The sequence below is a fragment of the Musca domestica genome, unplaced genomic scaffold (assembly GCF_030504385.1).
Source record: "Musca domestica strain aabys unplaced genomic scaffold, Musca_domestica.polishedcontigs.V.1.1 9, whole genome shotgun sequence".
NCBI classification, from domain to species: Eukaryota; Metazoa; Arthropoda; class Insecta; order Diptera; family Muscidae; genus Musca; species Musca domestica.
In genome coordinates this window covers 20,474,746-20,618,924 of record NW_026712435.1, presented here as the reverse complement: position 1 = coordinate 20,618,924, position 144,179 = coordinate 20,474,746, and the positions used below count along the sequence as shown (strand labels likewise).

General features: G+C 35.1%; 2 protein-coding genes across 4 annotated transcripts; both read left to right on the top strand.

Annotated features, from left to right (window-relative positions):
• The first annotated feature begins 38,464 nt into the window (after positions 1–38,464).
• LOC131806851 (uncharacterized) lies at positions 38,465–39,353 on the top strand. Its single transcript, XM_059131647.1, has 3 exons — positions 38,465–38,985; positions 39,059–39,125; positions 39,189–39,353. The coding sequence occupies exons 1-3, from the start codon at positions 38,812–38,814 to the stop codon at positions 39,293–39,295; spliced, it is 348 nt and encodes a 115-aa protein (XP_058987630.1). The 5' UTR covers positions 38,465–38,811; the 3' UTR covers positions 39,296–39,353.
• A 38,433-nt stretch (positions 39,354–77,786) lies between these two features.
• LOC131800477 (nucleolin-like) lies at positions 77,787–138,761 on the top strand. Of its 3 annotated transcripts, XM_059131741.1 has the most exons (10): positions 77,787–77,937; positions 77,971–78,002; positions 108,370–108,599; positions 112,477–112,632; positions 115,073–115,315; positions 115,916–116,017; positions 129,250–129,547; positions 133,640–134,429; positions 137,920–138,122; positions 138,181–138,761. In XM_059131741.1, exons 3-9 carry the CDS (start codon positions 108,380–108,382, stop codon positions 138,067–138,069), a joined length of 1,959 nt encoding a protein of 652 aa, XP_058987724.1. In that variant the 5' UTR covers positions 77,787–77,937; positions 77,971–78,002; positions 108,370–108,379; the 3' UTR covers positions 138,070–138,122; positions 138,181–138,761. The 3 variants fall into 3 exon arrangements, with proteins under 3 accessions (XP_058987724.1, XP_058987726.1, XP_058987725.1); XM_059131742.1 differs by lacking the exons at positions 77,787–77,937; positions 77,971–78,002 and adding an exon at positions 78,248–78,515; XM_059131743.1 differs by lacking the exons at positions 129,250–129,547; positions 133,640–134,429; positions 137,920–138,122; positions 138,181–138,761 and having other exon boundaries at positions 77,791–78,002; positions 115,916–116,915.
• The last annotated feature ends 5,418 nt before the right edge of the window (positions 138,762–144,179 follow it).

The window sequence follows — 144,179 nt, the reverse complement described above, 5'->3', positions numbered from 1 at the left end:
ACTGACTTTGTTGCAAGGAAAATGGAAAAGGTGCATTTCAACATACGGTGCTAGCTGGACTGGATGTCTTGTCCGATAAAATTGAAATTTCCGAATTTCGAAAAAGATAAAGTTGTGCTGAATTGTACTAGGCTTGTGACTTTTGTGCCCTTTTTTATCCGAAAAATTTAGATGTGCAAAATTTGAAGGTAACCTTTGACCCTTTGTGTTGAAGGTACTTCATGGAGTTTACCGATATTGTTTATTTTCATAACCACCCGGCCAGTGCGAACTTGCGCAGTTTATTGTTTCTTAATATTTCTAAACGACTCCACTATTTTTCGAATATCGAAATGCGGCGAGTTCAATTTAAAAGCAAAACTGTAAAATTTGTTGAAAACCGAGCTAAAAACATCAAAACATCGAATATAAGGATTCACTGTTATATAGGTACCATACAAAACGTGGGTCTGTACAAACAATTTTCTATCATAAGAAGTAGAAGCTATTGTGAACTCTAAATTTTCAAAAATTCCTCAAAATCATCATTAAATACCGAATATAGGGAGGTGTCGTTATATGGGGGGCAATGCGAAAATGTTGACCAGTGTAGATAATATTCTGTCATAGGCTGTAGTATCCATTACGAACTATAAATACCAAATTTGAAACAATTCCGGTGAATAATGTCGCAAAATCATTAAAATACCGAATATTGGGAGGTACCGTTATATGGGGACTATATGAAGGCGTGGACCTGCACGGACAAGTTTCTGTCATAGGCTATTGCATCCATTACAATCTTCAAATGCCAAATTTGAAATATTTCCGGTAAATAATGCCGAAATTAGGGAGGTGACCTTATATGGGGTCTATACCAAAACGTAGAAGTACATGGCCCATTGTCAGTACCAAAAGTCCTGCAGACATAATTAAAGTACATTTTTATCAACCTACTTCATTTCGTTCGGAAGCCAGAGTGATTTCTAAATTGACATAGAATTTTATGCTGATGAAGAATATATATACTTCGTGGGGTCTAAAATGTATATTTCGAGGTGTTATTTTTATCAGTTCAATGTGACGTGCGAATGTGGACAATATCTGTCCACTTCATCAAAGTGTCAACATTTTGAATAATCAAAACTGAAGTCAAAATATATTGAAATAAACAGACAATAGCTGAGGGTATACATCTGTCGGCCAAACCGACAGATACTTTTTAACTTGTTTTCTTTTTATACCCTACACCACATAGTGGTAAGGATATTATGTCTTTGCGCATTTGCTTGTAACATGGAGAAGGAAGTGAGATACACCCAAAGTTACTTTTGAGGATCTTCATAGAATCACTTTCTGAGTCGATATATGCATGACAATCCGTCTGTCCATATATTTTTGTGAACAAAATGCATGTCGCATATATTATCGCATTGAGATGAAAATTTCCAAACAATATTTGTTTCGCCCAAGGACGAACCGTATTGAAGTTTGTTCAAATTTCGGTGGAAATCGGTACATTAAATTTGGTTCAGATATAGCTATAACTCCCATATGTTCCATCCGATTCGTAATATGCCCTCTCACATTCGTAATATGCCCTCCACATGAACGATATTTGGTAACAGATAACTTATGGAGCTCAAAAATATCTCTGTCAAATTTTATCGAAATCCGACCAGTTGTTGCAAAAATCGTCAGGCTTAATCCCATTATTGTTGTTTTTATAAAACAACATTTTTTTATTAGTGGAGAACGGTGGTAATGTTTACCAGTTTAGGATATACCCATATATATGTCTTTATCCGATATCAGATTTATTGTGCACCAAATGGCTAATATCAGCCCAACTGAAATGAAATTTAGCAGTTCCGACTGAATGCATACTGGAAACAAGTACATCGAATTTGGTGAAAATCGGTGCAGATGTACCTGTAACTCCCATATATATGCTTCATTCGATTTAGAATTTTAAGTTACTCACATATCCACTCCACATAAATTTTGGTACTATATATCACATACAGATTAGAAATAAGTTTTCTCAATTTTGTCAAGTTCGATTCAGATTTAGATATATTAGTCCAAATAATCTTAACCTTTAACTTCTGAGGTGGTGGTAAATTTTACCCTCCCTTCACATTTTATTGAAATTCTCTATTCTATTACAATGAATACAAATTTTGTTTACATAAAAAAAATGTTTTTTTTTAACTTATTGTAATTTAAAATATACAAGCCCTCTTTTAAAAAACAAATTATTATCAAATAAAATTTTTAACAAAGTTTTTTTCTGTAGTATTTAGAGGGGTAAAATTTACCACCACGTTATAAAATATGTCACCTCAGAAGTTAAAGGTTAATTTTGGCATATTCGACTGAATTTAGTCTAAAAGCAGGTACATCGTATATATGTTTCATCTGATTTAGGGTACTAAGTCCCTCACACGCGTAATACAGGGTGAGATAAAACAAAAGTCAAAAGCCACAATTTGTAATTTTTTTGTTTTTTAAATTTTATTGACTGAAACCAAAAAAGGTCGGAAATAGCAGCAAATTTCATAAAAAGTTTAGATTTGTTCGAATTGGTCACCTTTGGCACTAATTATGACCTTCAAACGGCCAATGCAAACGAATGTTGCTCTGCGGTATTTTGGCTCATTCTCGGCGAAGCGCTTGGTTAAGTTGATCAACACTTTGGTATTTTTAGTGCCAAACTTTCTTTTCAAAATATTCCAGACATAATAGTCCAACGGATTGGTATCTGGAGATTTTGGTGGCCATTGTGCTCTGGAAATCAAGCGAGGAACCTCATCTTGTAACCATTCTTGGGTGGCGCGTACTGTTTGCGATGGTGCTGAGTCCTATTGGAACGCCCAAAGTCTGCGGCCAAAATGTTTGCGTGCTTTAATACACCCTCCAGAATGCCACGGTCGACTAGTACGAGCGGACAGCGACCATCGGCTATTACGGCGGCCCACACCATCACCATGACCGGCGCTTGAGATCTGGTGGTCAACCGAAAGTGTATATTTTCAGCTGACCTCTTTGGCAAGTAAATACGATCATTTTGTTTGTTTACAAACTGCAGGACAACGAATGTTTTCTCATCAGGGAAAACCCAATTCAGCAGTTCCCCACTAACACACGGCCAAGCGAAGCAACTCTTTAACTTTTTTGAGTCTATTATATTTCAGTTGAGGTGTAAGTTCTGGCACTTTTTTGGAATTTTAATGGTTTTACCCCGAGTTTATTTTTCAATATTTGCCGAATGGAATATTGCGATATGTTCAGCTCACGAGCCATGTTTCGGCCACTGCGACGCGGGTTTCGTTCAAGTCGCTTCTTTACCTATCGAACCATTCCTTTTTTCTTCCGTCCACAAAATATTTATTCACATTTAAATGCTGGAGTGCTCCAACGATAGCCACTTGTGGTTTTCCAGCCAAATTTAAAGAAATATCACTATCACGCTTGAATTCCATTACGAATAACTTTCTTTCTGGAAAATTTTCACCGAAATGCTTATGTACGCCTGTAAACAATATAATAAGCTGTCACTGGAATATTTTTTACAGCAATCGGACGAGTGGCTTGGAAATTACAGCAGTCTGAAGTTGGTTGCAGTTTTTTCATCTTCCACATATATACTTCCACAACATTGATATTTGAAACCGGACATCAGATAGTGCTCGAAAATACATCTGCCAAATTTTATCGAGATCGGTTCAGATTTTTATGTAGCTTCGATATACATTTTCATCCAATCTTATGGTTATTGTTCCTTGTTCTAGACGGTACCTACGTAACGTTATTAAGTGATATCCTTAAAGTATACCAACAAAAAATTGTATCCGTGTGCTTGTTATTTAAGAGATGAGTAAACGGAAGTTGTGGGCTCTTCTTGGAAATGTGTAAAGAAGCGTGTCAAAAGTTCCTCTCTTCTAATTGTTAACATTTATGCAAGATAGGTAATTTAAACTCAACAATTAGCCAACTTTGGCCTCTTGTGTGCGGAAAATATCAACATTATGAATGAAAAAAATCTACTAAGTTTTCCTAAACAACAACAAAAAATCAAATAATTCGGGAAATTCAACGGAAATCAAATGCAAACGGCTCACAACTACATCTTTTGAAGTTTCCTTCGCCATCAAAGAATAAAGAGAAACCGCAACCACGGCCTAGAGTCGAAATATTAAATCAGTGTAACCAAATTCAAATCCCAAGTTAGAGATTTCCATTGACATGACGCGCTTGATGGTCTTCTTATCGTTCACTTCCTTTCTCCGTCTCTATGCTGCTATCCGCAGGCATTTGTGACTCGCGCTCTGTTGTGTCTTGGGTGTTGGTTTGCCACAGCGTATCTAACAATGAGATTTAAATGTGTAATCAACGATAAGGAGGTCACACCAATGCAATGAAATTCTCCGAGGAATATAGTAATCATAATATTTGCTATTCTCAGTGGGTACAATTGGAGAACGGTGGGCGTAAGGATGGGCAATGGCTGATGGACGAATGTTTACAACATCAGCAGGACGAATTCAAGCAATGATTGGCAGAAAACCAAAGTAACAATTGCCGGGAATTTTTCATGTTTCTCTTGGTTCCCATTGTGAATCTGTGGAAATTGTCATCCGTTTGAATGTCTTTATGTTGAATAAAGAAGATGAAAATTGTTATTCAATTATGTAGAGTACTGAATGGGAAATTTGCTTATTCTTTTCAATTTTGCTGTTGTATCTAAAAATCATCGAGTTTTTTTTATCAAATCAGTTTGTTTCCATGCAATATCTAAAGTTTGGAATTTATATTAAAAACTTTTGAATTGTGAAAATATCAATGGCATTTGATACCGAAGATTGTATTCATTCAGTTTTCACGTGGCGTCCCAGAAAGAGGAGTGAGTCCAAATATTTCAGAATTTTTTTTTTTTGCATTTTGGAATAAATGAAAACAATAGAAAGTAAATTATCGAAATCCCTCAAGTTCGGTCGTCCTGATATAGGAACTAACTGAACCCGGTACGCTTTTAACTTTATATGTATTCCTAATTTTCTATGCGAATATTTTATGGTTTTAAATTAAAATAAAAAACTTTAGGCATATAACAAGTTGCTGTCGGATGCATATTACGAATGTGAGGGACTTCAACACCAAATCGGATGAAACATATATATGGGAGCTATATCTATATCTGAAGAGATTTTCTCAAAATTTGATCAGTCTTAGAGAAGAGCTAAATTTCGTATTGGGTGAAGGGAAAAAGCTGAAATCCTGAAATTTGATATTGAGGTCACTGTTGCTTTGCCGTATATTCCGTATAGTACATTCCGGTTTTAGACATATTTAAAGTGCTTTAAAGGTTCAACAACTAAATTAGTTGTAATTTGGGAAAAGAAGTTCTTAGAGGGCATAAATCCTCCCTACTGAAAACATTCGATGTAGGGTCAATATTTTAATAAAAATGTTCAATTAAATATATCAATCAGATTTATCATGGAAAAACAGTAATTTGACTTAATCATAACAATAAGCAGAGCGATTTTTGTTTGCCTTCCATCATAAAATTTGTCGTACACTAAATAAACTTTATATAAATATTCTTTGTTACCAAAAAAAATGTGCGTCTGTCTACATGAATCGAGGTAAAGTCCAAATATTTTATTGCTATTGATTTTAGGTATTTTGAAGTTTTCAGCCACAATTCCAACTCGACAATTATTATTATATATAGATATAGATATTTGCTACATCTTATTTATGAAACCGACTCGTTTTCAATATGATTGCTTATAATCTAAATACAAGGTGGCGCAAAAGTAATCCTCCTAACAGAAAATGCTATAAATTTTACGATTGGCCCCTAATAATTTTGTGCCACCTTGTATAGTGCCTGAAACTTTTAATATTAGCAAGTGTCCGCAACTCCTTTTGTGGTTTGTTTTATTCAAAACAATGCTATAGTTTCTTTATTTATATCGTCAAATTGAAATCGAATGTTTTTAGAGCATACTTTTAGGCACCCCCAAAATTTTTTGACTAAAGAGAAGATAAATATTTATAATATGAGTGTACGTTAATATTTGATATTAATACGGGTTAATTTTTTAAATTTATAGTAAAGTTTCTTTAAAAAAAGAAAAAAAAAAATACTCGATTTGATAGTGCGGTCCATACAATTTAAAGTTTGAAGATTATTTCATGCAAATGTTGATAGCGACTGCTTCCTAAATGCTTCAATGTTGTCTTCCATTAAGTCCTTAGTTTCTCAGTCTATTCTAACCGATGTCGGGTTAATTGTGCACCAAATAGCCAATAGTAGTCCAAATGACATAAATTTTACCACATCCGACGAATTCAGTCAAGATGCAAGTACATGAAATTTGGTGAAAATCGGTTCAGATGTAGCCCAGACATACCTTTGCCAAATTTTATCGAGATCGGATCAGATATGAATATAGTTCCCATGTACATCTTTATCCGATATCAGGTTTATTGTGCACGAAATGGCTAATATCGGCTAAAAAAATACCTTTGTCAAATTTTATAGAGATCGGATCAGTTTAGGATATAGCTCCCATATATATCTTAATCCGGTATTAGGTTTATTGTCCACCAAATGGCTAATATTAACCCAACTAAAATTAATTTTGCAGTTCCGACTGAATTCATACTAGAAACAAGTACTTAAAATTTGGTTCAGATCGGTTCAGATATAACTATATCTCCCATATATATGTTTCATCAGATTTTATCTTTAAGTCGCTCACATTCGTGACGTGCACTCGACAGCAATGATAGTTGGTACCAGATATCAGATACACATCAGAAATATCTCTGCCAAATTGTATCAAGATCGGTTCAGATTTGGAAATAGCTCCCATATATTTATCCGATTTCGGGTTAATTGGCAATATCAGTCAAAATTACAAGAATTTTGGCACATCCAACCGAATTCACTCTTGAAGCAAGTACCTGAAATTTGGTGAAAATCGGTTCAGATATAGCTACAGCTCCCATATATATGTTTCGCCCGCTTTGGTCTTCAAGTCCCAGACATTCGTAATATGCATTCAATAACAACGATATTTGGTACCAGATATCAGATACAGCCCAGAAATACGTCTGTCAAATTTTGTGAAGATCGGCTATGATTTGGATATAGCTCTCATATATATTCTTAATCCGATTTCAGGTTTATGTGCAAATAAAGGCTAGTATCAGCTCAAACGTTTCCATTTGGTGAAACTCAGCTCCGATATATATTTTATTAATATAACCCTTCTCGAAGTGGTATCATGTACTGTATATTAATGTTATTTGGCCTCCCATGCCTCCCATATATTAGTGCCCTCTGAAACCAAACTATAACTGCTTTAAAGTCAAATGTTGATAGGTGGTATGATCTAGTTCAAATAAATTATTTTGTTATGGAAGCTCTACTAAATATGTATAGTGATGTAGGGTATCATATAGCCCGACTTTTGACTTTTCCTTACTGGTTCTGAATACCTTCGAAAATATAAAATTTGTCATTCCGTCTGTAACACCTCCGATTATTCCTTGGAAGTATATATATATATATATATATATATATATATATATATATATATATATATATATATATATATATATATATATATATATATATACCAGCATACAATTCTACGCCGACTCTAAAATTTCACACAGATCAGTCTTTTGTCTGCAGGCAGGTCAAGTTCGAAGATGGGCTATGTCGGTCCACGATATCGTATGGACCCCATATAATGGTACCTCCGATATTCGGCATTTGGATGACTTTAGGCAACTTTTTCAATGGTATTTTGATGATGGCAACCGCATGTTTAACGGAATTGGCTTAAATTCCATACAAAGAGTTCCTTCTGAGTACTTCACACCCCTGGAAGAGAATTGTCTGCCACGATATAGTATAGCCCCCATATAACGGTACCCCCGATATTCGGAATTTGGCTAATGTTAGCGACAATTTTGAACGGAATTGCTTAAAATTTCATATTTAAAGTTTGAAGCTCGAAATAAGAACTACAACCCATGCCAGAAAATTATCCCTTTATCTGGTATCTTGATGATATTAGCAACATTATTCAACGGAATTGTTTCAAACTTCGTAATTGGAGTTCGGAATCGATACTACAGCCTATGACGAAAAATGTCATCGTATATCCCCATATAACGGGTTTTATGTAAGTGGTATTTTCGAAGAATTTTTATTTATTTATTTATTATTATTATTTTTTTTTAAATTATTAAAAAATTATTATCTCGATGAGTTACAAACGCAATGACGAACTTAATATACCCTCCGTGCTGTATGGTGGAGGGTATAAAAATGTTGATAAGTGCGTACTTCCCGCTCTATTGAGGTTCTTGCGATGTATACTTTACAAAAGGCTGATACACGTGTTTTCTATTTAAGTTTTACTTTTATAATCCACTGTATTTTTCCTTTTCTACATTTTTCACACAGTGTTAATCACCATTTTTCCTACGAAATTAATCATAAAGTTCGGCAAATTATTATTTTTCTAAGTTTTCATTCCAAGCCTTTTCGATTTGTTTATTTCACGAAAATTGCCAAAGTACATGTAAAAGAAGGCGATGGTTATAGTTTGGGACTATAATCACCAGGCGATGTAGCGATTAAATTTGGGAACAAAATCAAAAATTGACTTAAAGCATAATTACATACATATCACAAAATGCCTGTTCTTCATTTCATACAAAATTCTGGTGATAATCAGTGTTTCGGAAAAAATTAATATCATTGTAAATTAAAATGCAAGTCATAAAAACTTCCTTTTTAGCCTTAACATATTCTAATTTAAGATAATAATTTTGGTCCTATATTCCTGGATGCATGTACTACATTTCATAACTTCGTGTCATCATTTCTAAAAAGGTCAATGTTTTTTATTCGTAAAATACACGCACAACCCAATTATTAACGTACCTAGAATCTAATACAATTAATGATAAAAAGTTCGATGGCCTGTAGTATCATAGAAAAAATTTATATAGGGTTCAACACATTTGACCAACTTAATGCGACAACATTAGAGTGAATTTTTAATAAACTATTCCCTTTGTGAGCTGTTTATGGTATGACAATTGTGTTTTGTTTTTGTTATAGGAAAGGTATGCCGAAAGTGGTCAGGCATGGAATGCATGATACATGGATGTTTTGTATTAATGATAGATGACTATTCAAAAGTTGATAGCCGGAAAAATCCTATCATGGGGTACCCTATTCCACTGTATATTAGTGCAAAAATAAATTTAATTATACCTTCAGCCATAGGATTACAGAGGGTATATATCACTTAGTACGGCCAAAACGAAATACCGATTTTATACCTTAGGTATTTTTGGACAAAATCCGTTTCAGGACATTGGAAGTCGATCTAGAGACGTCCATCCGTCCGTACGTCTGTCTGGCTGTTCATGAAGTTCATAAACTGCGAAATTAGTATCCGATTCTATTGAGACTAAGTACATCTCACTATTTCTATCAACACCAGATCTGTTATAAATATGGTAGAGATCGGAACATTCCTTCTGATACCTACCCCACAAAAGGGTCAAAGTGAAAAGTGAATAACCAAAACATTTATAAAATCCGGAATAAGCATCAGATTCTCTTCATATTTCACACATCCCATTATTTCTACTAACACAAGATCTGCTGTGATATATCGGTCCACTGCTTCTGGTACCTCCCTCACAAGGGATCAAAAATTTAAACATTCATGAAGCTCATAAAACGCGAAATCAACATTCGATTCCATTCAGACTTGGTACATCTCAATATTTCATTCAACACAATATCTGTAATAAAGATAGCAGACATCGGACCATTTCCTCTGGTTCCTCCCCTAAACGCTCAAAGAAAACGAAATATGCATCCAACGATCTTTAATTTTCACACATACAAACATTTGTGTTAACACAACATGTATTGTGAAGATGATACTCTTCTGGTACCTCACCCACAAAGCGTCACAATTTCCAATACTTTTATCTGTCATAACTGGACAGTCAGCGATTCTATACAACTTGCTATTTCTCTCAACCAGAAACCTGAAATAAATATGGAATTTATGATTTCGCAAACAGTTGGATATAAATGTTCGATTTTCTTCTAATTTTGCCGAAACCAATATTTTTATCTGCATTGGATGAAGTATGAAAATGGAATACTTCGGTCGGCAATATCTGGTACCTCACGCACATTTTAACATTTTCTAAAAATTATCACACATCTCATATAAAGTGAAGGAAGTAACCAATAATTTCCAAACCTGTCACGTAGCAATATTTATATCATAATTATTAAGGTCCGATACGAAATGCACAATATTGGTCCATTCCTTCTAAACCTACTCCATAGAGGGTCCAAAATTTTAATATGCATAACAGAAGTCAAAATATATTTCAATAATCGAACATTGGCTGAGGGTATACATTTGTCGGCAAAACCAACAGATAATATTTATACCCTACAACACTATATGTTGAGGGTATTGTAAGCTTGATTTGGCAAAAAATTACGTAACACCTCGAAATATTGGTTTCACACATAGAAAAGTATATATGGATCTTCCTATCACACCGAGATGAGTCGATCTAGCTATGTATGTCCCTCCGTCTGTCCATGTTAATTTGTAATCACTCTACAGGTCGTAATTATGGCCCAATCTTCACGAAATTTAGAATGGAGGTGGGGCTAGGGCCAGAATAGAATCCTAATGCTTTTGGAGATGATCGGCTAGTATTTAGTTATATGGAACATTAGGTTGAACTGAACCAAAAACTGAAAAATTTCCTGATTTTTCATTTGATCTACAGGTCGCGGAAGTTAGCATGGGGCTAGAGCTTAGGGCTGGACAGAAGACTTCCAATTTTTATGCTCATCGGGTAATATTTAGTGGTTGAAATAGACCATAGCATTTGTGATAAATAAAAGTCAAATTTTCCATTAAACCGTGAATATTTTTAATCCAGGCTAAATCACAAACAGACGAACAGGTCAAGTCTGACAAATATATACAATGTGTATATACAAAGAAAGGGGATGTTAGCTAGAATGCTTATATCTCAAGAATGCCTGCACCGATTTTGACAAGTTTTGTCAATTCAGAATATTTAGGGGTTCAAACGAACCCCCCAATGGTTGACATTGGATTATATTTAGCTGTAAAATGGACGACAACAACTAACAGCACGACGGAGTGCGTAAATATTGGGCAAATGTCCCTGGCCGAAATGCTAAGGTTAATATCTGGGAACTGCTCCTTGACATAATTTCAAAAGCGAAATCTTTCAAAATGTATTTGGACATAAGGGGGCTTCTAACATATTATAGTGTTGTAGGGTATCACATGGTCGGCCCCGCACGAATGTAGCCTTTGCTTACTTGTGTTTATTTATTTATTTTTATACCCTCCACCAAAAAAAGTATGGGGGGTATATTAAGTTCGTCATTCCGTTTGTAACTCATCGAAATAATCATTTAAGACCCAACAAAGTATATATATTCTTGATCAGCGTAAAATTCTAAGACGATTTAGCTCGTCCGTCTGTCCGTCCGTCTGTTGTAATCACGCTACAGTCTAAACGAATTAAGATAGGAAGCTAAAATTTTGCACAGATCTCTCTTTTGTCTACAGGCAGGTCAAGTTCGAAGATGGGCTATATCGGTCCACGATATCGTATAGCCCCCATATAACGGTACCCCCGATATTCGGTATTTTGATGATTTTGGCCACATTTTTCATTGGAATTGTCTGAAATACCACAAAAGGAGTCCCTTGTGAACATTTTACCCCCTCAAAAAGAATTGTCTTTATAGGTCCACGATATCATATATCCCCCATATAAGTGTACCCCCCGATATTCCGTATTTTGATGATGGTAGCCACATTTTTCAATGGAATTGTCTTAAAATCCACACAAGTAGTTCCTTGTGAGTACTTTACCCCCCGAGAGAGAATTGTCTATACAGGTCCACGATATCATATATACCCCATATAACGGTACCCCCCGATATTCGGTATTTTTATGATTTTACCCACATTTTTCATCGGAATTGTCTAAAAATCCACACAAGGAGTTTCTTGTGGGTACTTTATACCTCGGCAGAGAATTATCTATATAGGTCCACAATATCGTATAGCCCTCATATAACGGTATCCCCGATATTCGGTATTTTGATGTTTCCAGTCATATTTTTCAACGGAATGGTCACAAGGGGTTCTTTGCACACAAGGGGTTCTTTGTGAGCACTTTACCCCCCGACAGAGAATTCTCTATATAGGTTAACGATAACGTATAGCTCCCATATAACGATACCTCGCGATATTCGGTATTTTGAAAATCCACACAAGGAGTTCCTTGTGAGTACTTTACACGCAGACATAGATTTGTCTTTATAGGTTCACAATATCGTATATACCCCCATATCGGCACCTTCCTATATTAGATATTTTAAATATTTTAAAAGAAATTTTAATGTATTTTACTTTTTTTTTGAAAATTTTCTAATTCGTTCCAAATGGTGGAGGGTATTCAAAGTTAGGCCCGGCCGAACTTACTGATTTTTTACTTGTTCTTATTTATTATTATTATTATTATTTTTTTTTTTTTTTTTGATCGGTACAAAATTCTATTTCTATCACATCATATCCGTCCGCCTGTCTGTCTCTCCGTCACTCTAGCTTTCAAACGATAAGAAGTTGCTTGATAAAACTTTATTCAGATATAATTTAGGTATGTATAATTTTTTATATTGAAGAAATTGGACCATATGGGTCCACGTTTTGCTATACCCCTCATATAACTGCACCGGGAGATTTAAGGTATTTTCGATGTTTTATTCACAATTTTAAACTGTATTTGCTGTAAATTAGCAGTTTAATCTTCCAGTATGTCCAATCTATCCTTAGAAAGAACTGTCCATCAAATTTCAAGTCTTGGTATGGTCCCCATACAACTGTATTTTTTACCGGAAATGTTTCGAATTTGACATTTTAAGCTCGCAATGCGTTCTGCCTCCTATGACGGAAATTGAAGTTCGTAATGGATACTACAATTTACGACAGAAAATTGTCTGTACAGGTGAACGTCTTCGTAACGGTACCTCCCAATATTCGGTATTTTGATGATTTTAGCGACATTATTCACCGGAGTAGTTTCAAATTACGTATTTAGAGTTCGTAATGGTTATTACAGTCTGTGAAACTACAATTTTTTATGCAGGTCCAGGTCTTCGTATAGGTCCCATATATCAGTACCTCCCTATATTCGGTATTTTGACAATTTTGGGTACAATACTCACCGAAATTGTTTGAGATGTCGTATTTGAAGTTCGTAATGGATGTTACAGCCTGTGGCAGAAAATTGTCTATGCAGGTCCAGGTCTTCGTATAGCTCCGATATAACGGTACCTCCCCATATACGGTATTTTGAAAATGCTACATTATACCCGTTTATAATATGGTAATGGCTTATAACAAACAATGCCTATGTAGGTACACGTCGTATAGATCCCAATAAAACGGCTATATTCGATATATTCCTTTAATAGGTAAAGGAATAGAGCAGGAAACCTGAAATTTGATATTGAGGTCTCTGTTGGTATCTGGTGGTGGTTTTCATACTATAATTGAACGAATTGGTGTCTGGGATGGAAACATGTTGTTGTTTTTATATGCGTGGTAAATATTACTAAATTTGGTTTGGAGTGAGGGGATAGAGCTGAAATTCGATATTGAGATCATTGTTGGTTTCTATTGTTTGCTTGTGGAGACTTTGAATGATCGGATACGCATGTCCACGTTCTCATAAAGCCTCCATATTTTTTTCAACTGAATTTTTTAAACTTTTGCAAGTTCCTTCCACGATTTCTACTTGTTAAAGTTAATATTGCGCAATTGTGCATGGAGGTTTCAATTTTTTTGGTTTTTCAACTGCAATCTTTAACAGTGGTTCTTCCTTTTCTCCCAAAGGAGTATAGGGTACCAAAAATAGTCGGTTTCCGCCAGGCTTTTAATTAATTAATTTTTAATGTTGGTTTCTAACATTCCACTTCTTACTTCACCAATATCCACTCATTGTCTTCGAGGCATTACCATTTGGGTCAGTCACAACTATACGTACGTGCTGATAATGTTTTGCTGAAATAAAGAAACGAAAAAAACGTTTCTGTTCATTTTTATATGCAACAGACATTGTGAAATTGAAAATAATAATCCGAATAATGTTAGAAATCCACTGGGTCTTAATTTGATTTCATTTTTCATATCGATATCCAATATTGTTACCTCGTCGTTAACGCTTACGTACTCTTCTTGAATAATTTCATTTAGCATTGTCATCGTAGCCAGCACTATATGTACGTATGGACAGACGGACGAAGTTGTTGTCACCAAACTGCTGGAGCTTAAGGTAAATTTAAATAGGTTTTTTTTCATGAAAAAGGAAAGAATGGCAGAATGAATGGAAATAATAACGGGTTTTAACGAGAGTGACCGATTTTTTGGACTTATAATGAGCATGTATTGTTGTTGAGTGCTTACTTTAGATACACATGGAATAGTCGAGAATTGTGAAATTATTGAATGTAATCGATTGGAAACGAAACTCGTCACGAATACTAAAAGTTGGATCAAGAAGCAGAATTCAATGGTACTACAATCAAAAACCAGATGTATTACTCTCCAATATTGCAACACGATAAAACTATAATCCTGGTAATAGAGTTATCCATCTCTTTTTGGATTAATCGAAAAAAATAAAATACACAAAAAGCATAGAAAAGTCAAATAAGATTTAAGAACTTGATTTCCTTCGATAGGTCCTAGCAACTACTCTCTTCCAGTCGTCGAATTTCCCATTGCAGTAGGAACAGTCATCGTGATATTTCATCGTCATATTGTCCTCTAAAAAAATTATAGATATGACTTATGATTTTATTTTTTATTTTAAATAAAAGAACATAATCGTAAAATTACCGATATCTGGAGGTGCAGATGGAGTATGGGACCTTTACAAAACCTCTGTTATCTACCAGAGAAGGTGTTTCAAAAACCATGTTTGAGATAATTTTTTAACATAATTAAAATGTGGGTAAAATTATCAAAATACCAAATACTGGGAGGTATCGTTGTATGGGGGCTATACGAAGGCTCTGTGGGATATACCTAGGGTATGTACAGGAATTTTTTTTTCCAATTTTCTGTAGTCTCCAAATACCAAATTTAAAACAATTCCGGTGAAAAGTGTGACACAAAACATCAAAATGCCCAATATCTGCAGGTACAGTCTATACCAAAGACTTATGTGTACAGTTCTCTGCAAGGATATTTCCTACATACCGGGACCACATACTTTTTGGGTGTTTTAATCAAAATTTCAAACCGAATTTGCTGTAAATTGGGAGTATGTGGCCCCAGCATGTAGGAAATATACCATTTTTTGCACCAAAAGTTCTGCAGACCTAAATCACATCTGAGTAAAATTTTATCAACCTACTTCATTTTGTGTTTGTTTCTCTTTCGAGACGAGCTTAATGATCTGAAATTTGCAGTGAAAAGGAAAGCCAGATAGACACTATCACACACTCACCACTATGCGACGCATTTCGCCGTTGGTTAAGCGGCTCATCAGGCATATTTGGTGTGGATGATGGCTTACAAGGGCCGTTCTCTGGAAAGTAGTATATATTTCGAACTTATTGCGAATTAACATATGCGAATTAAACACTATAAACTCTCCAAGTTCGACTCAAGTTCTATTGGCAGATCTTTTTCACAGCAAAGTTTGTTTTTGTAGTGATGGATTTTTTGTCCACAACAACTACAACTACATTGCTTCCAATGCATACACTTGTTTTAGTGCTGCTTTAGGAAGACGGGTTAATGGCTCTGAACGTAGAGACGGCAACTTCTAGTTGGCTGCACACCGAGGTCCGCGGTTCAAATCACACAGCGAGGCTCGGCTGAATTTTAATTTTTGAGTTTTGCTTTTGGAAGAAAAATAAATTTTCACAGACGGGCGGACAGCGCTAAATCGACACAGACATTTATGCTGATCAAGCGGGGTCTAAAATTTATATTTTGAGGTATTAGGAACGGAATGTCAAATTTAATGGAGGTTATAAAAACCAGAGCTGTTATAGACGTCATATGTGCTTTATACTGTGATTACAGATTTCTTTTGTTCAGCGACTCATAACGAAATTTTAATTTCAATTTTCATTGGCACTATCCCGATTAAATGAGGACTTTTAAAAGATTTATTTAAAAATAAACTAGAATCTAGAAATCTTGGGCCAAAGTTGAGAGATAAATCTAGTTTTTCGAACTTAGTCCTACAGGGGTACGAAATGTACAAAAATACTGATTCTTGTACAATTGGGAGATGCTAGAGCTCTGACTTTGGTACGTTCGTTTGTCTCTGACAAGTGAATCGGTGTACGGAAAAACATTTTTAAAATTCTTATTAGAAGGGTACGAAAAGTACTAAAAGTTATTAAATATGGTACCATATGCATTGGGTGAAGGTATAGAGCTAGAATTTGGATATGAAGGGTCAATGGTGGAGTAAAACATAAATTTACCAAAGGGTTTTAGGAAATTCGAATTTACGTACGAAAAGTGTACTAAAATCCACTAATTTGTAAGATGATATTTTTAAATTCCTGAAATTGTATATGGAAATCATAGCTTATATAACGTGTTTCTGAAAATAGGTACTTAAATGTACAAAATGGTACTAAACTTTGTACAAAATAGTACTTAACGTGGCATAGAGTATAGGAAATGAGGTGGAATTATGAATTAGCAAAGGGTGTTTGAATAGAGCTGTAATTATGAATTATGACCACTGTGAGTGTGTGGCGTTTAGATAAGGAGGTGGATCTGGCAATTTGTTAAATATAGTGCACTAAAAGTACTAAAAAGGGTACAAAAGGCTAACAAATTTTGCATTTTGGTAATATGATCATGTGCGTATACTACTTTTATATAAGGAGATGAATTTGGAAATGCTTATTATTACCTGTACATAAAGTACTAAATGGTACTAATTTTTGGTACAACGTGTTGAAATTATGGTGGAAATGAGAATTTTGGTACCAGAGTCACAGTGCGTGTGTAGAATTGAAAAAAGCTGTGTTTCCGGAAAAGAGTACTTTATAGTGCACTTAAAGTATTAAATGGTACTAAATTTGGTATAGAGTACAGAAATAAAGCTGAAATTATGAGTTTTACGAATTATGGCCAATGAAACCGTCACACGCTGCCCGAATGTTGCTCTGCGGTATTTTCGCCCATTCCCGGCGAAGCGCTTGCTTAAGGTGATCGACACTGGCATTTTTTAGTGCCAACCCTTCTCTCAAAAATGCTCCAGACACAATAATCCAACGGATTGGTATCCGGAGATTTTGGTGGCCAATGTGCGCTGGAAATGAAGCGAGGAACCTCATTTTGTAACCATTCTTGGGTGGCGCGTGCTGAGTCCTGTTGGAATGTCCAAGGTCTGCGGACAAAATGTTTGCGTGCCCAAGACTTTAATACAACCTCCAGAATATTTTCGAGATAATATTCGGTATTTATTCTGATGCCACGGTCGAATAATACGAACGGAAAGCGACCATCGGCTGTTGTGGCGGCCCACACCATCACCATGGCCGGCGTTTGAGTTCTGATGGCCAACCGAAGGTGCACATTATTAATTGGCCTCTTTGGCAAGTAGACACGATCATTTTGTTTGTTTACAAACAGCTTGACAACGAATGTTTTCTCTTTAGCTCCGTTTAGTCTATTTTCTTTCTGTTGCGGTGTAAGATCTTGCACTTTTTATACCTTCCAACAAAAAAAAGTATGGAGGGTATATTAAGTTAGTCATTCCGTTTGTAACTCATCGAAATAATCATTTTAGACCCAACAAAGTATATATATTCTCGATCACCGTAAAATTCTAAGACGATTTAGCCCTGTCCGTCCGTCTGTCCGTCTGTCCGTCCGTCTGTCCGTCTGTTGTAATCACGCTACAGTCTAAACGAATTCAGATAGGAGGCTAAAATTTTGCACAGATCTCTCTTTTGTCTGCAGGCAGGTCAAGTTCGAAGATGGGGTATATCGGTCCACGATATCGTATAGCCCCCATATAACGGTACCCCCGATATTCGGTATTTTCATGATTTTAGCCACATTTTTCAATGGAATTGTCTGAAAATCCACACAAGTAGTTCCTTGTGAGTACTTTACCCCCTGAGAGAGAATTGTCTATACAGGTCCACGATATCGCATATCCCTAATATAACGGTACCCCCCCCCCCCCAATATTCGGTATTTTTATGATTTTACCCACATTTTTTATCGGAATTGTCTGAAAATCCACACAAGTAGTTCCTTGTGGGTACTTTATACCTCGACAGAGAATTATCTATATAGGTCCACGATATCGTATAGCCCTTATATAACGGTACACCCGATATTCGGTATTTTGATGTTTTAAGCCATATTTTTCAACGGAATGGTCACAAGGGTTTCTTTGTACACAAGGGGTTCTTTGTGAGCACTTTCCCCCCGACAGATAATTCTCTATATAGGTTAACGATAATGTATAGCCCCCATATAATGGTATCCCGCGATATTCGGTATTTTAATGATTTTAGCCACATTTTCCAATCGTATTGTCTGAAAATCCACACACGGAGTTCTTTGTGAGCACTTTACCCCTGAAAGAGAATTGTCTATATAGGTCCACAATATCGTATATCCCCCATATAACGGTACTCACCTATATTCCGTATTTTTTTTTTTTTATTTTACTCAAATTTTTCAACGGAATTGTCTGATAATCCACACAAGGAGTTCTTTGTGAGTACTTTACTCCCTGAAAGAGAGTTGTCTGTATAGGTCCACGATATCGTATATCCTTCATATAACGGTACCCTCTGATATTCGGTATTATAATGATTTCAGCCACATTTTTCAACGGAATTGTCTGAAATTCCATACAAGGGGTTCTTTGTGAGCACTTTACCCCCTGACATAGAGTTCTCTATATAGGTTAACGATATCGTATAGCACTCATATAACGGTACCCCCGTTATTCGGTATTTTGATGATTTTACCTATATATTCCAATGGTATTCTCTGAAATACACACAAGGATTACTTTGTGAGCACTTTAACCCCTGAAAGGTATTTGTCTATATAGTTCCACAATATCGTATATCCCCCATATAACGGTACCCCCGATATTCGGGATTTTGATGATTTTAGCCACATTTCCCAATGGAATTATCTGAAAATCCATACAAGGAGTTCCTTATGAGTACTTTACCCCCAGACATAGATTTGTCTATATAGGTCCACAATAGCGTATATCCCCCATATATCGGCACCTTCCGATATTAGGTATTTTAAAGATTTTAACAGAATTTTCAATGGAATTTATTTTATTAATTTTTTTTTTTTTTGAAAATTTTCTAATTCGTTCCAAATGGTGGGGGGTATTCAAAGTTCGGCCCGGCCGAACTTACTGCTTTTTTACTTGTTGGAATTTCAATGGCTATACCCCGAACTCATTTTTCAATATTTGCCGAATGGAATATTGCGATATGTCAAGCTCACGAGCCATTTCTCGGCCACTGCGACGCGGGTTTCGATCAAGTCGCTTTCTTACTTTTCGAACCATTTCTGCTGATGTTGCTGTTTTCTCCCGTCCACTTCCTTGACGTCGGGCTACGCAACCAGTATTACGGTAACGAGCGATGGTACGAGACACAAAAGATTTATTCACACTTAAATGCTGGAGTGCTCTAACGATAGCCACTTGTGGTTTCCAGCCAAATTTAAAGAAATTACACTATCACGCTTGAATTCCATCTCGAATAACTTTTTTTCTGGAAAATTCTCATCGAAATGCTTTTGGACGCTTGTAAAAAATATAATGAGCTGTCACTGCGGTGATTTTAACAGCTGTCGGAGGAGTGGATTTGAATTGACAGCAGTCTGAAGTTTGTTGCACTCACACCCTGTAGTCAAGTGTTTTCTTTGCTGTTATGGAATTCTATGAGAAATGCAATAGAACAGTTACATAAATATTTTGAAAAAAAAAATTATTTTATTAATCTATTTCTTTGAAATCAATGAAGATTTTTTACTATTTATTTATTGATAATTTTGATTACGAATACGAATATGTCTTGTATTAGATTTTCACAAGCAAACAGATTTGCAATTTTTAATAAAAACTACAAATGGAATGCCCTCATATCGTTCCTATATTACATTCCCTTCTCAAACAAAAGATTTTTAAACAAATATCGAATATTTTATAATCCACTTAATACTGAATACCACTTCGACAGTAATAACCCAATTTCAATACTATCATCACCTCAGTTTTGTAGCACCCTCTACTTTAGACAACAGATAGTAGTCGAATGGAAATATTTGCATATTTATTGAATTCAATTCATTCCCGTTCGAGATGGAAAAACTTCATAACCTAAAATCAACTCCCCGTAGTGATTGTACAAACTGAAATAACCAAATACTTGTTGGCCTTCCTTCCAAGATGGGATGCACCAACTCAACGTAACGAAGGAGCATTACTTCAAAATTATGCTATCCGTCCACATTGGAATTGTAAATTATGACCACAATGTAAAATTCTAAAATTCTAAGAATAAATAATAGAACGAAGTGGAGAATAGAATAAACCAAAGGCGAGTGAAAATTATAATTGGACACTGAGTTTGGTGAAATTTAAGAGTAGTGTATTCGTAATGAGATTTGAAGGTAATTGAAAGTATCAAAGAAAAAGGTAAATAATTAATGTTCACAATTCTTTCAAAAAAACTATCTAGTTTTGATAAAACGGCTTTGTCCAATTAAAACAAGATTGGCTGTTGCAATGAACTATGATTACAATTTTTAGGTAGAATAAACGTGAAATCGGATGAGGATATATATTGGAGCTATATCCACATCTGAACGGTTCTCTATAAAACTCAGCAGAAGTATTTATATGTTGTATCTGATAGTGGAAATCAAATATCGTTGTTGTGGCGAGTATTTCACAGGTGTGAGGGAGTAAAATACAAAATCGGATGAAACATATATATAATGCCAATGGCTATATCTTTACCGATTTTCATCAAATCAGATACACTTTCTGACGGGCAAAATTCGTTCGTATACGCCAAAATCCATTCAATTCGGGCACAAAAAACATGAAATCGAGTAAAGATATATGGGAGCTATATCGAAAACCAATCTCGATAAAATGTATTTCTGCGCTCTATTCGATATATTTCTTCGAATATCGTTGTTATGGTTGGGGAGGAGAAATTTAACGAATCGGATGAAAAATATACAGGGTAAGATAAAAAAACTGCAACAAAGTCAAACGCCATTAAATTTTATTGAATAAAAGCAAAAATGTCGGAAATAGCTTAAAATTTTAGAATAAGTTTCGATTTGTCCGAATTGGTCACCTTTGGCACGAATTATGGCCTTCAAACGGCCTTTGAAACCGTCACACGTTGCCCGAATGTTGCTCTGCGGTATTTTGGGAAATTCTCGGCGAAGCGTTTGCGTGAGGTGATCGACACTTTGATATTTTTTAGTGCCAACATTGCTTTCCAAAATACTCCAGACACAATAGTCCAAAGGTATCCGGAGATTTTTGGTGGCCATTGTGCGTTGGAAAATAAAGCGAGGAGCCTCATTTTGTAACCATCCTTGGGTGGCGCGTTCTGAGTGCGATGGTGCTGAGTCCTGTTGGAATGTCCAAGGTCTGCGGCCAAAATGTTCGCGCTTTAATACACCTTCCAGAATATTTTCGCTATAATAAAAGCACAATAAAAAGCAAATCGTGCGAAGATATATATGGGAGCTACATCTAAATTTTGACCTATTATCTCCAATTTCAATTGGGCCAAACAAATGTTCTGTACAAAGTCTCATCTTGATCGGGCAATAAATGCGTTTACAAAAATACATGGACGGACGGACGAATCTATGTGATTCTCTACAGATCATCAAAAATAACTATATGTCTAACTCGCTTCCTTCTCTATGTTACAAACAAATGCACAAAGGCATAATATCCTAACCACAGCATGGTATAGGACATGATTATCTTTCTAAGTTCGACCGGACCGAACTTTGAATACCCTTCACCATTTGAAAAGAATTTGGAAATTTTCAATAAAATATATATAAATAAATAAATAAAATTCGTTAAAAATTTTTGGAAATACCGAATATAGCCGTTATATTGGAGTCTATACGGTACCGTTGTATGTGGGCTATACGAAGACGTTGTGTACTGTTGTATTTGGGATATACGATATCGTAGACCTATATAGACATTTTTCTTCCAGGGGGTCAAGTTCTTAGAAAGAACTTCTAGTATGGATTTTTAGTTAATTCTATTGAAAAATGTAGCTTAAATCATCATCGTAGGAGGTAGAGCCCATTACAAACTCCAACTACCATCAAAATACCGAATGTCTGGAAGTACAGTTATATTTGGGCTATATAAAAACGTGGCCCTCCATGCCTCCGTTCTAAATTTATATAGTCAATTATATTTTTGAGAACACAGTCCCTATTACGAAATCCAAATACCAAGTTTGAGATAATTCAGTTGAAAAATGTAGCTAAAATCCTTATAATACCGTATATTTGGACGTACAGTTTTATGGGGACTATACCAAAATTAGACCTATATATCAGTTATATGTTAGCATGTTGTCTACATGCTGGAAACATAAATTGTCAATTTAAAGCAAAATTCGTGTTACAATTGTGACTAAAACAACCAAAACACCCAATTCTTGCGGTACAGGTATATAAGGACATAAAATACATCTCAGTAAAATTTGATCAACCCACTTAATTTCGTTCGGAAGCTAGAGTGATTTCCACAGACTGATCTCTAATACATACTTAATGAGACCTTCAACGATAATTTTGATGTGTTACAAAGTGAATGGACAATGAAAAAGTTAGTACTATTTAGTACTCTTCGTACACTACACATTTTTAAAAACACCCCAATCTTCCAAAATGGATTTGAACATACGGGGGCTTTTAACATATTGTAGTGTTGTAGGGTATAACATGGTCAGCCCCGCATGTCTATAGCCTTTGCTTACTTTTAGATTTAGTTTTAGCATTCTTAACCATATTAAGATGTCGGGCATACATTTTGCGGATCAGCAATTTTTCGTGGATTTAAATGATTGTAACTCAAAAGTATCTGAGTAATTTTTACTGGAAAAATTATCTTTACTGGAAAAAGATAGTGACATCCTATGATCATTTAAGCTATATTTGAATGATTAGGACACAAATAAAGACACTAAAATACAATCATTTTTAATTGATTTCGTATTGTTGAATTTTTAGTTTATTCTATTGTTGATTTGAAAGAAAGGGCTACAGTTGAAACGAACTTATCTACATCTTGACGTGCTTAAACATGCTATATATCGCACAATATAATAATGTGCACATACATACGGACACATAATACTCTACAACTTTCAAATATCACTTAGAAATATTTGCAAATGCATGCATATTTTTAATTGCCGTTGCCGAAAGTGCTTCATATGACCAATTTATTGAATGTCTGTCGTAATGTAACACAAATGCCAGATTTGTAGCACGTTTTACGGCATTGATTCAATTGAACTGGACTGGACTGGACGGAGCATTCAGCCAGTTTTATTAACACAAATACACTGTCACACTTACATACAGAGTTACATACGCACGCAACAACAACAACAAAGCTTGTCTGGGCTGGGGAAAGAGAAAGTGTCCCCACAGCCAGTTTTACTTCAAAATGAATAAAAAGTGTTAAAGAATGTCAATTTTTTCAATCGTTTTTGGCTGGGCTTGCTCGCTCGTTGCCTTGGTTGGGGTTTTCTTGAATGAAATTTTACAAAGTGTGCGCACGTGTGTATGTGTGCTCATACAAAAAAATGAATCTCTTATAAAAACTTTTGCTTTTCTTTAATTTGTATCTCATACCGCATACTTATTTGTTCATCCTCTGTTCGACTGGCCCTGGCTTGCTGCCGAGAAATGTGTGCAGTAGCAAGTTTCGATTCAAAAAAAGCAACAACAACGACAACTATAACAAAACGAGATATGAATTTAAGAAAAAAACTCTTTGGATGAAGCTTTCCCTTCCTGTGCTGCTCGTGCCACATAACTTCAGCCGGTAGGTCGCCGTTCGTTGGAGGTTCAGCTTATGTACAAAAGATAGGCCGAATGTAACTCCATCAATGCGTACACATGTACATATTTCAATTTGTGGTAATAATGACGACCGATGAAAGTAAAAGCGTTCATCGTCGATGTTCATAAATGGACGTTGGAGGCGGCGGCTTGTATGGTTAGTTAGGGTTTTTGGGTTTTTATTTTTTTGTAAACAACTTTTTCTTTTTATTGATTCTTGAGTGACGACTTTTGTTATTGTTGTAGTATTGTGTGTGTGTTTTTTTTTCTCACATCGTATCGCTTTATTACAGTTATAGCATATTAATTTTTATTTTTATCGGTCAATACAATTTTTTGGCCAAACTAGTTTTGGATGGAAATCTTGCTCGTTTTAGGGCGTGGAACATTTGCTGTGTTCTGAATTACAATTTTGTGATTTCATTTGTAGCATATACATATGTATGTAGACATATATGGACATCTACAGCTGGAGATTACTACTGAAACGATTATGTTATAATTTCAAATGGCATCCACCTGTAATGGTGAGGGATTTTGGAAAACGTCAGCAAAGGTCATGAAAGACTGATCGAATCATATTAAGACTCTAAACTGTTATTTCGATGTTGTTAATTTTTAATCATATCAAAATTACATTTTAGTCATAGAGAAAAGAGTACAAACAAGTAAAAAAGCAGCTAAGTTGGGCCGGGCCGAACTTTTAATACCCTCCACCATTTGGAAGGAACTTGAATAATTTCAAAAGATTTCCGGAATCTACCACTTAAATGAAAACTGTTATATGGAGACTGTACTGCTTACGAATTTTTTTGCCATAGGCTGTAATACCCATTACGAACTTGAAATACCAAATCATGAAAATACCAAATATCGGGAGGTACCGTTATATAGGGGCTATACGAAGACATGGACTTGCAAAAGAAATGTTTTGCCATAGCTTGTAGTAACCATTAAGATCTCCCAATACGATATTTGAAACGATTCCAGTGAATAATGTCGCTGAAATCATGAATATACCGAATATTGGGAACTACCGTTATATGGGGCCTATAAGAAGACGTGGACCTGCATACAAAAATGTTTGTCATAGGCTGTAGTTCCCATTACGAACTTCAAATACGAAATTTGAAATAATTCCGGTAAATAATGCCGCTAAAATCATGAATATACCGAAAATCGGGAGGTACCGTTATATGGAGGCTATACGAAGATGTGGACTTGCATACAAAAATTGTTGTCATAGGCTGTTGTACCCTTTACGAACTCATAATATGAAATAATTTGATAATTTGAAATAATTCCGATAAATAATGTCGACATAATGTGACATCACTAGATCGTCTTCGAATTTTACGCTGATCCAGAATATATATACTTTGTAGGGTCTATTATACATATTTCGAGGAGTTGCAAACGGAATGACAAAGTTAATATACCCCCATAGAATGGTGGAGGGTATACAAATAAGGTGATTTTTCACGCTTTGATATATGTTCGTCTACTTAAAAGCTTGATTTTGCAGTTTTATGTCCCATATAGCAAGAACCCATTAAGCCCAGTATATATCTGGTAAGCAAAGGCTATAGTGATAAATGTGGTAACAAATTTGCGGTAAAGTTTTCGTACGCCTGGCCATTGTATATTTATTGTCCATTTCATTCTTGAAATAATGTCGTATTTTCATGAAAAGTGGGTTCTAAAGGTTCAGCAAAGGTTCTAAATTCCTCAGCAATGGATTATGTCTTTGTGCATTTGTTTTGTAACAGGGAAAACGAAGCGAGATGGACCCATAGTTGCTTTTAAGGATATTCATATAATCGATTTATGCATGTCAGAGTCGAGTCGATTTATGCATGTCAGTCGGACTGTTAGTCCGTCCGTCCTTGTATTCTTGTGAACAAAATGCCGGTCGCATTCATTATTCGATTGAAATTCAATTTTGCAAACAATATTTGTTTGGGCCAAGGACGAACCCTATTGAAATTGGTGATAATCGGATTACATTTAGATATACCTCTCATACAACATCAACGGATTTCGGGTTAATTGTGCACTAAATGTCCAACATAAGTCCTAATGGATTTTGGTACATCCCAATGAATACAGTCTGAAGCAAGTATATTAAATTTGGTGGAAATCGGTTCAGATATAGCTATAGTTCCCATATATATGCATTCGACAACAATGATATTTGGTACCAGATAGTATATAGAGTTCGAAAATACCTCTGGAAAATGTTATGAATATTGGTTCAGATTTGGATATAGCTGCCATATATATATATATATATACATAAATTTCGGATGTATCGAAATTTAGGAATTTTTGACTGATATTGGCCATTTGGTGCACAATTAATCCGAAATCGTTTGAATATATATATATATATATATATATATATATATATATATATATATATATATATATATATATATATATATATATATATATATATATATATATATATATTCAAACGATTTCGGATTAATTGTGCACCAAATGGCCAATATCAGTCAAAAATTCCTAAATTTCGGTACATCCGACCGAATTCAGTCTAGAAGCAAGCTCATGAAATTTGGGGAAAATCGGTTAAGATATAGCTCACACATATATGTTTCATCCGATTCAAACACCAACAGACAACAAACCCATGAGAAACGCTCCACGAAGCCACTATAATGGCAACGTGGCTTATCAGTTTACAAATCAGGAGATGTTGGTCAGATATCGCACCATTGAATCAAGTGAAAACGTCTGAATAATTAAACGATTATCTGAGCAATTCGTAGCAATGGGATACACTTTTGATAGACTTAATAATAATTACATTGTAAAATACATTTTTATACCCCCCACCTTGTCATTCCGTTTGTAACATCCTTAAATATTAGTCATAAAGTATATATATTCATAGTCAGCATAAAATTCTAAGTCGATTTAACGATGTCCGTCTGTCTGTTGAAATCACGATACAGCCCACATTCTTATAGGTCCACGTTTTGGTATAGCCCCTATATAAAGGTACCTCCCGATATTCGGTATTTTAATTATTTTTGCCACATTTTTTCACGGATTTGTCTAAAAATTGGTGTTTGTTGGTCATAATGGTTTCCAGCTCCGGTGGCGAAACATTGCATGTATGGGTCCATGATTTGGTATAGCCCCCATATAACGGTACCTCCCGATATTCGGTATTTTGATGGTTTTTGCCACATTTTTTCACTGATTTGTCTAAAAATTGGTATTTATGGGTCATAATGGGTCCTAGTTCGTGTGGCGAAACCTTGCATGTGTAGGTCCACGATTTGGTATAGCCCCCATATAACCCTACCTCCCGATATTCGGCATTTTAATGGTTTTTGCCACATTTCTTCTAATGTTTCTTTAACCTAAGGTGGAGGGTATTAAAAGTTTGGCCCGGCCGAACTTAATGTTTTACTTGTTATTTTTGATTTGAGTTAGTTAAAGAAAGATGTGCTGTTGCAGGAAAATAGTTAATTTTTTATAAAACCTAACAAAACACTTTTTATACCTTTCAACAATATGTATTAAGGGTTTTATAAGTTTGATTGGGCTAAAAAGTATGTAACACCTCAAAATATTCGCCAAGGCATTACAATATATAAATGGATCTTCCCATCTCGTTCGTCTGTCCATGTTATGTTATGTGGTGGAGGTACCAGAAGAAATGGTACGATCTCTACCATCTTAATAACAGATCTTGTGTTGAGGGTAATATGTACCAAGTCTGAATGGAATCGGATGTTAATTTCGCGTTTTATAAGCTTCATGGATATTTAAAATTTGACCCTTGCTGGGGGAGGTACCTGAGTTCCCTCTGGACCGATACATCCCATTTTAATAGCAGATCTTGTAGAAATAATGGAATGTGTGAAATATCTAGAGGACCTGATGCATATTTCCGATTTTATGATCGTTTTGGTTTTTTCAAAACTTTGACCCTTTGTGGGAGAGGTGCCAGAAAGAATCTATCTTTATTACAGATCTTGAGATGTGCCAAGTCTGATTGAAATCGGATGTTAATTTCGGGTTTTATGAGATTTATGAATATTCAAAATGTTGACCCTTTGTGAGGGAAGTACCAGAAGGAGTGGACCGATCTTCATTAATCTTCACACCACACCCTGGGCTAAAAAAATATTGTGATGTGTGTAATTTGAAGACAATCGAACTTATACATCATATTTTGTAAGAGTTATTATGATTATATATAATTTTGACCCTTTGTTGGGGAGGTACTTGATCGACTGGAGCAATATTGACCTAGCATTAATGCAAATATTAGGATTTCCAAGTTGAAGCAAAATTAGATTATCCTTTCTCTCTCTGTGCAGTAAAATATTTTTACTACCTTTTACCTCATCCATATGGCTCTCGAAGGGAGTATCCGATTTGATCCAAAGTTGGTACATTGTAATATTATTGTCAAACTTATATTAGAACTAAGACAATATTGGTCCACTCCCTCAGGTACCTCCCCAAAAATGTTCAAAATTTTTGAATAATTACAACTCTTATAAAATGTGATGTAAGAGTCCGATTGTCTGCAAATTTCACACATCCCAATAATTTTATTAACCCATGGTCCGGTGTGAAAATGGAATGCATCGGTCCACTCCTTCTGGTACCTCCCACACAAAATGTCAAAATTTTCAAAGAAAATAATTTATTGCACAGAAAAAGAAAGGATAATCCGATTTTGCTCCAACTTTGCGAATCCTAATATTCTCACCAGTGCTAGGCAAGGTGCGAACTGATACACGCCGCTAGATTGACTCCAAATGTCCTGAAACGGATTTGGTCCAAAGAGACCTACGGTCTTAAACAGCTGTTGTGATGAGGCACGTTTTGGCCGTATCAAATGGCATATACCCCTTTAGCCACATGGCTGAGGCTATAATTATGCTTGTAATTCAGTGTGGTGTAGAGTTTAAATAACGAATACCTTAAATAAGTACCTTTCTGTAAGTACAATACCACAAATACGTAGTTGTTTTCAGCTAACAATGACACAAATTTCAATATTTGTTCCCTTTTCATTGGGTGTTGTAATTAATTTCAGTATTAATGGAGTACAAATTTAAAACTCAGACCCTGCAGCATTTAATCTCCCATTTTATGAAAATACGTTTAAGAAACAATTACAACTTGGCCAAAAAAACGTACAAAACAGTTTTCGGAATTCTACTTTTTATGCTGTTTTTTCCACAACAGAACAATAGAGGACCTAAACAAAAGACAATTATTACGAAATTTTACATGGAGACTTGGCTTCGTAGAAAACCGAAGATAATAATTTATCCTGACAAAATTCCAAATCAACTTAACTAAAATGGATATATGAAATATATGTGCGTCGCCAAACTCGAATATTAGTATTTGCGAAAATTATGTTGTGAAGGAGATTGTTTATATTTTCATCGAAAAATTTATGGAAAATTTATGTAATTGTTTCGTCAAATATCAATGCTTTATTATGCTCTCCATTAAATTGATCAGCATTAAGTTCGATGTCGATTTAGAAATTTACTCCAGTATGGCTAGATGTAACTCAAACATCCGAACGGAACGAATTTGGTTAATAAAAGTATATAATAAAAGTATAAATAAATGTTTTCGCAATTTCAAATTGTCCGGATGGACATATATACTCCCCACGCAGTGGAGCGGTAGTTCGTTTTCAGGACTTTATAAACAAATCCAACATAAACGAGTAAAAAGTTATAAAATTTTAGTAGATGCTCCGACAGATGCGTACCTTTTTTTTTGAGAAAAGAACCAACAGAGAACAGTACCCCCCAACATTCGGTATTTTGATGATATTAGGCACATTTTTCAATGGAATTGTCTGAAATCATACACAGGGATTTTTTTGTGGGTACTTTGCTCCCTAAAAGAGAATTGTCTATATAGGTCCACGACATCGTATATCCCCCATATAACGGTACACCACAACATTTTGTATTTTAATAATTTTAGGCACATTTTTCAATAGAATTGTCTGAATCCTACACAAGGATTTTTTGTGGGTACTTTACTCCCTAAAAGAGAATTGTCTATATAGGTCCAGACATCGGATATTCCCCATATAACTGTACCCCACAATGTTCGGTATTTTGATGAGTTTGGACACATTTTTCAATGGAGTAGTCTGAAAATCCTCACAAGAAGTTCTCTCTGAATAATTTACCCCCTGGAAGAGGGGGTAAGACACTCTCTATTTCTAGGATTTTCGCAACATTATTCACCGGAATTGCGTCAAATTTCGTATTTTAAGTTCAGAATCGGTACTACAGCCTATGACAGAAAATTACTTACCACATCTTTCGACGGTTTTTTTTAAATTTTCAAGTTCTCTTCCGAATGGTGGAGGGTATTCAAAGTTCAGCCCGGCTGAGCTTAGCTTTTTTATTTGTTTTTATTATGCCCTCAACCATACAATGGATGGTATATTAAATTTTTCATTACTATATATATATTTCTGATCAGAATAAAATTATAACTCAATTTAGCGGTGTCCGTCTCTCTGTTGAAATCACGCTAGAGACCATATTTTTTAATCTAGGTGTTATATGCAGGCTGATTAGTATTAACAAGTAAAAAACTGTAAGATCGGCCGGGCCGAACTCTGAATACCCTCTACCATTTGGGACGAATTTGGCAATTCTAAGGAACAATAAAATCAGTTAAAAATTCTGTTTAAAATACCGAATGTAGATGTTATATGAGGGTCTATACGATGACATGGACTTACATAGGTAGCTTTTGTCATAATTCATTACAATATTCAAATACGAAATTTTAAAAAAAATCGGTGAATAATGTAGCTAAAATCATCAAAATACTGAATATCGGGAGGTACCTTTATTTGGGGGCTATACGAAGACGTGGACCTGCACAGACAATTTTCTGTCATAGGCTGCAGTATTCATTTCGAACTTCAAATAGCAAACTTGAAACAATTCCGGTGAATAACGTCACAAAAATCATCAAGATACCGAATATCGAGAGGTACCGTTATATGGGGGCTATACGAAGACGTGAACCTACATAGCCCATTTTCAATACCAAATGTTCTGCAGACATAATATACATTTGAGTAAAAGTTTATCGATCTACTTCATTTCGTTCGGAAGCTAGGCTGATTTCCACAGACGGACATCGCTAAATCGCAGTGTGTGTAAACCCTCTTTGTTTTTATACCCTACAACACTTTGTGTTGGGGGTATTATAAGTTTGATTGGGCCAAAAATTATGTAACACCACGAAATATTGGTTTCCCACATAGGAAAGTATATATTGATCTTCCTAGCTTGCCGAGCTGAGTCGATCTAGCTATGTATGTCCGTCCGTCTGTCCGTCTGTCCATGTTAATTTGTAATCACTCTACAGGTCGCAATTATGGCCCGATCTTAACGAAATTTAGAATGGAGGTGGGGATAGAGCCAGAATAGAACCCTGTTTCTTTTGGAGATAATCGCATAATATTTAGGGGTTGGAATGGACCAAAAAATGAAAAAAATCCTGATTTTGCAGTTGCTCTACAGGTCGCAATTATAGACCAATCGACGTGGAAGTTAGCATGCGGCTAGAGCTTAGGGCTGGGCAGAAGCCTTTCAATAGGCCACAACATTTGTGTTAAATAAAAGTCAAAATTTTCCATTAAACCGCGAATATTTTGAATCCCGGCGAAATCACAAATAGATGAACAGGTCAATTCTGACCGTTACGTAGATGCAGATAGTACGTATATCGGTTATATATAGCGACATATATACAATGTGCATATACAAAGGAAGGGGATGTTAGTTAGAATGCTTATATCTCAAGAATGGCTGGACCGATTTTCACAAGTTTTGTCAATTCAGAATGTCCTCTTGACATAAAAGTATAACATCTAAAAAAAATCGCAGAAAAATAAGCCAACAATGATGTTAATATAGATTTTGTATTATTTGGGATTTTTTTTTTCATATTTTTTATCGCATGCGATTTTTTCAATTTGACTTATAATTTTTTTGTAATATTTTTTCACCTTACAACACATGTTGGGGATATTAAATGCATATTGCAAATATCGTCCGATCCTCACGAAATTTTTCACAAGGGTAGGGTTGGGCTCAGAAGGGCTAGGCCTATTATTTCCAAAGATGTCCGCAATATAATGCAATATGAAATGGACCAACAACTAAACATTTTCCTGATTTTGCAGCCGTTATAAAGGTCACAAATAGAAACCAAAGGACACGAAATCTCGCATAAAGTTAGAGTTTTGGACAGCGGGTACAATGGACCACTAATTTTGTGTGAAAAATACCAGCATTACTTACAGGCGATGTCCGAAATACACAAAAGGCGAACTTCTGGCATTTTATGCTGATTTTGTTGACGAATATAGCCAAATATCGTAGACAAGCAAATCATATAACGAGTCTAAAAAATGGACTACAACAACTAATAGCCCGACGGAGTGCATAAATATTGGGCAAATGTCCCTAGTCAAAATCCTAATTTCAAAAGATAAATCTTCCAATATGGATTTGGACATAAGGGGACTTCTAACATATTGTAGTGTTGTAGGGTATAACATAGTCGGCCCCGCACGACTATAGCCTTTGCTTACTTATTATATAATGAGTTTTTATTACATATACAATATTTAGTTATTTCATTTGGGGTTGTCATATCACCCATGTAAAACTTTTGTCATCCTGTTTCACATAGCAAATGTATCTTATTTGTAATCATGATCCATATATGTTTGACCTCATTTTAGAATAGCACTTTTGACACTCCATTTTAAACCTTTAACATGATAGGTTTTTAATTGACAAATACAACACAAAAGCTATAATTGCATACATCATCGTTAGAAAAGTTCAAACTCTCATGTTCCAAAAATGATTACACACATCCTCACATACAATCGTCCAACCACCAATTGTACCTGACACCCAATTAAATGTCAGCGCATACTACCGGATAGCTTTCCCATATCATTAAGTGTCATTGTGTTGATGTGATGTAATTTTTGACTAAAAATTTCCTTCCAAAATTATAATATCTGCCGGAATAATTGAATTTCAACAAAAATACACGTCGGTTCATTGTTGAGCTCAACCAAAATGCCACCTCCGGTCGCAAGCCACCACAATGGCAACCAAAAAGGAAATTGAAATTTTATGGACCGTTAAAGTGAAAACTCTAAATCAATAATGCCAATATCACTTGGAATTTGAAATCGAAATGCAAAAATGTTTTCGAAGTAATGGCGGTTTGAATAAATAACACGAACATGACTAAATTAAGCGACGGGAAAGCCAATGAATGGTATGCCACTAAAATGTGCCCAGAATATTATGCGGTGTTAATTTTGGCGTACACAGACGTACGCACTATACGTACATAAAATTATAAACGCACATCAATTACTGTGCTGTATACACACATACATACACAAAAATACATACAAATATAGTAAATAGTTCCAGCGAATGTGTCGCCTCGTTTTACTACCAATTTAAGCGCTTGAACTATTAACTTCATTTGTGTGTATTTATGTATAGCGTTAGCATGTATGTAGCTATTTTCACATTTAGCTTTTAGGCAATTTTATGAATAGTAGTTTTTTCATCGATTGATTCTGTTTTTGAATTATTTGAAACTAGCGAATAACAAGTTCACTTTGTGTGCCAGTTTCAATCAATCGAAATATTAATTCCAGGTATTGTAAGCTGGCGCTGTTTGAAAACATGGATTTAAATTATTCACAATAGGATAGAATCATTGAAGTTAACATATTTATAACATACCTAGCAAATGCCAGCTACTTCGTAAGCGGAAAAATGCATTTATATCAAGCGAATTTGTGTGTGATTTTTTTACCCCAAATAGATAGTATTTAATTAAAGGCCACTATTTCTTAATTATACCCTTAACTACATGGCGCATCAAAATAACGATTTTAGACCCAAGGTCTCTCTCTCTTTGGACGAAATCCGTTTTGGGATATTTGGAGTCGATCTAGGGTTGTCCGTCCGTCAGTCCGTCTATCTGTCTGGCTGGCTGATGCGCACGATAACTTTCGAAGGGAGTACCCTATTTGGTCCAAACTTAGTACATCGTAATATTTTTGTCAAACTTAGATCGAGTTCGGAGATGGGCAATATCGGTCCACTCCTTCTGGTACCTCCCCCACAAATAGTCGAAATTTTCTAAAAAAATATATATTTTACTGCACAGAAAGAGAAAGGATAATCCGAATTTGCTCAAATTTTGCAAATCCCAATAGTCGTATCAATGCTATGTCAGTTGCGAAAATAGACAATATCGGTCCACTCCATCAAGTACCTCCCCCTCCCTCACAAAGGGTCGAAATTTTGAACAATTATAACTCATATAATATGTGATGTAAGAGTCCGATTATCTTCAAATTACACACATCACAATATTTTTATTAACCTAAGGTCTGGTCTGCATATCGGTCCACTCCTTGTGGTACCTTCCCCACAAAGGGTAAAAATTTTGAATATCCATGAAGCTCATAAAACGCGAAACTGACATCCGCTTCATTTTAAATTTTATATATCTTAATATTACTATTAACACAATATCTGTTATAAAGATGGTAGAGATCGGACGATTTCTTCCGGTACCTCCCCTCTTAGGATTCAATATTTTGAAAAACAAAACGCTCAAAGAAAGCGTAAAGTGAAGATGAGTTATGTCTGCGAACCCCTCACCCACAATTTTAAATATTTTTATGTGTCAAAACTTGCGAAGCAAGTTAGCGATTCTTCACAACTTGCTATATCTCTCAACCAGAAACCTGGGATAAATACGGAATTTATGATTTGGCATAAAGTTGTATATAAATGTTCGATTTTCTTGTGATTTTGACCATACCAATATTATTATCTGTATTAGATGAAGTATGAAAATGGAATACTTCGGTCGAATATATCTGGCAGCCCACGTTCACTTTAACATTTTCTAAAATTCGTTATTTTTATGAATTTTTGTCGAAATTATTTCAAATTTCGTATTTGATGTTCGTAATGTCTACTACAGCCTATGGCAAAAAATTTCGTAAGCAGGCAGTCTTCGTATAGTCCACATATAACGGTTTTCAACCCATTTAAGTAGTTGTCGTAGTTTTGTTGAGATTTTTCAAGTTCCTTCCAAATGGTGGAGGGTATTAAATGTTCGGCCCGGCCGAACTTAGCTGCTTTTTTTACTTGTTACACTTTAAAGTAGGAATTTCGAAATTCGACTCCTTATTTAAACGCATCGCATTCACAATTATTCTAATATCAAAAGTCATAAAATATAAAACCCACACAAGATCCTCTTTCCAAATTTCAGATTTCTAGCTCTTTCCCGAACCCAAAATACCAAAATTTAATAACTTTTAGTATTTTTCGTACTTTTGGTTTGGTTCACCTGCATATATTAACCCCATCTCACAAAAAGTGACCCTAAACTCACTTTAATGTTTGCAGCTGTATCTCTCCCTCATATCCCAAATATAGTACCAGTTAGTAATTTCCAGATAAATTAATTTGTATACCAAATGTCAATCCTAATTCGAAATTTCAGAAAATTTCCAGTTCTATCGGTTCACACAAATACAAATTGTACCACATTTAGTACACATAAGTAAGAATTTCCAAAACATCCTTCATACCCTTAATCTACACTACAACAGTAATCTTAATCTCAAATTATAGGATTCCAGATCTTTCGGTTCAACAAAATCCAAAATGCACCAAATTTTAGTATACATAAGTACACCTTTCCATAACATCACACAACCCAATAGATATCTTATTTCCCAATTTCAGGATTATAGCCCTATTGGTTTATCCAAATCTAAATTGTACTAAATTTGGTACTATTTAGTTCACTTTAATTTATAGGTTAGGTATTTTTAACCTTATTACGGCAATGTAAGTTTTTCTTGGGGGAAGTACCAGCTTATTTGAATAGGTTCCGGGGCAATACACGAAAATTGGTATTTTTGTACCGAAACTCTTCGAAAATGGACCCGTTATGGGGTACTAAGATCTAAAACTACGTTATAGCCTGTTTTTGCTTTTCCAAGGCACCGGCTACGCGATCCATAGTTTTTCTAAATGTTATGATTTTTTTTAAGTAGCCAGCCTTTGGCCGGGGTTAAGATTTTCTACTCCGGCTACGCAATCCTTAGTTTTGTAAACTTTTGTACACTTAATTTGAGCCTTGTTCAGACATAATTCCCATTAGAATGATAATGTCCGGATACCATCCAAAAACAATAGGCCCCTATTCAGACCATAACCCCACCTCCGTGCAATATTTCATGAGGATCGGGTAATTGGGACCTGTAGCGTTCTTAAAAATAAGCCGCGACAAACGAACGAATGGACATACAAAGCTAGATCGACTCAGCTCGGCGAGGTAGAAAGATCCATTTATAATTTCATGGTGTTGTAGAATATAAAAACTACTTTAATTTTGTACCGAAATTAAGGAGCTGCAGTTATATGTGGGGTACTAAGAGTAGGACAACATTAATTTCCGAGAAGTTAAACTATCTACGGTGAACCCCAAATATCAAATTACAGCTGATTTGGTTGGAAATCAGGGTTTAAATCTTTATAGGTCTTAAATGAGTCTATACAAAATATTGAGCTACAAACCGAAATATCAAATGACTGGCGGCTGGTGTGGAACTTAACCCCTCCAAATACCGAAAATCGGCAGGTATTTTTAAATGAAGACTCTAGCTATATATGGGTCCATATAGCCCGCTTTTAATACCAATTATCTAAGGAGTACAACAACCAAATGACCCGTAGAGTGGTACATCGTCTAGCTAGATCGACTCAGCTAACTATATTGTTTACAAGCGTACAAAAGCATTTTGGTGAGAATTTTCCAGATAAAAGTGATGGAATTGTAGCGTGATAGTGTGATTTCTTCATATTTGGCTGAAAACCACAAGTGGCTGTCGTTAGAGCACTCCAGCATTTAAATGTGAATGAATCTTTTGTGTCTAGTACCATCGCTGGTTACCGTGATACAGGTAGCGTAACACGACGTTAAGGAAGTGGACGGAAGAAAACAGCAACATCAGCAGAAACGGTTGGAAAAGTAAAGAAGCGACTAGATCGAAACCCGCGTCGCAGTGACCGAAAAATTGCTCGTGAGCTGAACATATCGCAATATTCCATTCGGCAAATATTGAAAAATGAGTTCGGGGTACAGCCATTGAAATTCCAAAAAGTAAAAGAACTTACACCGCAACAGAAAGAAAATAGACTCAAAAGAGCTATAGATTTGCTTCGCTTGGTTGAATTTGGTTTTCTCCGATGAGGAAAAAATTGTTGTCCAGCAGTTTGTAAACAAACAAAATTATCGTGTTTACTTGCCAAAGAGGTCAGCTGAAAATGTGAACCTTCCATTGGGCACCAGAACCCAAGCGCCGGTCATGGTGATGGTGTGGGCCGCCATAACAGCCGATGATCGCTCTACGCTCGTATTAATCAACCGTGGGATCAGAATAAATGCCGAATATTATCGCAAAAACATTCTGAAGGGTGTATTAAACCCTTGGGCACGCAAACATTTTGGCAGCAGACCTTGGGCATTCCAACAGAACTCAACAAAATGAGGTTCCTCGCTTCATTTTCAGCGCACAATGGCCACCAAAATCTCCGGATACCAATCCGTTGAACTACTGTGTCTGGAGTATTTTGGAAAGCAAGGTTGGCATTAAAAAATACCAATGTGTCGATCACCTCAAGCAAGCGCTTTGCCGGGAATTGCCGAAAATACCGCAGAGCAACATTCGGGCAGCGTGTGACGGTTTCATTGGCGGTTTGAAGGTCATAATTCATGGCAAAGGTGACCAATTCGAACAAATCTAAACTTTTTCTAAAATTTGATACTATTTCCGACATTTTTGCTTTCATTCAATAGAATTAAAAAAAATGTAAAAATGATGGCGTTTGACATTGTTGCAGTTTTTTTATGTCACCCTGTATACATAACTAGATCCCTCATCATGTTGTGATGATCGGTATACTTTATGGCTGTTCTAGGACTAAAAGTACGTTTACAGTATTAAAGGTTAATCCAGTGGGTTTTATAGATCTAGTGGGTTAACCCTGCTTGTTTACATATACCGTTGAGAGGATATAAATGACAGTTTATGTATACATACAATACCGAAAAGAAAAACATTCAAATTTAAAATTCTATCCGTTAAAATGGAAAAAATTGAAATTTTCAAAAATCTTTTTATCCAATGTTGTGCTCAAATGCAGAAAAACAGACAATATCTGCAATATATTAATTTAAAACAAAGGAAATTTTTGTTCAAAATTATAATTTTAATAAAAAAAAAAAACGTTGCGAACAACAAAGCAGTTTAAAAGCGTCCAGGAGAATATGGAAATTCGTAAGTACTGCATTATTTTGGTACTATCCGGTTGATACATTCTATCTCATTTTCACATAAATAATGCAGGAACGGCAAGGGAAATTTTTTGAATTGGATATACCCAGATGCACAGACAGTTTTTTTAAAGAAAGCTTCCGGATGAGTCGAGAATGTTTTAGAATCCTATGTCAACGAGTATGTTCCTTAGAAAAGCGGGACACTACTTTCATGAAGTGCATTCCATTAGAAAAAAGGGTAGCTAGCGCTTTGTAATTTTGTGTGGAAAGTTTTATCCTCGGACTACCTACCCTGCAACATTGCTACAGAGAACAAGATAGATGAAAATGTCAAAGAATTCGAAGCAATGGGCTTTCCTCAATGCTTTGGAGCCCTTGGTAAGTTTTTCTAAATAAAATATATTCTATAAGAGACCATTAAATACTTTAAAATTACCCTAGATGGATGCCATATTGAAGTCAAACCTCCAAAAAATGAGGCATATGACCACTATAACTATAAAGGCTGGTACTCCATGGTCCTGTTGGCTTTAGTGGACTATAGGTAATGGTCAACAAACACTAACCAACATTTTTATAAATAGTCATATCCCTTAATTTTAGGTTTCGTTTCATATATATAAATGTCGGTGCACTAGGTCGGTGCAACGATTCTTATATATATGAAAATAGTAAACTTAAGTCAATGCTTCAAAGTCCAGATTTTCAAAGGAATTGCAGAAACATAAATGGTGTTAATGTTCCAGTTTTCATCATTGGGGATTCCGCTTTCCAACTTTCGGAATATCTTATGAAGCCATTCCCATTCTCAATTTCTTCTCCAGAGAAGGAGAAATTATTCAACTATCGCCTCTGAAAAGTTCGAAGAGTTGTGGAAAACGCCTTCGGCCATTTAAAGGCAAGATTCCGAAGGATAGGAAGAGGAATTGAAAACAATTTAAAAAATGCAAAAAATATTATAAAGTGTTGCACAACTTTGTAAATGAACATAATGACCCAATAAACCAAAAATGGTTAGAAGAAATCGAAATAAACCGAAATGATATCCCTCAAATTCCTCGAAATGGCAGTTATGGCAAAGCCGGAGTAATAAGGAATGCTCTCGCAGATTTTTTCTTGGAAAATGGTAATAAATATGTATTTTATGTTTTGTTTCTAAATACTGTATTTTAGAGCTCGAAGCAGGTGAACAACAATCCGCCTTGTTATCAAATATTTGTGAAACGAATCAAGAGAACGTTTAATAAATAACATTTTAATTAAAACTATTCATAAAAATATATATAAAAAGAGAGGAAAATAAAAGCAAATAAAAATGCAATAACAAGAAAATTAAGTATATTGTTCTAATTTACTGGTTCGTCAAATACAAAGGGTATCATATTCAGTACTTTTCCTACCGAATTTCCAACTTTCCCAACCTTATTTGACCCCTTCGGACCAAGAGTGATCCTCACCCAAAATGTCCAGTTTTATTAATGTAGATTTCACACTAGAATAATGGTATTTATTAAATGTATTTATTTTAAATAAGATTGAAAATGGAATAGAATAAGGTAGTATTTAAATAATACTAATAATGAATTATATTCATATGTACATTTGTATTAAATTATTAATATTTATTATAATTGTTATGATCAATGTATTTATACTACAAAAAAAATATCGTTTAAAATGCGCGTCAAAGAGTTAATAGTTTGAAATTTACTTGGAATTTTTATTTTTAAAAATATCTACAAATTCCTTAAGGATTTCGTTCGGCTCTTTTTCGGTCTCAGCAATGACTTTTTGTATATTGAGTCCCTTTTCAGTTAAATCATTCATATATTTAACACACTCTACTAACTCCTTGTTAGTAGCATCTATATTTTGTTTAATTATTTTACTATTTTCTTTGTCACTTTTCTTCGCTCTTTTTGGTTTTGATGCTTCAACAGGAACTTCCATACTTTCCATATCGCAACTTAAAATTTCAATACACTCAATAGATTCATCATGGACAAATTCCACAAAAGGCGTATCTACAAAAAAAATGCATACCATCAGGCAATATCTTTGTGGTTGTTACGAATATGAGCCAACCACACACTCACTCTAAGTCATTTTTAAGTTACCAACAAAATCTTCAAAATTAAAATGCTCACAATTTTGTTAAATAGCGATAATTTTCCGCATGTTAACGACCAAACTAAAGTAGTTTTATTTGAATATTGAATTTTAGTTTTATAGATTTATGTCGGTAACTCCGAAAAAAGGTTACCTAAATCCACTACAGGTAGCAAAATGCAGATTTATTTACCAAAATACAAAATTGTTGTATTTTGGAATAAATATTATATGCATACATATATGATTAAACATACCTATGCTTTCCTTAACAACCGTTTGTATATTGTGTTCATCAACATTTCTTACCGGTATCTGTTTGTAATATTGTGTACTTTGTTTTTTTACTTCTTCCCCATCATCGTAAAATTCTAAGATTTAGCCCTGTCCGTCCGTCTGTTGTAATCACGCTACAGTCTAAACGAATTAAGATAGGAAGCTAAAATTTTGCCCAGATCTCTCTTTTGTCTGCAGGCAGATCAAATTCGAAGATGGGCTATATCGGTCCACAATATCGTATAGCCCCCATATAACGGTACCCCCCGATATTCGGTATTTTGATGATTTTACCCACATTTTTCAACGGAATTGTCTGAAAATCCACACAAGGAGTTCCTTGTGGGTACTTTATACCTCGGCAGAGAATTATCTATATAGGTCCACAATATCGTATAGTCCCCATATAACGGTACCCCCGATATTTGGTATTTTGATGATTTTACCCACATTTTCAACGGAATTGTCTGAAAATCCACACAAAGAGTTCCTTGTGGGTACTTCATAGCTCGGCAGAGAATTATCTATATAGGTCCACAATATCGTATAGCCCCCATGTAACGGTACCCCCGATATTCGGTATTTTGATGATTTTAGCCACATTTTTCAATGGAATTGTCCGAAATTCCACAAAAGGAGTCGCTTGTGGGCATTTTACCTCCTCAAAAAGAATTGTCTATATAGGTCCACGATATCGTATATCCCCCATATAACTGTAACCCCCGATATTCAGTATTTTGATGATGTTAGCCACGCTTTTCAATGGAATTGTCTTAAAATCAACACAAGTAGTTCCTTGTGAGTACTTCACCCCCTGAGAGAGAATTGTCTATACAGGTCCACGATATCGTATATCCCCCATATAACGGTACCTCCCGATATTCGGTATTTTATGATTTGACCCACATTTTTCATCGGAATTGTCGGAAAATCCACACAAGGAGTTCCTTGTGGGCACTTTATACCTCGGCAGAGAATTATCTATATAGATCCTCGATATTGTATAGCCCTCATATAACGGTACCCACAATATTCGGTATTTTGATGTTTTTAGTCATATTTTTCAACGGAATGGCCACAAGGGGTTCTTGGTACACAGGGGGTTCTTTGTGAGCACTTTACCCCCCTACAGAGAATTCTCTATATAGGTTAACGATAACGTATAGCTCCTATATAACGGTACCCCGCGATATTCGGTATTTTGATGATTTTAGCCACATTTTCCAATCGTATTGTCTGAAAATCCACACACGGAGTTCCTTGTGAGTAATTTACACGCAGACATAGATTTGTCTTTATAGGTCCACAATATCGTATATGCCCCCATATATCGGCACCTTCCTATATTAGATATTTTAAAGATTTTAAAAGAATTTTTATTGGATTTTATTTTTTTTTGAAAATTTTCTAATTCGTTCCAAATGGTGGAGGGTATTCAACTTACTGCTTTTTTACTTGTTGCCTAATCAATTTGCTGTAAACAAAAAAAGATCATTGGTTTTATTCTTATGTTTTTATATTTACTTACCTTTCTGCACATTCGTTTTCCACATTATAATTCCTTTTTTTTTGGTTTTTGAAATATTCAAAACTTTTTTCTTTTGGTTATGCTTGCTAACGTTTGACACAAATGAAGGAAATGTAAACAAATAGTTTATAGAAACACTTGATTCATTCGGTATTTTAAAAAATAGTTGCATTTTTTTCGTATTAATCAGTGTTGCAAAACATTAGTATCAGGAAGATTTCAAATAAATCCGGTTATGAGAAGATTTAAATTTGTGTGACAAATCTTGTTGAATTAATCCAGATTTAGCAAATATATCTTGATAATAAGGGTTAATCCAGAAAAAAAGCTTTAATATAAACATGCTATAATATTTCAAAGTTTTAAAAACTTTTTTGCAACATTCACCATGGAATAACAATTTCAATATCAAACCTAAAGTGCCGCCTAGGTGTCACATAGATAGTCAGAAAGATATAGAATTTTGATATACAATAACGAGAAAGTTGTGTTTAGTATCCTTCTCATGGCCAGAAAAAATGCATGCTCCTGGTCCTTTTAAGCATCGCTGACTTGACTTGGGCTATTACATTCATTGATTTGCATTGCTAATTATAATTTACATTTTTGGTGTCAATAAATGCACTGTCTATATATTTTCCTAGCTGGCAATAATTGTTTTCTTTTTTTTTTTGTTTCGAATTCAAATGAATAAATTAAGCTTCAATTTAAACCGCAGTTTTCGCTATGGTTACCAATGGACGCAATTCGGCAGACCCATGGTTGTCAAAGTTGTTGTGACTGCTGTTGTCATTGTCATTGCCACGGACAGACGAACGGCCGGTGTGCCATGACAGTGACAGACATTGGCGGGTTGGTGGCGAATGCGTCCGTTGCTCAGCAATAATTTGGCTTTGGTCAATGGACATATTTTCCTTCGGGCCTCTGTCGTTGGTTGGTCGCCTATTGTAGTGGTTTCCATTATGCGGTTACCAAATTCATGTTTACACATGTTCATGTGTATGAGGGCTGATGAATGCCCAAGGAGTGTACATTGGTCGAAGAACACACGTTCGTCTGTCATGTAGCAGGATAATATATTTGCCGGAAACTTGTGCTAAGTACGTATTTACCACAGAATACCCTATGGTCAGATATTTAGATATATTTAATATGTATTTACCTATTTTTCGAAATATGAATACAATGCTTATTTTCCAAGTAAAAGATGCAAAAGTGAAAGATTTTAAGAGTTTGTTATCAATAACACTTAATGCTTGAAAAGAATGCAGTGTATCGTAAACTCGTTACAAGAATCTACAGTCATTGAAAATTTTTTCCACTAAAAACTTTTTCCGTAACAGAAAAAGTATTTAAACTTTAAGACAAATTTAAAAGAGTGAATTTGATTGGCTAAAATCGAATTTGATTGGCTAAAATCGGATATTTAAGGAAAACATCTTACTTGTGGAAACATCTTTAAAAATCTAAGCCTTTCATTTCAGATTATAATCAAGGACCAATATTGAGATTTTTCTATCAGCATTTCTTTTAATACTAGCTGAAAATATAAGAATGGGGGTAATTGAATAGAAATAATGATAAACGAGTAAAAAGCAATTAAGTTTTAATTTTGATACCCTCCACAACTTTGAAGGAATTTGAAAAATTGCAAAAAAAAAAAAACAAAACAAGTAAAAAAGCAGCTAAGTTCCGCTGGTCCGAACTTTAAATACCATCCACCATTTGTTACAAATTTGGCAATTTCCAAAAACAAAAAAAAAAAAAAAATAATAAAATAAAATCCGTTAAAAATTCTGTTAAAATCTTAAAAATACCGAATGCCTATACGACGACGTGGACCTGCACAGGCAACTTTTGTTATAAGTTATTACAATATTTAAATGCGAAACTTGAACAAATATCTGTTTATAATGTAGCTAAAATCATCAAAATACTGAATATAGGCGGGTACCGTTATATGGGGGCTATACGAAGACGTGGACCTGCACAGACAATTTTCTGGCATGGGCTGAAGTATCCATTACGAACTTCATATGCGAAATTTGAAGCAATCCCGGTAAATAATGTCGCTAAAATCATCAAAATTCCGAATATCGAGGGGCTACGGTATTGGGGACTATACGAAGACGTGGACCTACATGGCCCATTTTCTGTTTTATGCTGCAGTATCTATTACGAACTTCAAATGCCAAATTTGAAACGATTCCGGTAAAAAATGTCGCTAAAATCACCAAAATTCCGAATATCGGGGGGTATGGTTTATGGGGACTATACGAAGACGTGGACCTAAATGGCCCATTTTCTGTTTTATGCTGCAGTATCTATTACGAACTTCAAATGCCAAATTTGAAACGATTCCGATAAATAATGTCACTAAAATCACCAAAATTCCGAATATCGGGGGGTATGGTATATTGGGACTATAAGATAACTTGGACCTACATGGCCCAGTCTACTGGCAAAATATACATGTGTGCAAAATTTTAGCCTTCTATCTCAATTTGTTCGAAAGATAGTGTGATTGCAACAGACAGACAGACACACAGACAGACGGACATGGCAAAATCGTCTTAGAATTTTACGCTGATCAAGAATATATATACTTTATAGGGTCTGACATGAGTATTTCGAGGAGTTACAAACGGAATGACAAAATTAATATACCCTCCATAGTATGGTGAAGGGTATAAAAATAGGTCAATCAAGTAAAAAAGCTGTAAGTTCGGCCGGGCCGAACTTTTAATACCCTCCACCATTTGGTACAAATTTGACAATTTCCAAAAAAAAAAAATAAATAAATAAATAAAAAATAAAATAAAACAAGTAAGCAAAGGCTACAGTCGAGCGGGGCCGACCGTTGAATACCCTACAACACTATAATAAATGATACAGTTTAAATAGGCAAGATACTCGAAAGAATTCCACAAGATATTGTAACAAATAATAAAAGAAAACCATCAGGTTTCGTTCTCTACTTTTCGAATAATAGCAACTTAAACTGATTTGCTCATTTCCAATTTATTGGAAGATGTTGCACGTAAATGGTCTTCCTAGATCTGGAACCAATATTTCCCAAAGACCTATAATCTCTCAGAAGTGGCAAAAGATTAACATTTATTATTGGTTTTTGACTGAAACGCATCTATATGAGATACAGACATTTGACTATATTCTTCAACGGAATCAGCGTTAACGAAATAGTCAGAAGTGCGTCTTTCCTGTATTTGTGAATTCCCCAAAAAGTCTCTGGAATGGACATTTTCGTATTTTGTCTACAAAAGTTGGCAAACTATTTCACACATTGAATATTTTTGGATGGCCATCCAAAACTATTTGGCTTTTGCAATGTCCGGTAACCTCCATTCAAATGCGCGTGAGGGTCGGGCGATAATTACGACTTGCTGACAATTTTGCAGTTTTTTTGTCCATTTCAACCCCTAAATATATGGCGATTATCTCCAAAAAGGGTAGGCTTCTATTCTGACCCTCATCTTATCCCCATGCAAAATTTCATAAGGATCGGGCCATAAATGTGATCTGTATATGATATCCTGATATCCTAACTACTTAGTTTTGTTAGCTGCAGAAATATTACCAAATGTTTAATTCAAAATAAAAATATGCCAAAAATATGACAAAATTAAAAAAATATGAGAAAATATTACAAAATCAATATTTTCAGCTTTAGAGAGATATTTTTATGCAATTTTTTAGACGTTTTTTCTTTCCTGCCAAGAGGCCATTTTGAATTAATGAGAACTGTCGAAATCAGTTCAGCCGTTCTGGACATATAAGAGATCTTTCAAGCATATCTTCTTTGATAGACATATAAATCGCACATATTTTGCTATATATCCGATTTGATGGATGTTAACATCAATGTAAAGATCAGAAGTAACCTTGTCATGGCTTTGTGATTTCGACGGGATTTAAAATATTCGCGGTTTAATGAAAAACTTTGAATTTTTCAACACAAAAGATATGTTCTATTTTACCCGCTAAATATTATCCGATGACCACCCAAATTGGTAGGCTTCTTCCCCGCCCTAAACTTTAGCTACATGCGCAATTCCGCGTTGGTCTATAATTGCGACCTGTATAACTACTACAAAATCCGACATTTTTTCAATATTTGGTCCATTTTAACCCCTAAACATTTGGCGATCATCTCCAAAAGAAATAAGCTTCTATTCTGACCCTAACCCCACCTTCGTGCAAAATTTCGTAAGGATCGGGCCATAATTGCGACCTGTAGTGTGATTACAAATTAACATGGACAGACGGACAGACGGACGGACGGACATACATAGCTAGATCGACTCAGCTCGGCGAGCAAGGAAGATCTATATATACTTTCCTATATGGGAAACGAATATTTCTAGGTGTTACATAAATTCTGGCCCAATCAAACTTATAATACCCCCAACACATAGTGTTGTAGGGTATAAACAGTTAAAAATTCTGTTAAAATCCTAAAAATACCGAATGCCTATACGACGACGTGGACCTGCATATGCAACTTTTGTCATAAGTTATAACAATATTTAAATGCGAAACTTGATCTGTTTATAATGTAGCTAAAATCATCAAAACACCGAATATAGGGGGTACCGTTATATGGGGGCTATACGAAGACGTGGACCTGCACAAACAATTTTCTGGCATGGGCTGAAGTATCCATTACGAACTTCACATGCGAAATTTGAAACAATCCCGGTCAATAATGTCGCTAAAATCATCAAAATACCGAATATCGGGGGTACGGTATATGGGGGCTATACGAAGACGTGGACCTACATGACCCATTTTCTGCTTTATGCTGCAGTATCTATTACGAACTTCAAATACCAAATTTGGAACGATGCCGTTAAATAATGTCGCTAAAATTATCAAAATACCGAATATCGGGGGGTACCGTTATATAGAGGCTATACGAAGACGTGGACCTACATAGATTATTTTCTGTCTTAGGCTGTAGTATCCATTACGAACTTCAAATGCCAAGTTTGAAACAATTCCGGAGAATAATGTCGCTAAAATCATCAATACCGAATATCTGGAGGTATATGGGCCCTATATGATAACTTGGACCTACATGGCCCTACATGGCCTACCCGTGATTACAACAGACAGACAGACGGACATGGCTAAATCGTCTTAGAATTTTACGCTGTTCAAGAATATATATACTTTATAGGGTCTGACATGAGTATTTCGAGGAGTTACAAACGGAATGACAAAATTAATATACCCTCCATCGTATGGTGGAGGGTATAAAAATACAGCTCATGGGGGCTATACAAAGACGTGTACCTGCAAAGACAATTTTCTGTCATAGGTTGTAGTACCTATTACGAAATTCAAATACGAAATTTGAAACAATTTCGGTAAATAATGTCGCAAAAGTCATGGAAGTACCGAATATCTGGGGGTACCGTTATATGAGTTCTATACTAAAACGTACACCTATATAGACAATTCTCGTGTAGGGGATAAAGTGCTCAGAAGGAACTCGTTACGTAGATATCATGGACCTCTATAGATAATTCACTTTCGGGGGGTAAAGTAGTCACGAAGAACTACTTATGTAGAATTTCAGCCAATTCCATTAAGAAATGTGGCTAAAATCATCAAAGTACCGAATATCGGGAGGTACCGTTATATGGGGGATATACAATATAGTGGACCTATATAGACAATTCCGATATATGGGGGTTATATGATATCGTGGACCGATATACCTCATCTTCGAACCTGACCTGACTGCAGATAAAAGATGGATCTGTACAAAATTGCAACTTGCTATCGCAATTCGTTTTGACTCTAGCGTGATTACAACAGACGGACGGTCTTAGAATTTTACGCTGATCAAGAATAAATCTACTTTTTAAAGTCTGAAATTATTATTTTGATGAGTTACAAACGGAATAACGAACTTTGCATACCCTCCATTCTATGTATGGTGGATGGAATAAAAAGCAAAATATAATTGAAATCCAGGTTTACCCATGTGTAGGGACTAGCGCAGAAACTGGACCGACACGTTCCATTGCCTTGAAGCAATCCAAAGCTCTCTGTTAAATGTAGCGAAATATATCTCAAAATATTGGTGTACCTTTGTATATGGTCAAGGTTATATAAGAGCCTTACAAAAATTGGCACAAACCTAATACTATTAAATCAGCTTTGCATTTTAAAAAACCCAATAAAGCTGTTGAGCATCATTCCGATTTTCTTAATTTTGCCGTTGTTCTAGAGATATTTTTTGGAAGGAGCTTGAGTTTAGGGCTGTAGGAAGCCTACCAAATGGTATGGTCATCGAATAATATTTAGGGGCGAAATAGATCATAAGTTTTAGGTAATAAATACTAAAATTTCCTTAAACCGCATATATATTATATTCCAGCTAAATCACAAATACAATTTAACTTCACTTCTGACAGTTCCACTGATGCTGATATCGCATATATAGTAATATATATAGTCCCATATATCAAAGAAGTGAATGTTAGTTAGACCGCTTATATAGCTGTAGTGACCATAGCTCTCAACAAAATCTAGCACGTTGCTTGGTCATCGGATAATATTGCACAAACATTAATACGACATTTGTAAATATAGGGCAAATGCTACAAAGATTCACATGAATTCGTGGTTTCGGTCAATTTCAAGAATTAGTCGAAAAGAGGATCAAATAGGCTTAACATTTGCTTTAATATGTAGTAGATATGGGGATGCTTTTTAAGCGAATCTTCTTTTTAATCAAATGGTCGGTCCCGCCGACCATAGCACTTACTTAGTTGTTTATAAACGAAAATTTACAATAATTGTCTACATTTTTTTTTTAGACACTCCTCCATACATAGTACGGAGGGTATATTAAGTGCGTCATTCCGATTCGATTAAGCCGTGTCCGTCCGACCGACTGTCCGTCTGTTGTATTCACACTACAGTCAAAACAAATTAAGATAGGAAGCTAAAATTTTGAACAGGTCTGTCTTTTGTCTGCAGGCAGGTCAAGTTCGAAGATGGGCTATATCGGTCCATGATATCGTATAGCCCCCATATAACGGTACCCCCCCGATATTCGGTACTTTGATGATTTGAGCCACATTTTTCAATGAAATTGGAGTTCCTTGTGAGTACTTTATCCCCTGAAATAGAATTTTCTATATAGGTCCGCGATATAGTATAGCCCCCATTTAACGGTATACACCGATATTTGGTATTTTGATGATTTTAGCCACCTTTTTCAACGGAATTGTCTGAAAATTCACATAAGGAATTCCTTGTGAGTACGTTATCCCCTTGAAGAGTATTATCTATATAGGTCCACGATATCGTATATTTTGATGATTTTAGCCACATTTTTCAATGGAATTATCTGAAATTCCACACAAGGAGTTATTTGTGAGTACTTTACTCACTGCAAAAGAATGGTCTATATAGGATGTCGTTGTCGTTGATTTAGCGATGTCCGATTGTCTGTCTGTTGTAATCACGCTATCTTTCGAAGGAATTGAGATAGAAGGCTAAAATTTTGCACATATGTTTATTTTTCCAGTAGACAGGTTTAGTTCGTAAATGGGCCATATAGGTCCACGTTTTCATATAGCCCCCATATAACGGTGCCTCCCGATATTCGGTATTTTGATGATTTTAGCGACATTATTCAATGGAGTTGTTTCAAATTTGGTATTTGAAGTTCGAAATGGATACTACAGCCTATGACAGAAAATTGTATGTGCAGGTCCACGTCTTCGTAAAGCCACCATATAACGTTACCTCCCAATATTCGGTATTTTGATGATTTTAGGTACAATACTCACCGAAATTGTTTGAGATGTTGTATTTGAACTTCGTAATGGAGGCAACAGCCTGTGACAGAAAATTGTCAATGCTGGTCCAGGTCTTCGCACAGCTCCGATATAACGGAACCTCTCTATATACGATATTTCGATGATTTTAGCTACGTTATTGACCGTTTATTTCAAGTATCGAATTTGAATATGGTAATGGCTTATGACAAACAATGCCTATATAGGTCCACGACGTATGTACCCCAATATAACTACCATCTTCGGTATTTTTAAATTTTAAAAATAATTTTTTAAGGATTTTATTTTTTGAAATTTTCCAAATTCCTTCCAAATGGTGGAGGGTATTCAAAGTTCGGCGCGGCCGAACTTACTGCTTTTTAACATGTTACTTGTTATACCCTGCACCATTCTATGGAGGTATATTAACTCTGTCATCCCGTTTAGAACTCCTCGAAATATTTATAATAGACCCTACAAATTGTATATATTCTGGATCAGCGTAAAATTCTAAAACGATCTAGCTATGTCCATCTGTCTGTTGTAATCACGCTATATTTCGAAAGAATTGAGATAGGAGGCTAAAATTTTGCATTTTGATGATTTTACTGACATTATTCTCCCGAATTGTTTCAAATTTCTTATTCGAAGTTTGTAATGGGTATAAGAGACTATGCTTAAAAATTTCGTATGCTGGTCCACGTCTCCGTATAGCCCCCATATAACGGTTCCTCTATTTATTCGATATTTTGATGATTTCACCGGAATTGTTTCAAATTTGGTATTTGTATTCCATACAGAGTTTGAATGGAATCGGATGTTCATTCCCGTTTTATTAGCTTCATGGTTATTCAAAATTTTGACCCGTTTTGGGGGAGGTACCAGGAGGAGTGGGCCGATATCTACCATTTTCACAACAGAACTTGTGTTAGAAGATGTGTAATGTTTAGAATGAATCGGCGGCTCATTACGAATTTTATAAGACATATAATTAATCAAAATGCTGACACTTTGTGGGGAAGAACCTGAAATACCTTGTGCAAATATTTGGATATGCGAAATTTGAAGATTATCACGCTCTTATTTCACATTTTATATGTGTCATAATCATTCAAAATTTTGATCCTTTGTGGTGAAGGTACTTGATGGAGTCAACCAATATTGTCCATTTTCGTACCCGACCTAGCACTGCTACAAATATTAGGATTTGCAAAATTTGAACAAAATTATATGATCCTTTCTTTTTCAATGAGGTAAATTATTTTCTATGAAAATTTGGTCCTTTTGTGGGGGAGGTACCAGAAAGAGCGAATACTGGAGAACAACATTTTCATAAAAATCCATATAAAAATCTGCTTTTATGTTTTCTTTTTCCCATCCGAATCGGATATAAATTGCCTGTTTGGTTTTAACGTTTCTTTCTTTCTTGTGACTTATTTTCCCAGTGTCGTCTCTGTCGAACTTGTACCCATCTATAATTACTTTTTTATTCTGGTAACCACATCCAGCATGACAGGGATGGCGATTTCGCCATCCACTATTCAAAAATTAATATACGGGTAAATGCAAGCCTACCCTCCACTGTACTCATTTTGAGCTGGGTTACAAAAAATTGAATTGGGAATTAGTGTAAAACTTTTAAAAGAGATACCCCATACACTAATATTGCCTAACGCCATGTAACATATTTTAAATTCGGTCCTTGCCATTTGATGGATAATTACTCCAACGGCCCTTTCCCTGCTGTTGACGCGTGTGTGTGTGCGGTTCACGTGTTTAAAATGTGTCATGTTAAATTTTAGCCGCTGTTTTGTGGTTCGAATGTTTGGATATTTTACGAATTTCGCTTTTACATGACCAGATTTTTTCACGTATCCGGCAATAACATCTTTTATAGCTTAGTATTGCGGCATGATGCGTGACTCTTTCGCTTGGGCTTCCGTATACGTTGCGGTTGCTGTTAATTCCAAAAAATGAAACTGGTATAAGTTTATTCCACGGGTATTGCCTGCAGAAAGCCACACTCAACACTTTTGATGGTTACCTGTTTGCTGCTGTTGTTGGGGCGTTCTATTGTCACTGGGTGTTCACTATGGTCATGTGAGGGTGTTCGTTCCAACAGTTTGTCTCCACAATAGCCGGCACACGGCCAGTGCTGTCATTAACACAGCAACAGACAGACAGATACATTCCTTATCCAATAATGATGGTCATTCCACTTTTTTTTTTTTTGAAAATTTCTTTTGGACAATTTATGCATATTAATTTGTATGGTATGTGACCCATTTACCATCTACGAAAAATATCAGCATGACCATGTCTGTGTGTGTGCGCGCCTATTTTTAACACAACTGTCTTTTGCCAAGCACTGGCGATAGGACGTCTTCAAGGCGGGTGTAAATATGAAATTCTCTCGAAATGTTGTCTTGTATTCTTTTTTTGCAGAATCGAAAACAAAGTCAACAAGCACACGTACACCGAGAATCGAAATATTCAAAAGGAGTGTCATTACTGTTCAAAAGGCATCTCAGTCGATGACTCTGAGAACAGTACTTATTTTTAAAATACATAGTTTTTAAATAAAAAAATCAACATTTAATTATGTTAATGTGTTTGTAGGTAATTTTAAAAAGGGGTTCAGTTATGACAAATTATTTGAAGGGTGTTTCCAAATCGCTGAGATTAAACCACTATGAGAAGGGAAAATCAAGTTTGAAGAGTAGGGTCAATGTAAGGATGTAGTTTTGGAAGTGTGTACTCATGTATACAAAAAGTACTAAACGGTACTAAAATTGGTACAATTAGAATTTTGAGGAACGGATGAAGCTGGAATTCTGAAGTTTGAAGTTAATATTACTTGCGGAGAGTAAAATTGAGATATGGAGGTAGTTTTCGCAATTTGTACTTATGTGCACGAAAAGTACTAAATTGTACTAAATTTGGTACAATTTCGATTTGAGTGAACCGAAATACTGACATTTTGAAATAAGATTACTATTTCATTGTGGGACTGAGGTATAAAGGTAGTTTTGGGAATTCGTATTTATACAGGGCGAGATAAAAAACTACAACAAAGTCAAACGCCATAATTTTTAATTTTTTTTTTTTTTAATTTTATTGAATGAAAGCAATAAGTTTAGGTTTGTTCGAATTGATCAACTTTGGCACGAATTTTGGCCTTCAAACGGCCAATGAAACCGTCACAAGCTGCCCGAATGTTGATCTACGGTATTTTGGTCCATTCCCGGCGAAGCGCTTGCTTGAGGTGATCGACACTTTGGTATTTTTTAGTGCCAACCTTGTTTTCCAAAATACTCCAAACACAATAGTCAAACGGATTGGTAACCGGAGATTTTGGTGGCCATTGTGCACTAGAAATGAACCGAGGAACCTCATTTTGTAACCATTCTTGGGTGGCGCGTGCTAAGTGTGATGGTGCTGAGTCCTGTTTGAGTGTCCAAGGTCTGCTGTCAAAATGTTTGCTTTCCCAAGACTTTAATACACCCTTTAGAATATTTTCGCGATAATATTTGGCATATATTCTGATGCAACGGTCGAATAATACGAGCGAAGAGCGGCCATCGGCTGTTATGGCGGCCCACACCATCACCATGGCCGGCGCTTGAGTTCTGGTGGCAAGTAAACACGATCATTTTGTTTGTTTACAAGCTGCTGGACAACGAATATTTTCTTATCGGAGAAAACCAAATTCGTCAGTTCACCACTTTCGGCCAAGCGAAGCAACTATTTAGCTCTTTTGAGTCTATTTTCTTTCTGTTGCTATGTAAGTTCTTGCACTTTTTGAAATTTCAATGCCTTTACCCCGAGCTCATTTTTCAATATTTGCCGAATGGAATATTGCGATATGGAGCGATCAAGTCGAACCATTTATGCTGATGTTGCTGAACCATTTATGCTGATGTTGCTGTTTTCTTCCGTCCACTTCCTTGACGTCGGTAACGAGCTATGCTACGAGACACAAAAGATTTATTCACATTTAAATGCTCGAGTGCTCTAACGATAGCGACCTATGGTTTTCGAGCCAAAGAAAAAACGCCTGAATTCCATAACGAATAACTTTTTTACTGAAAAATTCTCACCAAAATGATTTTGTACGCTTGTAACAATATAATGAGCTGTCACTGAAATAATTTTAACAGCCGTCGGACGTGTGGCCTAGTAATGACAGCAGTCTGAAGTTGGTTGCAGTTTTTTCATCTCACCCTGTATGTACTAAAATGTACTAAATTTGGATTTATGTGAACAGATAGAGCTTGAATCCTGAAATTTGGAATTGAGATTAATCTTGGAGTGTAGGATTGGTTTATGTAGGAAGTTTTGGAAATTCGTAATTATCTGTACTATATTGTACAAAATTTTGGCATAATTTGTACTTAAGCTGACCGAAATCCTTAAATTAAGAATTGACTTTACTGTGGAATTGTAGGTTTGATGTATATAGGTAGCTGTGGAAATTCGTACTTATTTGTACTAAAAACTACTAAATTTGGTACAGTTTAGATTTCGGTGAACCAATAGAGCTGGTATCCTGAAATTGTGAAATACAATTTCTATCGGATTGTATGATGCAGGTCGTTATGGACATGAGTACTAAATGGTACTAAATTTGGTACAATTTAGAGTTTGGGGAGCCTGTAGTATTGGAATCCTGAATTTTGGAAATAACTTTTCTATTGGATTGCATGATATAGGTAGCTATGGAAACTCGTACTTATGTGTACAAAATGGTCCTAAGTTTGGTACAAATTGGATTTGGGTGAACCAATAGACCTGGTATCCTGATTTGGAAATTAGATTAATTTTGGAGTGTAGGATTGGGATATGGTGGTAGTTTTGGAAATTTGTACTTATGTGCACGAATGGTACTAAATTTGGTACAATTTAAATTTTGTGAGAACTGATAGATTTGGAATGCTGAAATTTGGTTTTGGAAATGCGTAATTATCTTGACTATATTGTACTAAATTTAGTACAATTTGTAATTGCACAAACAGGTAAGGATGCAATTCTGAAATTTAGAATTAGGTTACTGTGAGAGTGGAAATGTGTTCTAAATTGTATTAAATTTTAGGAGAGCCTGTAGAGTTGGAATCCTGAAGTTTGGAAATAACATTTTTATTAGATTGTATGATATGGGTTGTTATGGAAATTCTTACTTATGTGTACCAAATGGTACTAAATTTAGTACAATTTGGATTTGGGTGAATAATAGATAAGATTCATTTTGGAGTGTAGGATTGGGATATGGTGGTATTTTTGGAAATGTGTACTTATGTGAATGAATGGTACTTAATAGTACTAAGTTTGGTATTGCGTGGACGGATACTGCTTGAAATTTGAAATCTGGCAATAGGATCGCCCTTGGTGTATGGTTGAAATTCGGAATTGGTCTTGGAAATACGTGCTTAAAGGTACTAAATAGTACCATATTTTGTATTTGGTTAATGGGTTGTGCTATAAGTTTAAGTTGTGTTCTAAATAGTATTAACTTTAGTATTTCAGGAAGGAATGGCGATGGAAATCTGAAATTTAGAGTTAGAGACTTAGATTTTGTGTTGGATAGATAAGCTAAAGTGCTATTCGAAATTCGAACAATACATGTTCTATGTGCAAAACTAAATTTACTAAATTTGGTACCATTTGGAATTACAGGGTTGTCCATATTCGACAGACCCATCTGGCAACGCCATAACTTTTGACAGAGATGTCACATCGATTAATGACATACCGCGTTTTACCATGAACCAATACACGCCACGTGAGCGCTCTGAAATTTACATTCAACAGAAGAAGTCAATTGTGAAAACTCAACGTTTATTTAAAACATTAAAAAATGTGAGATGTGCGCCTTCTAAGAACACCATTAAGCGTTTATACGAAAAATTTTCGACTGGTAAGGCTCTTTCTAATCCGAAGAGGCCATATAAAAGTCGACCAAGGCGATCGGCCGAGAATATCGCTGCCGTACGAGCCAGTGTTGAGAGGTCCCCAATAACATCCCAAAAACGCCGTTCTCAGCAGTTGGGCATGGCTCGGTCCACTTTACAACGGATTATTCGCATTGATTAGCATTTGTTCCCCTACAAAATTCAATTGACGCAAAGAATGTTGCCTGCGGACAAGCCTCGTCGATTGGAATGGGCCCAAAGAGTCATGGGTCCGTCGAATATGGGCAACCCGTATGTGAACGGATAGGAATAAAAAAAATTAGATTTGGTATGAGAATCAATTTGTGGAAATATTGTTTATATGAGTAGGTTGTTTTGGAAATGTGTACTAAGTGTAAGAACTGCAGTAAATGGTACCAAATACTATACAGATTGTATAGTTTGTAGGAAAATATATAGAGTAGGCAAAACATGTGCATTTCTGTATTAAAATCAATATGCAATTTTGTCATATTTTACAATTGAATAAAAATACAAAGCTAAAAAATCTTTACATCCATTTTGAAAATTTTTTTAGACAGAAAAGTACAATTTTTTATATACGTATAAATTTATCATATGTCAAGCAACTATTTTCATTGTGTATTTGTGTTAGTGATTCAATTTATAACTTGAAATGGAAGTATTTTATTTAATATGTACATTCCACATTCCAAATGCACTTAATATAAATTCATATTTCCGCATACGATGTAGCGGACATTTGTTAGTGTTATATAAAATTAAATTATTATTTGGTACTTTCTCTGAAAGTAATAAATTATATCTGCGTTGTTGACATTCTGGAACAATAGATTCATTAATTCATAACAATAACACCATTAGAAAATTCCCTGAATATATAATTGTAATAAAGTGTAAGCTATTTCCTTCGTCAATTGTGTGTGTGTATGTGTGTGCTGAATTCACAACTCAATTGCATCTATGCTTGATTTATGATCTACAGGATATTGAATATAATGTCAAGTTTAAATAATAATAAATTATAAATAAAAAGTTATAAATAATCTAATGATGAATGATATGCATAGTTATATACTGATATGCTCCGCAATTGTGAGAGGGCCATATGTAGTCTGTCATTCAGTTCGTAACACATCGCGGGAATCCTTTAAGATCCCATAACGTATATTTTTTGATAAAAGTAAATTTTTTAATCGATTTGCCTTATTAAGAACCATATTGGGTATTCGCTTTTGGGTATTGATTACAATATTTTACAATCAACTCCATATAATGGTGCTACAATTTATGGGCCTGTTTGAAATGTTTAAACTATATCCTTAATTTTGGGAGGTATAAAGTAAAATATTTGAGGTTGGTTAAGACTATATACATAATAAGCCCTAAATAAAAGTTTGGACTGGGAAACCAAAACCCTTTCGGGGTTTTGATCTACTAACCAAAAACTATCACCTCCACTTAGAATTTTTCACCCCATAAAACTGTTGCACAGTATTATTGGTAGTCTTAGTTACTTACAAAAGGAATTACTAATCCATTATTAATATTTTAAGGGCATGTCAATTGAAATAAGAATTTATTCTTTGGCTAACAAAAATAGAGAAATAAGTAGAAACTTAATTGGAAAGCTTCAATCGGTGTTCCTCAGCATTTGACCAGCTAGTTATATACACCCTTTACCATAACCATACCATACTTTATGCGAGATTCAACGATGTCAAATTGGGATATGTGAAGTTTATTTTACGTGAAGTTTATTTTACTTTACTATATTTTTTATTTTACCAAATATTTGCCCTTTGGGGGAAGGTACTGGAATTAGTGAGCCAATATTTGCCATGTTCGCTTCTGGCCTAAGTCTGGGCAAGCTTAGAATACTTAGAATGCTCTTTTCGTTTTATATCAGACTAGAAGTGCCATACTACGGAGGGTATATTAACTTTGTCATTCCGTTTGTAACTCCTCGAAATACTCATGTCAGACCCAACAAAGTATATATATTCCTGATTAGCGTAAAATTCTGAGTCGATTTAGCGATGTCCGTCTGTCTGTCTGTCCGTCTGTCTGTCTGTCTGTCCGTCTGTCTGTTGTAATCACGCTATCTTTCGAATGAATTGAGATAGATGGCTAAAATTTTGCACACATGTTTATTTTTCCAGTAGGCAGGTTAAGTTCGTAAATGGGCCATGTAGGTCCACGTTTTCATATAGCCCCCATATAACGGTACCCCCCTATATTTGGTATTTTGATGATTTTAGGGACATTTTTAACCGGCATTGTTTCAAATTTGGTATTTGAAGTTCAAAATGGATACTACACCCTAAGACAGAAAATTGTCTGTGCAGGTCCACGTCTTCGTATAGCCCCCATATAACGGTACCTCCCTATATTCGGTATTTTGATGATTTTAGCGACATTATTCACCGGAATTGTTTCAAAATTGGTATTTGAAGTTCGTAATGAATACTACAGTCTAAGATAGAAAATTGTCTGTGCAAGTCCATGTCTTCGTATAGCCCCCATATAACGGTACCTCCCGATATTCGGTATTTTGATGATTTTAACGACATTATTCACGGGAATTGTTTCAAATTTGGTATTTGAAGTTCGATATAGGAACTACAGTCTGTGACAGAAAATTGTCTGTGCGGGTCCAGGTCTTCGTATAGGCCCCGTATATCAGTACCTCCCTATATTCGGTATTTTGATGATTTTAGCGACATTATTCACCGGAATTGTTTCAAAATTGGTATTTGAAGCTCGTAATGAATACTACAGTCTAAGATAGAAAATTGTCTGTGCAAGTCCATGTCTTCGTATAGCCCCCATATAACGGTACCTCCCCATATTCGGTATTTTGACGATTTTAGGTACAATACCCACCGAAATTGTTTGAAATGTGGTATTTGAAGTTCGTAATGGATGCTACAGCCTGTGACAGAAAATTGTCTATGCTGGTCCAGGTCTTTGCACAACTCCAATTTAACGGCACCTCCTTATATACGATATTTTGATGATTTTAGCTACATTATTCACCGTTTATTTCAAGTTTCCACTTTGAATATGGTAATGGCTTATGACAAACAATGCCTATGTATGTCCACGTCGTATAGACCCCAATATAATGGCTATATCCGGTATTTTTAAAATTTTAACAGAATTTTTTAAGGATTTTATTTATTAAAAATTTCCAAATTCGTTGCAAATGGTGGAGGGTATTAAAAGTTCGGCCCGGCCGAACTTAGTGCTTTTTAACTTGTTAGTACTCAAAATACACAATTTGTTCAGTTTTACAAAATTGTTTAATCAGGACTTCATACACCGTAATATACATTCAAACTTTCAAGGTTTAACAAATTATTGAAGTTTTTCCTTTTTCGGAAAGAGAAATAGGAAAATGTTTACCTTTTACCGCAAAAAGGGTTCAAAATCAAATTTTGCGGAAATCGATTCAGAGTTGGATATACCTCTCAAATACTAATTCCTTCTGATTCCAAATTTCAACAGCTCCAAAGCTATAATACGCATTCAAAGACGGTTCATAAGTAGTACCATCAATATATTAAGGTTTGTTTGTAACGAGTATCTGTATACTGAAATCCTACGTTCCGTCAATGAAATTTGTTATTGATTCTGAACCAACGTAGAGGTTCATTGAATAAATGAAAAAAATTTCATTGAGTATCATTAATGTAAAATTAACGAAATTGTTCATTAATATTATGAAAATTCGTCATTGATTCCGTGAAACACATTCATTGATGCAATAACATATTAAGACATGTTATTATGTTATACAATGAAATATATTCTTTAATGCAATGAAAAACATTCATTAACAAAATGAAAAAGTTTCGTGAATGTTAAGAAACTTATTCATTACTGCAATGAAAAACATTCAATCATGCAGGCAGGTCAAGTACGAAGATGGGTATTTTGATTATTTTTCCACAGATTTGTCCAAAAATTGGTATTTGTAGTTCGTAAGCTTCTGTGGCGGAACATTGTTGATATAGGTCCATGTCTTCGTATAGCCACATTTTTCAATGGAATTGTTTCAAATTTCGTATCACAAATTTCTCTCAAATTATAAATACTTTGGTTGCGTACTTGTTTGTATCAGCCAGCGTGGTTTTATATCATTTCTATATTCACATTTTTTACAGAATTTTGTAAAAATAAGTAGTTTCGTAACATTAATGAAATCCGTTTCATATATTCAATGAAACTCAAAATAGTTGAATTTAAAAGCAACGTAAGTTTTCATTGCATGAACAAAACATTTATTACATGAATGTAGCTTTGCATCAATGAAAAAAAAAATCAACGAAACCGGTTCATTGGCACTACGAAGAATTTTTCTTTCAGTGTACTAAATATGAAGAGGAGTGTAGAATATCATAAAGTCGGTCCGCCTGACTTTGGACCTTTTTTCAACCAGAGTTAAGTGTATGAAAAGTTTGTTTGTGTTGCTTTTCATTCATGCTGCTACTTAGGTGTGAAAACAAGATGAAAAGCAGTAAGTTCGGCCAGGCCAAACTTTGAATACCCTCTACCATTTGGAACGAATTTGGAAATTTTTAAAAAAATAAAATCCTTAAAACATTCTGTTAAAATTTTAAAAGTAACAAATATAACCGTTATATTGGGGTCTACACGACGTGGGCCTACATAGGTATTGCTTGTCATGAGTCTTTACCATATTCAAATTCGAAACTTGAAATAAACGGTGAATTATGTAGCTAAAATCATCAAAATATCGTATATAGGGAGGTACTGTTGTATCGGAGCTGTGCGAAGACCTGGACCAGCATAGGCAATATCTGTCATACGCTGTAGCATCCATAACGAACTGCAAATTCGACATCTCAAACAATTTCGGTGAGTATTGTACCTAAACTCGCCAAAATACCGAATATATAGAGATATATTGGTATATGGGGCCTATACGAAGATCTGGACCTGCATAGACAATTTTCCGTCACAGACTGTAGTTCCCATTACGAACTCTAAATAAGTAATTTGAAACAATTCCGGTGATAATGACGCTAAAATCATCAAAATACCGAATATTGGGAGGTACCGTTATATTGGGGCTATACGAAGACGTGAACCTGCACAGACAATTTTCTGTCATAGGCCATAATGTCGCTAAAATCATCAATGGGGGCTATACGAAGACGTGGACCTGCACAGACAATTTTCTGCCTTAGGCTGAAGTATCCGTTTCGAACTTCAAATACCTAATTTGAAACAATTCCGGTGGACAATGTCGCTAAAATCATCAAAATACCGAATAGCGGGAGGTACCTTTATATGAACCTTTATATGGGGGCTATATGAAAACGTGGACCTACATTTACGACCTTATCCTGCCTATTGGAAAAATAAACATGAGTGCAAAATTTTAGCCTTCTAACTCAATTCGTTCGAAATATAGCGGGATTACAACAGACATACATCGCTAAATCGACTTAGAATTTTACGCTGATCAAGAATATATGTACTTTGTTGGGTCTGAAATGAGTATTTCGAGACGTTACAAAGGGAATGACAAAGTTAATGTACCCTCCATAGTATGGTGGAGGGTATAAAAATGTATGACATAAATAGTGATTGCACCAATATAAGACATTATTCACTGGAATTGTTTCAAATTTGGTATTTGGACTTCGAAATAGATACTACAGCCTAAAACAGAAAATTGTCTGTGCAGGTCCACGTCTTCGTATAGCCCCCATATAACGGTACCTCCCTATATTCGATATTTTGACGATTTTAGGTACAATACCCATCGAAATTGTTTGAAATGTCGTATTTGAGGTTCGTAATGGATGCTACAGCCTGTGACAGAAAATTGTCCGATATAACAATACCTCCCTATATGCGGTATTTTGATGATTTTAGCTACATTATTCAACGTTCATTTCAAGCTTCGAATTTGAATATGGTAATGCCTTATGACAAACAAAGCCAATGTAGGTCCACGTCGTATAGACCACAAAATAACGGATACATTCGGCATTTTTAAGATTTTAACAGAATTTTTAACGCATTTTATTTTTTTTTTTTTTGAAAATCTCCAAATTCGTTCCAAATGATGGAGGGTATTTAAAGCTCGGCCCGGCCGAACTTACTTCTTATAACCTACACCACATAGTGGTAAGGGTATTATGTCTTTGTGCATTTGTTTGTAACATGGAGAAGGAATCGAGATAGACCCATAGTTACTTTTAAGAACCTTCATAGAATCAATTTCTGAGTCGACTTATGCATGTCAGTCCGTCTGTCCATGTATTTTTGTGAACAAAATGCAGGTCGCATTTACTATCCGATTGAGATGAAATTTTCCAAACAATATTTTTTTGGCCCAAGGACGAACCCTGTTGAAATTGGTGAGAATCGGATCACATTTAGATATAGCTCCCATATATATCTTCATCCAATTTCGGGTTAAATGTGCACCAAATGTCCACTATCAGTCCAAATTACCTGAATTTTGGCACACCCAACCGAATTCGGCCTAGAAACAAGTATATCAAATTTGGAGAAAATCGGTACAGATATAGCTATAGCTCCCATTTATATCTTTCATCCGATTTGATCTTTAAGTCCCTCACATTCCTACTATGCACTCCACAACCGTGATATTTGGTACCAGGTATTAGATGGAGCACAGAAATAGCTGTTTTAAATTTTATCGAAATCGGTTCAGATTTGGATGTAGCTCCCATATATATCTTCATCCGATTTCAGGTTAATTGACCACCAAATGGCCAATATCAGACCAAATGGCCCGAATTTTGGCACATGTGACCGAGATTAGCCTTTATACCCTCCACCATACATAGTATGGAGAGTATATTAAGTTCGTCATTCCGTTTGTAACTCATCGAAATAATCATTTTAGACCCAACAAAGTATATATATTCTTGATCAGCGTAAAATTCTAAGAGGATTTGGCCATGTCCGTCCGTCTGTCCGTTTGTCCGTCTGTTGTAATCACGCTACAGTCTAAACGAATTAAGATAGGAAGCTAAAATTTTGCACAGATCCCTCTTTTGTCTGTAGGCAAGTCCGAAGATGGGCTATATCGGTGCACGATATCGTATAGCCCCCATATAACGGTACTCCCCGATATTCGGTATTTTGATGATTTTACCCACATTTTTCAACGGAATTGTCTGAAAATCCACACAAGGAGTACCTTGTGGGCACTTTATACCTCAGAAGAGAATTATCTATATAGGTCCACGATATCGTATAACCCCAATATAACGGTACCCCCGTTATTCGGTATTTTCGTGATTTTAGCGACATAATTTACCGGAATTATTTAAAATTTCGTATTTGAAGTTCGTAATGGGTACTATAATCTATGACAAAAATTCTTTATATGAAGGTCCAACTCTTCGTATGGCCCCATACAACGGTACCTCCCGATATTCGATATTTTGATGATTTCAGCAACATTATTCACCGGCACTGGAAGAAATTTGAAACGATTCCGGTGAATAATGTTGCTGAAATCATCAAAATACCGAAAATCGGGAGGTACCGTTATATGGGGGCTATTCGAAGACTTGGACCTGCATACAAAAATTGTTGTCATAGGCAGTAGTACCCATTAACAACTTCAAATACAAAATTTTAAATAATTCCGGTAAATAATGTCGTTAATGTCGGACCGACTTGGCCCATTTACGAACTTTACCTGCCAACTGGTAAACTATTCATGTATGCAAAACTTTAGCCTTCTATCTCAATTCATTCGAAAGCTAGCGTGATTGCAACAAACAGACAGACGGACATCGCTAGATTGTTTTAGAATTTTACGCTGATCCGGAATATATATAGGTTATAGGGTCTATTATGAATATTTCGAGGAGTTACAAACAGAATGACAAAATTAATATACCCTCCATAGAATGATGGATTGTATAAAAACTGCAACAAAGTCAAATGCCATAATTTTTACATTTTTTTAGTTTTATTGAATGAATGGAAAAAAATGTCGGAAATTAAATAAGTTTAGATTTGCTCGAAATGGTCACCTTTGGCACGAATTATGGCCTTCAAACGGCCAATGAAACCGTCACACGCTGCCCGAATGTTGCTCTGCGGTATTTTGGTCCATTCCCGTCGAAGCGTTTGCTTGAGGTGATCGACACTGTGGTATTTTTTAGTGCCAACCTTGCTTTCCAAAATACTCCAGTCACAATAGTCCAACGGATTGGTATCCGCAGATTTTGGTGGCCATTGTGCGCTGGAAATGAAGCGAGGAACCTCATTTTGTAATAATTCTTGGGTGGCGCGTGCTGAGTGCGATGGTGTTGAGTCCTGTTGGAATGTCCAAGGTCTGCGGCCAAAATGTTTGCATGCCCAAGACTTTAATACACCCTCCAGAATATTTTCGCGATAATATTCGGCATTTATTCTGATACCACGGTTGATTAATACGAGGGGAGAACGACCATCGGCTGTTTTGGCGGTCCACACCATTACCATGGCCGTTGTTTGAGTTCTGATGGCCAACCGAAGGTGCACATTTTCAGCTGACCTCTTTGGCAAGTAAACACGATCATTTTGTTCGTTTACAAACTGCTGGACAACGAATGTTTTCTCATCGGAGATAACCAAATTCGGCAGTTCATCACTTTCGGCCAAGCGAAGCAACTCTTTAGCTCTTTTGAGTCTATTGTCTATCTGTTGCGGTGTAAGTTCTTGCACTTTCTGAAATTTCAATGACTTTACCCCAAGCTAATTTTTCAATATTTGCCGAATGGAATAATGCGATATGTTCAGCTCACGAGCCATTTTTCGGTCACTGCGACGCGAGTTTCGATCAAGTCGCTTCTTTACTTTTCGAACCATTTCTGCTGATGTTGCTATTTTCTTCTGTCCACTTCCTTAACGTCGTGCTACGCTACCGGTATCACGGTAACGAGCGATGGGATACGAGACACAAAAGATTTATTCACATTTAAATTCTGGAGTGCTCTAACGATAGCCACTTGTGGTTTTCCAGCCGAATATAAATAAATCACACTATCACGCTTGAATTCCATCACGAATAATTTTTTTTTTCTGGAAAATTCTCACCGAAATGCTTTGGTACACTTGTAACCTATATAATGATCTGCCACTGGAATAATTTTAACAGCTGTCGGACGAGTGGTTTAGAAATGACAGCAGTCTGAAGTTGGTTGCAGTTTTTTCATCTCACCCTGTATTTCCCCGAATATCGTTGTCACGGAGTTCACCTTCGCTCGGGTAAAAATACGACTTGTATATTATTTACAAAAATACATGGACAGACGGGCGGACTTGGATGCATCGATTCAGAATGTGATTCTATGAATATCATCAAAAGGAACTATGAGTCTATCTTGTTCCCTTTTGCCTGTTACAAGCAAATGCACAAAGACATAATACCCGGTACCACAATGTGGTGTGGGACATGGACAGACTAACGGACATAGATAAATCGACTAAGAATGTGATTTTATATCGATCAACAGAGTAACTACGGGTCTATCTCGTTTCCATTTGCAGGTTATGAAAATATGCACATAGTCATGATATCCTGTAACACAGTGTGGAATTGGGTATAAAACCAACAACAACCAACACTTGGTGCACAGAAAAATAATGATAGTTTACCTTTTCTTTTTTTTTTTAAACCACTATTGAAATCCTCTTTTAAATACTTTCGGATTTTCTTCTTCTCCATTTTATTCATAATTGCATTTCATCGCTTATGGCACCACAAACCCACTTGGCTGAGAGTATAAATAAATCTTTTAAGTATTTTCAATTAAACACCAGTTCACAGACTGAGATAACGGTTAACATGTTTATCTTGCAACATGCCACAAGACTGTAAAAAACCGGCTGTCTATCTGCTGCTTGCCGTTGCCTATGTATTGCAGCTAGCTAGCTATTGAAACCAAAAGAACCAGTATGTTAAACTTGATTTTGAATTTCATTCTATTCCGACCCCAGTTCATGTTTTTTCAGTTTTTTCAAGTGAATGTTAGTAAGTGAAGTAATAAAACATAACCAATGCACAATTCCAAAGAATATTAAATGTTCCATTTATATTTAATTTAATCCGAAGCAAACAGTTAATTAAGAACATCGTTTACTCATTATTTCGAAAGAAAGTATTTCTGGGAAAAATATCTTATATTGCAAGGGACCAATTAAGTAATAATGAACAACGGGGTATTATTTTTATACCCAGAGCCACAATGTGGTAGGTATATGGTATTATGTCGTTATGGTTATTATACCCTACAACACTATGTGTTGGGGGTATTATAAGTTTGATTGGGCCAAAAATTATGTAACACCTCGAAATATTGGTTTCCCACATAGGAAAGTATATATGGATCTTCCTAGCTCGCCGAGCTGAGTCGATCTAGCTTTGTATGTCCGTCCGTCCGTCTGTCCATGTTAATTTGTAATCACTCTACAGGTCGCAATTATGGCCCGATCTTCACGAAATTTAGAATGGAGGTGGGACTGGGGTCAGAATAGAACCCTATTTCTTTTGGAGATGATCGCCAAATGTTTAGGGGTTGAAATGGACCAAATACTGAAAAAATGTCGGATTTTGCAGTAGCTATACAGGTCGCAATTATAGACAAATCGACGGAATTTCGCATGTAGCTAGAGTTTAGGGCAGGGAAGAAGCCTACCAATTTGGGTGGTCATCGGATAATATTTAGCGGGTAAAATAGACCATATCTTTTGTGTTGAAAAAATTCAAAATTTTTCATTAAACCGCGAATATTTTAAATCCCGGCGAAATCACAAAGCCATGACAAGGTTACTTCTGATCTTTACATTGATGTTAACATCCAACAAAACGGATATATAGCAAAATATGTGCGATATATATGTCTATCAAAGAAGATATGCTAGAAAAATCTCTTATATGTCGAGAACGGCTGAACTGATTTCGACAATTCTGATTAATTCAGAATGGCCTCTTGGCAGGAAAGAAAAAACGTCTAAAAAAATCGCATAAAATTATCTCTCTAAAGATGAAAATATTGATTTTGTAAAATTTTCTCATATTTTTTAAATTTTGTCATATTTTTGGCATATTTTTATTTTGAATTAAACATTTGGTAATATTTCTGCAGCTAACAAAACTAAGTAGTTAGGATATCAAAATATCATATACAGATCACATTTATGGCCCGATCCTTACAAAATTTTGCATGGGGATAAGATGAGGGTCAGAATAAAAGCCTACTCTTTTTGGATATGATCGCCATATATTTAGGGGTTGAAATGGACCAAAAAACTGCAAAATTGTCTGCAGGTCGTAATTATCGCCCGATCCTCACGCACATTTGAATGGGGGTTACCGGACATTACAAAAGCCAAGTAGTTTTGGATCGCCATCCAAAAATATTCAATGTGTGATTTCGTTGGAGAATATAGTCAAATGTCTGTATCTCATATAGATGCGTTTCAGTCAAAAACCAATAATAAATGTTAATCTTTTGCCACATCTGAGGGATTATAGGTCTTTGGGAAATATTGGTTCCAGATCTAGGAAGACCATTTACGTGCAACATCTACCAATAAATTGGAGATGAGCAAATTAGTTTAAGTTGCTATTATTCGAAAATTAGAGAACGGAACCTGACAGTTTTCTTTTATTATTTGTCACAATATCTTGTGGAATTCTTTCGAGTATCTCGCCTATATAAACTGTATGTTTTATTATAGTGTTGTAGGGTATTCAACGGTCGGTCCCGCTCGACTGTAGCCTTTGCTTACTTGTTTTTATTATTATTTTTTGTTTTGTAATACGGCGAAGGGGTTGAATTAGCCCCATGCTTATTTTTGATGATTTTCATAGAATCACCTACTAATTAGATTTTTGCATGCCTGTTATTTCGTCAGAGTATTCATGTAATATTGTAACCCGAGACCATTCAAGTTGATTTATTTCGTTTAGGACGAAATCTGTCGATAATTCCCTATGATTACATTAAATAACATATAAACCCTACGTACGTTGATAAAATTGTGAATCACGAAACCAAATTCAGCAAAGAGCAATTTAAAACGCATCAATCGGTTTTGCCGGCAGATGTATACCGTCAGCCAAAGTACGATTATATAAATATATTTTGACATCTGTTACGATTATTTAAATTGTTGACCCTCCGAAGGATTGGACCAACATTGTCCATTTCGTATCGGACCTAAATAAATATGATATAAATATGGCGACGTGCCAGATTTGGACTATATTGGTTACTTCCTACACCTAATATGAGACATGTTATATTTTTTTAGAAAAGGTTAAAATGTGCGTGAGGTACCAGATATAGTCGACCGATGTATTCCATTTGGTATGGAGGGTATATTAAGTTTATCATTCCGTTTGTAACACCCCGAAATATACATTTTAGGCCCTATAAAGCATATATATATTCTTGATCAGCATTAAAGTCTATGTCAATTTAGCTATGTCCGTCTGTTTGTCCGACTGTCCTATATCCGTTCGTCTGTCCTACATTCGGCATTTTTATGATTTTCAACAGTATATCTCAACGTATTTTTTAACACCCAAATTCCTTCCAAATGGTGGAATGTATTCAAAGTTCAGCCTGGTCGAACTTACTGCTTTTTTACTTGTCATACTTCATCTAATACAGATAAAAATATTGGTATGGGCAAAATTACAAGAAAATCGAACATTTACATCCAATTTTATGCGAAATCATAAATTCCATATTCATCTCAGATTTCTGGTGGAGAGAATTTTTTAAATATAGCAAGTTTAAAAGAATCGCTGTATTGAAAATGACCCTTCGTGGTGGAAGGGGTTCGCAGATGTATATCATCTTCGCAAAAGATCTTGTATCATCAAAAATGTTTGTATGTGTGAAATCTAAAAAGAGTTGAGCGTTTTGTTTTTCAAAACATTGAACCCTATATGGGGTGATACGATCTCTACCATCTTTATAACAGATCTTTTGTTGATTGAAATATTGAGATGTACCAAGTCTGAATGGAATCGGATGTTAATATCGCGTTTTATGAGGTTCATGGATATTCAAAATTTTGACCCTTTGTGGGGGAGGTACCAGAAGGAGTGGAGAACCGGAAGTTTATTTCGGATTCTTTGCTCGTTTTGATTATTCAAAACTTAGGTCCTTTGTGTGGGAGGTACCAGAACGAATGGTCCGATCTCTACCATCTTTATAAGAGATCTTGCGATTATGAAAATATTGAGATGTGCCAAGTCTGAATGGAATCGGATGTTAATTAAGAATTTTGAGAGCTTAATGGATATTCCAAATTTGATGGAGTGAACCGATATTATTCATTTTTGCACCTTACCTAGAACTGACGTAAATGTGCAAAGTTGGAACAAAATCGGATTAGCGTTTCTCTTTCTGTGCAGAAAATATATATATTTTTGAAAATCATTTTGTGTGGGAGGTACCAGAAGGAGTGGGCCGATATATTCCATCTTAACACCAGACCTTGGGTTAATATAAATATTGGGATGTGTGAAATTTGAAGATAAACGGAATCTTACATCACATTTTATGAGAGTTGTAATTATTTAAAATGTTGACCCTTTGTGGGGGAGGTACAAGAAGGAGTGGACCGATATTATCTACTTTCACACTTGACCTAGCACAGACAAATATTAAGATTTGCAAAGTTAGATAAAAATCGGATTATCGATTCTCTTTCTGTGCAAAAAAATACATTTTTTGGAAATTTCGACCTTATGTGGGGGAGGTACCACAAGGAGTATACCGATATTGTCCATCTTAACACTAGACCTTGGGTTAATATAAATATTGGGATGTGTGAAATTTGAAGACAATCGGACTCTTACATCACATGTAATAAGAGTTATAAATATACGAAATGTTGACCCTTTTGTGGGGGAGGTACTTGACGGAGTGGGCCGATATTGTCCATTTTCTTACCAGACCTAGCACTGATGCGAATATTAGGATTTGCAAAATCGTATTATCCTTTCTCTTTCTGTGCGGTAAAATGTTTTTTTTTTTTTTTTTTTGAAAATTTTGACCTTTTTTAGGATATGTACCAGAAGGAGTGGACCGATATTGTCCATCGCCTAACTCGATCTAAGTTTGATAATAATATTGGGATGTAACAAGTTTGGGCCAAATAGGATACTCCCTTCGAGAATTATCAGGCAAGCAGACGGTCGGCCGGACACCCCAAATGTCCTGAAACGGATTAGGTCCAAAGAGACCTAGGGTTTGAAACCATTATTTCGGAGAGGCAGGTTTTGGCCATATCAAATGATATATACCCTCTCTAGCTATATGAGGGTAAAAAAACATTATCAGACTATCAGCGATGGCAAACAATTCACTCATCGTTTCGGAGAGAGCTCTGGATCCCCTGCATACGTCTCTGCCACTTGAAAAAAAAATTTCTTTGTCGGACGGGGCCGACTATGTGGTACCCTACACCACTATGCATATTTAGAAAAGCTTCCGTAACAAAAAAGTTTATATTGGGAATTTAAGTGAACCAAATTAAATTGCTGTATAGTACATTATATGACTTCGATAAGGATTATCTTAAAAAAATATTTATTGGAGCAATAGACCGGACCGGAATAAACCGGAATATATTCTATTTGGGCTTATATTACATATATTGTGAGCAATAACCTTAAAAATATATATAAAAATCAAATATCATCGTACGCAAGTGAGGAACTTTAACACTAAATCGGATGAAACATATGAATGGGACCTAGAGCTATATCTGAATCGATTTTCACCAAAATTTGAAACACTTGCTTTGAGTCTGAATTCCGTCGGAAGTGCCAAAATTCAGCCCATATAGGCTGATATTATCCATTTGGTGCATAAAAAACTTGAAATCAGATAGAGATATATATGGGAGGTATATCCAAATCTGAACCGATCTTGACAAAATTTTAAACACATATTTTTGAGGTGTGTCTGATATCTTATACCAAAGACTATTGTTGTGGAGTGCATTTTACGCATGTGAGGGACTTGAAACTCCAAATCGGATGAAACATATATTATAAGTTATAGCTATATCTGAACCGATAATTACCAAATTTAATGTAGATGCTTCAAGATGGTCGGATTTTGCCAAAATTCAAGTCATTTGGACTGATATTGGCCATTTGGTGTACAATTAACCCGAAATCGGTTGAAGATATATATGGGAGCTATATCTAAATTTGCACTAATTCTCACTAATTTCAATAGGGTTCATTCTTTTGCCAAACAAATATTGTTTGGAAAATTTCATCTGAACCGGATAATAAATGCGACCTGCATTTCGTTCACAAAAATACATGCACAGACTGACGGATGAACAGGCGGACGGACACTGACATGCATAAATCGACTCAGAAAGTGATTCTATTAAGTTTCTCAAAAGTATCTATGGGTCTATCTCGCTTCCTTCTCCATGTTTCAAACAAATGCACTAAGACGTAATACCCTTACCACTATGTTGTGTAGGGTATAAAAATAAGTAATAATATCACAAAATGTAACAAAAAATTATATGCTTCTTGGAGATGATGTCAAGAGGCCATTCTGTACAAGTGAGAATTGTGAAAATTGGTCCAGCTGTGTTAAAAGTAAGTGCCCATTTTATCCTCTAAATATTATCTGATGACCATTCATGGTAGAATTCTGCCCAGCCCTAGACTCTAATTCCATTTCAACTGCTAACAATATTGCGATCATCTCCAAAAACGATAGGTTTCCATTCTGACCTTACCCCTACCTGCATACGAAATTTCGTAAGGATTGGGCCATAAATGCGATGCCTGATGAGCCGCATACTGGTTGATGCGTGCCATCTCCTTAGTACATTAAGAGCTCAACTCGAAAGAGAAAATTATAAAACTAATTTTGTTTGAAAATGCCCCTGAATAGTGAACCAACATAAACAATTTTTGCTAGAACTACAGAGTATATTTTAAGGTTAATCGGCATATATAATATTCAAACATTCCAGAAGTAATTGTAAAGATAACATACTCAATGCTGTTAAAGCAGTTGCGAAGATGTTTTTCGTAGTTAAAGTTTAAAATAATAATTACAAACACATGTTGCAATAAATAAGTTTAAATAATTGAATTACAACAACAATGCGCATTGTTGTATAACATCCGCAATGAGTTTACAGTGTATGTACTATTGTGATTTTCCATTACATTGTAATTTGTTTAGCAGTGTTTTGAAAATTAATTTTAATATTAAACGTTAACATTTAATTACGTTTTATACCCAAGTACACATTAAAAGCGTACTCTTTCCTATGCTGCCTCCTTCTTTTATTATATTGTGTGCAATTAAAATCATAAAAATTCCAAACGACAATAATATTTTTTCTATGTGTATGTAGCACACAGCTCGTTGTTACAGCGTAAAAATGGGTTCAACGTACACTGTCTTGTATTGTGGCTGAATATCAGGAAGTGTATGTAAAAGGATAATTTTGTTATGTTGAACGTTTATATTTTTGATTTAGTTTCATGGTTCCCTTAAATGGAGATATAATTGAAATAGAGAAATATTGAAATAAAAAAAGACACCAGCAAGGACGTCTAGTTCGTGACCATTATTGCAATGGAATAATTGAATAGACCTCGTCGATGGGATTCGAGTATATACAGGGTGAGATGAAAAAACGGCAACCATTTTCAGACTGCTGTCATTTCTAAGCCATTCGTCCGACAGCTGTTAAAATTATTCCAGTGACAGCTCATTATATTGCTTACAAGCTCAGGAAATCATTTTGGTGAGAATTTACAAGAAAAAAAAAATTATTCGTGATGGAATTCAAGCGTGATATATACTTGGCTGAATTTGAATAAATCTTTTTTGTCTCGTACTATCGCTCGTTGCCGTGATACTGGTAGCATAGCCCGACGTCAACGAAGTGGACAGAAGAAAACAGCAACTGTTCCGAAAAGTATAGAAGCGACTTCATCGAAACCCGCGTGGCAAAGGCCGAAAAATGGCTCGTGAGCTGAACATATCGCTATATTTCATTCGGCAAATATTGAAGAATGAGCTCGAGGTAAAACCAATGAAATTCGAACAAGTTTAAAACCAGGCCGGGCCGAACTTTGAATACCCTCCATCATTTGGAATGTATTTGGAAATTTTCAAAAATTTAAATCCTTAAAAAATTCTGTTTAAATTTTAAAAATACCGGGGTCTATACGACGTGGACCTAAAAAAGGCATTGTTTGTCATAAGCCATTACCATATTTAAATTCGATAACTTGAAATATACGGTGAATAATGCAACTGTAATCATCAAAATATCGTATATAGGGAGGTACCGTTATATCGGAGCTGTGTGAAGACCTGGACCAGCCAGACAATTTTCTGTCAGAGGCTGTAGCATCCATTAGGAAGTTTAAATACGACATATCAAACAATATCGGCGGGTATCGTCAAAATACCGAATATAGGGAGGTACGGATATATGGGGCCTATATGAAGACGTGGACCTGCACAAACAATTTTCTTTCATATTCTGTAGTATCCATTACGAACTTCAAATACCAAATTTGAAACAATTTCGGTAAATGATGTCGCAAAATCATCAAAGTACCGAATATCGGGGGTACCGTTATATGGGGGCTATACGAAGATGTGGATCTACATGGCCCATTTCCTGTCTGAGGCTGTAGTATCCATTACGAACTTCAAATACCAATTTTGAAACAATTCCGGTTAATAATGTCGCTAAAATCATCAAAATACCGAATATCGATCGGGGGTACCGTTATATGGGGGCTATACGAAGACGTGGCCCGACATATCCCATTTTCGATACCAGAAGTCCTGCAGACATAGTACACATTTGGGTAAATTTTTATCAACTTACTTCATTTCGTTCGGAAGCAAGAGTGATTTCCACAGCGACATTATTTACCGGAATGCTTTCAAATTTCGCATTTAAAGTTCGTAATGGATACTACAGCCTATGACAGAAAATTGTCTGTGCAGTCCACGTCTTCGTATAGCCCCCATATAACGGTACCCCCGATATTAGGTATCTTGATGATTTTAGAGAAGTTATTTACCGGAATTATTTCAAATTTTGTATTTGAAGTTTGTAACGGATAGCACAGCTTATGGCAGAAGATTGTCTGTGCAGGTCCCCTATGGTACCTCCCTATATTCGGTATAATATATATAAACAGATTTTTTCAAGTTTCGCATTTGAATATTGTAATAGCTTATTACAAAAGTTGCCTATGCAGGGTTACATCGTCGTATAGACCCTAATATGCGGCTGCTTCGGTATTTTTAAGATTTTAACAGAATTTTTAACATATTTTATTTTTTTTTTTTTTTTTTTTTTTTGAAAATTGCCAAATTTGGGTATTCAAAGTTCGGACCGGCCGAAATTCCAGTTTTTTTACTAGTTTTATCTCATATATGTATATATATACGGGACCTTTGCAAATGGTCAAAACTATATGTCTAAACAACGCTTAGCCTATGAATCCATAACTCATTTGTGGGTTTACTACACTACTAGTACTATGTATATAGTAGGTTCAGATTTGGATGAAGCTCCCATATATATCTTCACCCGATGTGCTATTGAATGGATTCTCCGCATTCCACCGAATTTTTCCATTTGGTGAATCTCGGCTCCGATAGATATGCTCTTATATATTCATAGCAATGTTATGTGGTATTAAAGGTACAAATGTCTCAAATTTGTGCAAATCTGTTCAGAGATTGATATCCGTCCCATATATTCGTTCCTTCTGTTTCCAAATTAAAACTGAAAGAAAGCCGCGATACGCAGTCAAATACGGTTCATTCAAATAGGTTTGTAGTCTACTAAATATTCATATTGGTGTAGAGTATCATATAGTCGTTATTGCCCGACTTTTGAACTCTCTTAACAGATATTTAATTAAAAAAATATTCTGTTTTTAGACTCATGCCTAGGAGTACAGATGTAAGGTCGGCTCTGTACGACTATAGTCCTTTATTACTTGTTTCTTAAGCATATGGATTGTTAGGTACAAGGATTTTTTTTAATTTTAGCGATATTTGCGCGTGCGCGTATGGATAATTTACCAGCTCATAATCCATACCAATTATATATATAGGTCCACGATATCGTATATCCCCCATATAATGGTACCCCCGATATTCGGTATTTTGATGATTTTAGATACATTTTTCAATAAAATTGTCTAAAAATCCACACAATGAGTTCTTTGTGGGTACTTTATCATTTGAAAGAGAATTGTCCATATCGCATATTCCCCATACAACGGTACCCCCCGATATTCGGTATTTTGATGATTTTTGCCACATTTTTCAATGGAATTGTCTGAAATTCTACACAAGGTGTTCTTTGTGAGCAATTTACCCCCTGAAAGGGAATTGTCTATATAGGTCCACAATATCGTATACCCCCCATATAACGGTACCCCCCTGAAAGGGAATTGTCTATATAGGTCCACAATATCGTATACCCCCCATATAACGGTACCCCCCGATATTCGGGATTTTGATGATTTTACCCACATTTCCAATGGTATTGTCTTAAAATCCACACAAGGAGTTCCTTCTGAGTACTTTATTCCCTTAAAAGATAATTATTTATATAGGTTCACGATATCATATAGCTCCCATATAAAGGTATATGTATAGACATTCGGTATTTTTAAGATTTTAACATAATTTTTAACGGATTTTATTTATTATTATTATTTTTTTTTTTTTTTTTTTTTGAAAATTGCCAAATTTGTACCAAACGTTGGAAGGTATTCAAAGTTCGGCCCGACCGAACTTACAGTTTTTTACTTGTTTAAATACTAACAAGTTAAAAAGCAGTAAGTTCGCCCGGGCCGAACTTTGAAAACCCTCCACCTTTTGGAATTTTCAAAAAATAAAATTCTTAAAAAATTCTGTTAAAATTTTTAAAATACCAAACGTAGCTGTCTATTGGGGTCTATACGACGTGGACTTACATAGGCAGTGTTTGTCATAAGCCATTCAAACTCGAAACTTGAAGTAAACTGTGAATAATGTAGCTAAAATCGTCAAAATATCGCATATAGGCAGGTACCGTTATATCGGAGCTGTGCGAAGACCTGCACCTGCATAGACAATTATCTGTCGCAGGCTGTAGCATCCATTACCAACTTCAAATACCACATCTCAAACAATTTCGATGGGTATTGTACCTAAAATCGTCAAAATATCGAATATAGGGAGGTACCGTTATATGGGGGCTATACGAAGACGTGGACCTGCACAGACAATTTTCTGTCTTAGGAGTAGTATCCATTTCGAACTTCAAATACCAAATTTGAAACAATTCCGGTGAATAATGTCGCTAAAATCATCAAAATACCGAATATCGGGAGGTACCGTTATATGGGGGCTATATGAGAACGTGAACCTACATGGCGAAATTTTAGCCATCTATCTCAATTCATTCGAAAGATAGCGTGATTACAACAGACAGACGGACAGACAGACGGACATCGCTAAATCGACTTAGAATTTTACGCTGGTCAAGAATAGATATACTTTGTTGGGTCTAACATGAGTATTTCGAGGAGTTACAAACGGAATGACAAAGTTAATATATCCTCCATAGCATGGTGGAGGGTATAAAAATCAGAAAGGTACCATTATATGGCGCCTATACCTAAATATGGTGAATAACAAACCTTTGGCAAATGCTTTTTTCAATAATTTATAATTTCAATAATTTATCTTGAATATTGTGACTCATATCTTGATTTCAACAGATCGAGGTGTTGTAAACCGAATGACAACAATAATTGACACCTCATCTTTATGGCTTAGGAATTGTGACGCACGATGCTGTATTGTCTGTCATGTCATAACCTAGACAATATTTTTGATGTCGCAATACAGTGTGCACCCAAAGGTTGCGTATATCATGTATTAAATAACTTACTAACTAAAACGAAGATCAAATCCCATAAAAGTAGCTGTAAATAATTAACACACGAAACAGAATATAAGTTTTCAGCTTTTTCTCTCAGAGCAAATGGCCAGAATTGTTGTTGAAACGTCAGGGCGTTAAAATACCAGTACATCGTAGGTTCCGCGCAAACGCAATCAGCATAAAACATGAATAATAATTTCAAAATTATGTACCTATAACGAATAGAAAAAAAAAGAAAAAACAGCAACAATATAAGAGCAAATACAAAAGAAAAACAAAAACAATTGGATTATTTCTTGGCCAAATAAACGCTTTAGGTATGGAGAAAAAAGAAATTCCATTTTGGCCCAAACAAGTCTGATGGTAACTGAAGCTACAAGCGATGATCAGTTGCAGACATTTGCTCGTACCCAGCAGTTGTGTTGTAAAGACGCGTCGCGGTGTGAAATTGATCAGTAAAGAAACGCTACGTCCCACTCGAAGACACTTGGAATACTTTACGGCACTCGAGTGTCTAAAAAGAAAATAAATAAATACAGGCACTGCCGATAGCTACAAATAAAATAACAACAGCAGCACCACCAACAAAGAAAAGGTAAAGAAAGCTCAAGAGAAAAGACCATGAAATGAAAGAAAGAGTGTGTGATAGTGGAACGCTGTAAAGGCCATAAAACCGGCAGTTAATGGCTGCGCTTGCGCGTCAACGATTTGCTGCAGTGTTTGGTTTTGGGCTGGAAGGCAACGGCGACGACGCCGCTGTTACCACTCTCTGTGCCAAAAAAAAAAAACAACAACAGCAACAGCATAAGAAATCCAGTAAAAATAAACATTGTGTGGCGGTCTACTTAACACTAAAAACCGCTAGAGAAAAGTTTCTTCATTATCAGTCGTGTTGTGTGCGGCCTAGTGAAAAGTTGTGCGTTGTAGCCCAGAACGGATTTAAACATTAACATTACGACAAAACAATATATTTTTGCATACATTAATAATTTAACATACTGTGGATAATTGAAATCGATCGTTTTCGAAGAGGAATTCGCTTCGAAAAGGGATAATTAACATAAAAATTCCAGCGAAATAAATAATCGCAAAGCAATAACAACAAAAGGTAGAAAATCACAATCATAGCTGTGAATGATATGCAAATAACTTTCGAATAGATACATTTTTAAATGAAAAAAAAAATTAATTAATTTATAATATGAAACCAGCAAAAATTAAAGCAGAAATGTAAAAATAGAACAACAACAACAACGATACGGATATATCATCATAAAAAAATCAAAAATCATATTGCATAAATCTTTGTGAAGTAAAAATCAACAATTTTTATGTCGTTTGCTTTTTTTTTGTTTTTTGTTTTCCAAACACTAAGCCAGTTCGAGGAAACACATAAATGGCACAAAGAAAGTATTACATTGTGACTTTGACTTTGAGTGTATGGTACATGTGTCTGTATGTAGTAGTTTTGGCTTTTTCTGAGTATTCCAATTAAAATGAAAATAAATTGGAATTTTTCCTTAATAATTTAATGAAATTGTTTTCTATTCAAATCGCAAACAAATGGGTATTTATGATTCCATAAAAATTATTGAAAAAAAACATATATTTTTTATTTATTTGAAATACATACATATGATCAATACTGATTTTCATTTGATAAAATATGTATGTTTTTGATTTTTCATAAAGATTTGGTATAAAAAAGAAGACTCACAACAGGAAGAACAGTAGAACTCATAAAAGATATTTTTTCCTTAAATTTGGTAGCTAGGGTGACATCAATTTCTTCAGAGATTTAAGTCATGTTGACTTCCATATACCTTAGAGAAAGTTCAGCATTTGCTCTATGCAAAACACTAAAATATTTATGAAGAAGGTCTGTTTTTTCATACCTCAGTCCAAATCAAATATTAAACAAATTTATATGAGAGATTTAGTTTTTTACATACATTAAGAAAAAGATCCAGTCTTTTGATATTGCAAAATTTTTAAAGGCATTCGAAAGAAATACTATTATGGAAAAAAAATTATATAGCATTTTAAAATGTTCAATTTTTCAGGATATTCGAATCCTATCTAGCTAGCATCCTTTGTCCGACTTTCAGCATGGTGCACAAGATAACATCCGAATACGCCTTCAACACAAACTGTCAAAAATCATAAACTAATATCAGGGATCGAAAATGATCCATGTGAATCGTTTGGATTTTGCACCTTCCAAATTTCCATTAAATTTAGATTTGGTGCTAATATGAACTATATTGACGTTCTTCGTACTTCAATAAATTTGTATTTTTTACAAAGTGGTCGAAACGTGGGGCTGCGTAGTCGAGTCATTTTTGATTAATTTGGTAAGTTGAAAAAGTACCTATTGAAAACTCGAAATGTCTATACATCTTAGTTTCACCAAAACAGCGGTGAAGGGGATAATAAAGTCTGCTAAGCCTGAATTTGTTGCTCTGCTTTATTTGAAACCAGTAAAGAAAGTCTTCAAGTCGAGCGGGGCCGACTTTATGATACCCTACACCACTTAGCTAATTAAGTAGAGCTCCACATAACAATTAAAAATTTTTTATGGGAGAATTCAATCATACACGCTATGATTATAATCATAATTTAAAGTTCAAAGGACTAAATATGCCGAAGCATTTGTATCTTTTAAATTCGGAATTGTATTGCCCATTTGGTGCACAATTAATTTGAAATCGGATAAAGATATATATGGGAGCTATATCCAAATCTGAACCGATCTCGATAAAATTTGGCAAAGATATTTCTGAGCTGTATTTGATATATTTCCCTGAATATCGTTGTTACGGAGTGCATATTACGGTTGTGGGTAACAAAAATAACAAATCGGATGAATAATATATATGGAAGCTATAGCTATATCTGAACCGATCTTCACCAAATTTGACATTCTAGCTTCTAGACTCAATTCGGTCATAAGTGCCAAATTCCATCCCATTTGGACAAATATTAGACGTTTGGTGCACAATAAAAGGTAAATCGGACGAAGTTATATATGGGAGCTATATCCAAATCTGAACCGATCTCGATAAAATTTAGCAACGGTATTTCTGAGCTGTATTTGATATATTTCCCCAAATATTGTTGTTGCAGAGTGCATATTACGGCGGCGGTGGACAAAAGTAACAAATCGGATGGACAATATATATGGGAGCTATAGCTATATCTGAACCGATTTCGATCAAATTTGGCATACATATTTTTAGACCTAATTTGGGTGAATATGCAAAATTCCATACAATTCGGGCTGATATTACACGTTTGGTGCACAATAAAAAGCAAATCGGACGAAGATATATATGGGAGCTATATCTAAATTTTGACCGATTATCTCCAATTTCAATAGGGTTCGTCCTTGGGCCAAACAAAAGATCTTTGCAAAATTTCATCTGGATCGGGCAATAAATGCGACCTGTACTTTGTTTACAAAAATACATGGACAGACGGACGGACGGACGGACGGACATGCATAAATCGACTCAGAATGTGATTCTATGCAGATCATCAAAAGGAACTATGGGTCTATCTCGTTTCCTTCTGCCTGTTACAAACAAATGCACAAAGACATAATACCCTGACCACCTTGTGGTGTAGGGTATAAAAATAAATTTCAATTTCCAAGCAGCAAGTGGCAAGTGGCATCATACACGAAAATTCCATTTGAAAATTTTAGCTTTCTTCCAAAAGTTCGTGTTATGCCTTTTTAGTACTGAAAATTGACAATTTCAAATTTTTATTATTTTTTTTATTTTTCAAGTTTTTCCTGTTTTGGAAAAATTAATAATGGGAAAATGTTCACCTTTTACACAAAAAAATCTGCAAAAGCCTTCATTAGCAAGACCATTTCACAATGGGCCCACATACAATTTTTCTGTCCAAAACTATTTCAACGTCTCCATATGTCTAGAAACCAACAGTGAACTCAATATAAAAATTTCGGGATTCAATGTATATTCCTTCACCCAACACCAAATTTGGTAATATTTAGTACAAAGTTAGTACGCATATTCAAAACCAGCTTCTTCTTTGAACTACAGCCACCAAGAGTGATATTTCTATCAAATTTGAGGATATCTGCCCTACCCCTTCACCCAATACGGAATTTAGTACTTTTCGTACAATTATAGTACACATTTCCAAAACCACTTCCATATCTCAATTCCAGATACTAACAGAGATCTCAATACCAAATTTCGGGATTCCAGCTTTATCCCTTCACCCCCAATCCAATTTAATGCCACCCAACACCAAACTTAGTATAATTCAGTACAAAATTAGTACGCATATTCAAAACCAGCTCCTTTTCGCAACCGCAGCCACCAAGGGTGATAATTGTATCAAATTTGAGGATTCCAGCCCCATCCCTTCATCCAATACAAAATTTAATAGTATTTAGTACTTTTCGAACATTTCCCATATCACTGCGACATCTATATCAAATTGTTGGTATTCACCTCTATTCCTTCACCCTATACCAAATTTAGTTCTTTTCGTATATTACAACATTTTCATATCTACTTTCATATCTCAATTCCAGATACCATCAGGAATCTCAATATCAAATTCGAGGGTTCCAGCCCTATCCCTTTACCCAATACCAAATTTAGTACCATTTCCTACTTTTTCTACAAATATAGGACACATTTCAAACCACCGCCAAATCTCAAATACAGATACCGTCAGAAATCTAAATAACAATTTCAGAATTTTATCTCTATCCTTTAGCGAATATCAAATATAGTACCATTCAGTACTTTCCGAGTAATTATAGTACACTTTTCCGAAACCACCTCCATATGTCCAGGGTACACATGAACCGTGATACTAATACCAAACTTCAGATTCTGTTCACCCAATAACAAGTTGTACCAAATACAGTACTATTTAGTACAATTTCCAAGGCCATCTCTAATCACAAACCTACTACCAACAGGGACCCCAATACAAAATTTTCAAATTTTATCTTAATCTGTTCACCCTAAACCAAACTGTTTCCAATTTATTACCATTTAATAGAGTTCGCACACTTAGTACACATTTCCAAAAAACACCTTCAAATATTAAACTTACTTTCCATCCTTTTCAGCTCTATCCATTTACATAATACCAAATGGTACCATTTTACAACTTTTCATAACCTTAAAGTTCGAATTTCCAAAAACCCCTTGATATATCTAATCTGCACTCTATCAGTGAGTCCTATTCCAAATTTCTGAATTCTAGTTCATTCGGTATGTCTAATAAAAAGCATTAAATTTTTAGTACATTTTACTACTTTTCGTATCATTTTTGGTATTTCAGAATTCTATCTCATTTCGTTAGTCCAATACAAGGTATTCAAATTTTAGGACATTTAATATTGTTCATATCCGTTTTAGTAGGAATTCCAAAAACCCACACGTCAAGACTGACCCTAGTCTAAAATTTTAAGATTCGTGCTTTTGCCGTTTTGTCTGGTCGTTGATTCTCAGTTAGTCAGTTTTTCACTACTCTTTTATATGTTTTCAATTAAATTTCTGATATCACTTTTAACATTTTTTGAGGAATAGTTTAGAAAAATTTGAATACATCAAATCCTTTTTTCAACATTTTTTCTTTAAAATTTCCTAATAACGCATTCGATTTTTTTTAGTTTATCTAATATGTGTTGTACATACATATTTATATAAACACTTATTCATGCCAATTGAAAGGAAAAGTAAATTTTTGGATATACTCAAAGAAATCCATGTCTTCTTGCCAGAAAAAGAAATTCATTTTTACAATAACACTTCTACACGAAAAATGTATTAAAGATTTTGGCTGCATAATGAAGCACAGTTATATATATCTGGAAATGGAAACTGTAATGCCTCTGAACTTCATTTGTCTATCAAAAAAAAAAATCGTCTCCCTAAACTCGGCAAAGAAATCCTTCTATGAATTCTTAATTTTTTTTTTTTAAAGAAAAAAAAAAAGCACATATATGTAAAACCCCAGCAAAATACGAAACCCCAGCTTGTGAAACATTTTAATTTACCCAAATGCATGAAATACTTGAATATTCAAAAGAAAATATATTCATCTTTTGCCAGAGCAATAGCACAGAACTATTGCAAATAAATGGTCTTCATGTTCAATATAGTACATACCAAGCTATGAATGATCCAACATACACATAGAGAAATTACAGGTGGTTCTGTATGAAAACCACAATATTATTTTTACAATTAGGCTGCTTTAAATATTTTAAAAAATAATTATTATTTCTCAACAATTTTGGTATTACATTGCTTTCTTTCAACTCCTCTACATTCCAATTGTTTTTCTCCGTGTAATATACATATATATCCATATGTCTGTGCATGCCTTTACACCATCATCCATATCTTCCAGAATACCGCAATTTCTTTATTAGGTTCGAATGAATGCTTGGCATCTAAGCACAAAACTTTGCTCCAGCACTTTCAGCCAGCCAAAAGAAAATAAAGCCATACAAAATATTTTCAATGGAGGAAAGAACGAAAGAACAACAGCGAAAGAAAAGCCACGAATAGCAACAAAAGCAAACCCAAAAGGCGTCAAGTGCAGCAATACCTCTTAGTAGGAAGCTCGAAGAATTGCATGTAAACCATTATCACTTATAATGAACATATTGTTGTGGACCAATAATTTTCTTGGAATTGCATTTACTGTTGTTTTACTAAAATACATGTTTTGTTTTTTCTTTCAATTTGCAAGTGAGTTCGTGCTGCCAATTCCCATAAAGCTCTTTATGTTTGGGAGCATTTGTGTAAGGTAAATTGTGGTTGATGAGTAATTCTTAATTCTTTTTTTTTTTTTTTTTTTTTTTTTTTTGTAAAAAACTTGGTTTGTCCTGCTACATAGGAAGAATTTTTGCCCTGTTATCGTAAATACATAATGTTTTGAAGCTTGCTTAAGGCCAGTTTCCACATCGTGTCAGAGTCACATGTATATATTATAATGTACATATGACTCACATATTATAATGTACATTTTGTAGCAGACATTTAAGCGCGCCCAAAAATATATAAAAAAAAATAAACGAAACCCTAAACATAATAGTATTTACAATGTACGATGATATATCATATCATATATAAAATGAAATGAGGAAATGATGTGCCCTCCGCTATTAATTTACATACACAATTTGTAATCTGAAAAGAAACGCATTGTAGTAAAATATGTATTCGTATATTCCAAGTATAAGTGTAATATAAATATAATTACATATATAATCTGAATATACGAATACATATTATCCTATAATGCCTTTTTTTTCCAGATTAGAAATTGTGTTAAGCTCCATAGAGTATGTTACAAAAATATTTAACATAAATGTAGAAAAAGTAGTTTTACATATGACACTAACATTATGTATATACTAGCCTGTTATAGACGAGCACATATTCACTTCCTCATTTTATTTTCAAACCTCTAAAGCACATAAAAGTTCGCATAACAATAACAATATTTAAAAATAAATTAAAATCAAACTATATTTTCAAAACTTCAATTTAATGCCCTCCATCATACTCTGGAGGAAATATAAAGTTTCGCTCTTCGTTCGTATCTTTATTCCGATTAGCCATGTCCATCTGTGAAAGTCACTCTATTTTACGAAAGAAATAAAGTGGTTTGTAAAATTTTACTCAATTGTGTTTTAGGTCCATAGAACTTTTGATATTGAAATTTTTTTGAAATTTTGACATTAGTCAAAATTTAGGCCGCGATATAAAGTTTCCATATGGTATGAAATTTGAGGGGCAAGGCAAATTTTTGCTGTTAAGTGACAATTAACAGGCGGAACCATATGAATAGTCTTTTGCAAGGATATTTTCTGCCTATTGTGCACAGGGTGAGATAAAAAACTGCAACAAAGAAAAACGCCATGATTTTTACACTTTTTTAATGTTATTGAATGAAAGCAAAAAATGTCGGAAATAGCATCAAATTTTAGAATGAGTTTAATTTGATTCGAATTGGTCACCTTTGGCACGAATTATGTCCATCAAACGGCCAATGAAACCGTCGCGCGCTGCCTGAACGTTGTTCTGCGATATTTTGCCCCATTCCTGGCGTAACGCTTGCTTGAGGTGATCGACACTTTGGTATTTTTTTTTTTTTTTTTTTTTTTGCCAACCTTGCCTTCGAAAATACTCCAGACACAATAGTCAAACGGATTGGTATCCGCACAATGGCGCGCTGGAAATGAAGCGAGGAATCTCATTGAACCTCATTTTGTAATCATTCTTGGTTGGCGCGTGCTGAGTGCGATGGTACTGAGTCCTGTTGGAATGTCCAAGGTCTGTGGCCAAAATGTTTGCGTGCCCAATGGCCGGCTCTTGAGTTCTGGTGGCCAACCGAAGGTGCACATTTTCAGCTGACCTCCTTGGCAAGTAAACACGATCATTTTGATTGTTTACAAACTGCTGGACAACGAATGTTTTCTCATCGGAGAAAACCAAATTCGGCAGTTCACCACTTTTGGTCAAGCGAAGCAACTCTTTAGCTCTTTTGAGTCTATTTTCTTTCTGTTGCGGTGTAAGTTCCTGCACTTTTTGGAATTTCAATGGCATTACCCCGAGCTCATTTTTCAATATTTGCCGAATGGAATATTGCGATATGTTCAGCTCACGAGCCATTTTTCTACGAATGCGACGCGGGTTTCCATCAAGTCGCTTCCTTACTTTTCGAACCATTTCTGCTGATGTTACAGTTTTCTTCCGTGCACTTCCTTGACGTTGTGCTACGCCACCAGCATCACGGTTACGAGCGATGGTACAAGATACAAAGGATTTATTCACATTTAAATGCTGGAGTACTCTAACGATAGCCACTTGTGGTTTCCAAGCCAAATATAAGGAAATCACACTATCACTCTTGAATTTCGTGAGGAATAACTTTTTACTGGAAAACTTAAAAGTTTCAATTGCGATAGCTTTTGGATTTCAGGTGTTTTGAGGTAGCCGATAAACGGGCCGAAATTTTCTATTGTGGTTCAAAGTAGGTGAGAATTATACTTGGGACGTATATGAATAATGTTTTAAATTTTGGTCTAGGCCTTTTTAGTATTTCGAATTATTTTATCACATTTCTTGACAGGATTGAATATAATTTAATACTTTCGATTCTTACTTCTACTCATCTAGTCAAAATTTGTGAACAAAAGTTTTAGTTTTGAATTTCTTCTTTTTAAATTGTGTTCCTATTTGTTGTGCCTTTTTATTAAATGACTAACCTAGGTCTTGGGCATATTTCGGAAAATATTTTCAATTTGAGGACATATATTTTTTATTTTACCTTTCAAAATAAATAACATAGAATTCATTAATTTGTTACAAGTTATCAATAAATTATATATTTTTTTCATTTAATTAATAATGTTTTTTTTTTTTTTATATAAATAAACATATACCTTGCATCAGATATACGTTTTTACTTTCAGCCAGTAAATGAGAAAAATCAACTATGTCCACTTCCCTGTCGAGATATTTCAATATCAGTTGTGATCATATATTTGCTTTTCTAATAGTTTGACCATTTCTTATACTCTAGTTGTGTCTACACAAAACCTTGGCACTCACTGGCATACATACATACATTCATACAAAAACGTAGTCATTCTGCTTTTAAATTCTGGTTTGTATGGCAAACAAAAAAAGGCAAAAAAAAAGTAGAAGAAAATTGTTAGGTCAGTTGAAAGTTTATTTTCTTTGTACGCCACTCTAGTTTACCAACTGCTCTTTAGTGGCTCGATTGCAATGTCTATAACCATGTATGTATGTGTGTTTGTTGGCATTTAAGTAAGGATTTTTTTGGTCACATAAAACTTGCAGTTTTGATTTTATTTTTTTAAGTCGGGAGTTTTTTTGTTTGGTTTGCTGTACACAGGTAAGCATAAAAGAACTTATGTTACTGGGCGGGTTTTCAGGCTGCTACTCCGTTCGCATGGCTTAACACATTCACATGCAGGATGGTTTTATGTATTTTTAAAGCAGTCTCACATCGTTGACCTAGTTGATTTTTTCCATGGAAAAAATACGTTATTGTTGTAATTTATGCCAAAAGAAGTGAAAATAGTTTTTATTAAAATTAAAAAAAAAATGAAAAATACTAATATATGAATTTACGAACACAGTGGCAGGGGGGTGCGGTAAAAGGCATCAATGCTAATTTCAAGTATATAATTGAGATAATGAATACAATTAATTGTATTAAATCTGTCAAAGGTTTCTCAATTTCGAAAAGAAAATATAATCTTCCCCCCCACTAAGTAAGCAAAGGATTAATCGTTTACTTACATTTCCTGGTAATCCTTCAAGTTTTTAATTTAATGGTACACTTCCTACATGGATGAAATCACAATTTTTAACATTTCATTCCGCCAAAACAAATTAAAGTTAGTATTTTCATGGAATTTTTACTTATTTAAATAAATTCCCTGAAAATTCCCGGCAAACCTAGTAATCCTTAGGAAAACATAGACACTAATGCCTAATGCCGCCTTGGAAAGGTCAGCAAATATAACCTAAAAAATAATACCGTGGTTTCCATCTAAAATGAAACTAAGGCAAACACCAAAAAAGCGAAATTTCTACTGATAAATTTCTACTCAAGGAGCAAAAAACGAAGACTGTGTAATATAACAAATATCGTAAGTGTTGTTTCCTGCAGAACTAGAGGAATAGCTTGTATTCAACATTTCAGCAGAATGATACAGTGAAGCCTGTATTTTGTAGACGAATCAAGGTGTTTTCTGGAGAATAAAAGGACTCACATTTAAAAACAAATATGCAATGGCTATGGTGGGGCATGGCTTACCTGGTGGCGGAGGGAGGGTGTTACTTCGTTAAGTTGAGTAGCATCAAAAATTTCCTTAAGATGTTAAGATAAATGATTGGAATATTTTGAAATCATTGCAAATTTAAAACTTCGTTTTCTAGTTTTGGACTGGTATTTGATATAACCAAAATTGTTATCCAGAGTAAAGATAAGATGGCATAAAACTTCCACAAATATTGATAGAGGGGTATAGACTATAACGCATTGGTAGAGTGGCTATTGTCTGGAATCATACTTCCATGGAAAATTTCGTGAAAATTGAACTATACGTATGCGGAGGTACCGAATAACGAGAGGTACGATTTTATGGGAGCTATGGAAAAATATCTACATATATAGACTAATTTCTGTCGAAGAGTTCAAGACCCACTAAGAACTTTAAATAACAAATTTCAAATAATTCCGTGTGGAAAATGTGTAATCAAAACATCGGGAGGAACATTTCTATGGGGGCTGGACGTGGATCTATATAACAACTTTCTGCTTGAGGGGTTGAATTCCACTAAGAAATAAATAAAACAGCAATCTTCGCAATTCCGCTTGTAAATTATTAAAATATCATCAAAATACTAAATATCGTAATTTACCTTTCCATGGTGGCTACATGACTACGTCAATCATCGAATGCCGTCATTGGGGGCTATACGAAAACGTGGACCAATATAGACCACTTTCTACCTGATAAGATGGTATCTACTAAGATCTTCAAATACCAAATTTCCAACAATTCCGTTTAGAAATGTAGCCACAATTTTCGAAAACCCGAATATCGGAAGGACACTTTCTATGGTGGCTATAGGAAAACGTGGACCTAAATGGACCATTATCTGCATGATACGATAGTAACCACTAATAGCCTCAAATACCAATTTTCTAAAATTGGTGTTGGAAAATGGGGCTAAAATCCATAAAATACCAAATATGTGGTCTATACGAAAACGTGGACCTATGTAGGTCACTTTACGTTCGAGAAATCGGTATCCACTAAGAATTTCAAATACCAAAATTTCCAACAATGAAATGGAAAATGTAGCAGAAATTATGAAAATATCTTATATTGGCAGGTACCTTTCTATAGGGTTACACGAATACGTAAATCTATAAAGACCAAATTCTGGCTTACAGATTGGTATCCACTGTACAACAACAATAACAATGACCAATGTACCCCATCTTTTATCCCATAAAAGACATATGTGAATATCAAGAATATATGCCATTTTTGGAGCCTTCAAACGGAATGACAAACTTAATATACCCTACATATGGACTGTCCCATTTTCCACCAAAACAGTATTTTCTATGCTTTTTCGCAGTACCGAAGTAGTAACCTCCAATTTTTGGTATGTAATGATTTTTGGTAGAAAAAGGACTTACGAGCCCAGAATTAAGTTCTGAGAGGATCTAGAATCTTCTTCTTTCGATTTTGTTCGCATATATGTCTTCGGCCGATTTCAAGTTTATTTCTCACCAAATGTGCAAAATCTGACCAAATAGATTATATTCTGAAACATACGATAGAATTCTGGTTAAAAGAAAGTCAGTCAAATTTGGTAAAAATCTGTTTAGATCATTCGATTTCATCCGATGTTATATGAAATGTCCCCAAAGCCATACTATGGACTACTTAACAATAATATTCGGCAAAAGTCATCAGATTCAGCCTTGAAATTCCTTTATCAAATGTTAACGAAATCGGTTTAGTTAAAAATATAGCTTACATATATATTCTCCCTCTAACTTAATGGAAATGATGCACTAACAAAGCTACGATTGTCCAATTATTTTGAATTATACTATCAAGTTCCGACTACAACAAAGTCTTCCCAGTTTGGACCAAATCGATTCAGATATGGCTATAACTCTCATACACATGTTTGAACCGATTTTCTAAGCTATAATATATATTTGTTATGGAAAGTCAGGTACAGCAGAAATTTGACAGGAAATTAAGTCAAATTAATATGAAGCTCCTATATATAAGTTCCATCCGATTTCAAATTTAAATCGCTCTAAGTCTATAGTTCTCATTTAAAACACACAAATTCACAATATAAACGATTATTTTTTTATTACCATTAATGTAGGGTATCATCTAGTCGGCCCCGCCCGGATGTTGTCCCTTTTTAATGGTTTATTTTGAAAAGAAAACAAATCATTTATAAAAGCGTAAATTTATTATGCAAAGCACCTCAACCAATTATCCCAATTTTTTTTTTTGGGTATGGATTCCAATTAGGCTGACCACACTGTAACAAAACAAAATTAAAACAAGAGTTGCAACAACACAACAACAACAACCATCGACAATAAAGCTCATGGGAAAGAAGACAAGCTATTAAGTGTTGTAGTGCATAAAAGCGTGTTTGTTCGTTCATTCGTTAGTTTTTTTTTCTATGTTCTCCTCTCCTCTTTACTATGTAGAACAACAACGAACGACGTTGCTGCTAGAAGCGAACATAACAAACAGTGTTGTATAAATGTGTGTGTGTACGTTTATATGTGTCTAGGTTGTTCCCTCTCAGATGCATGTTCATTTTTATCTACTAACCCAGCAAGCAAAAACTATCCCCCAAATCACTAAGAAGTCACGCCTAAGCGATAGAAATCATCGCGTTTGATATCGCTTTCTCACCCCGGAAGGAGCATCCTTCGGGAAGAGATGAACCACGCCCGCGATATTTTTCTAATGATCGTGGAAGTCACTTCCTCGATAGTAATTGGAAGTGAAAAAAAAAAACTAAAAAAAAAAAATTTTTACTCCAGACTTAAGCATTTATTTTTATTTTATTTTTATTGTCTCTTTTTCCAATGTTCATTTGCATAGAATTATTACTTATTAGATGAAATGCTCAAACATTTTTTTTTTTCGTTTTAAAAATGTGATGTCTGGATTGGGAATCGAACCGAGGTGTTCAGAGAGCAAAACTGGCATGCTTACCACTGCGCCACAGTGTCTTATATTCTTCAGATAGAATAAAGTCTTATTTATGTTCAATTCGTAAATAATGGCAAACTATCACTGTTTTATCCGATGGCAGTCACTAGATAGTGTCTGCACACGCGACACCTTCTTTTAACTTTCTTGACGCCACTAAGTAGTAACTACGTGACGATAGAAAGTAGATAACAGTAGTTTTGTTATTGTAAATGTACATACTATCGCATTTGTTACGATTAGAAGCGTCGCAGAAGTGGCATCTTAAAATGGAAGTGAGTCACACACTTCCAAATGCTTGCTGGGTTTCTACATACAATCCTTAACACATACAGACAGCTTCATTCGGCGGTTGCAAACACTCACGCGCACACACACACATACTCACACTCAGCTGCAATCCCAGCAAGCATTTTTTGTCGCTGATATAACTAAAAAGTCACCAACAGGCGATGAAAACCCTCGCCGGCGATCTCGAATCTTTAACCAAAAAGTTAAACCGTTCGGGAAGAAATGAACCACGCACTCGGTACTTCCTATCATTGACTTTTTAGTGACTTAAAGAAGTAACGAGTGCGTGGTTCATTTCTTCCCGAACGGTTTAACTTTTTGGTTAAAGATTCGAGATCGTCGGCGAGGGTTTTCATCGCCTGTTGGTGACTTTATTGATTTGTATGCGATATGCAATGCCATCAGAAAGTAAAAAAGAGCTGAAAGTCTTTAAAATAAAATTATTATTTGAATAACATTTTTTAACATTATTTCAAATAAATAATCGTAATTAAACACTTGGTAAAAACACACACAAAAAACATAAGTAAAACTAAGTTATTTACAAAAATTTAATTTTACTGTTTCACCAAATAAAAAATATGCTTTTACTCTAAACAAAAATGTTATTTTTTATTTTTGTATTTTAATTTATTATAAATTTTTTTATAAATTATTTGAACACATACTAAAAAATACTGATAAAAATACACAATTATTTTTCACTACATAAATTTAATATATTTTTTTCATTTAATATAATATTCACTTGCGTACCCGTGCTCAATGCCGATCTCCGATAAACTGAACTCGTTCAATTTTGTTCTCCGTTTGGGAGTAGAACAAAACAATCGTTCTTTAATCTACGGGAAGTGCCAAAGAAGTTACTTTTGGAGATGAAAATTAGGTGACTGTATTGGGACAATAGAATTGTTATTGCAAATCGACCAACTATCGACGTTTCAAAAGCAGGAAGCGAAAAAGTAGTGTAATATTAGGCGATGGAGTTAGAAACTCACATCCAAATGCTTGCAGGGATGTTGGGTTTGAACTCCTACACTTGAAAAAAGTCTTGTTGTTGCTGGTTAAATAACGGTAAATATGTGTTGAACCAGTAGAATGATATTGTTTTACCAAAGAAACATACATGCACACTCACAGCCACAACACATCGCCGATTATTGTGTACTCTCTGTAAGAGATGAGTAGTAGCAGATTTACTCTAGATGAGAGTTTGAATGAATTCATGGAGTGCCAGCGTATATATATCTGGATGTGTGTGTGTATGTGATTTTTCATAATGTTAGAATACTGTCAATGTCAGTTCACTTAAAGTTGTTTTTTTTTCGCCTTATTCGTATTTCCGTTTCCATTTTTGTATGTATGCACATACATTTATGCTGCTGTTGAACTTCTTTCCCATTCAACATTAATGCTCTACAAACACATTTTTTCCGGCTGCATGAAATACCCATTTAATGAAACTACAAATCGAGACTTTTCAGCACTTCAGTTTAACTTTATAAAACTGAAGAGAAAGTCTTAAGTGCTTTGCATTTATTATGAAATAAATGCTTGTCATAAGCAACAAGAAAAAAACTTTTTTCAATTTGAATGCCACAGAATTTAACAAGGAATAATAATCAATCGGAATATGATTTTTGTGGTAGTGTGGTTCCAATTAGTCTTCGATCTTTCCAATTCAGTCATCTTTCTTTATATTTTTATAATTAAATTACAGAGGTCGCATTTTGTGGTGATGCCTAAACCAAATCAAAAATTACACTTTTGTTTATAAAATTTCATAACATTTTGCTGAACAAAATTGTTTGTTTGCCTTTAAAACGGGTTTGCAATGCATTTCTATCTACGTCGGTGCATTTCCGTTTTGGTATATTTTTATATCCTCAGCCATATGTCTCATTTGATACGGCCAAAACGTGATTCAGGGAAATAACGGTTTTAACGGTTTTAGTCAGGTGTGAAAATGTACAATATCGGACGGCTCCGTCTAGTACATCACCCGCAAAGGTTTATAGTTTTGATTAATCATAATTCTTATAAAAAGTTAAAAAAATCCAAATGACTACTAGTTTTGCATATCCCAATAGCATCTAAAGGTTTGGTTAGAAGGTAGAATAGAACCGACCATTCCTTCAGCTACCTCCTCCACAGCGGGTCAAGATTTTGAATAACCAAGACGCTCTAAAATGCGAAATTAGCATCCGATTCTTCTCAGACTTAGCACATCCTAATATTCATTTTCAATACAAGATATAGTGTGAGGATGGAATGTAGCGGACCCCTTTTTCTGGTACCTTCCCAATAATGGACCACAAATTTTGAATAATTATAATTTTTATAACATACGTACAAAGTGAACGAGTTTTTGCATACCTCGAATGTCTTAATATTTTTACCCACCATAGATATAATGTAAAGATGGGGTATATCGGTCAAAACTTTGAAAATTTTTAACTCTAATAAAATGCAAAATAATTCACCTATGTTTCTTAACTTCGAACTATGCTATCGAAGTATAGATCTTGGGTAAATATGGAAATGACCGGCCCACTCCTCCTTCTAGCTTCCCCACAAAGGTTCAATATTTTGTCGGAAAACCGACTGATACTTCTTAACTAGTTTTAATTGTTTGTCGGAGTTAAATATCAATCTCGCCATCTTTTGTTCTATAATCGGAGAAAAATACTTTCTGCCCTAACGACTCATTACCTGGTAATGAGTAAAACAGTTTCTGTTGCTTTTTAAATCGATCTCGCCATCTTCTTTGTGTCATATCGACTCATTACCTGGTAATGTTTATTTTGCTTCTTTACATTTCCATCCTACTGGTAATGCATTACTTTGTAATGGGCTTTGGTAGCCATAACTACTTACAAACCAACATTTCGTAATGGATTGGTTGCCATCCTCAATTGCTAGGTTAAATTTTGAGATCCACATGAATACTGATCAAAAGTTTAGTGAAATTTTAGCTGATCTCGATAAATTTAGGGTAAGGTGTTTCCGAGGTCTATTTCCGAATGTAAGGACTTAGAGACCAAATCGGATGAAACATATATATGGGAGCTATATCCATATCTGAACCGATTTTTACCAAATTTGATGTACTTTCTTCTAGACTGAATTCGGTCGGATGTGCCAAAATTCAGGTCATTTGGATCGATATTGGCCATTTGGTGTACAATTAACCCGAAATCGGTTGAAGATATATATGGTACCATATATCATTCTTGTGAGGAGCATATGACGAATGTGAGGGACTTAAAGACCAAATCGGATGAAACATATACATGAGAGCTATATCCAAATCTGAACCGATTTCCACCAAACTTGATGCACTTGCTTCTAGACTGAATTCGGTTGGATGTGCCAATATCATTTGGACTGATATTGGTCATTTGGTGCACAATTAACCTCAAATCGGTTGAAAATATATATGGAACCTATATCTAAATTTAAACCCATTCTCATCAATTTCAATGGAGTTCGTCCTTAGGCCCAACAAATATTCTTTGGAAAATTTCATGTCAATCGGATTAAAAATGCGACCTGCATTTTGTTCACAAGAATACATGGACGGACAAACGGACTTACATGCATTAATCCACTCAAAAAGTGATTCTATGAAGATCCTCAAAATGTAACTATAGGTCTATCTCACGTCCTTCTTCATGTTACAATCAAACTCTTGCCACTGTGTGTTGCAGGGCAAAAAATAATAAAATGCGATGAGTTGTTTATTGTGAGACTTTCAACAAGCCTTCGTGTGTTGTTCCAGTGTGTCTTATTACAAATCATAAGGTTGTGGGTTCAATACCAGTAGCTGAAAAATAAAAAAATGAAATAAAAAATGAAATTTGTTTACTCTTAGTCTCTAAGTAATTATATCTACTTATTTCGACTGAAATGACGTTTCAAAAATAATTCAATTCAACCTGGCGTTGCCAACAGTGATAATTATCTGACCACCAAATATCCAAATTTTTTTAATGTTTTCACAATATTCGCTATTTAGGATCTTGGAGCCAATTAAGCCAATCAACCAGAAAAAGGCAAAGCCTTTTATAACCAAGCATCTGCTTACAAATTTAAAATCGATTTTCAAGGAATATTTTTAGAGGCAATTGTGTGGCTTAATGAACAACTAGAACCCACAATGCACAATTTCTGCAATTGTCGTTGTCTACTATTGTTGTCGTTGTCTGCAATTGTCGTTGGCTACCGATCTATGCTGGAATAATTACGACGATGATGAACATTTGCCTGGAATTAAAGAGTCAACAAAGATTTCGGTGAATTTTGTGGTTCATTTAAATTGAGAAAGGAAAGAAGTTTGTGGGCATAATATTTGGCAATTATTTCGTATTCATTAATTAGACATTTAAAATCTCAACTGAATTATGGTAGAGATTTAAGAATATTTAAAATTAAATGAAGTGGAATTGGAAAATGGTTATTTTTTATAGTTCACAAAAGTTCAAATTTGTATAAGACATGTATGTATGTGGGAAAAAATGTCGTTAACCTATTCTCGAAGTTTCTTTCAAAAAATATTTGTTTGTATAGATTTAGATGAGTTTTCAAGAAAACTAAATATACCTCTCCGACTGTCATACGTTTCAAACCAAACTATGTTAAACAAAAGTAAGAAAAAAGTTTTTCTTTTTTCTGCTTAAACCTAATCATATTATTGGGAACTTTGGATTTTTTCTTTTTTTTCTAGATTTGTATACATTGGACACATGTTCTTTTTCAGACACACAAACAAACACATATGATAGTCCTAGTTCAAATGGCTTTTAACACAATACAATATACACACACAGACACAAACCATGTGTGCATACATATATCCTGTTTTTCAAATACTTTGAAACACCTGAATTGCTGTTAGCTCTAACAAAAATTGTTGGGGCAAATTCCGTGTACGCTTCTTCATATTGCCAACAAGGGTACAAACCTAGAAACTATTTACCAATACCCATCCACTTTGGTACTATGGCACATTCGTATTAGTTCTACAGCTGGGACTTTTCACACGGTAGCTGGTATTGAAGGGAAATGATTCGTTGATTGAAACTTTTTTGTCTATCTCCATTTCCGAGGCTTGACAACACTTTGCGTGTCCTTTTTTGAGCCTTGTAAGTTTTTCGTAGAATCTCGGAGAGCAATGGCTATGGTTGTTTCCGCAAAAACTAAGAACTATTCCAGGTACAATTCTCAATAATATGCAAAATATTGAGGATAAATAAGGTTTCAAAACAGGTTCCAGTAATAATGTTTGTTAGCAGTTCCGTAGATTAACACTGAGTGTATGGGGCTGAATATTTTAAAAAAATATGAATAGCAAAAATTCCGAATTCATTCCGTTAGTAATTTCTCGAAATACTCATGTCGGACCCAACAAAGTACCTATATTATTGATCAGCGTAGAATTTTAAGTCAATTCAGCGATGTCCGTATATCTCTCTGTTGTAATCACGCTATCTTACGAACGAATTGAGATAGAAGACTAAAATTTTGCATACGTGTGTATTTTTTCAGTAGACAGGTTAAGTTCGTAAATGGGTCATGTCGGTCCACGTTTTCATTTAGCCCTCATATAACGATACCTCACAATATTCGGTATTTTGATGATTTTAACGACATTATTTACCAGAATTGTTTCAAATTTCGTATTTGAAGATCTTAATGGGTACTAGAGCCTATGACAAAAATTGCGTATGCACGTCCACGTCTTCGTATAGCCCCCATATAAGGCGTTACATTTAAAAATTATTTTTCTACGAAATTTTTTAGAAATGTTTTAAAAGTTCCTTCAAAACGGTGGAGGGTATTAAAATTTCGGCCAGGTCGATATTGCGAAAAATAATTTTAATTTTTGAAAAAAGACAGTCAGTATTGGTACGCCTCGCCTATAAGAATGAAACTTCTCCATAAACTTTGAAACTTCTTCATAAATAATGTGAATGAAACGTAGTTGGGGTCAAAATTTTCAAAAAAAAAAAAAGTTAGAACGAAAATCGGAATGTGCCCACAACGATCCTTTTTGGTATGAACATTTTTTTACCGGCTAAGGGTTCTAAATGCTAAACAGCAGTTAATTCGGATGTAAAATGTCTCCACAGCTGTTAGAGGGCAATCTATTAAAAAGTGCAAAGTCAGGTGTGAAAATGGATAATATCGGCCCACTCGATCAAGTTCCTCCCCCACAAAGGGTAAAAACTTGAAATAATTATAAGTCTTATAAAATGTAAAAAAACACAGCCCAATTTTCTTCAAATTTCACGCATCCCAATATTTTTTGCCAAAACACAAGATAAGAAATGAAGAACGGATGGAACTGACTAATACTTCTGGTACCTCACCCACAACGGGTTAAATTTTTGTATGACTATGAAGTTTAAAAACTGAGAAATAAGCATGCGATTATCTTCAAATTTCTCAGATCTTAATATTTTTACATAAAAACATCAGATCCGTTGTAAATATCGCAGATATCGGCCGACTCTCTCTGGTACCTCCCCCATAAAGGGTCAACATTTTTTTCACGGAACTGAATTTTAGAAATGTGGCACTCTCTCTGAATAAATGAGCGATATGTACTTTGTAGGGTCTGAAATGTGTTACCTAACCTCTATTTAAACCCAATTTCCCACATCAAGAAAGTTGCCTTAATGACAATTTATATGTATATATATATATATATATAAACTCATTTCTCTCCTCCGGAACAGTCCTTTTTAAAATATGTTCTTGTTGTAGTTAATTAAAGCCATATATTCAAAAAACAAATACCTGTACATTCATAGCAGGTTATAGAAAATTCGAACAAGTTTCCAGCATGAAGAAAACAATCTGCTTAGAAATTTTAATGGAAAAGTTTAATAAACATCGACAACAGCAGCAAAGCAACAACAACAACAGCACTAACTTTTGAACACAAACTAACCAAACAGCCTCATCTCAGGCTAATTGTGTCTTTAATGTAATTGCATTTGTTGAAGTGTACAAAAAGCCTGTTTTGTGCGTCACATGTTCGTTCGTAGATATGTATGCATACATATTTACTAGGTCAAGCTGAAACTTCTTCACCACCATTGTAAACAACTACAACAACAACAAGAGCAGCAGCAAGCTACTGAACAACATTTCTTCCATTTCCTAAGGAAAAAAATTTAAGTTTAACAATTACATAGCTGGTTTATAGAGCCACTGACATAGAGACCGTTGTGGAAGGGGCAGGGCGTAAGAGAAAGGCGTTCAAACAACATTTAAATGTCTGCATTTCTATAAAATGCCATCACATACACACACTCACCTCGTTGAACTAAACTTGTGTAAAACGTGCTTGTTGTTTGTGTGTTTTGCTTAATTTGTATACAAATCATATAATCACTTAAAACCGCTTTCACTCTTGGCTCAAAAAGCAAAATCATTTCCAGCCAAAAGACTCACGCACTCAAGAGCATGTTAAATTTGTCAGTGAGTTGATAGGTTGGCTGTGCTTGCCGGCTTGCTGCCTGGCTTGCTTGGTATTTGGTTAACTTGGCCGTTAGCCTGACAAGTTTTATGACCAAGTGAAGTGCTTGATGTAAATAACAGGCAAAAATTACACACATACATAAAATCTAGGTACATAGAGTCAGTAAAATATATATACATATTTTTATTTTAAAACAAAAATAGAAAACTATTACAAAAAAAAAAAATGCAGCTCACAGTTTGTGCTTTAAATACAAACCTTTGAAGAGATGTGGAAATTGTTATTAGTAGTTGTGGCGCCCAACTGAAAAAGTAGCAAAGCAAATATTGCCACAGGGGTTAATAGAGTTTAGACAAGTACCAAGAACATTGCCAAAAAATATCTGTGTGTATATTTTCTAACAGTTATATACCTACCTACACACATATTCAGTGCAATGATAGAGTTAACACAAAAATCAGCAGACGCTTTGGCGTATTTAACTTCGGGAATGCCGAGAGCAGTCAACAACAAGAATGTACATAGCAAGAAACAACAAACCACAAAACCTAAATCAAACAACTCTCTCTCTCTTTCTCTCCCTCTCCACACAATGTAAATAACAAACTACACTATTGTTTACTTACTTGACGTACAGATGAAGTTTTAGACATCAATGAATGCTTTCAGCAAATTTTATCTCGGGTACTATTGTATTTTTTTTTTTTTTTTTTGGCAAATTCCTGAAATAATAATAATAATACCCAGTATTGGATTAAGTGTTGAATAAAGCATGGCCATGGTCGATTTCTTGGAAGAAAGAAAGAAACTGATAATAAATATTGTTAAAAATCACCATCCTTTTTTGGTTGTTCTAAGAACAAAATTCAATAGCCTTGTGAAAAACAAATTTAATTTGTCCTGAATCAATTATAGATTTTTCAAAGGAATTTCACCCTTAGTCTAACATAGTATTTTCATATATTTAAAAATTTCCCTAAAATTATGTCTCATGGGGGAAATTATGTAGAAAGAAATTTGTTTGTGCAACCAGTTTTCGGGTCTCTTTACATTCCCTCGCAATATTTATTTGTGAACTTTTTTCGAAATGGTAAGCGTTGGCAATAAAAATTTTGCAAAAAGTAAACAAGAGTCTTTGACTAGGAATTGACAAGAAATCTGCTGATCTAGACAATGTATGGACGTTTTTATTTACTTTTGGAAATAAAGATAAATGAATTATTCATTTTTTGATGCCTGATATTTGGTATGGCATTTTACTGGATTTTGTCCTTTTAACAAAGATATATTGGATTTCTCGACACAATTTGTATTGGAGAGTAAGAAAAACTATTGGTATTGGGGAGTAAGAGACGTATATCTCTCTCGATAGAGTTTACAATAAACGTATTCTCTGTCTCTCTCTCTCTCTGAAGAATTTTATTTCCGATTGATTTGGCAGGCGATAGAGTCTCTACCACTACAAATACATATAGTGTGAGCAAGGCTGGGTTAGTCAGAGAAAATATTATTAGTAAAGTACTCGGACAAACTTATTGCCAACTAATGAAATATTGCAACCAAAAATGTGAATAGTTACAGAGCTTAGAACAGCTTGTTTTTACTCATGACTGAAATATACTCGCGAATGGGAGTGATCGAAGAGTGGGACTTTTACGCGAAGTTTCCTCTCAACTCTTTTGTTTTATGTGAGAGCTCTCGCGAGTTACTCTTGTTTGAAAAACCAGAGTGAAAGTCAAAATGCTCGAAATAGAGTGAGAGTTTACTCTAAAAATTCAATTAAGTAAAAAATACTATTTTATTTGCTGATTATGCGTTTAATTGGAAAGGGGGCTTAGATGATTTTGAAAGGATAGTTGGAGATCGAGTACAAAAGCCAAGGAGAGAAAAACAGTAGAAGATTTTGTGCACAAAAACAACAACCATCGTATGCCTTGTTGGTACAGATTTGCGACAACGCTCTTCAATGTGCTTGGTTCGTTTGCAGCTGGGGTTTGAGAAAATATACATTCTTACAGAAAGCAAGTTAAAAAGCAGTAAGTTCAGCCGGGCCGAACTTTGAGTACCCTCAACCATTTGAAATGAATGTCGAAATTTTCAGAAAAAGGAAAAAAGGAATCCGTTAAAAATTCTGTTAAAATCTTAAAAATACCGTATATAGGGAGTTACCGTTATTTGGGGTGTCACAGGCTGTAGAATCCATTCCGATGTGCGAATTCGAAATATGAAACCATTCCGGAGAATAAAATCATCAAAATACCGAATATAGAAAGGCTATGCGAAGATCTGCACCTGCATATGCAATTTTCTGTCCTAGGCTATAGTACCTATTACGAACTTTAAAAACGAAATTTAAAACAATAAAATTTGAAACATAAAAATACCGAATATCCGGAGGTACCGTTATATGAGGGCTATGCAAAGACGGGGACCTGCATAGCCTATTTTCCGTCACAGACTGTAGTACCCATTAAGAACAATCATTACGAAATTTGAAAATCATCAAAATACCGAATACAGGGAGGTACAGTTATATGGGGGCTATAACTAAACGTGGACCTATATGTATAGCTCATTTTCATTACTAAAAGTGAAAGCGAATATTTGAGTAAAATTTTATCAACCTACTTCAATTCGTTCGGAAGCTAAAGTGATTTCCACACGCAGACAGACGGACGGCCACGATAATATTCGACACAGAATTTTATGCTGATCAAGAATATGTATACTTTGTGGGTTCTAAAAGGTATATTTCGGGGTATTACACACGAAATGACAAACATAATATACCCTCCATACTATGGAGGAGGGTATGAAAACAAAGGTATTACAGAAACTAAAGGAGTACTCAGTCAGGAGTAGAATCTGAGGTGATTTCGAGATGATTTTACTCTCACTCGAAAACGAGCAGCGCATAATCGCTCTCACATATTTTTCTTTTACTCACGGAGTACTCACACTCCAATAGGAGCTAGTGTTACTCTTTACTCAAGAATTTTGGAGCCATAGATTCATATTCTATAACAATTTGAAATTGAACCCATTTCCTTGCATAACACAAACAGTTATAAGTATCCAAAAAGTATTCGATCTAACATTGTCATCTTGTATCTCACACATTATTCTCACAATGTAAACTCTGTGCAACCAATACCTATTATAAAACTAACTCATATGGCCCGCAAATGTTTGCCCAATTATTCCCCACAATTTTGGGGATTCTTATGGAATAGAATGCCTTTCAAGAATTCCATTCAACCTGAACCAAGTTAAAATTGTGTTTAACTATGTACACTATATGTTTTGGAAGAAAATTTTCGCAATCGAAAAGTTTTTAATTTTTAAAGAAATTTTTGGTCACACGTGCAATCAGCGCAATACTCCTCTTAGTCACATTTCATATTTTCTTGCTGCCTTTCTTCCTTTTCGAAAAAGAAGCACACATAAATTTGTGAGACTCAAAATGACGCAGAAAAGAAAGTTGGGTGGCTTTTTTTTGTTTTTTTTTTTATTATTTTGTTGCTCTACTCTTTTGCCATAACCAAATGTGAAGGTGAAATTTGTTGAAACCACTTCGACGCTGGTAACACACACACACACACACACACCTAGGTACACATTGTTAATGCCAAGTCATGCACTCACTTCTGGTAATAGTTAAGAGGGGGTGCAGAGAAGTGCGGAATGACTGGTTGCTTTAACAACACCAATTGTTGTCACCTTAATGGATGTACGCACAATCAATATATTTTGTTGTTGTTGTTATTATTATTGAGTTCGTTGTTGTTGTTTTTTTGTTTGGAATTAAAAGTAAAAGTTTTCACTTGTTTGTCATGTTGGAAGTTTTCTCAACTGTCCATCATTTTGCCAGCCATATTGACCGGTTATATTTTTGAGTTGTTTAATTTTCTCGTTAACTTGTTAATCCTTTAAAGCAAAATCTAAAGAAAATCTGTCAGTTTGACATTGAGATTGGTTAATGTTGGTAATAAAAGATAAAAAGAGAAATATTTAATAAAAATTTAATTAAAAAATTACATAAAAATCAAGTGAAAAATAATAAGATTTGAATGCCATCCACCGTTGAAAAATACTTCTAAAACCATAAAATAGCGAATATAGGGCGTTACCATTATATTGGGGACTATACGAAGTCGGGGACCGGCATAGTCAATTTTCGGTCATAGGCTGTAGTATCCAATACGAACTTCAAACACCAAATTTGAAACAATTCCGGTGAATAATTTCACTAAAATCATCAAAAACCCGTATATAGGGAGTTACAGTTATATGGAGACTATACCAAAACTTAGACCTAGGTAGACAACTCTATGCAAGGATGTTTATTATATAATGGAGACACATGCTGTTGTCAATTTACAGCATTCGGGTAAAATTGCGACTAAAACACCCAAGAAAACCTTTAATCTGTCGGTACAGTTATATGGGGCTATACCACAGGGTGAGATAAAAAAAACTGCAACAAAGTCAAACGCCATAATTTTTACTTTTTTTAAATTTTATTCAATGTAAGCAAAAAATGTCGGAAATAGAATCAAATTTTAGAATAAGTTTAGATTTGTTCGAATTGGTCACCTTTGGAATGAATTATGGCCTTCAAACGGCCAATGAAACCGTCACACGCTGCCCGAATGTTGCTCTGCGGTATTTTGGCCCATTCCCGGCGAAGTGCTTGCTTGAGGTGATCCACATTTTGGTATTTTTTAGTGCCAACCTTGTTTTCCGAAATACTCCAGACACAATAGTCCAACGGATTGGTATCCGGAGATTTCGGTGGCCATTGTGCGCTGGAAATGAGGAGAAGAACCTCATTTTGTAACCATTTTTGGGTGGCGCGTGCTTAGTGCGATGGTGCTGAGTCCTGTTGGAATGTCCAAGGTCTGCGGCCAAAATGTTTGCGTGCCCAAGGCTTTAATACACCCTCCAGAATATTTTCGCGATAATATTCGGCATTTATTATAATACGAGCGGAGAGCGACCATTGGCTGTTATGGCGGTCCACACCATCACCTTGACCGGCGCTTGAGTTCTGGTGGCCAACCGAAGGTGCACATTTTCAGCTGACCTCTTTGGCAAGTAAACACGATCATTTTGTTTGTTTACAAACTGCTGGACAACGAATGTTTTCTCATCGGAGAAAATCAAATTCGGCTGTTCACCACTTTCGGCCAAGCGAAACAAATCTTTAGCTCTTTTAAGTCTATTTTCTTTCTGTTGCGGTGAAAGTTCTTCCACGTTTTGGAATTTCAATGGCTTTACCCTGAGCTCATATTTCAATATTGGAATATGTAATGGAATATTGCGATATGTTCAGCTCATGAGCCATTTTTCGGCCACTGCGACGCGGGTTTCGATCAAGTCGCTTCTTTACTTTTCGAACCATTTCTGCTGATGTTGCTATTTTCTTCCGTTTTTTGTTTTGTTTTTCAAAAACGAGCAATTTCAGTTCTTACCGAGCACTATTCTAGTTTTTGTGAAGAGTAAACTCCATATAAAACTTCCACTTCTCGAGCATTCACACTCGCGAGCAAGTTTCACTCCCGAGTGAAAATGAACAAATCTGAACTCAGTTCTTTATTGTTTTTTTTTATTTATTTTAAATTTTTGCCTTACTAAGGCGAAGGTCATTTGTTGATGGATATTTGATAATTTTCTCTCTTTTTTAACAACCCAATACATTCTAATTGGTTGTGATGCATTTTATTTATTTTGTGAACAATACCTGATCTTTTGATATTAACGTCAACATCAACCGGTGATTGGTAATTCCCGTGGAATTTCACTTACCCCCAATTACATATGTATATGGTCTGTATATATGGGTATATGTACGATAAAAATATTATCGTCAATGTTAATATGTTGGCACTTTTTTTTAGAATAAAGAAATTATGTATCAATTTCATGTATCAATAACTGAGTTTTTATTTGACCTCACCTCACCTTCATATGTACATATATAAATACATATATATATATTTCTATAAATGGAATACTGAATATTGCATGGCGATATAATATACGCTTTTGTTTTCTGTTCAAAGAGCAATAATGATTGGGAATCAAGAGAAATGAACAAACAAACAAACAAAATATCTTTCATTGTTGCTCCTGTTTTTATACCCTGCGCCATAGTATGGATGGTATATTAAGTTTCCCATTCCATTTGTAACACCTGGAAATATACATGTTATATATTCTTGATCAGCATTAAATTCTATTTTCTGTGGAAATCACTCTAGTTTCCGAACAAAACTAAGTAGGACAATAAAATTTTACTCAGATGTATTTTTGGTATGCAGGACTTTTGGTATTGAAAACGGGCTATAAAGGTCCACGTTTTGGTATGGGCCCCATATAACTGTATTGAGAGAGAGTTAACAATTTTTGGGTGTTTGGGTCACAATTTCAAACCTGATTTGCTGTAAATTTTGATAATATATTCCCAGTATGTATAGTTCCTTGCAAAGAACTATACATGTAGGTCAAGGTTTTGTGTATAGACCCCATATAACTATACCCACAGAATTGTTGAAAACTTAGTATTTGAAGTACGTAATGGGTACTTCCTGCTTTGGCAGAAAATTTAGTGATCAGAAACACGCCTTCGTATGAGCCCCATATAAGAGTGTCTCCCAATATTCGATATTTAGATTGTTTTAACTACATTTTCAACAGAATTATTATAAACTTGGCGTTTGGACTTCGTTAACGACATCACCTACTCTGGCCGATAATTAGCTGCAAAGGTCCACGTTTTCGTATGACCCCATATAACTGTAACACCACATAGTGGCAAGGGTATTATGTCTTTGTGCATTACCTTTGTAACTTGGAGAAGGATGCGAGATAGGCCCATAGTTACTTTTTAGGATCTTCATAAAATCACTTTCTGAGTCGATTTATGAATGTCAGCCCGTTCGTCTATGTATTCTTGTGAACAAAATGCCGGTCGCATTTGTTATTGGATTTAGATGAAATTTTGCAAACAATATTTGTTTGGCCCAAGGACAAACCCTATTGAAACTGGTGATAATCGGTACAGATTCGAATATAGCTTCCATACATATCTTTAACCGATTTCGGGTTAATTGTGCACCAAATGTCTAATATCAGTCCCAATGACCTGAATTTTGATACATCCCACCGAATTCAGTCTAGAAGCAAGTACATCGAATTCGGAGAAAATCAGTTCAGATATAGCTATAGCTAGCGGGGCCGTTCACTTTTTCTGCTGACCCACATATACCCTGCAGATTGCTGCAATTCTTGCCATTTTTTGCAGAACTCTTTCCTTAATTTATTGCTATAACAATATTTGTATACCGTATTTTTGCTCATAACCGCAGATTTCACTATGTACGCTCTGCGAATAGTCAATACCAATTTGTATATGTTATGACAGTGAAGTGCGAATGATCCAGGGGTTTTTGTTTTGTTTTGACACTTGCTCAATTTGTGGTTGCTGGTGAAAGTTGCACTTGAAAGTGAGCACATGAGTTTTTTTTTATAAGGAATTGATGCCCAAAATTTTTTAAAAAAAAAAACACGAGCTTAGAAATTTCAAAGAAGGAGCATATAGCAATATTGTCAGGGCTTCGCTGCCTTATCGTCATTATATGAAGCCAATTATTTCATTACTTCGTTTTGTTTCGAAATTGGTATATATCGGAAACAATTAGATATGTTGAGGAAAAAATTATAGGTATAAGTTAGCAAAAATCGAGCACAACTTTTCTTTATTCAAAAAACGAAAATTGCAATTCCAGCAACTGCCAAAAATAGTTTTCTTTTTTTTTCAGAATTTTTGGACAAAAAATGTAAAGGCACTTATAAAATTAAAATTGTCTCAGATTTTTCGACAAAAAATTACTTCGAAAATAAAAATCAATCCAACTTTTCTTTTTTCGAAAATTGCAATTCAAAGCGACAACATATACGTATTTTTTCAAATATCATCTCTCAGCAATGCGTTTAATTTTGGTTTCAAATTTTCTGAAAAAATGCCACAGTTGGGTTTTTTCAATAACAATTGCATTATATAACAAGTAAAATAGCAGTAAGGTCGGCCGGACCGAACTTTGAAAACCTCCACCAGTTAAACGAATTTAAAAATTCTATTAAAAACTCAAAAATACCGAATAAATTTTAAATAATGCGACATTTGAAATATTGCGAAATTTGAAACAATTCCGGTGAATATAGTACCTAAAATCACCAAAATACCGAATATATTGAGGTACCGATGTGTGGGGGCTATACGAAGACCTGGACCTGTATAGACAATTTTCTGTCATAGACTGTAATACCCATTAGGAACTTTAAATATGACATTTGAAACAATTTCCGTGAATAATGTCGTTAAATTAATAAAAAAAAAACGAAATATAGGGAGGTACCGATATATGGGGGCTATACGAAGACCTGGACCTGAAAACACAATTTTCTGTCATAGACTGAAGTTCCTATAACGAACTTTAAATATGACATTTGGAACAATTGCGGTGAAAAATGTTTCTAAAATCATAGCAAACAACAGAATATCGGGAGGTACCGATATATGGGGGCTATACAAAGACCAGGACCTGCATAGACAAGTTCATGTCACAGACTGTAGGACCTATTATAAACTCTAAATACGAAATTTGAAACAATTCCGGTGAATAATGTCGCTAAAATCATCAAAATACGAAATATAAGGAGGTACCGTTATGTGGGGGCTATACGAAGACCTGTACCTACATAGACAATTTCATGTCACAAACTGTAGTATCCATTAGGAACTCAAAATATGAAATTTGAAACAATTCCGGTGAATAATTTCCCTAAAATCATCAAAAGACCGAATATCGGGTGTACCGTTGTATGGGGGCTATACCATATCGTGCACCGGTATAGCCCATCTTCGAACTTGCCCTGCCTGCAGACAAAAGACAGATCTGTGCAAAATGTTAGCTTCCTATCTTAATCCGTTTTGAGTCTAACGTGATTACAGCAGACGGATGGACGGACAGAGCTAAATCGTCTTAGAATTTTACGCTGACCAAGAATATATATACTTTGTTACGTCTAAAATTATTATTTCGATGAGTTACAAACGGAATGACGAACTTAATATACCCTTCATAATATGTATGGTGGAGGATAGAACAATTAATATTTAATTGGCGGTACAACTCGGAAAACTTTTCACATACCGAATAAAACATCTTTTATATTTTTTTACGATATCTATTTTTATTAATATTTCCTAGTACCTAAAAAAGGAAATACTTTTGAAACTCTTCCACATCTTCTGTTAACTAACTAAATTTCCGTATATTTTCCCTTGTATCATTGCAGAAACCTCAAAATGAAATTCGTACTTTTGCTTTGTGTACTCAGCGTATTGTTGCTGCAACAGACCTATGCCTCACCCGTTAAACTAGTCGAACGTCAAGAACGTGCCGTTGGTCGTCAACAGGCCACAAGTGGTGCTGTGGCAGCTGCTCCAGCTGTTGATGACGATGATGATGACGAGGATGACGATGATGATGACACCGATTTGGGCGATCTGATAGAGGATGATGATGGTAAATTTTATGTTAAAATTTTCTTTTAAAACACACACTCACACTCGTATGCAAATTCCACAAACACACACCCACACCCACTCTCTCTCTCTCTCTAAACCTTTTGCAAATACAAAACGGAAAAAAAACACAACAAATTTAGGTTTCTGGTTGAAAGCAAAGATAATCTTTGGCATATTTATTTTGGTTGTTATTTAAGTAGCTTTTAAATACTGTTGTTCTTCTTGTTGTTGTCTTCTATTATGTCTTGTTGTTGTTATTACTATTTGCACATGTGTATATACATAAATAAGTGTATTGTTTCAAAATTGTGTGAGATTAGTTTCATCTTTTCCATTCTCTATACTTCCTCCTCCACCCCTGCTATTAAATGTGAATTGTTAATTCATTCACAAAATGTCAATGTGCGGTGTTTAGCGCTCACAGGATAATGTCATGTATTTCATAATGCGTACAGAGGAAGTGTGTCACACACGCAAAAATGGGCCATATCAACGTGTATGAACGTGTGATAATCTGTGAATAAAAATAGCATCATATTTCAATCATGTGTTCCCATTCTCCTTCACACATATTTAGACACAACCATGAGTATATATATATGTCACAAGCTAAGCAAGCCAAAGTCGTAGACCTTATTATGAAAATGATGTAGCAAAAAGAAATAGCTTTTTAATACTCCTTTCATTTCAAACGCTTTGCAAGGATATATTAGGGCCTGTTTCTGTATGAAGCTACGAAAGTGAGCTCGAAAGAAACCCCTTAATTCCATGAGCATTTTTTTTAAATTAAATGAAAATTAAGAAATGTTCAGGGAATTGCTGTTTTTATTTGGAGTTCACTTTCGATACGACATACGAAAATAGGCCGTTATTTTTTGTAAAATAAATGACTTACGACATTTGCATGCCCAACAGATGATATGTGCTAATGTGTCTAGCCAACATGCAGTCTACTCATTCAATGGTATTGTAGAATGGGGGAGAAGGCATTTTGGCATCCAATTTAAAAGAAAAAAAAATATAATAATAATAATTTATGGCCAGAGATTAAGGCCAAACGATATTAACTAATCCGTTTGTCATATCAGGGGCATCCAATATTTCAACCATGGCCTAACTATTTGGTCTCTTAGTAAGACCTACTGATTTCCTTCGAATTGTCAAAATTCATCGTAGTCAATCGTATGATCGTATCGGATATTTCATTCAGAATCAAGGACTTTGGAGTAAACTTTAATAATTTGCCTTGCCACACCGAGCATAGTGTACAGGGTGGACCAACAGTTACCAAAGGGCTATATTTCAGATATATTTCATGACTCGTTAAAACTTTTTATACCATCCACCCTAATATTCCGTTTATAACATCTCGATATATAAATTTTAGACCCCACAAAATATATAGATTCTTGATCATCGTACAATTCTATATCGATTTAGCGATGTCCGTCCGTCTTTCTGTCCGCAATTTCCTCCGTGGAAATCACTCTAGCTTCCGAACGAAATGAGGTAGGTTGATAAAATTTTACTCAGGTGTGTATTAGGTCTGTAGGACTTTTGATATTGGAAATCTGCTATATTGGTCCACGTTTTGATATAGGCCCCATATAACTAAGCCAACAGATTTAAACTTTTTTTAGGGAGTTTTAGTCACAATTTTAACCCGAATTTGCTGTAAATTGGCTGTATGAGTTTCCATTATGTAAGAAACGTCCTTGCATAGATCTGTCAATATAGGTCTAGATACATATAACTGTATCTTCAGATATTCGGTATTTTGATGATTTGTGTCACACTTTTCACCGGAACTGTTTAAAAATTGGAATTTGAAGTTCTTAATGGGTATAACATTCGACGACAGAAAATTTCTCAAACAGGTCCATGTCTTCGTATAGCTCTCATATAACGGTACCTCCTTATATTCGTTAATTTTGACGATCCAAGTCTTCGTATAGCCCTCATATACGGTACCTCCTTAAATTCCTTAATTTGACGATTTTAGCAACAATATCCACCGGAGTAGATTCAAATTTCATATTTGTAGTTCTTAATGGGTACTTTGGGCCTATAACAGAAAATTGCATATGCTGACCCATGTCTTCCTATACCCCCCATATGAAGGTACCTCCAGATTTTCGGTATTATGGTGATATGTCACACTTTTCACCGGAAATTTTTCAAATTTGGAATATGAAGTTCCTTATGGTTACTACGTTATTTCTCAAACAGGTCCACGTCTTCGCATAGCCTACACATAACGGTACCTCCAGATATTCAGCATGTTGATGATTTTTGAGACAGTATTCATCGGAGTTGTTTCAAATTTCGTATTTAAAGTTCCTAATGGGTGCTATAGTCTACGACAGAAAATTGCCTATTCAGGTCCAGTCTACACATAACGGTACCTCCAGATATTCAGCATGTTGATGATTTTAGCGACAGTATTCATCGGAATTGTTTCAAATTTCATATTTAAAGTTTTTAATGGGTGCTACAGTCTTTGGCAGAAAAGGTCCAGGTTTTCGTATAGCCCCCATGTAGCGGTACCTTCCCAAATGGATACTATAGTCTATGACAAAAATTTCATATACAGGTCCACGTCTTACTCCTTCGATTCTGTATTTTTATGATTTTAGAAGTTTTTTTTTTTCAAAATAATTGTTTTGAAAATTTGCAAATTCCTACCAAGGGAGTATTTTTAAGTCTACAGCTTTCTCAATTGTAATTCCCAACATTTCAATTGTAATTCAAGGGTAATGGGAGGCTTATAAAATAAGTATCAGAACCTCAATATTGGAACTGATTTTAAACGAATTTGATAAACATGATTTCTTTGAAATAGCAGTGAATTATATATGAGAGATATATCTAATTCTGGGCTAATTTAAATTGGCTTCATTGCGAAATGGAGAAAAAATAACGATGTAAAATGTAACATTCATCGAACTATACACCTTACCTTTCACTAGAGTATTACAGCTTGATGTGGACTTGGAAAATCCCTATTTAAACTTGATATTGATTTTATACGATTTAGCAAGTGTTGAGTTTGTTTTAATCTTGAAAGTGAGAGCTAGAGCCGCAATCTTCGCTTTCATAGTTAAAAAATTGCATTTTTTTCTCTGACGGCATGTCCCTACAGGACTTATAAATTCAGACTTGATATATCCATATGACCACACCAAAGGCTATTTAGGGTATCACAACCCTCCCAAAATTGCTACAAATCGGTTTAGATTTAAATAAAATACTTTTATTTATAATAATCACATTTAAATATAATTTTAATATGTTTCACGCAATGTGAAAAGTAGAATTGAAGCACATGACCACATAACTTTTCCTTGCCTAGAAAAAAAAACTCGTGTCATTTATAATTCAGTGGCACACATCCGCATAAGCCACATAAAGGTCAAAATAATTTGAAAAAAACAAAAACTGTAGAAACTCTCTTTAATGGCTAGAAGCGTTAAATTCTTAACATATAACTTTTTTCTAATGTGCTATTTTTGGTTTTCTATTGGCCATGTAGTGGGTATTGCCACATTTTAATTCACTTTGATTCTTGTAGATCTTTCGTTTGCTCTGAATAATTTATTTTGTTTTCATTTCAATGCTGGCCTGTCCACTCTCCGCACTTTCTCTCTCTCTCTCTCTCTCTATCGCCCCCTACTCAAAACACATGCTCTATGAAATTTCTCTACGTTACTTGGCTGGTGGAAGTAAGTTGTTGTAATTTGGTTTGCTCCTATTACTGACAGTTTGTGCCCTTGTTATGTGTGACATGTATCATTATGACGTTCTTTTTTGTCTTCTTTTCATGTTGTTCTGTGTACATGCATGAATAACAGTTCTCTTTATTTCGGGGTTTTCAGACGACGAAGATGATGACGACGAAGAGGATGACGACGAGGAGGAGGATGATACACCTCAAGGTCAAGCTGCACCTGCCGCCTCATCCGATGATGACGACGAGGAGGATGATGATGACGATGACTATTTGGATCGCTTGTTCGATGACATTTTGGGAGGTAAGTACTGTACAAAAGGTTAATAATAGCATAAATATAGAGTAATGCCCGAAAAAAAGGTTCAATCAATAAGTGGGTTATTGTGTAGCAATATTTCACATGATGAATTGAAATTCAAAATAAGCTATAGAATAGTGACAACCTAATGAGGGGAGGACAATTTTATTCTGTGAAATATTTGAATAATCTGCAATATAGGTAGTACGTAGAAAAATAGCAGTTATAAATTATTCATAGGTATGTTTTATACTATTGGAAAACCAGTAAAGAAAGTCCTAAAGTCGGGCGGGCCGATTTTATGATACCCTACACCACTTTGCTAATTTAGTTGAGCTCCACTTAATAATTAAAAGTTTTTATGGGAGAATTCAATCATACACGCTATGATTATAATTATAATTTAAAATTCAAAGGACTAAATATGCCGAAGCATTTGTATCTTTTAAATTCGAACTTGTATTGCCCACTTGGTGCGAAATTTATTTGAAACCGGATAAAAAAATATATGGGAAATATACCCAAATCTGAACCGATCTCGATAAAATTTAGCAAAGGTATTTCTGAGCTGCATTTGATATATTTCCCCAAATATTGTTGTTACAGAGTGCATATTACGGCTGCGGAGGACAAAAATAACAAATCGGATGAACAATATATATGGGAGCTATAGCTATATCTGAGCCGATTTCGATAAAATTTGGCATACTTATTTCCAGGCCTAATTTGGTTGTATGTGCAAAATTCCATACTATTCGGGCTGATATTACACGTTTGGTGCACAACAAAAGGCAAATAGAACGAAGATATATATGGGAGCTATATCTAAATTTGATCCGATTATCTCCAATTTCAATAGGGTTCGTCCTTGGGCCAAACAAATGTTGTTTGCAAAGTTTCATCTCAATAGGATAATAAATGCGACCTGCATTTTTTCACAAGAATACATGGACAGACGGACGGACGGACGGACTGACATGCATAAATCAACTCAGAAAGTGATTCTATGCAGATCATCAAAAGGAACTATGGGTCTATCTCGTTTCCTTTTGCCTGTTACAAACAAATGCACAAAGACATAATACCCTTACCATCTTGTGGTGTAGGGTATAATTAAACCTGTAAAGAAAGCTCAAAAGTCGGTTGGGGCCCTATACCACAATTCGTATACTATTCGAACTATATTCCAAATACCTAACCTATCACATAATTGGATTATTTAAAATTCTTCCAGAACTGTATTGAAATTAAAGATTTTTTGAATCCGGATTTAAAAAAAAAATCCCCCAAAAATCAAAAAAGCCTGACACTATAAGCTTTCCAAAATGCTGCAATATGTGTTATTATCTTCATTGGATCAAGAGATATGGGTCTTTGAACCCGTAGCCGATCATGTTCAGTACATTCTATTCAGTTTTTCTAAATTATATGCTGTTTTGGGTAGCCGCAACTGCAACAAAGTCAAATGTCATAATTTTTACATTTTTTTTAATTCTATTGAACTAAAGCAAAACATGTCGGAAAGAGCATCAAATTTTAGAATTAGTTTAGATTTGTTCGAATTGGCACACTTTTGGCACGAATTAAGGTCTTCAAACGGCCAATGAAAACGTCACACCCTGCCCGAATGTTGCTCTGCGATATTTTGACCCATTCGTGGCGAAGCGCTTGCTTGCATTGATCGACACTTTGGTATTTTTTAGTGCCAACCTTGCTTTCCAAAATACTCCAGACACAATAATCCTACGGATTGGTATCCGGAGATTTTGGAGGCCATCGTGCGCTGGAAATGAAGCGAGGAACCTCATTTGGTTACCATTGATTGGTGGCGCGTGCTAAGTGCGATGGTGCTGAGGCTTTAATACACCCTCCAGAATATTTTAGCGATAATATTCGTTATGTATTCTGATGCCACGGTCGATTAATACGAGCGGAGAGCGACCATTGGCTGTTATGGCGGTCCACACCTTCACCATGGCCGGAGCTTGAGACCTGGTGGCCAACCGAAGGTGCACATTTTCAAGGCCCTGCAAACCTTAAACAAAATTGCTGAATATTCTCGAAGGTCGTTCTGGAGAATGATTTTCACTGGGCTTTTTTGACATAAAATGAGGGATGAAGAATAAAATTTAAGAGCTAAGAGGGCTTTTTTGAACTAAACTATTTAGAAATTGATATTGAGACCCTTGAAATATGGATGATGTTTTGAAGACTAATTTTGTGAAACTTAACTTTATCATCTGCACACTATATTAATATGAAGCATTTGTGGAAAGTAAAACAAAGCCATTTTCGGAATAAAGAACAGAAACTTCAATATTTTTTAATAAACAACTGAGAAAATATCTGCATAATAATTTATCTATCAAACATGAATTTTCCAACATTTTCCTTAGCTTTATTAACATAAATATACGTTTCCTTTAATTATTATAATTTCCAGACGACGAAGAAGAAGATGATGACGACGATGAAGATACTGCCTCAAGTGTACAAAATACCATTGCTGCCCAACCTGCTGCACCCATTGAAGATTTAGCTCCCGCCGCCGCTTCCTCAACCAACACCGGCATCTCCGATGGTGTTGATTTGCCCGTCGAAAGTGGTAACGCAGCCGATACATTGAGCGAGGGAAATGCCGCCATTGCTGATATTGCGCCTGCCAGCAGCAGTAACCAGAACGAAGGTGAACAAGATGTTTTTTATGATGAAAATTCTAACATTATTGTAGATAGTATTAGTAGTAGTGGTATTAGCAGTAGCAGTAGTAGTAGTAGTAGCGGTAGTGTAATTGGTAATGTCAACGGTGCTAGTGGCAGCGACATTGATGTCAATATCATTGCCGGCGGCAGCAGCATTAATGACAATAGCGGTAGTCAAGTTGATAGTCTCACTAGCTCAGAACAGATTCATCTAAACACAAAACAACAAATCCAACAAGTACAACAACAGCTCATAACAAACAGCCCATTTGACACTCTGAAAAACACACCACCAACAACAACAGCAACAAACTCCATTCAGAAACCATCAAGTAGTACCACTAATACCAAATTAAATAATTTAAAGAATAACAATAACAAGAATCACATCGCTTCTGATCCAAGTTCCAATCTGACACCGGCCGAGGCAGTGGTGGTCAGCAATAAGACCCCCACGGCCAATGTAAATGCCAAACCTGTGAAGGAGGCGAACAACGATCAGAATGCCGATGATGATGATGATGAAGAAGAAGATGATGATGATGAAGAAGATGAACTTGATGATGGAGTCGATGAAATTACAGGTGCCCTAACCGGTGATGATGATGAAGCTGATGACGAGGATGAGGATGATGATGACGACGATATTATTGGCGATGATGTGATCGAGGCCCGTCGTGAAGCACGTGAGTCCCAAACAACAACAGCTAAGAAACATACCACCAGCAAAAAATCAACAAGTGCTTTGAAGAGTAAAAAATCATTGAAAGCTTAAAACGAGACGATGAAGGCTATCTAATGGTTTTCCATTGCTAATTAACTACTTCTCGCCCCCACATCCAAAAAAAAAGAACAAAAACAAAAAACAATAAAAAGGCCAATCCATAAATGACACAAACGACCTCAATTAAGGACAATTCTGAACGATCTATAAGCCTCTAAGCATTTATGTGTTTTTTCTTTAAGATTTTGTGTGTGTGTATGTGTGTATTTGTGTTTGTGCTAATCTTAAACATTTCCACCATCTAACTTTGTCATTTGTCATTATTGCGAATGTGTGTTAGTTTCTCGCTCGCCATGGCAATGTTGTTGTGAGACTGTGTGAGCTGTCTATCTGCCAGACAGATGACCAGAAAGCAGAATAGAAGGAATAGTTTTGACTTCATAAACAGCTTTTCTTCGTAGTTTACTAGTCTGCTTATCATCATCTGTGTAGTTGTTGGGTCAACGTTCTTGTGCCAGCTTGGTTGTTTTATCTTTTAAATGAACGGTTTTTACGTTTTCCGGCCTGTGAAATGCAAGTGAAAAAGGAAATCGCTGAAAAATATATTCCTTTTCAAGTCTTCCTTGCTGTCAACCAACAACAACATGTCTGCACACACACACCCATATGTACGTGCATCCTTGGCCCACTTAAAGTTAGGTTAATTCCGCACTTCACACCAAAATCTTTGAAAAAAAAAAAAAAAATAATTTAAACGAATTTGCACAAAACATGAAAAAACAAATTATAGTATAAATCTCCACCATTTTCGCACCAATTTGTTTTTTACTTTGAAAAGCACAACTTGTTGAAAACAAAAATACATTCTATATATCTGTCATGCAATTTCGTTTCATAATACATCTTCATATTCATATCAGAAGAACGGATGAAAAAAAAACATAAATGTATTTCTATTATCAAAATCTATACAAAATGAAAACGGCTAAGAACATTAAATATCCCTAATTTTTTCTTAAGGATATTCAGTGTTAGTTAGTTATTATTTCAAATGTAACGCAACGTAGCCTGTAGTAACGTAACGTAATGTAAACCTAATTGTATCGTAGAAACATCACAACTTTCTTAACAGCGCACATTACCTATCCATGTTTTCCTTCTCTTTCTAGTTTTTAGTTAAATGTAATTTTAAATTATTTATTTATTTATTTATTTTGATTTGTAATGTAATTTATTTATTTATTTATTTATTGATCACAATTACACCACAAAAATCTAAAACACTAAACTGTCTTTTCTTTCTTTCACTCTGTCTTTCCGCCTTTACTGTGGCAAAATTTTCCTCTATTCTATCTTTCCATAAACCGAGAATTGAAATACATTATTAAGAGAATCATGAAATCATTTAATAATGTATTTAATTCTGACTTTAAGCCGGTCCAAAAATATTCCAACGCTTGAAAAATACTAGTTTTGTTAGAAGCAGCTAAAGCCTTTCATTCAAAATTAAAAAAATAAATTTGTCGCCTTTGGTAATAAATATTAAAAGTCGTAAAAAAAACAAAAAAATAAAATTATATATATATAAAAATAAGTAAAAATTTTGAGAATCTGTATGCCTCCCCATGTCTCTCACGGTAATATGTTTGACAAAATCAGATCATATTAAAGATTTCCAAATAAATAGCAAAAAATGGATTCTAAAGTGGTCTTAAAAATTAAAAGTAGATGGACAAGCCAATAAAATAAAAAAAATGCAAATAATTGAACTATTCAAAAGTTTACTCAAATTTTTATACCCTCCACAAAGACATAGTATGGAGTGTATATTAGGTTCGTCATTCCGTTTGTAACTCAGCGAAATATTAATTTTAGACCTAACAAAGTATAAATATTCTTGATCAGCGTAAAATGCTAAGACGATTCAGCCCTGTCCGCCCGTATTTTGTAATCACGCTAGAGTCAAAACGTATTAAAATAGAAAGCTAAAATTTTGCACCGATCTGTCTTTTGTCTGCAGGCAGGTCAAGTTCGAAGCTATGTCGGTCCCCCCGATATTCGGTATTTTCATGATTTTAACCACATTTTTCAATGGATTTGTCTTAAAATCCACACCAGAAGCTCATTCTGAGTACTTTAACTCCTGGAAGAGAATTATCAATATAGGTCCACGATGTCGTACATCCCTCATATAACAGTACCTCCCTATATTCGGTATTTTGATGATTTTAGCCACATTTTCTGTCCGTCCGTCCGTCTGTACGTCTGTTATAATCACGCAAGAGTCAAAACGATTTAAGATAGGAAGCCAAAATTTGGCACCGATCTGTCTTTTGTTTACAGCCAGGTCAAGTTCGAAGATGGGCTATATCGGTCTCCCCGATATTCGATATTTTCTTGATTTTAGCCAGATTTTTCATTGGAATTGTCTCAAAATCCACATCAGGAGTTCCTTCTGTGAATCTTACCTCCTGGCAGAGAGTTGTCAATATAGGTCCACGATGTCGTATATCCACCATATAACGGTACCTCCCGATATTCTGTATTTCGAAGATTCTAGCCAACATTTTTCAGTGGAATTGTCTGAAAATCCATACAAAGAGTTCCTTCTTAGTATTTTACCCCCTGGAAGAGAATTGTCTATATAGGCCCACGATGCCGAATATCGCATTTAAAGTTTGAAGTACGTAAAGAGGATTACAACCTATGTCGGAAAATTTTCTATGCAGGTCCACGTCTTCGTATAGCCACATATAACGGTACTTCCTCTATTCGGTATTTTGATAATATTAGCGATGTCATTTAACGGAATTGTTTCTAATTTTTAATTTGAAGTTCGGAACTGGTACTACAGCCTTTGACAAAAAAATTACTTATGCAGGTTGACTTCTTAGTATAACCCTAATATAACGGTTTTTATTTAGCGGATTTTTTTTTAAACATCCTTCGAAAAGGTGGAGGGTATTAAAAGTTCGGCCCGGCCGAACTTAGCTGTTTTTTTAATTTTTTTATATCGGCTGGAAAATAAAAATTAGCTGATCAAACTGTAATATTTTTGCTAGTTTCTATGATATTTCTCCCAAAGAGGTGAGTGTGATTCTCAATCACTTTTGAAAGCTCGACAAATATAGAAGCTTAAAAGGCCAAGTGACCATTCCCTTCGCATGAAATCGTGATATTGATAAGGATCAGCAAATATTGCAAAGTTGTCTCAGTTTCCTTTTAAATAACAACGCTCTCTGTTATAGAGAGTATTATGAAGCTAAGTTGGGGAATACTCATGAATACTCATCATCTCAAAAATCCAAAAAAAAAAAAAAAAAAAAAAAAAAAAAAAAATCTTTTTTGGACTCATAGATAGATTTTTGAAAAAGAGGCGAGCTATACTCAAGGCAGTACATTCAAAAAAAAAATTGTTCTACTGTGGCAACTTCTAATTGACCGGAATATGCAAAATTTTGTCTCTTAACTACACATATACCACAAAACATTTAAACAAATTACACATTTCCCTTTCACAAAGACAAAACACAAAACACCAAAAAATAAAAAAAAACTCTAAAATATTAATTCACAACTTTTCAATATTTATTTGAAATTCTTAAAATTTGTTTTTTTTTTCTTATGTAAAACTTCCTTACAAACGAAATTGTGTTTTATGTTAGACAACAAAACTAAACAGAGAAAACAAACATTTGAAAATTAAAGGAAAATAATTTGAAAATTTAAACATGTGTTTTATTTTAACATCATTAATTGGTTTACCACTAACGTGGCTTAATATCTTTGTGAAAAGAGGAATCAAAGGCGTAACTTGGCCATTAGATGCAACCTAACACCTAGCCGCCTTATTACGACAGCAAAAAAAAAAAACACAAAAGTTCAAATCAGCAAAATTGGCTTAGAGGCATTTTTCAAGCGTTTGTTTGTTTCCCAAACAATATAAAAATAATGTTTTTCCACTTCCTTTGCTTCTTTTCTATAACTGGCATTTCAAAGCAAAAAAATCAACAACAACACATAAAATATTCTCCTATACACATCCTTCTCCGTTGATCCTTGTTGGTTGTTTTTTTTGCTTTGTGTTCCGTCAAACACCTAAATCCTGTTAACCGTTTATCACCTACAGTGATGCCATTTGAAATGGCTTTGCTGTTGCCTTTTCTAATCACCTGCTATATTCCATGTTTCCTCTTTCTTTGCTCATACTTTATCTCCTCCTCCTCCACCCCCTAACACAGAGTCTTTAATTTTTGCCATGTTTTGGCATTTTTCTGAGTTACGCCTACTTTCCTTTTCTAACACACATTTACTTTTTTCAACTCTATCGCTAGCACTTAAACTTCTCTAAACAACATGTATGAGTGTGAATGGGTATATGTAAGTAAGTAAGTATGTATGTATGGGGTTATGGTTCAATTGCTTTCCTTTCTTCCTCTTCGTATTTTTCATGTTTACAACAACTAGTAAGTCCTATTGTCGTATTTCTCTTTTGTGTGTGTATGTGTAAAAATTAATATAATCCATCACTTGTATTCCATTTTCTGGTAACAGGAGATTTACCCAGATTTATGGTTAGGCATTTGTGAACTGTAACAGGAAATTTATGTTCCGATTATCATTGAATTTGAAACAAAAAAGTATGTTCTTTTTGTTTTTGCATTACATTGACATAATTTGTAGTGTAAAATTTTTTGGGTAAGGGGGGATAATAAATAATGAAAATCGCATAAGCGGAATTATATTTGGAGAAACTGTCAAAATGAACTAAAATCTACCTATTACTGACTAACAAGAGTTGACTCTTTGTGGGGAGGTACCAGATAAAATGTTCCGATCTCTACCATCTTTATAACAGATCTTGTGTTGATAGTAATATTGAGATGTGGCAAGTCTATATGGAATCGGATGTCAATTTCGCGTTTTATGAGCTTCATGGATATTCAAAAGGTTAACCTTTTGTTGGGGAGGTACCAGAAGGATAGCATCTTCACACCAGACCTTGGGTTAATAAAAATATTGTGACGTGTGTAATTCATTTCACATTTTATAAGAGTTATAATTATTTAAAATTTTGATACTTTGTGGGCGAGGTACTTGATAGAGTGACCATGTGATACCCTACAACATCACAATATGTTGAAAGCCCCCTTGTGTCAAAATCCATTTTGGAAGATTTCGTTTTTGAAATAATGTCGTAGAACCCTGCCCAGACGTTACCCTTCAGTGTTTGACCGAGGGTAATTGCCCAATATTTATTCACACCGTCGTGTTATGATAAATTTCTTCCCTGTCCTTAACTCTCTCCTCAGGCAAAATTCCGTGTCAATTGGTTTTCAATTATAACCTGTAAAGCGACTGCAAAATCAGGAAAATTTGAATTTTTTTGATTCATCTCCATAACAATAGGCATTAATTCTGACCCTAACCCTATCCCCATGCAAAATTTCGTGAGTATCAGACGATAACTGCGACCTGTTTGCAATACCCTCAATTAATGTTTTTGCGGGGTGTAAAAAAATTAGAAAATATACAATTCAAAAGTCAAATTAAAACCAGTAAAGAAATTCCTAAAGTCGGGCGGGACCGATTTTATGATACCCTACACCACTTTGCTAATTTAGTTGAGCTCCACATAACAATTAAAAGTTTTTATGGGAGAATTCAATCATACAAGCTATGATTATAATTATAATTATAATTTAAAATTCAAAGGACTAAATATGCCAAAGCATTTGTATCTTTTAAATTCGGACTTATATTGCCCATTTGGTGCAAAATTAATTTGAAATCAGATAAAGATATATATGGGAGCTATATCCAAATCGGAACCGATCTCCATAAAATTTAGCAAAGATATTTCTGAGCTGTATTTGATATATTTCCCTGAATATCGTTGTTACGGAATGCATATTACCGCTGTGGGTAACAAATATAACAAATTGGATGAACAGTATATATGGGAGCTATAGCTATATCTTACCCGATCTTCACCAAATTAAGCATACTAGCTTCTAGACTCAATTCGGTCGTGAATGCCAAATTCCATCCCATTTGGGCAAATATTAGACATTTGGTGTACAATAAAAGGTAAATCGGACGGAGTTATATATGGGAGCTATATCCAAATCTGAACCGATCTCGATAAAATTTAGCTAAGATATTTCTGAGCTTCATTTGATATATTTCCCTAAATATTGTTGTTACAGAGTGCATATTACGGCGTGGACGAAATATAATAAATCGGATGAACAATATATATGGGAGCTATAGCTATATCTGAACCGATGTCGATCAAATTTGGCATACTATTCGGGCTAATATTACACGTTTGGTGCACAATAAAAGGCAAATCGGACGAAGATATATATGGGAGCTATATCTAAATTTTTACCGATCCAATTTCAATAGGGTTCGTCCTTGGGCGAAACAAATGATCTGTGCACAATTTCATCTGGATCGGGCAATATATGCGACCAGTACTTTGTTTACAAAAATACAGACGGACGGACGGACATGCATAAATCGACTCAGAATGTGATTCTATGCCGATCATCAAATGAAACTATGGGTCTATCTCGTTTCCTGTTGTCTGTTACAAACAAATGCACAAAGACATAATACCCTGACCACCTTGTGGTGTAGGGTATAAAAATCGCATGCGATACGAAAATGACAAAAATTTAAAAAAAAATTAACAAAAAATATTTACTTTTTTATTGGCATATTTTTACGCCTTTCTAGTGGAAATATTCGTATTTTTTTACATAAAAGTTATGGTTTATTTTACCCGCTAAACTCTAATTCCATGCAAAATTCCGCATCGATTGGTCTATAATTGTGGCCTGTAGAGCATCAGCAAAATTTTTCTGTTTTTGGTTCATTTCAATTCCTAAATATTTTGCGATCCTCCTAACAACAAAAGGCTTCTATTCTGACCCTAACCCCACCTTCAGTTTCAATTTCATGAGGATCGGGCCATAATTGCGATCTGTAGTGTGATTACAAATTAACATAGACAGACGGACGAACGGACATACAAAGCTAGATCGACAATGCTCGGCGAGATAGGAAGATTCATATGTAGATTCCTATGTCGGGGACCAATATTTCGATATTTATTCCACAAGCCTATGATCTTATACTTAAATGCAATAAGAAAGTAAATAAGGTTCATAAAATCTACTATAATACAATCCGCTTTTTTGTCAAAATTATTTAAATTATACAGGAAAAGTTTGATTTTTGACCGGAGCCATGAGACCATCCAAAATGTCGTGGCAATTGCCCTATATTTACGCTCTCTGTCATACTAATGGCTAAGTATTTGAAAATAGTTTATATTTTGTTATGACCCCATACCTGACTATATACGTCAACGAAATCAGCATCAATCGGAAGTGACTTTTTCAGTTATTTGAGATTTCGTGAGAAAGTGACTTTCTGCATTAAAAATATTCGCAATTTGTCCATCATTTGTATGTTTCACCCGCTAAATATTATTCGATGAAGATTCAAAATGATGGGCTTCTGAATGATGAGCTTCTGGCCTGTTCTAAACTGGAACCCCATGAAAAACAACGCGTCGATTGGTCTATATTTTTGAACGAAAAAAATCGGCAAAAAATCTTAATTTTACTTCATTTTGTCCTCTAAATATTTTGCGATCATCTCTAATATTTCGGCAATAACCCAAAATTCGTACAAAAGCTCGTATGGATCGGGCAATAATTACGACCTCTAGCGTGTTCCAAATTAACATAGATAGGTGGACGATTGGGCACACATAGCTAGATTGACTCAGCTTGACGCGATACGAATATCGATATATAACATCGTGGGTCTAGGGCGAATATTTCGTGGTGTTACAAACATATAATACCCTCAACACACTTTAGCATTGGAAAGAGCGATTGTGAAATAATTTTTAATCAGATTATAATTCTGTGCTGATCAAATTATGTCCTTGTGTCCCTCTGCCCACCAGTTGAAATCGCATAACTTTATAAATAAAACAGAATCGGAATTCCATTACTTGAATGCAGTTAAGATCTAAAAATGCCATTTAGTGGGCGGAACCGTTACATGGGTGTTATGCCAAAACGCGAATCTAGATAAGTTTCTGTTGCAGGGGTTGGTTATCTATTTCGAATTTTGAAAAACAACTTTTTGGCAATATCGGGTGGTTCCAATATATTAAGGCTGTATACCCTTATAGCCAATGAAGGTACAATTAATTACAAAAATTTAAAACAATTCTTTTGAGATGTCTAGCCAATTTTCTCAAAAATGCCGAAGTACGGTCACATGAGGGTTATAGGATAGAACGAAGACCTATAAAGATACAGCTAAAGTCCTTAAAATAAATAATACCCGGAGGTGCCACTATAAAGAGATTATAGGAAAACGAAAACTTATATTGACCTTGTTCTGTCATATAGGTAGAACTAATTAGATCTCTAAATACCACTTTTTAATCCATTCCGGTGATATTTGCTCTATATTTAAGACCTCTGTAGTTCTAATAGGTATTCAAAAAATTTCAAAAATCGTAACACCAAAAACTGAAAAATTTCTTGACAGGTCATAATTAAAGTCCAATCTACACGACATTTCGTATGAAGTTAGAGTTAAATATACCTGCTAAATATTATACGATTGTCGTTCTAAATAATCGTATAATATTTAGCAGGTAAAATTGACCTGATTTTTTTTTTTTTTTTGAATACCTATTAGCACTACAGATGTCGTAAATATAGGGCAAATGCCACTGGTTACAACCCAAAGGTAACATTTTTACAGGACTTTTGGACCTCAGAGGACTTTCCAATATATTATAGTTTTGTATGGTATCACATTGTCGGTGCCGCACGACTAAAGACTTTGATAATTTCTTGATAATATTCACAAATACAAAAAATTGAGTTTTATAGATATAGACATCTACCTAGGCAGGGTAGTGGCCCAGGATCCCTCCAAAACTTAAAATTTGCGGGGGGGGGGGACTATACCGAAATATTTACCAATGTTTACTGTAAGATCTATCTTCAAAGTAGCCTAGAGACAGGTTTTTAGCCGAATAAATTGGAAAATGTGCTAAATACCCTTCAAATAGGTAAAATCAGAAGATACCTCCATATGAGCGCTACTACGAAACATTGACCTACATTGAACATTTTCTACGAAAAGGTTTTCTACGCGTAAATAGCTGAAATCAGCGGTTGCCTGCCCGGTATGAGGATTATATCACGCGTGGCCTATATCGATAAAATCGATATAAAGAGCTCACTACTCCGCCAGTGAAAAGTCCTTCTTCAAATTATAGATTCGTTCCAACAGTTGGCGTTAGGCTTTTTAATACTATATGTTAATACTCAAACTGCACAATTTGTTCAGTTTGACATTTTTTTTATCGAAACTTCATACATCGTGCTAATTTTTTTAGGTTTTATATATTATTTAAGTTTTTTCCCTTTTCGAAGAATAATAGAAAAATGTTCGCCTGTTAAACAAAAATGTCTTCAAAATCTTTCATTTTGAAGTATACCAAGGAGGATATTAGTAAAACCATTGCACAATGGGCCCACATCCAATTTTTCTGTCCAAAATTTTTTCAACGTCTCCATATGTGAACCCTAGAAACGAACAGTAGCCATAATATCAATTTTCAGAATTTCTGCTCTATCCCTTCGCCCAATGCCCAATTTAGTTCCACTTTGTTTTTTTCGAACAATTATAGTACACATATCCAAAACAGCCTGCATATCTCAACCATAGACACCAACATCTATACGTCTGTATTACATTTCAGGATATAAGCTCTATTCTTTCACCTAATACCAAATTTAGAACTTTTGTACAAATATGTTATACATTTCAAAAACACGTCCTTATCTCAATTCCAGATACCAACAGAGACCCCAATATCAAATTTCAGGATTTCCGAAACCACCTCCATACGTCCAGGCTACACATGAATGGCGACCCTTATACCAAATTTCAGATTTCAAACACTATATATTCACCCAATTCCAAATTGTACCACATATAGTACAATTTAGTAGTGTTTGTATACTTGTAGTACAACCTACCACAAATACAAAATTTCAAAATTGTAGCTTCCGTTCAACTTAAACCAAACATTTCAAAATTTTGGACCATTTTGTACTTTTCGTACACTTAGTACACATTTCTAAAACAACCGTCATACATTAACGTTTCGACCGAGATTATTAAACTAAGTTTAAAGTTTTCCGCTCTATCCGTTCACATAATTCAAAATTGTACCATTTCAGAAGCATAGCACCATTTTAGAACGTTTCGCAATCTCCGAATTTGCAAAAACACTTTGCTACACATATCCTGCACTCTAAGAGTAAATCTCATTGCAAGTTAATTTCGTTTATCCGATACAAAGTTTTAAATTATTAGTAAATTTTAATACGAATTTCCTAAAACCCATTCTTTTCACGCGCCTACCCATCAAGACTGACCCTCATTCCAAATTGGAAGATTCTAGCCTCCGCTGTCTGGGCGTTGATTCTCAGCCAGTTTTTTCACTTCTCCTTTAGGCAATTTCCGATTTTAGATGAATCGACAGAACTGGGCTTGGTAATTTTGTCAAGTTTGTCATTCCGTTTGTAACACCTCGAAATATACATTATAGACCCCACAAAGTATATATATATATTCTGTCGATTTAGCGAAGTCCGTCCGTCTGTCTATCCGTCTGACCGTCTATGGAAATCAGTTTAGCTTCCGAACGATATAAAGTAGATTGATAACATTTTACTCAAAAATGTAAATTATGTCTGCAGGACTTTTGGTAATAAAAATGGGTCATGTAGGTCCACGTTTTGGGGGGCTTTTATATAGGGGCTATAATGGTACCTCCCTATTTTCGGTATTTTGATGATTTTAGCGATATTATTCACAGGAATTCTTTCAAATTTGGTATTTGAATTTCGTAATAGATACTACAGCCTATGACAGAAAAATGTCTGTGCAGGTCTACGTTTAGGTATCGCCCCCATATAATGGTACCTCCCGATGTTCGGTATTTTGATGAGTTTAGCGACATTATTCACCGGAATTATTTCAAATTTAATATTTGAAGTTTACAATGGATATTACAGTCTATGACAGAAAATTGTCTGTGCAGGTCTACGTTTAGGTGTACCCCCATATAATATTACCTCCCGATATTCGGTATTTTGATAATTTTAATCACATTATTCACCGGAATTCTTTCAAATTTTATATTTGAAGTTTATAATAGATACTACAGCCTATGACAGAAAATTGTTTGGGCAGGTCTACCTCTAGGTATAGCCCCCATATAATGGTACCTACTGATATTCGGTATTTTGATGATTTTAGCGACATTATTCACCGGAATTCTTTCAAATTTGGTATTTGAAGTTCGTAATGGATATTACAGTCTATGAAAGAAATTTTTCTGTGCAGGTCCACATCTTGGTATAGTCCCCATATGGTACGTGCCGTTGGCTTAACCCTAGTTTAGTAAAAACTCTTCAATTTTTTCGAAATTTTTTCCAGTGGTAGGTATTTTAACTCTGATCCCGGGAAACAATTTTTTTCTTGGGGAACGGACCCGGGACCCCAGATTTTTGACCTGAAAATCCCTTCGACTAGACCCGGATCCAATTACCCGATATGGACAATATGAAAGTTTATGAAAATACCTATCCAACAAGTAGATACATGATAGGGTAAGTGGTCACGGTTCGGAAATTATAGTCAAATTATCGATTGTAGCATTTTGGAGAGGTGAGAGTATCAGCTATAAATTGCCATCAATTTTGTTGACACCCATAATGGGCCCTTTTTTGACTTTTTGGGGGTTATATAAAAAATCCGGGTCCAAAAAATCGATCATTTGACTATAACTTCCGAACCTTGACCGCTTACCCCATCATGTGACCACTCGTTGGATAGGTATTTTCATAAGCCAACTATACCTATATTGTCTATATCGAGTAATTGGATCCGGGATTGATGAACACGGATTTTCGGGTCAAAAATCTTGGGTCTCGGCTCCGCCCCCCAAGAAAAAAATATAGTTTCCCGGAATCAGGGTAAAAATACCTACCTCTGGGAAAACTTTCGAAAAAATCGAAAAGTTTTTACTGAACTAGTTTTGTTCCGGTATTTTTAAGATTTTAACAGAATTTTTAAGGGATTTTATTTTTTTTTTTTGCCAAATTCGTTCCAAATGGAATGAACCAATATATGAATAAGCCTCGCTTAAAACTATATTTATGTATAATATAACATTTAACTTGTTTAATTAACAAAAATAAAACAATAGCGCAACTGAATTTTTAGGTCCAACCAAACGAATAAATTAATGAAATGTTAAGCTTTACTTTTTAATTTATGTACTTTATTTATTTTGTATTTTTTTATATTTACATGTTTTTATAATTATTTACATATACATATTCACGATGTCATGCTTAAGTGATCCATTTGCCATTTTTTGACTTATTAAGGTATGAATATGTTCAAGGGTCTTTTGGTATGCTCTTCCCAAATTATTTACGATAAAAACTGAAATTCAAGAGACTGACATAAAGACGCTCATTTTGCAATTTTTATCCTCTTGTTATATATATTTTAGTAATATAAGAAATTAAAAACTTATTTTTAAAATTAAGAAAATAGTTTTTTTTTCTATAGAAATTCCACATAACACACAATATTTTACAATTGTGTCCAAAGGGTAGATTTGAATCAAATTGATAAGATCGTGTCTTTAGAACAGCCTCTAGAACTTTTTTATACCAACATTTGAAATTTCACGCGAATAGTTTATGTATAATTGTTATTGGTTAAATTGAAATGCGTTTTTCTTAAAACTGTCGTATGGAACACTTAAGCAAAACACTATCTATCAATATGTATTAATATACATGAAATCCAATTTGTTAATACATAAATTTTACAGTTATTGATATCAATCAGTCATTGAGTATATGATTTTATAAATATATACATATAAATCTCATTGAACATACCCACACATCAATTCATAGAAGAACATATACATGCACCGCCATCACCATTCATAAAACCATTCATTACAAACATTTTTCCTATGCAAATTTCTGACTAATAAACTTCTTGTTTGTTTGTTTCATCACATCCAACACGCGATGCCACCATGCTCAGGTGAATTGAAAAACAATATCATCGACATGACGAGTGACGCCTTCCAGGAACGTAATAATCAATTTGTCGATGCCATATTCGCTCGTATCAATCGCATTGTATCGGATAACTATGACCCATTTGTCGTGCAATTGACTGGTCGTTCAGCCGCCGTCCACGATGTTAAACACAACTCGCACACAACCGGCAGCTCATCGTCGACAAAAACCGCCATTCCCAACCGGACGAAGGAGCAACAAATCACATATAAAACAAAGGCCACAAAGCCACAAACCGCCAATACATCAATTAAGAAGTTGTAAGTTTGAACTCATATTCACACACATCTATGTACACGGAGTGCACATGGAAAAATAACGATTGTATCTTTAAACTGTGGGCGCCAAATGGCGATGGGGATAGAAGTGGGATCAGCATTGAACTGCGGGAAATAAAAGTATTGAAGTAGAGAGTAACATATTTGAATTACATTTATAGGTATTAACGATTCTTGATGTATTCTCTACTCAATAACATGACCTGACCTCCAATATGAATTTAAGAAACAATGAAAGAAACCCCTTACCATTGATAAGTTTAAAGCATTCTCCTGGAGTTGCTTTTATATCTAATAAATTGAAATTCGAACCAAGTCAAGGTGAAAATTTCCGAAATTTTCCGAAAGGAGTAGCCGTCATTTCTATTGTAAGGAATATGCAATACTAAATATCAAAATATATATACAGGGTGAGCTAAAAAACTGCAACAAAGTCGAAAGCCATAATTTTTACATTTTTTTTTTTAAATTTTATTAAATGAAAGCAAAAAATGTCGGAAATAGCATTAAAATTTAGAATAAGTTTAGATTTGTTCGAATTGGTCACCATTGGCACGAATTATGGCCTTCAAACGGCCAATGAAACCATCACATGCTGCCCGAATGTTGCTCTGCGCTATTTTGACCCATTCCCGGTGAAGCGCTTGCTTGAGGTGATCGACACTTTGGTATTTTTCAGAGCCAACCTTGCTATTCAAAATATTCCAGACACAATAGTCCAACGGATTGGTATCCGGAGATTTTGGTGGCCATTGTGCTCTGGAAATGAAGCGAGGAACCTCATTTTGTAACCATTCTTGGGTGGCGCGCGCTGAGTGCGATGGTGCTGAGTCCTGTTGGAATGTCCAAGGTCTGCGGGCAAAATGTTTGCATGGCCAAGGCTTTAATACACCCTCCAGGATATTTTCGCTATAATATTCGGCATTTATTTTGATGCCGCGGTCGATTTAATACCATCGGCTGTTATGGCGGCCCACACCTTCGCCATGGCCCGCGCTTAAGTTCTGGTGACCAACCGAAGGTGCACATTTTCATCTGACCTATTTAGCAAGTAAACACGCCCATTTTGTTTGTTTACAAAATGCTGGACAACGAATGTTTCCTCATCGGAGACAACCAAATTCAGCAGTTCACCACTTTCGGCCAAACGAAGCAACTCTTTAGCTCGTTTGAGGCAATTTTCTGTTCTGTCGCGGTGTAAGTTCTTAAACTTTCTCGAATTTCTATGGCTTTATCCCGAGCTCATTTCTCAATATTTGTCGAATGGAATATTGCGATATGTTCAGCTCACGAGCCATTTTTTCGGCCACTGCGACGCGGATTTCGATCAAGTCGCTTCTTTACTTTTCGAACCATTTCTGCTGATGTTGCTGTTTTCTTCCGTCCACTTCCTTGACATCGGGCTACGCTACAAGTATCACGTGAACGAGCGATGGTACGAGACACAAAAGATTTATTCACATTTAAATGCTGGAGTGCTCTAACGATAGCCACTTGTGGTTGTCCAGCCAAATACAAAGAAATCATACTATCACGCTTGAATTCCATCACGATTAACTTTTTTCTGGAAAATTGTCACCAAAATGCTTTTATGCGCTCGTAAACAATATAATGAGCTGTCACTGGTATAATTTTAACAGCTGTCGGACGAGTGACTTAGAAATGACAGCAGTCTGAAGTTGATTGCAGTTTTTTCATCTCACCCTGTATGGTCCCATTTATCTCGCTATTTTGATGATTTTAGCGCATTATTCACCGGAATTGCTTCAAATTTCATATTTGCAGTTAGTAACGGACACTACAGCCTGTGACACAAAATTGATTATGCATGTCCAGATATTCGTATAGCCTCCAGCTGTAGCTCCCTTTACACGGTATTTTTATGATTTTAACAGCATTTTTCAAAGAGTGTTTTATTTTATTTTATTTTTTATTTTATTTTATTTTTTTTTTTTTGAAAATTTCCAAATTCCGTTTAAATGTTGGGCGGTAGTCAAAGTTCCACCTGGCCGAACCTACTGCTTTTTTACTTGTTTTCACAAATCGGTGTAAAAATGTAACAAAAACCATCAAAATTTCGAATATCGGAGGTACTATTATATGGGTGCTATACGAAAACGCGGACCTATATATACAATGTTCTGCCGCCAAAGCTACAACCCAAAGCGAGCTACAAATACCATTTTTAGATAAATCATTTAAAAATTGTGGCATAATACCGAATGTCGGAAGGAACCGTAACAAGGCGGCTATTCCTAAAATTGGACCGATATATCTCATTATCATTACCAACCATCCTAGACACAATACAAACTATCGTGAGTTCAGAATACAGGCGGACATCATTAAATCGACTTAGAATTTGATACTGATCATGAAAATTAAACGTGTTACAAACAGAAGAGTATAATGAAATCGACCAATTTAAGGGGGTCTTCCAGCATTGTTTTAGGGTATCACATGGTCGTCCCCGCACGACTATAGCCTTTGTTTACTTGTTTTGTATGCTATTAAATAAGTTTACCCGTTAAAAGAGCCATAATAAAATTGGATCTAAAATATTTCTTCCTTTGAAACTTTCTCCAGGAAGTGAAGTACAAAGGGAGATTTTGATTATTATTGGATACGCATTAAAATAGCAGTAAACCTGTAATTTCCACTTGTAATAGATACATTTCAAATTTTATTTTCTAAAAAAAAACAAGTAAAAAAGTTCGGCTGGGCCGAATTTTGAATACCCTCCACCATTTGGTACAAATTTGGCAATTTTGAAAAAAATAAAATCCGTTAAATTTTTTTTTAAATCTTAAAAATACCGAATGTAGCCGTATATTAGGGTCTAGACGACGTAGACCTGTATAGGCAACTTTTATCATAAGCTATTACAATATTCAAATCTGTTTATAATGTAGCTAAGATCATCAAAATAACGAGTATAGGGAGGTACCATGGGGGGAGGCTAGTATCCATTACGAACTTCAAATACAACATTTGAAATAATTCCGGTAAATAATGTCGCTAAAATCATCAAAATACCGAATATCGGGGGTACTAATATAGGGGGCTATATATGACGTGGACCTGCACAGACAATTTTCTGTCTTAGGCTGTAGTATCCATTACGAACTTCAAATACCAAAATTTGAAACAATTTGGTGAAAAATGTCGCTAAAAGCATTAAAATACCAAAATCGGAAGGTACCGTTATATGGAGGCTATACAAAGACATGAACCTGCACAAACAATTTTCTGTCATAGGCTGTAGTATCCATTATGAACTTCAAATACCAAAATTTGAAACAATTTGGTGAAAATGTCGCTAAAAGCATTAAAATACCGAATATCGGGAGGTACCGTTATATGGGGGCTATACCAAAGCTTCGACCTACAAGGCCCATTTAGAATACCAAAAGTCCTGAAGACATAACATACATTTGAGTAAAATTTTATCAATCTACTTCGATTCATTCGGAAGCTAGAGTGATTTCCACAGACGGACAGACATCGTTAAATCGACATATAATTTTATGCTGATCAAGATATATATACTTTGTGGGGTCTAAAATGTGTATTTCGAGGTGTTACAATATATTTGGGTTTCAAGAGTAAAACGAAACAACATTCAAATTCACAATTTAAAAATTCTTTTCTTTTTGGCATCTTTTTACTCTTACTGTTTATTAAATTATTACACCCACTAAATTTTTCGCAGTTTTTCATCAGATTTTTTTACGGGAGTGTAAACGTTTGAGGGTGTAATTCCCATATTCATTCACAATATTCCACATCATTTGACCAATCCCTTTTCACTATGTATATAACTGACTATTAACATCAGATGCCCAAAGAAAAATTGGAAAGTTAGGACAACGCAGCTCACCCACGATGTTACTATCGATGGCAGACAATGTGACAAACATACATACATACATACATACATACATACATACATACATACATACATACATACATACATACATACAAAGCTTTATAAATTGATACAATTGAATTTTTATGTACATCATAGACGATGGTTGTTTATTCGATTTTTTCTCTTTTTTTTTTCTAACATAGAAAAAATACCAAATCGGAACCACGTAGCACCAGCACAAATACAGACAACATCGAAAGTTTGCCAAAGGACAATCAAGAGTATGAAAAAGCCAAGTTGCAACTACAATTGGAGCAATTGCAGGCACAACAACCCACCCTGAAAGCCACGAAACAAATTGAAAATAATGTATCTGGTCAGGAGGAGCAAAAAAGCGACAATACAGCCGCAGCAGCAACAGAAACAGCAGTAGCCGACAACAAAGTCGTCGGTTCTGAATTGAGACCGGAAACTCGCACAGTACATACCAACGAAGTTGTCAAATCAGGAAATCAAAAGAAAGCCTCAACAAAGGCACACAAACAGAATGCCAACAAAAAGGTTCATAACGGCAATTCGGTGGCATCGGGAACAGCAGCATCTGGCACTAAGGCAGCAAACAATAACAACAACAACAAACAAAAACTAAAATCGACTATCGGACATAAAACTGGCAATTCACCACAACATGGCGATAAGGATGGCAGCGGCGATTTTCAAAAGGCCGAAGGCAGCCTATCGGGATTGGCATCATTGAAACGTGTCGGCAATGTTAAAGTGGTGACCGATCCGGAAGGTCGCAATTCAACCATTAAAGCAAAGTTCACTCTGGGTCCACTTATCCTACGTGTCGAGAAATCATTCAAACGTGGCGGTGTAGAGAATGTTAAGAGTGCAACGGCTCGTACCAACGAAATGATCGGACGTATTAAATTTGGTGTCGTTAATGATCGTGCCACTTTGATGTCGATTAAGGTGCAACAACCAAAGCAAGTGAGTACATGGAACAAATTAATGTGAATTGAATATTTTATGTGTAAGGTTTTCGTATTGGAAAGGGCAGTAAATACTGACCAATTTTAATGGCATGATGAGATTTGTTAATGTAAAAAATTGAACCCCCAAAATATTTTGCAGTCATCTCCAAAAGCAAGCGGCGCCTCTGTATATCCAAATTTAGACTCATCTATATGATTTGCTTGCTTATGATACTTGGCTATATTCGTCAACGAAATCAGCATAAACCAGTAAAGAAAGTCCTAAAGTCGGGCGGGGCCGACTATATGATACCCTAAACCACTTTGCTTATTAAGTAGAGCTCCACATAACAATTAAAAGTTTTTATGGGAGAATTCAATCATACACCCTATGATTATAATTATAATTTAAAGTTCAAAGGACTAAATATGCCGAAGCATTTGTATCTTTTAAATTCGGACTTGTATTGCCCATTTGGTGCAAAATTAATTTGAAATAAGATAAAGATATATATGTGGGAGCTATATCCAAATCTGAACCGATCTCGATAAAACTTGGCAAACATATTTCTGAGCTGTATTTGATATATTTCCCTGAATATCGTTGTTACGGATTTCATATTACGGCTGTTTGTAACAAATACAACAAATCGGATGAACAATATATATTGGAGCTACAGCTATATATGAACCGATCTTCACCAAATTTGGCATACTACCTTCTAGACTAATTTCGGTCGTATGTACCAAATTCCATCCCATTTGGACAAATATTAGACGTTTGGTGCACAATAAAAGGTAAATCGGACGAAGATATATATGGAAGCTATATCCAAATCTGAACCGATCTCGATAAAATTTAGCAAAGGTATTTCTGAGCTGCATTTGATATACTTCCCCAAATATTGTTGTTGCAGAGTGCATATTACGGCTTCAGAGGACAAAATTAACAAATCGGATGAACAACATATATGGGAGCTATAGCTATATCTGAACCGATTTCGATCAAATTTGGCATACTTATTTATAGGCCCAATCTGATCGTACGTGCAAAATTCCATACTATTCGGACTGATATTACACGTTTTTTGCACAATAAAAGGCAAATCGGACGAAGATATATATGGGAGCTATATCTAAATTTTTACCGATTATCTAAAATTTCAATAGGGTTCGTCCTTGGGCCAAACAAATGCTGTTTGGAAAATTTCATCTCAATCGGATAATAAATGCGACCTGCATTTTGTTCACAAAAATACATGGACAGACGGACGGACGGACTGACATTCATAAATCAACTCAGAAAGTGATTCTATGGAGATCCTCAAAAGCAACTATGGGTCTATCTCGCTTCCTTCTCCATGTTACAAACAAATGCACAAAGACATAATACCCTTACCATTATGTGGTGTAGGGTATAAAAAGCCAGAAGTTCGCCTTTTGTGTATTTCGGATATCATCTGTAAGTTGTTATTTTTTCACACAAATGTAGTGGTCCATTCCACCCGCTGTCCTAAACTCTAACTTCATGCGAGATTTCGTGTCCTTTGGTTTCTATTTATGCGCTTTATATCGGCTGCAAAATCAGGAACATTTTTAGTTGTTGGTCCATTTCAACCCCTAAATATATTGCGGATATCTTTGAAAATAATAGGGTAGCCCTTCTGAGCCTAACCCCACCCTTGTGAAAATTATCGTGAGGATCGGACGATTCGGTCAGAAATCGTCTATTTATGATTTCGCCGGGATAAAAAATATTCGCTGTTTAATGGAAAATTTTGAGTTTTATTTAACACAAAGGTTATAGCCTATTTCGATTGGTCTATAATTGCGACCTGTAGAGCAACAGCAAAATCAGGAAATTTTTCAGTTTTTGGTCCATTTCAACCCCTAAATATTATGCGATCATCTCGAATCTCCACCTCCATTCTAAATTTCGTGAAGATCGGGCCATAATTGCAACCTGTATTCAGAATAGTTAAATATAAAATCGAATGAAGCTACTTTTTTTTGATCAAAAGTGGTGTTCTCGATGTATTATTATTTATATAAAATTTGAGGGAAATATGTATAGGAGATATATCCAAATCTGAATCGATTCCGACAAAACTTGGAAAATTTATTTTCAGAATATAGCCAATATTTTTTACCGAAAATCCTTGTTCTGGAGTGCAGTATACGAATTTGGGTGACTTAGATATAAAATCGGATAAAACATATATATGGGACCCATAGTCATATCTGAACCGAAAATTAACACACTTGATTTTAGGTATAATTTTGTAGTCTTTGCCAAAATTCATACCATTTGGGCTAATAGTACACATTTGGCGAACAATATATATGGGAGCTGTTATCCGAACCGATCTCGATAAAATCTATTTCTGAATTGTATCTGATATCTAGTATAGGGTTGCCCATATTCGTTTTTGTTTTTTTTTTTAAATCAAAGAAAAAAATACAAATTTGGCGGTTGGCAATGTTAATAATTTAATTTGTTCAAAGTAGATTTGTTTACATCAATTTTTGAATATGATATCTCGCAAATGGCCCCCTCTGGCGCTGATGACGTATTGTGCCCTTTTTGCTGCATTTTCCATCGTTTTTGCCAACATTTCGGCCGGAATAGCGGCTATTGATTCACGAATGTTGTCTACGGTCCTTGGCTTGTTAACGTAAACCTTTGACTTCAAATATCCCCAAAAGAAGAAGTCAGGCGGCGTCAAATCAGGCGAACGCGGTGGCCAGTCCAAATCCCCACTTTTCGACATCAAACGGCCCGGAAACAAATTCTTCAGAAAATCGATTGTTATGCGACTTGTGTTGAGTTTTCACAATTGACTTCTTCTGTTGAATATAAATTTCAACTATTTCAGAGGGCTCGCGTGGCGTGTATTGGTTCATGGTAAAAATCTGCTTGGACTGACGCTTCAAACGCGGTATGTCATTAAGCGATGTGATATCTCTGTCAAAAGTTATGGCGTTGCCAGATGGGTCCGTCGAATATGGGTAACCCTGTACATAATTTCATTTTTGTGAAGTGCATATTACGAATGTGTGGAACAAACACACTCGATATGTTTTTCATTATAGAAGTTAAGCGAATTTAAAAACCGAATTGCCAACAAATTAAAATTTCTCAATATAAGAGAGTAAATATCTTCCATGCAGAAAAATTAAGGATATAGAAACCCACAAAATCTTTCGGCCCGATATTTGGGATATTGAAGGCTTTAAACTTGTCTTCGTAGAGATTGCAATTTTTAGCTTACTCAAATTCTGAATAGGAGTATTTTAATTTTGTTTGTTTTTTTTTTTTGGTCTCATCATGGTGTGGGGCATATAATTACAATATTACAACTAATTTATTGAATGTGCCAGTAAAGAATGTAATCAAAAGTCAATTAGAAAAATATTTTTCAATAATATAAAACACAAATTAATTATTTCATAACACACATTCATGGAAAATAAACTTAATTAAAGTAATTTTCTTGTACCAACAGGTTGAAGTGGAGAGCAAGGATAACCACGACCGCACTCGAGAATTTGTTTGGCGCCGGACACCTAAAATAGCCAAATTAGTTAACGAGAAACTAAAAATGGCAGCTGAAACATTTTTTGCTCCACAAGGAGTGGAAGTTGTTCGCTTTTAGGTCAAAGTTTGGCCAAACGACCCCAAAGGAGATGATTAAAATCGAAATTTAAGGTAGTAAGAAAAAAAAAAAAAAACTGTCGTATTTAATATCTAATTACTTTCATTTCAGATAACAAACATTATTTGGTAACTGGTAATGGTCTGTTGCAAACATCGCCACATGAATAACATCGCCAAACGTTTAGAAAAATCACCCTCTCCCCCTCCTCTCTTTAAATTTACTTTTACAACTGTCAGCGTTTTGTTGTTGCAAAATGACAAATGTGTAGTTTAATTTTAATTTATTACATTTATTTATTACCGTCTATATTAAGTGAAATGTAACTAATTTATTTGACACAATTATTTTGTAATGTAAGAACTATTTATTATTATTTATAATTAAAAATTCCCCCAGTAATTCTTGTGTTATGATCAAGAATTGAATTGGATGTGTGTTCGAAGTAAAACAGAATTTAATTTAATTTATTGCAATTTTTGGAAAAATGTCTTCAAAGATTTCTTGTGAACAGTTGCGATTTAAAATAAATGAAATTAATGAGTAAATAAACAATTAAATTTTTCGTTTTATGTGTTTACTAGCTGAACGCTTCGCTACCCCTTTTGATTTTATATGCATTCAAAATTTTATATACTAATATTTGTTGGTTAGAAAAAAAGAAATAAAACTAATTCAAAAATTTAAAACAAGAAACAACTAAGTTCGGTTGGAACGAACTTTTAATACCCTCCACCATTTGGAAGGAACTTGAAAATTTTCAAAAAACTTCCAGAAACTACGCCTTAAATGAAAACTGGGGAAATACGAAAAAGTGAACCTACATACGATTTTTATTCTCATGGGCTGTAGTACACATTACGAACTTTGTTTGATTTGTTACAATTCCGGTGAAAAATGTCACAAAAATCATAAAAAATACCGAATATTGGGAGGTGCCGTTATATGGGGGCATACGAAGACGTGGACCAGCATACAAATATTTTTGTCATAGGCTGTAGCACCCATTACGAACTTTAAATGTGAAATTTGAAACAATTCCAATAAATACTATCGCTAAAATCATGAAAATACCGAATATTGGGAGGTACCGTTATTTGGGGGCTATACGAAAACGTGGACCGACATGGTCCATTTACGAACAAAACTTGCTTTACTGGTAAACTATGTATTTATGCAAAATTTTAGCCTTCTATGTCAACTCGTTCGAAAGATAGCGTAATTACAATAGACAGACGGACGGTCATAACTATATCGTCTTAGAATTTTACGCTGATACAGAATATATATATACTTTGTAGGTCTATTATAAATATTTCGAGGAGTTACAAACGGAATGACAAAGTTAATATACCATCCATAGACTGATGGAGGATATAAAACGTAATTATTGTAATACTTTAATGCGTAAACAAACAAATGACTCGATCTGCCATCGCAGCATGAAACCATGAAACAAGTAAAAAAAAATAAGTTCGGCCGGGCCGAATTTTTAGTACCCTCCACCTTAGGGTAAAGGAAATATTAGAACTCATTATGACCCACAAATACCAATTTTTCGACATACTCGTGGGAAAATGTGGCAAAAATCATCAAACTACCGAAAATCGGGAGGTACCATTATATTGGGGCAATACATGGAACCTACATATACAATGCTTTGCCGCACAAGCTAGAACGCATTATAACCTACAAATACCGATTTTTAGACAAATCCGTGAAAAAATGTTGCAAAAATCATCAAAATACCGAGTATCGGGATGTACCGTTATATGGGGGCTACACCAAAACGTGAACCTATACATACAATGTTTTGCTACACGAGGTAGAACCCATCATGACCTACCAATATAAATTTTTAGACAAATCCGTGGAAAATGTGGCAAAATTTAACAAAATACCGAATATCGAAGGGTACCGTAATATGGGGGCTATGCCAAAATGTGGACCGACATATCTTATTTTCAATACCAACCATCCTAGGTACAATACAAATTGTTCTGATAAATTTTGAGGTGAGGGTATAAAAATGGCTCGATCTGCCATCGCGTGAACATGTCGGAAAAGCTGACCACGAAAAAAGCAGGAACATGCCAAATTTAGTCCGCATACACGAGAGAGATAAAGAATTGGGGGTAGCAACATACTTTTTTTACTTAGTTTTTTAGTGGTAGAAATGGTTCGAAATGTATAGTGGCGACTTGATCGAAACTCGCGTGTCAGTGGCCGAAAAATGGTTCGTGAGCTGAACGTATCGCAATATTCCATTCGGCAAATATTGAAAAATGAGCTCGGGGTAAAGCCATTGAAATTCCAAAAAGTTCTTGCAACAGAATGAAAATAGACTAAAAAGAGCTAAAAAGTTGCTTCGCTTGGCCGAAAGTGGTGAACTGCCGAATTTGGGTTTCTCAGATGAGAAAATATTCTTTGTCCAGCAGTTTGTAAACAAACAAAATGATCGTGTGTACTTGCCAAAGAGGTCAGCTGAAAATGGGCACCTTCGGTTGGCCACCAGTACTCAAGCGCCGGCCATGGTGATGTTGTGGGCCGCCATAACAGCCGATGGTCGCTCTCCGCTAGTATTAATCGACCGTGGCATCAGAATAAATGCCGAATATTGTCGCGAAAATGTTCTGGAAGACTCAGCACCATCACACTCAGCACGCGCAACCCAAGAGTGTTTACAAAATTAGGTTCCTCGCTTCATTTTCAGCGCGCAATGGCCTCCGAAATCTCCGGATACCAATCCGTTGAACTATTGTGTCTGGAGTATTTTGGAAAGCAGGGTTGGCACTAAAAAATACCAAAGTGTCGATCACCTCAATCAAGCGCTTCGTCGGGAATGGGCCAAAATACCGCAGAGCAACATTCGGGCATGACCTGTATTTTGGTACTTCCCACCGAATTCAGTATAGCAGATATATCGGTTCAGATATAGCTATAGCCCCAAATATATATGTTTCATCCAATCCCTCAAATTCGTAAATGCATTCGACAATAATGATATATGGTACCAGATATCTTATAGAGCTCGGGAATACCTAGGCCAAATTTTGCCAATATCGGTTCAGATTGGGATGTAGCTCCCATATACATCCTCAATCCGATTTAAGGTTTATTGTAAAAATAATGGCTTATATCAACCCAAAATGGAGTTATTTTCGGGACTTACATTTACATTTCGTGCAACTCGGCTCCGATATATATTCTTTTAATATAATCTTTCTCCAAGTGATATCATGCACTCTATAGCAAAATATAACTGTTCTAAAGCCAAATGTTGATAGGTCTACTTGAAATAAATTCTTTTGTTACTAGAGCTCTACTTAATGTGCATAGTGGTGTAGAGTATCATATAGTCGGTCCCGTCCGACTTTTGACTTTTCCTTACCTGTTCTGAAACTGTATCTGATATCTTGTTTTGAATATTATTTTTATGGATGAGATTTTCATCTAGGCAAAATCTGGTCGTATATAACAAAATCTATTTTATTTGGTTAGATGTTGTGCATATAATTGGGCACATTTATTTCATGCACGAGGCTTCCTATTACTAACCCATTATTTAAGGATGCAGCTCTGTCTGGGATACTAAGAGCGCAAGCCAGTATAATTTTATATATACGACTGAAGTCGATAGATTCATATACTATTGGTTGGAAGACGTCGCGTTCCATGTTAATCTCAAGTTGGCCTTGCCAAAGGTGTATTTAAATGTACATTAGTGTTCCTTGCATGTGGTCCAGCAGTGCACAGCACAGCACATGTGGTACATCACTGACAAATATTTTAAAAAGAACGCAACCAAAGAGAGTACCTTGTGGTATCCCGGCATTTACTGACATTTCTGATAAAAGGTCCTCTTCGAAAAATGTATCAAGAAAGTTTCTCACAGCGACGTATGTGATCAGCGGAAACTTTCATTCGCCCATGGAATCTTCACGAAAGTTTGTCAAAAACAGAAGGACCAAATTAATGAACCCCCATCCCCATGGTGTTTGCGTGAAAAAGTGAATTGTGAGGTTAACTCAATGGCACTTCTCAGATTTTTAAATATTCTTCGAGGCAAAAGTAAATCTGATAATTCTTTTACATTTGCTATACGTGATGCATAAACAAACACACATGGTAAGGCTTTCTCTCATTCATATCGCAACAAGATTTTGATGAAAGAATAAGTCAATTCTTTTTATCCCTTGAGCTAAAACAAATGAGTTACCATTACTCTAGGCATTTCGACGGATGTTTTCTTTATTTGAATGCTTATGTTAATGCGTCTGTTCTCTCCAAAGCTGGGAAAGTAATAAAGAAAAGGTTAAAATGTTCTTATTCCCTAAACACCTGCACGTAAAGTCATTAAGTTTTGGTTGTAAAAAAATTCACTTTCCCTCACACACACACACACACACAAACACATACAAACGCAGCCAAATGAAGCGAGTATTTACTGAAATTGAACAAGTAATGGATCTACAACAAACGAAAATAAACCAAAACGAATAGAAAAGAAAAGAAACGCCAGTCATCCATCATTACGTCTGTTGTCTGCTATTTCGCCCAAAATGGTGGGTAATCCGCCTATTCAATGATGATGGTTCATTATATAACAAGCAGGCGAGTAAACTTCAACAGTCATGTGATGATGATTTTATGCCTCATTGACAGTCCTCACAGAAAAAAAGTCGAAGTAAAAATAACGACATATTCGAGTGCTAAGACGCTTTTGGGGTGTTAGGGATTTTGTTTTTTTTTCAGACGGTTCAGGAAACACTCGATATTGTTCTTATATTTTGAAATGACGGAGAACATGTTGCTTGTGGCAATTGACATGGAGTTTATTTGGTTCTGTTATTTTTACGACGAAGTTTGGAATTATTCCTTATAATTTAATTTTTTGCGAATTACCCATGTAAATGTGTTATGAGTAGAAGAAATTGCGCTGAAAGGTATGTTTAGTGATTTGTGCATTTGATTTGTGAAGCGAGATAGACCTATAAGTCCGTCTGTCCATGTATCCTTGTGAACAAAATGAAGGTCGCATTTATTATCCGAATTAACTGAAATTTTCCAAACAATATTATTTGGACCAAGGACGAACCCTATTAAAATTTATGAATATCAGTTCAAATATTGATATAGCGCCCATATAAATCCTCAACCGACTTCGGGCACCAATATAAGTCCAAATGGCCTGAATTTCGGTACATCCCACCGAATCCAGTCTACAAGCAAATACATCCAATTTGGAGAATCTTATCTGTTCACATATAGCTATAGCTCCCATATATATGTATGTTTCATCCGATTTGGTCAAGATCGGTTTAGATTTGGATAGAGCTCAAATATATATCCTCAACCGATTTCGGGTTAATTGTGCACCAAATGCCAATATAAGTCCAAATGACCTGAACTTTAGAGCATCCCACCGAATTCAGTCTAGAAGGAAATCCATCAAATTTGGAGGAAATCCGTTCAGATATAGATATAGCTACCAAATATCCGATTTGGGGTTGTAAGTCCCTTACATGCGTAATATGCATTCCACAAAAATGATATTTGGCACTGGATATCAGATACTGCTCGAAAATACCTCTGCTAAATTTAATCAAGATCGGTTCAGATTTGGATATAGCTCCCATATATATCTTCAACCGATTTCGGGTTAATTGTGCACCAAACGGCCAATATCAGTCCAAAAGTCCTGAATTTTGGTACTTCCGACCGAGTTCAGTCTAGAAGCAAGTATATCGAATTCAGATATAGTTATTGCTCCCACACATATGTTTCATCTTATTTGGTGTTTAAGTCCCTCACATTCGTAATATGCTTTTGACAACAATGATCTTTGGTACCAGATATCTTACAGAGCTCTGAAATAAAACTGCCTAATTTTATCAAGATCGGTTTAGATTTGAATATAGCTACCATATATTCTTCAACCGATTTCGGGTTAATTGTGCACCAAATGGCGAATATCTGTCAAAAGTCCTGAATTTTGGTACATCGCACCAAATTCAGTCCAGAACCAAGTACATCACATTTGGAGACATGTTTCATCCGATTTAGTGTATAAGTCCATTACATTCGTAATATGCATTCGATATTGGTAC

What these genes read in the sequence shown, in the direction of transcription:
- LOC131806851 (XM_059131647.1), top strand. Translation starts at nt 38,812, where the DNA reads ATGCAGGAACGGCAAGGGAAATTTTTTGAATTGGATATACCCAGATGC. An exon ending in GCATTCCATTAGAAAAAAGG is followed by an intron (nt 38,986 to 39,058) that starts GTAGCTAGCGCT and finishes ATTGCTACAGAG; the next exon opens with AACAAGATAGATGAAAATGT. An exon ending in TCAATGCTTTGGAGCCCTTG is followed by an intron (nt 39,126 to 39,188) that starts GTAAGTTTTTCT and finishes AAATTACCCTAG; the next exon opens with ATGGATGCCATATTGAAGTC.
- LOC131800477 (XM_059131741.1), top strand. Translation starts at nt 108,380, where the DNA reads ATGAAATTCGTACTTTTGCTTTGTGTACTCAGCGTATTGTTGCTGCAA. An exon ending in GTTCGATGACATTTTGGGAG is followed by an intron (nt 112,633 to 115,072) that starts GTAAGTACTGTA and finishes TATAATTTCCAG; the next exon opens with ACGACGAAGAAGAAGATGAT. An exon ending in CAGCAGTAACCAGAACGAAG is followed by an intron (nt 115,316 to 115,915) that starts GTGAACAAGATG and finishes ATGAAATTACAG; the next exon opens with GTGCCCTAACCGGTGATGAT.